At 48.1% G+C, this 140,371-nt stretch overlaps 6 protein-coding genes across 7 annotated transcripts in view; 3 read left to right on the top strand and 3 right to left on the bottom strand.

Annotated features, from left to right (window-relative positions):
• Window positions 1-869: 869 nt before the first annotated feature.
• MLXIP (MLX interacting protein) lies at window positions 870-61,450 on the top strand. 2 transcript variants are annotated; one of them, XM_032431283.1, is made up of 17 exons: window positions 870-1,366; window positions 44,235-44,341; window positions 45,118-45,203; window positions 46,592-46,681; window positions 47,054-47,095; window positions 47,418-47,589; window positions 48,415-48,504; window positions 49,056-49,147; window positions 50,083-50,737; window positions 51,180-51,301; window positions 51,422-51,611; window positions 53,042-53,166; window positions 53,700-53,801; window positions 53,909-54,036; window positions 54,258-54,381; window positions 55,757-55,886; window positions 56,481-61,450. In XM_032431283.1, the coding sequence occupies exons 1-17, from the start codon at window positions 954-956 to the stop codon at window positions 56,600-56,602; spliced, it is 2,790 nt and encodes a 929-aa protein (XP_032287174.1). In that variant the 5' UTR covers window positions 870-953; the 3' UTR covers window positions 56,603-61,450. The 2 variants fall into 2 exon arrangements, with proteins under 2 accessions (XP_032287174.1, XP_032287175.1); XM_032431284.1 differs by having other exon boundaries at window positions 51,422-51,575.
• Window positions 61,451-73,788: 12,338 nt separating this feature from the next.
• On the bottom strand, window positions 73,789-75,881 carry IL31 (interleukin 31). Its single transcript, XM_032431273.1, has 3 exons — window positions 75,853-75,881; window positions 75,550-75,698; window positions 73,789-74,181 (listed from the first exon to the last, which is right to left on the bottom strand). The coding sequence occupies exons 1-3, from the start codon at window positions 75,866-75,868 to the stop codon at window positions 73,789-73,791; spliced, it is 558 nt and encodes a 185-aa protein (XP_032287164.1). The 5' UTR covers window positions 75,869-75,881.
• A 6,390-nt stretch (window positions 75,882-82,271) lies between these two features.
• Window positions 82,272-99,674, top strand: LRRC43 (leucine rich repeat containing 43). Its single transcript, XM_032431599.1, has 13 exons — window positions 82,272-82,389; window positions 83,769-84,029; window positions 85,074-85,184; window positions 86,612-86,751; window positions 88,212-88,450; window positions 89,059-89,246; window positions 89,829-90,055; window positions 91,736-91,877; window positions 92,040-92,198; window positions 92,302-92,487; window positions 92,826-92,862; window positions 92,985-93,029; window positions 99,472-99,674. Exons 1-13 carry the CDS (start codon window positions 82,297-82,299, stop codon window positions 99,594-99,596), a joined length of 1,953 nt encoding a protein of 650 aa, XP_032287490.1. The 5' UTR covers window positions 82,272-82,296; the 3' UTR covers window positions 99,597-99,674.
• A 110-nt stretch (window positions 99,675-99,784) lies between these two features.
• B3GNT4 (UDP-GlcNAc:betaGal beta-1,3-N-acetylglucosaminyltransferase 4) lies at window positions 99,785-103,381 on the top strand. The gene is made up of 2 exons (XM_032431402.1): window positions 99,785-99,859; window positions 102,158-103,381. Exon 2 carries the CDS (start codon window positions 102,166-102,168, stop codon window positions 103,237-103,239), a length of 1,074 nt encoding a protein of 357 aa, XP_032287293.1. The 5' UTR covers window positions 99,785-99,859; window positions 102,158-102,165; the 3' UTR covers window positions 103,240-103,381.
• Window positions 103,382-103,648: 267 nt separating this feature from the next.
• On the bottom strand, window positions 103,649-120,254 carry DIABLO (diablo IAP-binding mitochondrial protein). Its single transcript, XM_032431543.1, has 6 exons — window positions 120,146-120,254; window positions 119,190-119,316; window positions 114,819-114,950; window positions 113,960-114,070; window positions 113,705-113,801; window positions 103,649-104,417 (listed from the first exon to the last, which is right to left on the bottom strand). The coding sequence occupies exons 1-6, from the start codon at window positions 120,244-120,246 to the stop codon at window positions 104,221-104,223; spliced, it is 765 nt and encodes a 254-aa protein (XP_032287434.1). The 5' UTR covers window positions 120,247-120,254; the 3' UTR covers window positions 103,649-104,220.
• Window positions 120,255-123,693: 3,439 nt separating this feature from the next.
• VPS33A (VPS33A core subunit of CORVET and HOPS complexes) overlaps window positions 123,694-140,371 on the bottom strand; it is a 22,653-nt gene continuing 5,975 nt past the window's right edge. Inside the window, exons 5-13 of the mRNA XM_032431429.1 lie at window positions 136,335-136,451; window positions 135,208-135,382; window positions 134,201-134,394; window positions 132,740-132,866; window positions 131,786-131,853; window positions 131,087-131,224; window positions 128,791-128,928; window positions 126,968-127,136; window positions 123,694-126,180 (exon numbers count right to left, since the gene is read on the bottom strand). Coding sequence (XP_032287320.1) covers window positions 125,999-126,180; window positions 126,968-127,136; window positions 128,791-128,928; window positions 131,087-131,224; window positions 131,786-131,853; window positions 132,740-132,866; window positions 134,201-134,394; window positions 135,208-135,382; window positions 136,335-136,451 — 1,308 coding nt within the window. The 3' untranslated portion in view covers window positions 123,694-125,998. The remainder of the gene's footprint in view (window positions 126,181-126,967; window positions 127,137-128,790; window positions 128,929-131,086; window positions 131,225-131,785; window positions 131,854-132,739; window positions 132,867-134,200; window positions 134,395-135,207; window positions 135,383-136,334; window positions 136,452-140,371) is intronic.

Genomic DNA, 140,371 nt, shown 5'->3' on the forward strand with positions numbered 1-140,371 from the left:
TAAGCAATTTATCATCATTTTTAACCGTCACAACTTTCTGAGACACAATTGCTCCCTATTTGAAAGAGAAGAAAACTATGGCTCAGAATTTCCCCTTTCAGAATTGCTTGGGGGCTGGCTCACCCTCCAAATTTAAGATCTTAACAAAAACGACAGTATTTGGGGTTGTAGTTAAAGGAGCTGGTGGCTCTGGCACGTACTAACTGTGATGCCCCTTGGAGAGTGCCTTAACTTGGCACAGCCAGTTTCCACCTCTGTGGATGTGAGGTCTCAGTGAGAAGTGTTCTTGATCTTGTTTCCGCGTTAGAAAAATCCCTTTGGTATTCAGAGACTCAGTCTTTTCATCAATAAGATGGAGATCATAACCACTGTGCTCAGCTACACGAGGGACCAGCTGATAGGACACAGTTCCAGGCCCAGCCAGAGAAAGCGGAGCCTGGGAGGGGGAAGGAGCCCCACCTCCACCCACCACGTGGAGCGCCCGCCCCGCCCGCAGCGCGATTCCCGGGAGTGCGGGGCGGGGTCGGCACGGCACCGCTCGGCCAACGCCTCTCCAAGGCCGCGACACTTGCGAGTGGCACCACCTGGCCACCGCGGCCCGCAGCATCCCCGGCAGCCGGGAGCGGAGGGGGGCAGCGAGGGGCGGGACCTCCCGCGACCTTCCTCCCCGCCCCACCCCCCGCTTTTTTTGTCCGCCTAGCTACGGAAAGGCTCCCCTGCGCCTTTAAGAGGCCGACGCGGGCAGCCGATTGGCCGATACGCGCCGGTGACGTCACACCGGGGCCGGCGCCGAGGCAGCCCTCTCGGCCCGCGCCCTACCCCTCCCGCCCCGCGGCGCGCTCGCGGACAGTCCGCGCGCGGGCCGGGCCGGGCCGGGCCGGGCCAGCGCCCCGTTAGCCTCGCTCGCCCGCGTCGCCCGGAGCCCCGGGGGATGCTCCCGGCCGGCACCCCCTATGGCCGCCGACGTCTTCATGTGCTCCCCGCGCCGGCCCCGCAGTCGGGGCCGCCCGGTGCTGCTCAAGCCTCAGGTGCCTGAGGACGACGACGACTCGGACACCGATGAACCGTCCCCGCCGCCCGCCTGCGCTTCGGCCACCCCGGCCCGGGCCCACGCGAGCGCCGCGCCGCCGCCGCCCAGGGCCGGGCCGGGCCGCGAGGAGCCTCCGCGCCGCCAGCAGATCATCCACAGCGGCCACTTCATGGTGTCGTCGCCACACCGCGAGCACCCGCCCAAGAAGGGCTACGATTTCGACACGGTCAACAAGCAGACGTGCCAGACCTACAGCTTCGGCAAGACCAGCTCCTGCCACCTGTCCATCGACGCCTCGCTCACCAAGCTCTTCGAGTGCATGACCCTGGCCTACAGGTAGGGACCCGGCGACCCCGGGCCGGCCCCCCCTCTCCAGAGGAGCTTCCGACTTTGCCAGAACCGGCGCGGAGGGCTCGACCGCCTCAGGACCCCTGGGCTGCACGCATTCCCATTGGTTCTTGCGCCTTTGGGAGGGTTTATGGGTCTGGGATCCTCAGTGGAAGCCAGAGGGGTCGGTGTCCTGGCCTCTTCCCCTGCTGGCAGTGCTCGGGTTCTTCCGGCTTCACGTCCTCCATCCAGGCCCTCCCCTCCCGTGTCCCGAGGCCACCGACTTCGGACGCGAAAGAGGTGTAAATACAGGCTGCCCCTGTGTTACTCGACTCTCCACCCCTGCCCGCAGACGCTTTGTGTGTTTCCAGCAATATCGAGTAGTGGGTAAGAGCACCTGTCCAGGGGTGGCTCCAGTGCTGGTTCCAGTATTTAATGGTTGTGTCAAATCTCGGAGCCTGCTTCCTCTTTTATGAAGAGGGGGTGACAGTAGTATCAGCCTCCATTGGCTGTTTTGGGGATGGAACGACACATGGTTAGATGCTCTATAAATGTTAGCTACTTTTCTTACTGCCCCAGCAGAGAGAGGCTGGGTCTCCGCACATCTACTTTATTGGGAGACCATGTCCCACCTTAGTGGCCACCCTGGGTGCCTCCTAGGTAGACTTCCAGAGCCACAGCTGTTGGAGGTGCAGTCTGCCCCCCTGACAAGTTGGAAGGTTCTCTGGTCAGCCCTGAAACATTATATGGAGATGGTCTTGTTGAGGGCAGGCATCCCAGACGCCATTCTGACACGTGGATGCAGCTCTGGGCAGAAATCCCTTTTTTTTCTAAGTCACAGATCTGCCTGGCCCTCACGAGTTAAAGTGTCTTTCCACCCTCTCCTCCTTCCGAGTGCATGTTAGGTATTTGTGCCAGGTGACTTCTGCCTCAGCAACAGAACTTCTTTGGGCCAGCTGCAGTGCAGAGCAGTCCAGTCCTGCAGGAAGCTCCCGATAGGATCTCTGCTGAGTGGGGGTTATTTGCATTTGTAACTGCACTGGCCCAGGCTGTCTTAGGTCTGCTGTGCAGGGGGCACGGGGGAAGTTTCCTAGGAGACTCCAGAAACAGAGTAAAGAAAAGTAGGTACGTTCCGCCCCCCCCCCCCCCCCTTTTTTTGGAGAGCCTTTAAACCCAGATAGATCCAAGTTAAAACATTACACATTTACCTGAAATTAAAACATGGCTCAGGGTGGCATTTTCCCTCTCTGGAATAAATGATTAGTCAACTTGTTCCTTTGTTTTGTTTCTGAAACGAGCCTTCCCACCCCCACCCCATTTCCTCTCTTGAAGGTTTCCCTGGTGGTTTGTTTGCCACATGGCTGTAGTGCATTACCCAGAGCTCTCTTCCCATCCCCCTTGCGTGGCACACTGTAGGCTCTGCTCTGATTCTCTGGTCTTGCCAGTTTGAGCTGGCACTGAGCCTATGAAGATGTTCTCTCTCTTTTTTTTTAATGGTATTGAGATTGCAGTCTTTTGCCCTCTTTTAGACCTGCTTACTCAGTCTCGAATTTTGAGCACTTCCTTGGAATCAAACCCACCTAGATTATAGCGTATGCCACAAAGCCTTTTCCAACAAAACTATAGGTGAAAGACAGGAATGTGTTTTATTAAGAGGACTTAATCCTTTTCTTTCTTTTAATATAAACTTCTTCGTGTGCTGGGAGAGAAGGGATGATTAAGTAGCGGGAGGCATGAGTAGAAAGCTCTTACCTAAGCTCTGCTAAAGGAAAAATAAACCAGTCTTCCCTTTGCCCTTTTAGGTGTGGATAACCTAAAGGCTTATTATTAAAGAACACCAAAGAATTTTAGTAATGGCATTTTTCCCCCCACTTCTTTCAAAAATATCTTGGCAACTGGCCATTGCTCAATTAAGTTTCTTGATTGCAACATGCACCCTTACCTTGCTCTTCAAGACCTCCAGCTCCACTGGCTCTTTTCGCTTTGCTGTAGGTCCCTGTGCACAAGTCCTGCCACTCTGCAGGTCCCCAGTGGGTATCTGCCTAGTAATTTCTCATGAAGACACTCTTTGTCTCTCCGTGTGAGGCTGATTTGACTGTCCCCGAATTTAGTTGGCAGTGTGGAACTGTGATACAGATTGACAGAGGAATGACTCAAAACCAGTTGTCTGGGCTGTCGCCTCTGGCACGGAAAGCAGCAGAACAGAAGTGAGTTTCTGACCTCAGCTGTCCTATCATGACCACTAGCTGGCTGTCCGAGAAGGAGGGCTGAGATGGGGGCAGGGAGGGAAGCGGACTTGATCTCAGTGGTGGTCTGACTTCCCTTTCCACGGGATTCGAGCCTTCACCACTGTTTTCCAGGTTTTCTCCTTCTCCTTGGGCCTAGAGGAAGGCCAGCGGGGCCTTCTCTTCTGCCTGTTTCTGGCCTAGGCTCTTTCTAACCTCAGCTTCCTGTCTGTCCCCTGGTCTCTTGGTTCTAGCTGCCTAACTCTCCCTGGTACACTCTGTGCCTTTTTTTTTGTTTGTTTGGTTTCCTGTTAAGCTGCTGTCTCCCAGCTGTTTCCAGATGAGGTTCAACAGCTCTTTGGGGGAGGAACTAAATGCAAGGGAAGTTGTGGTTATTTTTTCCCCAGTCCGGTGAAGTGGTCCAGGGATTCTGAATATGATCTTCCTGAACATGCAAAGTCTTAAACTCCTAAAGGGTTTTTGGCAGGACTGACTTTGGGTGGGGGAATAGGGTGTTTGAGAAATGGGGACTGCGTGTGAGTGCGCCCAGTGGCCCGCCTGGGTAAGTAACAGTGCCAAGGAGATTCCAGCTCCATATCTGGCCTTAGGATCCATGTCCTTCCCGCTCTGTGATGCTAAGTAGCCCCATAGCAAAACATCTTGATTTGGTCCTACAATGTGTGCTCAATTACTGGGATGTTCTGGAGGGGAAGAAGTTGCCTTTCTCCAGGGCAAAGTTTCGGTCGTAGATGGTGGGGAAAAAGCCCAGGGTTTACCTTTTCAAAGCCTTCCTGTCTGCCACTGTAAAATGGGGAGGATAAAACTGCCCCGCAGGGTGGATGTGAGGATTAACTGATATAATGTCTGTAAATGTGTCTTGTACCTGGCAGGCAAGAGGCGGGCTTCACAGGCTGAATCCAATTCTCTGTCTTCACCCAGCTGACATTTAGGAGGACCAAGATTCCTCATCTGTAAGCTGAAGGAAATAACGTGTCTGACTGGGGTCTTCTAGTGTGGCTTTCAAATGCCTGCTTGACAAGCACTAAATAGATGCATTCTTGCTTTGCCCATGCTTTCCAAGCTCCACAATGGAGCTATGTACTCTAGAACATAGTTCATGGTTCTTGCCCTCTTAACATTTTAAGGAATGTCACACATGTAACTCACCCACACAGATTCTGATTACATCTAGTAGATAGTTTTTTTGTGGTTGGTTTTGGTTTCATTTCTCTACCTTTTTATGCAACTTTTTATTAGGAAGCCTAGGTGTAAATGTTTCCGGAGGGCAAGAGATGGTCTTTTTATGTATTTAGGGATAAGCAGTAGCTTTCTGGACAATGGGTTTCTGCTTAAGTGGTATCTTTTAACTTGGACCTGTAAGATAGCTTTGGGATACAAATTTCCAAAATCTACCCCTGTATACTTATGCTCTGTGTAGTAACCCTGTGCTCCTGGCCCAAGGTGGGAATCTCTGCCAGACTTAAGGAATTGACAGGATTAAAGGTTTGGAGCACAATATCCTCCAAATTTTAGGTTATCAGTAGAGGTACTTTCTAATGCTAGGCATGGTAACTAGTTGTAAATGGGAACCGTGCACACAAATGACGAAATTTACTCTTCTGCAACCATGCCAAAGATAAGCAAGTTTTCTTTTGCACTTTTTTCAGTATTTGATCATTATATAGTATGCACTGAGGGGCGGGAATGAGGTGGGAATGAGGGCTACAGAGATGAGAAAGACAGTCTCTGTCCTTGAGGAGCTCACAAACCAAGGGGTGGGGGACAGAGAGACAGTGGTAGAGTAATTAGCAAGGGCTGTGATAAAAAATGTGAGCCAGCTGTGCCAGCGGTACTGAGATTGAGAGTGTGTGTGTGTGTGTGTCTGTGTACGTAATTGCTATCAGTGTGGATGGTTTCCCCTGACATCAGGGTTTAATACTTACCTCCCCTTCCCCATGTTAACTGTCCACAATTATGGACCATATTCCCCAGCAGGAAGCCCCAGTGTTCCTTTTCTCTATCTTCTTCCCTTTAGTAGAGTGGGAGCAGATTTCCTTTTCACGTAGAGGCTGATTGGCTGATGGCCATCCTGATGGAAGGGCGAAGAAAAGCGATAATATTGGGAAGAGCCTGGGAAAAGAGGTTAGAGGACAAGGTGGAGAGGGTTTATTTGCACTGAGCACTCCTGTGTCCTGGATTCTCTTTACGTGATTTTTTTTTTTAAGATTTTATTTATTTATTTGAGAGAGAGAGAGTGAGCACAAGAGGTGGGGAGGGGCAGAGGGAGAAGCAGACTCCCCTCTGAGCAGTGAGCCTGAGGACAACGACATGGGACTGTATCCCAGGGTCCTGGGATCATGACCTGAGCCGAAGGCAGACACTTAATCGACTGAGCCACCCAGGCGCCCCTCTCTTTACGTGATCTTAAGCAACTCTCACAATAGCCTTCTCAGGTGGGTGGTGGTGGAGTTGTCATTTTTCATATTAAAAAAACACCCCCTCTCCCCAAGTTTAGAAGTTAATTTGCCCTGTTGCTGAGGTGAGGCAGCTTGTCCAAGGCAGCGTCTCTGGAGCTGAAAAGTTGCCTCTCTCATCTGCTCCACAAAGCCTGCGGTCCTATTAGGAGGTGAGAGTGCCAGTCCCTCTAAAGCAAGGCACGGGGAAACCAAGAGGGGGGAAAGGAATGCCTTTGGGCTGCTCTGTGCCCTTCCATGTGCTGCCCTTCCCCACCGATGAAATCCTCCCCGTCCTTCAAGACTCAGCTCAAGCACTGTTGTCCTAGTAAGGCTTTGCAAAGGGCGTGTACACCACATTGCTCTCTAGATCCATGATCCTTGTTGATTCTGCCTCGTAATGTTACGGAGACCTGACCTGGCACCATTCACGCTGTCTTCACCTTTGACTTTCCCGTAGAGCCTGTGTCTGGCACATACTAGGTGATTAAGAAGTACTTGTGAGATTGAAAACGGAAGCTCAGGGACCTGGAAACCAACATCATAAACTTGCCCTTGGCGAGCCTTGTTTGTCTTCACCTGTGCAAAGACAAACACAACTCTGTGGAGCAGCGCTTTAGAGGATGCTGGCGTGGGGTGGGATGACAGGCCGAGTGCTTTTGTTGGCTGGTGTTTGTATTGTGGCCCATGGGGACTGTTGCAGCAGATTAATGACACCTCCCCCCTCAATATCCACGTTGTAATCCTCAGAACTTGTGAATATGTTAGGTTACATGGAATCAAGGTTGCTAATCAGCTCTCTTTAGGATAATGGAGAGATTCGGAACGCCTGCGTGGCTCGGTCGGTTAAGTGTCCGCCTTTGACTCAGATCATGATCCCGGGGTCCTGGGATCGAACCCCGCATGGGGCTCCTTGCTCAGTGGGAGTGCTTCTCCCTCTGCCTGCCGCTCCCCCGGCTTGTGTGCTCTCTCTTTCTGACAAATAAATAAATAAAATCTTAAAAAAAAATTTTAAAATGGAGAGATTATTTTGGATTATCCGGGTGGGCCCGTTGTAATCACAAAGTCCTTAAAAACAGGAGAGGAAATCAGAGAGAAGCAGAGAGAGCCGCAGAAGGCCTGGCCTGATGTTGCTGGCCCTGAAGACAGAGGTGGGGCTGTGTGCTAAGGAATGTGGGTGCCTCCAAATGCTGTAAAAGGCAGGAAAACATATTCTCCCCTAGAGCTTTAGAGGGAACCCAGCCCTGCTGACATCTTGATTTTTAGCCCAGTGAGACCCATGTCAGACTTCTGACTCCCAGAACTATAAGATAATAAATAGGTGGTGTTCTAAGCCACTCATTTTGTGGTCATTTATTATAGCAGTCATAGGAGACTAATACAGCCTAACTTGAAATGTTCCTTGAGGTCATGTTTTTAAGCATGTAACCCAGCTAATGTAAAGCATTTTCAGCTCTTCTTCAGCCGCAGGAGAGCATAGCAACCTACCGTGGAGTTCTGTCAAGTTACACGGTGTAGTAGGCACCAGTTCAGGGGATCTAGTGAGAGGAGGGCCCAGTTATATAAGGACAAGCCTGTAAAATGGGTCTTACCCTTAGTTCCCAGTACAATTCCTGAATAGGGTATTGTAGAAAGTTAACTTTACTTATTTTTAAAGATTCACACAATGGTGAAAAATTCAGTGTGAGCTCCCATTCTCTTGGGTATAATATATCCAGTTCAGACAGCAAATATCTTAGGTGATATTTTCCATCTTTTGTTGAGATTCTGTCTGTAGCTAGAAATCCAGGTCACAGGAGTTGTATTTTATTTAGACAGAGCTCTTGGGATCAGGATCAAGGATCGGAGACCCTCCTGTGCTTGCCTGTGTAATGGGGGTTTATTGCAAAGCTCAGGAAGGGTGCTGGTAATCTCAAGATGATTCCAGGATTCCTAGGACTGCCTGACTTCAGTGCAGATTGGAGCCAGGTTCCAGGCGGCTCTGGGTCTTCGGCACGGAGAGTTTGTCCTTTCCTGCTTCACCCCTGTGAAGTGACTCGGCTCTTCTCAGGCTCTGCTTTTCTTCGCAGTCTTGCTTATCCCAGCGCCAGCTGGCTCACTTACCTGTGGCCCTGTCTCTTCTCGGCGTCAGAGCTTCTGCTTAGCGGGGCTTTCGCATCTGCCTGACTAGAGCTTGCCCGTGGCCTGTGTTGCAGATCCAGCCCTTGCTTAGAGCTTCCTATTACCACCAGTGCCCTTTGCCAAATGCCTAGCTAAGCCCCGTAGCCTCCAGTTAAACTGTTTGAGGGGGAGACTAGCTGTCCCCCTCCCTCTCTGAGCAGCACCTCACAAGCCCCACAGCATGAGTCTGGCCGTGGTCTTTGGACTGGCTGCTCTTTCCTTCTAGAAGTTTTTTTTTTTTTTTTAAGATTTTATTTATTTATTTGACAGAGAGAGACACAGCGAGAGCAGGAACACAAGCAGGGGGAGTGGGAGAGGGAGAAGCAGGCTTCCCGAGGAGCAGGGAGCCTGATGCGGGGCTGGATCCCAGGACCCTGGGATCATGACCTGAGCCGAAGGCAGATGCTTAATGCTTGAACCACCCAGGCGCCCCCATTCTAGAAGTTATTAATCATGCCTCTGTTGGGTGCTAGGCACAGCTCTAGCCTTGGTGATACAGCAGTAAATGAGGAAAATTAGTCATCTCCTGTCATGGAGTTTATATTCTAGTAAGGGGAATCGGTAAGCAAATCAGATGTATGTTGTTAGTGCAGTGAAGAACATAAAACAAAATGAAAGAAGGAAAGTGATAGGGGCAGGGGGAGGGTGAGCAGATACTTTATCTCACTGGTCAGAGAAGTCTTATGAGGAGGTGACATTTCAGGTTGAGCCGAAACCTGAGTGGTGAGGAGGAGCCAGGCATGGATAGGCGTCCCCGGCTGTAGAAGAGCCCGAGGCGAAGGCCCAAGGTGGAATGAACTTGGCACATTGTGGGGTTAGAAAGAAGGCCAACGTGGCTAGAATGTTGAGGACAGGGTGAGTGGTAGGAGATAAGACTCAAGAGGCAAGGGGCCTTGTTGCATGGTGAGAAGTTAGGATCTTGAGCTCACTGCACTGGGGTAGACAGCTTGTTGAGGCTGCTCTGTGGAGACTAGTCGATAGGAGGCAAGAGTAGAAGCAGGGGTACCACTTGGGAGGCTGTGGAGCCTTTCTCAGACTAGGATGGCAGCCGTGGAGGTGAGGAGAACTGGATGGATTCAAGGTGGGTTTTGGATTTGCCAAGGGATTGGACACGGAGGATTAAAGAAAGGCCAGCATCTACAATGACTGGGAGGTTTTGGCGTGAGCCGTGGGGACTCTTACTGAAATGAGGAAGCTGAGGAAGGCCCAGTCAGCTACGGTGGCAGGACGCGCTGTGCTGTGCCCTGAACTTGTCGGATGTGGGTGCCCTGCGACTGGAGCTGTGGGAGGGGCAGCTTCCCCAAGAGGAGGCTGACAGGGGGCTGTCAATGTAGGGGGCCCTTCAGTTGTTCAGTGAGGTCCTCACTCTCGCTGGAGCAGCCCTCACATAGCCTTGACCAGTCTTCTGTCCACACTGTTCCATCTTGCCTCCCAAACCTCTACTGTGCCTCTTGAGGGGGCCGGCTGCAGACGGGGGGTTTTGGACTTTTGAGCTGGCGTTCGGAAGGTAGTGTCTTTTCTTGCGAAATATATACTATCATATATCCCAAAAGATATTTTTGCTCAGCCGGGTCTGGTTGTGGTAGAGGAATATTCCCTGATGTTAAATGCTCTAAAAAAACTTCTCCAAATCTAGCATTCTTAATGTATTTGGGATTGGACTGCATCACCAGAAAAATCGTCTGGAAGGAGGCAGTGTAGAAGGGGAGCTCTAGGAAGGCGTCCAAGAGCTGGAAAAACAATTCCAGAAACAGGATTCCTTGCCATTCACTTTTGAGTCTCAGAAGTGAAGATAAAGAATCTAACAACGAAGAGCAAAGCTAAGAAGTAAGAGCCCATAAGGAGACAGCAAGGAGAACTAGGCTACTGGTAGAAACAGCTTAGGGAGTTTTAGTTGCAGTGGAGCGAGAAACCATTAGGATTTAGGTAGCATAGCTTTGCTGTTGAGGAATTTTCTGGGAGTAGGAGGATCTGTTCTGAACGCTAGTTAACGGTTCCTTCCCACTGTGGCTTGTGGGCATAGGGAAGAAGGTGGCCTCTTTTGGTTTGTCACCATGAGACAAACTTGGTCATCAAAACAAAAAACAGCTTCTTATGTAAAAAGTAGGGGGATTAACTCAGTTTCTAGATATTTACCCAATAATCGAGTTTCTGAAAGAACACTCTGAAGAACTTTATCCTGTGCTCACATGATAACTGACCCGTTTGCCCATGGACTACCCCGTCTCATGATGGGCAGCTGGGACCTGCCCTGATAGCTTGATACTGAGCTTTTTAGAGGAAGTTAATTTATAAATCCCTTTTATTTATTAAAAAGAAACACTTTGAATGAATTCTTAAAACAACATATGATTGGGCGCCTGGGTGGCTCAGTTGGTTAAGCGACTGCCTTCGGCTCAGGTCATGATCCTGGAGTCCCGGGATCGAGTCCCGCATCCGGCTCCCTGCTCGGCAGGGGGTCTGCTTCTCCCTCTGCCCCTCCCCCCTCTCATGTGCTCTCTCTCTCTCATTCTCTCTGTCTCAAATAAATAAATAAAATCTTAAAAAAAAAAAACAAAAAAAAAAAAAACAAAAAAAAACAACATATGATTGTATTTGTTTGCTATTATAAACAACTCTTTTCTAGTTGAGTAGCAAACAGGGTCTTTTAAAATGCCTTCTTTGTTCTTTAAATTATCAAACATGTCTTTCTCTGCCTTGGAGCAGGACTCTTTTAGCCACTTGCACAGACAAGTTTTTGTTGTTGTTTTTTAGCAACGTTACTGAAGTATAATTTGTATGCCATAAAACACACTCATCTTTTTTTTTTTTTTAAAGATTTTTATTTTTATTTATTAGAGAGAAAAAGAGGAGAGAGACAGAGTGTGAGGTGGGGGGGAGGAACAAAGGGAGAGGGACAGGCAGACTCCCTGCTGAGCAAGCAGGCTCCCTGCTGGGTGGGGAGTCTGAGGTGGGGCTCAGTTCCATAACGCTGAGATCTGACCTGAGCCAAGACCTGAGCCAATATGAAGAGTCGGACGCCTAACTGACTGAGCCACCCAGGTGCCCCAAAACACAGTCATCTGAAGTATACCGTTCATTGATTGGTAGTTGTGCAGTCATTATTCCAATCCAGTTCTAGAACTGGATTCCATCACCCCACTGAAATCCTGCCCTTTTATGTTTGATCCTAGTTCCCACCTTAGCCCCAGATGCACTCTGATCTGCTTTCTGTGTCTATAGATTTGCCTTTTCTGGACATTTCATATAAATGGAACCATTTACGTCTAGCTTAGCATCCTGTTTTCAAGGTTCATCCATGTTGTTTATTTTATTTATAATAAAAGATGTGTCTGTATTTTATTCCTTGTGGTTGCTGCATAGTATTCTATGTATTAGCATAGCACATTTGTTTATCCATTCATGACAGACATGTTTTTGAGGGAAGCCTAGTACCTTCATCATTTGGGTATTGATTTTCCATTCCCTATAATAAAATTCTCGTACAGATTGAGATGGGAACTTTCTTCTAAGGTGAGACTAGGAAACAGCAGTGTGTATGGTAGAAAGATGATTGGTTTGGGTGCCACTGGACAGTGGTGCCACTGGTTAGTGACATATCACAGCCCCTCTAAGTCATTGTGTCTCTAACTGGGGGGAAAGAGGCAAGGGGTGGGGGAAGAGCTTAGACTAGGACCATGGTTACCAACCTTATTTATCTTCAGTGAGCCTGATGTTTTTGAGAGAGATTGCCTTAGGAACAATGTGCATTCAGCAATAAAAAAGATCAAGCTACCGGTCTGTGCAACATGACGAACCTCAGAAACATTATGCTGAGTGAAATAAGCCTTACTCTGAAGAGTATATACAATTTCATTTATATGAAGTTCTAGAGTAGGTGAAACTAAGGTGAAGAAAAATCACACCAGTACTTGCCTCTGAGGGAGGTTGGAGAGGGGACTGACTGGAAAGAGACACAAGAGAACTTCCTAGTATGGTGGTAATCTTGGTAGAGCATTATATATTTGTCAGAACTCACTGAAAGAGAATAGCACACTTAAAATTTGTACATTTTTTTCCTGTAAATCCTACCAAAAGCAACAGGAACCATTGACAAATACTGAACTCTGGCTGATGTTACGCGTGCTGCTGTGTTAAGGATGAAGCATACAGACGTCTGCCTCTTACTCTGAAGCGCTTGAAAATAGTGGTGCTCAAACCTTTTGGTCTCAGGACCCCTTTGTGCTCTTAAATATCAAAAACCCCAAAGAGCTTTTGTTCGTGTGGATTGTATCTGTTGATGTTTACCATATTAGAAATGAAAACAGAAAATGTAAAAATATTTGTTAAAGCATTTAAAAAAATAATAAACCCATTACGTGTTAACCTAAATAACAGTTTTGTAGAAAATAACTGTTCTCTGAAAAGACGAGCAGATCTCTTTAATGTTCAGCTAATGTTTGGTTGGAAGACAGCTGGATGCTCATATCTACATTCATCTGTTGCAGTATCACATTCCTGGAAAACTTCACTGTATACTCTTGAGAGAATGAGAGTGAAAAAGGAAAAAAGCCTCTTAGTATTATTTTGAAAATAGTTTTTGATATCATGGACCTCCCAGAAGGGCCTCAAGGACCCCCAGGGGTCTCCAGATCACTTTGAGAACCACTGCTCAAAAATAAATAAGATGGATGGATGGATAGATCAACTTTTGATAAAGTAAATATATCAAAGTATTAATTGTAGCATCCAGGTTGTGGGTACATGGGTTTGCACCATATAATTTTTTCAATTTTTCTGTATATTTGAAAATTTTCACATTGTTAGCAAAATGAGAAAAATGCATTTATGTAAAGAATGACCACCATGGCTTTATCACAGGCAAATAAATACTTTTAACAATATTGAAGACAACCTTTGGAATGAAGTACTGACATATGCTACAACATGGAGGAGCCTTGAAAACATTATGCTAAGAAGCCAGACACAAAGGCCCACCTGTCGTGATCCCATTTATATGAGATGTCCAGATTAGGCAACTCATAAAACAGAAAGTGGAGTAGCGGTTGCCATGGGGATGGAAGAATGAATCAGCACAGCTAATGGGTGTGGGGTTTTTAAAGGAGTGATGAACATATTCTAAAAACAGAGAATGATGAAGATCACGCAACTCTGTGAATGTACTAAATACCAATGAACTTTTTTTTTTTAAGATTTTATTTATTCATGAGAGACAGAGAGAGAGAGAGGCAGAGGCAAAGGGAGAAGCAGGCTCCCCGCTGAGCAGGGAGCCTGAGGCGGGACTCGATCCCAGAACCCCAGGATCATGACCTGAGCCAAAGGCAGACGCTTAACCATCTGAGCCACCCAGGCGCCCACCAATGAACATTTTTAAAGGGAAAATTTCATGGCATGGAAATTGTGTCTCAATAGAACTGTTATTTAAAAAATATTTAAGACATTTCAGGTTTTCAACATTATCTTTAGGAAGTCTGACTTGAGAAGCACTGGACCATATGATCTTCAAGATCTTAAATATGTCAGTGTCTAGAAATTTCATTAATTCGATATCTCCCTGTCTCTTCTGTGTATAGTAAATGAGAGAATGGTTGGGAAAATGACCTGCCTCTCCAACTTGCCCGATAGCTTGCCAAATCACCCTCTCTGAGGTTATCCCATTAAGACCTTTTTTCTTCTTAACGTTGTATGAGTCAGGGGTTACAAATACAAATGCCCACAAGGGCCAGGTGATGTGAGCTATCTGTGAGGAAAAGAGGACCTTTTCTATCATGCATTTTCCTCCTTTTGATAAAGTCATGGTTACAGAGAAATTTTTTATTGTGAAAACTCATGTAAGCATAAACTGCAATTGACTTGGCCTCAGTGATGGATGGAAAGACAATGGGGAGTGGTGGGGTGCGTGGTGAATTAAAGAATGTTTGCCTGGTTTAAAGGGGGCAGCCATCACTCAGCTTCAGGTGATTCTTGCTATTTGGGAATGTGAGCCCAGTGTTACGAGATTTGGCATATTTGAAAAGTTGGAAGAAATCTGAATTAATATGTGAACTCCACTTTTAAATTTTGCTTCAATTTACAGTTTAATGTCTGAGTCCAAGTATTAGTTATTCTGGGGAAATGAGTTTGGGCTAGGTTAAATCTAGTTTAGAAGTGAGTCTTGGCCAAAGAGATGAAGGAATGTATTGTGCTGTTTGCCACAGGCCAGCTTCTGGCACAAGGAAATATTTTTAGGTGTACTAGCTCTTAATGTGTACCTTCTGCCCTGTGCTGTATTTAAAGTCATGGGGCCGTAATCTTATGAATATAAAATCTAGGATTGCCTGGTAAATTCCAGAGGTATATATGCACCTAGTAGTAGACAGTTACTTTGAGTTAGGAGGAGCTTGGGCAATTATTTTAAATGATCTTATCTTGGAAAATGGAGGGTCCATTCTCCATTTTTGTGAATTTCTTGGACTAGAAGTTACTCTTAACTTTATAGTCTGTCTCAGACTATACCCCTTAACTTCACCATAGTTGGCTGGGGTGGGGCTGTTTTCATAGGCGGATTCTGGGGTGGAGGAAAGGGATAATAATTTGAACTCCAAACAGTTGATTTGGTTAGAGTTGAAACAAAATTATAACTCTGTTAGACTGAGGAGGCCTGTCTCTGGGCTCTTGTTTAAGGTTTCTAAATCTACACGTTTAACATTATATTACATGCCTCTGGCTTTTCTTCCCCAGTTTGAGAGAGAGAGAGAGAGGGAGAGAGAGAGAGAGAGAGAGAGAGAGAGAGAGAGTGTGTGTGTGTGTGTGTGTGTGTGTGTGTGTGTGTGTGGCAGTTAAGAATAGATGCGCTGCTTTAGAACCCTCAGCCTAACACACACATTCCCACATAAAAGTACGGTTCGTGCAGCCACCTTGGGTATGTTCCTGCTCTCGGATTTCTATCTATATTTGATCTGATCTATAAAGATGGGGGCAGATTAGCTTTATGGTTCTTAAATGCCAGTAACTTCTGCTTCTAAGCCAGAGTGAAATAGAATTTGTATTTCTTAGAGGTACAGTGCTTTCTGCTGAGGTATGTTCCCTGAAAAGTTGGGGAGTTATTCTTTTAGGCTTAACACCTTGCTTTTTGAAATTTGACTGTATTTCCAGGCCTCCTTCCAGGAAAAAAAAAAAAATCCCACACCCAGAGATAACTACTGTCAGTTCCCTAGTGTTTATCCTTCCAGGCCTTGTGGGGTTTTTGTTTGTTTTTCTTTTTTTGTCATGATGAGTGCATTTTTTTTCTGTTTAATAGATTATGAACACCTTTCAAAGCCCTAAAATATTCATCTGCAATGTTTTTTAGTGACTGAATGGTATTTCACTGTGTGAATGGATGTACTATTTGTTTAATCCCTCTCACGGTTATTGAGAATATTTCATAGTATTTTTGTACAAGTAACTTTAAGGTGTTTCTGGGCCCTTGTTCTATTCTTCTCTGTTACCGTACTGCAAGGTGGCTACTTACTCTGGAAATGTCCCTCTGCCACCTCCTTCTCCCTGACAGAAATAACCCTCGACCTTGAGAATCTTTCAGCAGACTCTTGGAAACAGGCGGCAGTTGGGATTGCCACATTAGCCACCCCACCTGCCTTGTCACACCCTCCCAGCCCTCATCGATAAGGTGTTTGTGGAGGGAGGAGGTGAGCAGGTACGCAGCGGGAAAGCACCCTTTGTTCTCTGCCCTCGGCTGCTGATAGGAAAGCTCCCCGTGTTTTTATGTATGTCCCTACAGCCTGCAGAAGGGCGGGGAACACGACGGATGGTGTTTGCCCCCCCCCCGACAGCAGCTTGCACGCCTGGACTGAGGCCTGAGCTTGCACGTCTGTCCTGTGTCCTGCTGGCTGACAGACCCCTGAGGCCGAGGGCTTCGTGATGATGTGAACAGGTGAATGCAGTCCCTTGGCTTTCTGTTGTTCCAGAGGCAGGGAGAGCATTGAGTGTCATGAAAGGTTGTAATTCCAACTGTGTAAATCCACACCACATGTGATGGGGAGCTGTGTGGATGCATTTCCTTTGAATTATAAAACAAAATGCTGGTATGACTTGGTGTGTGGAAGGAAAAGCTAATTCAGTTCACTAGAAAACAGTTAATCTCTGTCACATCAAGTCCAGAGATGCTCACCTCTGGCTTTGGCAGCCTTACTCATGAGTTTGGTCAGTTATGGGGTTTCTTTGGTTCCATCTAGTACACCCCCACACTACTGGCAGAATGTGTGGTGGAGGGGCTGGTTGGAGACACGAGCACCTTGGTTATGTTTGAAAAACGGCGTTAGTTGTAGGACTCCTTGGTTCAGTGGAGGGTTAGGCTGTCCGTTGTGGCGACCACATCCACCCGCCACGTTCCAGCTCGGGGCTCCAGAGCCAGGCCCCCCAGCCTCCTAGCTCTTTCTCAGGCTGGTCTTCTATTTATTAGACAAGTCTCTGTTTCTCTTTAGCTTTGGAATTCATGATTTTTTTTTCCCCCATGAGAGACCTTGTCAGAAGGCTTTTTCCCATGGAATAAAAGCCTTCTGACAAAAGCAAAGAACCCAGTTATCAGCCCCTGGCTTGTCCTTGGCACTGTCCTTGTGCGGTACCTGAGGGCCAGCAGGCAGGTGGTGCTGGAGAAACTCCCCTGTGGCATGCACGGCCTCCCGTAGCTGCTTCTCAGAGTAGGCTACCAGAGACCTCTTGATTATAGTTGAGCTGGCTTGGCCAGTAGGTAGCCAGCTGCTTTTTGCCCCGTAACTTTGTTTATCTCTGTTTTTGTGCTTGTTGCTGGCTCCTTAGAGTTCTGGGTGTGTTTGTAGCGTGCTTGAGGTGATTGCTGCTGATTGGTAAAATATGGATGAAGTGAGCAGGGCTGGGTGTGGTGTGAGAAATACTGTAATCTGCAGGTTCCCCCACCCCAGCTCCCTCCAGGTTCTTTCCTGCAGAGAGAATTTCTTTGTCCTGCCCTAGAGGGTCCTGGGGTAGCAGCTTTCAGGCTCTTGTAAAGCTAGGGGCAGCCACCCCAGCTTGCTAGCTCTAATTGAGGTCTGGGGTGTGCTGCCCTCCCAAATTGACTGGAACATTGACCCAGCAGCACTATAGAAAAACTTGATGTTTCAGCCCTTCGTTCTCTGTTGGCTGGGATCACTGGAAATATATCAGTAAGTGAGACTCAAATATGTCCTGGGAGTTCCAGCTCCTGGGTAGGAGATCCATGGCAGCAAAACAGCCGGCTCCAGTGATGTGTCATCTCTGAATGGCAGCTGGCCTGCCTCTCTTGCGTCACATGGGTTGGCTGATGTTGGTTTAAATGTGTACTTTTCCCCCCTCTTTTTTGTGTGATATCTTAAAGTCATGGGGACTAGGGGGCAGAAATCAGGAGGGGAGGGTAGGTTCTTCAACCGGCTCTTATTGGCCTGTTGCAGTCTCCTGACAAAGCCATCATTGTTTTGAGTAAAGCACCAGTTGGTTCAGTTTGAATCGGTTCAGTGGCTGCTTTTCTTCCACCTCAGCCACGTTCCTGGGGGGAGGCATTCCTGGGGGGAGGCGGGAGGAGGGCTGCCCAGTCCAGAGGGAAGAACCTGCTTTCCTTTGCCCTCTTGGCTCAGTAGTATCTTGGGCTTGTTAACCATTCCAGAATAGACAGCTGCCTCCTGGTCAGTGGCCATCCCAGGCCACTCCTGGACCCCAGCTGGGTCACAGCTATCCTGGCCTCCTGGCATGGAGCCTCCGGGAATCGGGCTGCTTGCCTGTGGCCTCAGCCTCACTTGGCACTCTCCTGCCTCATACGGGAGACCACCTTCTCTGGCCAGGTTCCCCACCTGCTGTCGCTATGGCCCGGCTGACTTCATGCCGACCTTTTGGCCTGGCATCTGCCCCTATCATGCATATGACGCTTCAAGCTACAAAGTTAATCTGAAGAACGAGTAATTCCTCTGGTTGGAGTCCCAAACACAGTCCCTCCAGCCTGGGGGAGCAGGAACTCAGCATTTGGGTTCTTTCTGCTGCTGACTTAAGTGGCACTGGCTTCCACCCCTCGTTTAGTTTCATATTTGTGTGGTCAGATTAGTCACATCCAGCTGTCTTTGTGGAAATGCCAGGCTCACGGGTGCAGACAGCAGGAACTCACGTGGGGGTGGAGGTAGCTCCCATAAGCAGTGAGAAGATCAGACTCCATTTCCTTACCAAGTCAGGAACTTAGTTTCTCTGCATATGAACTGGTAGCTATCCAAACGCCGTGTGGTTGCAGAGTGGCATTTGAAGAGCTTAGGAAAAATGCAGGGTATGGGACAAACATTTTCTAAAGACCTGGGCCCCAGACAGCCAAGTTAAAGTGCTTTTTTGCAGAGTTGCAAAGGCGGGAGATTATATGTGGTGGACAGAGCCAGATGGGAGGGTAGTAATAGAAAGTGATCTTGTGGCAGCCCCCTTGGGTCCCCCCCTCCTCCGGAGCTTTGTACTATCACTTAAGCTGTCGCTCAATAAACCTTGCTTTGCTGCCCCCCCTCCCCCCACACACAAAAGTGATCTTGTCCACAGGGTTAGTTCTTACTCAGAGCTGGTCTTGGGAACCACCTACATGGTAAGATCTGAGGAGCATAGAAGAATCTGTCAGTGTATCTAAATTATTTCTTTAGTTCAGTCCTTTGAGTGACATTAAAATTGGGTAGCTGTTAAAATACATTTACAAAAATACCTTAGTTATTTGCCCCTCTCTTAATGAATAGAGAGCTTCCTTTGATATAAGCTAGTCTCCCAGATCTCCATGGCTCATTTTGTTAATCATCTCTTTAATAAAATTAACCATTTTTTTAAGATTTATTTATTTATTTATGTGACAGAGAGACATAGCGAGAGAGGGAACACAAGCAGAGGGAGTGGGAGAGGGAGAAGCAGGCTCCCCGCCGAGCAGAGAGCCCGATGCGGGGCTCGATCCCAGGGCCCTGGGATCATGACCTGAGCCGAAGGCAGACACTTAACGACTGAGCCACCCAGGCGCCCCTGAAATTAGACATTTTTAATGAAAAGTGGAAATCTCTCTCAAATACATCATAATCTTCACTGCTTTCTTGAATGTTATTGATATAACTTGATTAACTAGCCACCTATTTCTGAATATTATTTATTGTGGCATTTCTTGATATCCTTGCACCATAAAGGTATGTATATTTGCTTCTCTGCTCACCCATTACAGGCTCTCTTGTGCGTGGGTTTTCGTATCTCTAATGATTGTCTCCTCCAGGCTCTTGGCTGCCACTTGTGCAGTGAGTTTGCCACTTCCCCCCCCTGTCGGTCTAGTGCTTCCGTATTCTGTTGGTTTGCATAACTTGTTAAAGTGAGTGTAAAATTAGAGTAATTAACTTAGTGAGGGTTTAGAGACTCTCCTCTGAGTCAAGTGCACAGACTTTTATTATCTATCTTGAATTATTTTTACTTCTGTATAACTAAGCCAAAGAGAGTTGTGAGATAATGCTGTACATATAAACTTCTTTTACAGAATAATCTTAAGCCATTATTACCCATTTATATCACTGAAATTTATTGATATATTAACTTGTGTATATGATAAAATTATCTGCAAAAAAAGGGCAAAGATAATACACTCTTAAGAATATTACAGTGTATTCTTATTTTTGAAATGTGGCAAAAAAAACCCCACAAAATTCCAGATCAACATGGTAAACTGTGAATATTACTTTCTATTAATTATGAGATGGAAATTCACTTTTTCCCTTTTTCAAAATGGAAATAGTTTTGTGGAGGTTCCTCTCCAACTCTCCTCATTATATAGAAATGGGTAGTCATTGTCAAATGGAGAACTCAGACATTTCAGAAAGACAGGAAGAAAAGAGCAGAATCCTCTGAAACACTCTTTGTGGAGTTATATACCGTTATTTTGTCACTACGTCCTTTTTATTTTTTTCTGTACCTTTGTAGATAAAAATAGACCTGCACTATCATTTTCAGTCATCTTTTGAAGAGCAAAAGTTTTAAATTTTGATGAAGTCCAGTATATCTATTTTTTTTTTTTTTGTAGCTCATGCTTTTTGTGTCCTATTTAAGAAACCCCAAACCCAAGGTCTCTAAAGTTTTCCTATATTTTCTTCAAAAAGTTTTATAGTTTTGAGTCTTACATGCAGGACAGTGATCCATTTGGAGTTAATTTTTATTTATGTATGAGGAAAGGATTGAGATCCAGTTTAAATAGTATTGCGTGGAATGTTTTCATTATTAGTTAGCTCTTCTCATTCCACTTATTTAATTATTCTTTTAGAATAAATTCTTAGAAGTAACTCTATAAGATAAAAGGGTATTCACACTGAAATCTTTGATATATGTTGCCAGACTTGATTTTAAAAGTTGTACCACTTAGAAACCCCCAGAATGGGAGAAAATATTTGCAAATCACGAATCTAATAATGGATATGTTATATAGAATATATAAAAAACTACAACTCAGAAATAAAAAGACAACCTAATTAAACAGTGGGCAAAGGACTTGAATCGTATTTCTTCAAAGATATATGGATGACCAATAAACACATGAAAAAATGTTCAACACCATTAATCATTAGGGAAATGAAAATTGAGACCACAGAAATACTGCTTTACACCCACTAGGTTGTGACAAGTGCTGGCGAGGATGTGGAGAGACTGGAACTCTGCACTGCTGGTGGGAATGTAAAATGGTGCAGCCACTGTGGAAACCACTCTAGTAGCTCTTCAAAAAGTTAAACATAGACGTACCTGGGGCGCCTGGGTAGTTCAGTCGTTAAGCGTCTGCCTTCGGCTCGGGTTGTGGTCCTGGGATCGAGCCCCGCATTGGGCTCCCTGCTCGGCGGGGGGCCTGCTTCTCCCTCTCCCGCTCCCCCTGCTTGTGTTCCCTCTCTCACTGTGTCTCTCTCTGTCAAATAAATAAATAAAATCTTTAAAAAAAAAACAAAAATAAAAATAAAGATAGACGTACCATTTGCCCCAGGAGTTGGCATTCCTGGGTGTCTACGCAAGAGAAATGAAAGCATATGTGTGGACAAAACTTGTGCACAAATGTTCATAGCAGCATTATTCAAAATAGCCCAAAGGTGGAAACAACCCAAATGCCCATCAACGAATAAGTAAATAAACAAAATGTGTTGCATCCATATAATGGAATATTGTTCAGCCATAAAAGGGAACTAAATATTCGCTATCACATGGATGAACCTTGAAAACATTATGCTAAGTTGAAGCCAGTCACAAAACCACATATTACATGATTCCACTAATATGAAATGTCCAGAGTGGACACACATGTAGAGATAGAAAGTAGATTAGTAGTTGCTTAGGATTGGGAGGTGATGACTGAGGGGTATGGCATGTCTTTTTGAGGTAATGGGAATGTGGTAAAATTGACTGTGGTGATAGTTGCACAACTCTGTGATTAGACTAAAAACCATTGAATTGTACACTTTAAATGCGTGAATTTTGTGGTATGTGAATTACATTCCAATAAAGCTGTTAGCAAAAAAAAAAGAAAAGTTGCACCAGTCAGTATTCCCAATAGCAGTGTATAAGAGACCCTATTCTCCCACATTCTCCCCAACTCTGGGTGCATTACTGTAATTTGAAAATTTAATTCAGCTCTGTTGGGGTTTAACATGGAAACAATAAAATTCACCCCTTTAAATGTACATTTCAATAGTTTTGACAAATGTATACACATGTGTAACCACTATAGCCAAGATACAGAACATTTCCAGCAGCCCGGAAGGTTCCTTTGTACTCTTTCCAGGCATTCACCCGTCCCCCATCTGCTCTCTCACTGTAGATTAGATTGGTCTTTCCTTGTGTTTTGTATAAATAGAATCATAAGGTATGTACTCTTTTTGCTTGATTTCTTTTGCTCAGCATGTTTTTAAGATTCATCTGTGTTGCTACATGATCAATAGTTAATATTCTATTGCTTGGATATACCACAGTTTGTTTTATCCATTCCCCTGTTGATAGACATTTGGCTTGTCTTCGTTTTATTGTTTTCAACTTCATTATGAATGAAGCTGCTATGACTGTTAATGTACAAGTCTTGATGTGGACATGTTTTCATTTCTCTTGTGTAAATGCTGGGTTGTAGGTAAGGAGATGTTTCACGTCATAAGAAACTGCCAAATTGTTTTCCAAAATGACTGTACATTTTTAAAAAATCATGTACCATTATTACTGTGCTTTTAAAAATCATTAATCTGATAGGCAAAACATAGTATCTTGGGTATTTAAATTTTCATTTTTTTGATCTCTAGTGGATGTATTGTTCCCTGAATTTGACCATTTATTTTATATTTGTGAATTTCCTTTTAGTTCTTCTCTTTTGCTCTTTTTGTTTTTTAAAGAATTTATTTGAGAGAGAGAGTGAGAGAGAGCATGAGTGGGGGGTGGGGGTGGGCAGAGGGAGAAGCAGACTCCCCACTGAGCAGGGAGCCTGATATGGGGCTCGATCCCTGGAGTCCGGGATCATGACCTGAGCCGAAGGCAGACGCTTAACTGAGCCACCCAGGTGCCCCAGGTCTTTCTTTTTCCAGTTTTTTCCCCCCAACATTTGTATTATAAAAAATCTTAGAGAAAATTTGAAACAATGGTGCAGCCGTCCCCTTCATAGCTACCACCTGCAGTAGACGTTTGTTAACTTTGGCCATACTTGCTTTACATACCTGTCTCTCTTACTTTCCTATGGTTCAGAGAAAAAATTGGAGACATCATGACCTTGTATTCCTAAAAATAAAGATACTCCCTTTCATGACCATTATGTCATTTTCATGCCAAAGTGAATAATCCTTCCACCTTTTCCCCTTGGCATTGACTTTTTGAAGTAATGGGTCCAGTTGTATTGAAGAATGTCCCACATTCTGTATTTGTTTTCTTGTTGTGGTGGTTAATTAACATGTTCCTCTGTCCCTTGTGTTTCCTGTAAACCATGTTGGGCCTAAAAGGCTTGATTACATTTAGGTTCAGGATTTTTTTTTTTTTTAAAGATTTTATTTATTTGACAGAGAGACAGTGAGAGAGGGAACACAAGCAGGGGGAGAGGGAGAAGCAGGTTTCCCATTGAGGGGAGAGCCCGATGCGGGGCTCGATCCCAGGACCCTGGGATCATGACCTGAGCCAAAGGCAGATGCCCAACGACTGGGTGTGCTTCACAGATAGTCACATCAAAGGTACATAATGTCAGGTTGTCCCACTATTAATGATGCTAAATTGATCATTTGGTTAGGATAACTGCCAGGTCTTTTCATTGTAAAGATATGTTTTTCTCTCTGCAATTAGTAAGTAGTTGGGAATCTTAACTGATTTTGTAAAACTACTTAGTAACGTTCTTTCACGATCTCTCCCTCCATTTGGTACTTACCTTCTAACTTGCTTATTGATTTTTGGTTTAGGAGAGATTTTTCACTTCTTAAAGTAAAACCATCAATAGTAGAAGACATATCTTTCCCAAACTTCCCTTTTCTCAGCCCTCCTCCTCTCCCCTTCCTCTTCCTCTCTCTTTTCTCCCCCTTTCTCCTTCTGCTTTACTTCAGAAACGGGTGTGACAGCCTAGCTCTTTCTCCCATTCTGTCATCTTTTTTGCATGACAGATTTAGGAAATTGCACTGATCCTCAATGTAGATACAGACAAACTCACTTTATCCAAGGACTTCACTGCTGTGCCCAACCCCATCCCACTGGCAAGGGGGAGACTTGGATCCTGAAGGCTGCAGACAATCAGTGTTCTTACCTTCACTTCTTCTTCACCCATCAAAGCTACGGATGGAGAAGAGAGGGGACCAGAAGCCAAACTGCTAATTTTGGGGAAGACCTCTTTATTCCTTCTGCTTGCAACCCTTTTCTCTACATCCTCTTTCCCTGGTTCATTCCTGCCCATCCTTGCGGGCTTCAGCTCAGGCATCCTACCTGAGGAAAACGTTCTGGACCCGCTTACGACATTGAACGCTCTTTTATGGGTTTCCATACACTGCACACGTGCCTTAGCTCCCTTGAAGCTGTCTTTCCCATTAGCTTGTGACGTCCCGACGTCACTGTCACCCAGTTCTCAGTGCAGAGCCTGTCACATCGCAGGTTCTTGGTACATGTTGCTGGGATGTTACCTTTCCTGGCCTGCAGATGACCTCTGCCACATGCATCTGCTTCCTGGTCGTGAAAGGAAGATGGAATCGCAGGTTCTTTTTTTTTTTTTTTTTTAAGATTTTTTATTTATTTATTTGAGAGAGAGAGAATGAAAGAGAGCAAGCACATGAGAGGGGGGAGGGTCAGAGGGAGAAGCAGACTCCCTGCCGAGCAGGGAGCCCGATGCGGGACTCGATCCAGGGACTCTAGGATCATGACCTGAGCCGAAGGCAGTCGCTTAACCAACTGAGCCACCCAGGCGCCCTCGCAGGTTCTTTTTGATCAAAAGACACATTTATCTGTACCGTATAAATAACTGAGGAATTAGAACTCCTTGGCCACCCCCTCTTTAATTGTGCCAACAGCCTTAAAGGCAGCTTCTCCACATTCTAGGGTAGTTGTTTCTCACTCGGTACCTTTCTTCTTTATTCTTGTAGACCTATAGAATTGTGGACTTTGAGCTGAAACAGGCTTAGCATTCAGCTACACCACCAAATATACAGATCCACAGGCTGCCCACTTCTCCTGGAGCACTGCAGTGCTCAGAACATCATTCCGCTCTCTAGCCTGAGTGGTGCCTGGTAAGGGACACTGTTGTGAAGTGTGCCCCAGAGCTGATGTTGAAGGCGAGTCATCAGCCCCCAGGGGGTACTTCCTTGCTGAAGGAGCTGCTGGGGGTGTATGTGCCAGTAATGGGAGGCCGTGGAGGCCCCCAACTGCAGTTCTTGTTGAAGGGCTATTAGACCTTGCTACCATGCAGACACTCCTTTGGGGCGGAGAGTGAACCGGTGCTAATAAAGACAGTTGTGTCTGTGCAAGGGCACTGGTGGGATTCGATTGTGTTTCATTGAAGAACTGCGTATCTAATCTCTAAATGGCAGTTCCCTCCCACTCTTAAGACCTTTGCTCATCACCCACCCTAACAGTCATGCTTTCTCTGTGTCCCTGAGTCCAGTTGCTGGGAGGCTTGGCTGCTGTGGCCAAGAAGCCTTTAAGTGTGCTTTAATCACAGCACACAGAGTCAGAGCAGCTCTGAACGTCATAGGGAACGTCAGCTGAAGTCATGAATCCATTGTATTGGCAATCTCTTGTGTTCTAGACGGTCAGTCCATCTAAATACCTTACTTCATTTAATTCTTACCATAGGGCGCCTGGGTGGCTCAGTTGGTTGGGCGACTGCCTTCGGCTCAGGTCATGATCCTGGAGTCCCGGGATCGAGTCCCGCATCGGACTCCCTGCTCAGTGGGGAGTCTGCTTCTCCCTCTGACGCTACCCCCTCTCGTGCACTCTCTCTCACTCTCTCTCTCTCTCAAATAAATAAATAAAATCTTTAAAAAAAAAAAAAAATTCTTACCATAGCTCTGTAAAGTAGGTTGGTTCCTCCCCCCCCCAAGAAAGTGAAGTTCAGAAAGGCCAGATGTTTACCCAAGGCTGCGCAGCGGGCAGGAAGGTGGGGACACAGTCTCTCTCTCCACTCCTGTGGCCAGTGGTAGGTAACAGGTGATAATGAAAGAAGGGCTGCTCTTGTTCTTGAGCGTCAGCCCATAGTGGGAGCCACACTGGGTTTCCACCTGAAGAGAGTGGCCTGGCCTGAGGTTCTCTTGGTAGATGAATTTTTGACTGTGTGAAAATGAATTTATCACTGTGGCACAGTGGACAGGATGAGATTTCCTCAGTAAAATCTGGGATTTTGACTTAAGAAGAATCAGAGGTTATTCATCTTCCTTATACCAGGGATGTGGATTGGGCTCTTGCAATTATATGAAGACCCTGAAATTTTACAGTTAAAAAATCAATTTCAAGTTTCGTTCATTGGGACTTCTCTCCCTACTCTTTTCCTTCTTCTCTTCCCAAATGCACACCGGTTCCCAGAGACCTGCAGGATGAGAAAACAAAATCTCCTTGCCATTTGGTTCAGTCTTTCATACCACAAGCCCCTCCTGCCTGGCTCATTTGTTGGCTTCGTTTGTGAATATGAAGGGGAAAAAAAATCAGCATATCAAGGACTTTGGTTTTGAGAAAATAAATGTCCATCACTTTTTCTTTTGACTTTTTTCCTGCTGTGTAGTTTGTTAAATAATTTGTGCCTTAGATAATGTTCATTTTATTTTTGTCTGTTTTCCCAGGAGGCCTTGAAGCAGGGGTAAATGAAAGATAAGTTTACCCTGACCTTGATTTTTATAGCACTGTCATAACTAAGGTGTGTTTATCCTCCCATGGAGCTATAAAGACACACTTTTTTTTTAAAGCATTTGCAACGGTAGTTAAGATGGGAAATGCCCATGCAGTAGGTTTCATACTGTATAAAGTTCTGAGGTTAAAACTGGGATTTGCTAATGAACTGAAACCTCATCTTCTTACCACTATTTTCAAGTTTGATTTTTTTTTTAAAGATTTTATTTATTTGTCAGAGAGAGAGCACAAGCAGGGGGAGCGGCAGGCAGAGGGAGAAGCAGGCTCCCTGCTGATTAAGCAGTCTGATGCAGGACTCGATCCCAGGACCCTGGGATCATGACCTGAGCCAAAGGCAGATATTTAACCAGCTGAGCCACCTAGGCGTCCCTCAAGTTTGATTTCATGAATAGCAAATTGTTGCTTTTGACAGAAAGACCCGAGTGAAAATGAGCATATCATGAAGACAAAAATGTAGGTATTTTTAGTGCCAGTAAAGACGAAATATGTACACACGTCTCAGGAGATGGTCAGCAGAAGGGCTGCGTAGTGCAGCTGGGGCGGTGCAGAGATTTACAGTGTTTCTGAAATAGACACCAGCCTGAGATTATCTCGCTTGCCTTCGTTTCAGTGAGTGAGCCCCAGCTCTCCTCCCCACCCCAAACTTCTTACTTGGGTGCCTGACAAGTTGATTAAAATGCATGCATGGGAGGGGAATAAGAAGAGGGAGAGATTTAGGGTGACAGCTGATTCTCAGTAGCAGATGGAAGGGAGATTGTCTTTAGCAGGCAAAGGTAAAACATTTCATTTTGGAAATTTCTATTATGTGAGGAGGGCCATACAAAGTTATTTTGTTTGTGGTGTTTATTTTTTTAATTAAGTTTTTATTTTAATTCCAGTATAGTTAACAGAGTGTTGTATTACTTTCAGGTGTATGATACAGTGACTCAACACCTCCATACATCACCCAGTGCTCACTGGGACAAGTGCGCTCCTTCATCCCCATCACCTAGTTCCCCCATCTGCCCAGCCCTCCCCTCTGGTGACCATCAGTTTGTTCTCTATAGTTAAGAGTCTGTTTCTTGGTTTTATCTCTCTCTCTCTCTCTCTCTCATTTCCCTTTGTTTGTTTTGTTTTTTAAATTCCACATGTGCGTGAAATCATACGGTATTTGTCTTTCTAACCAACTTATTTCACTTAGCGTTCTACTCTCTAGCTCCATCCATGTCATTGCAAATGGCAAGATTTCATTCTTTCCTATAGCTGAATAATAGTCCATTGTATATATATTCCACATCTTTATCCATTCATCTATCAGCGGACACTCGGGCTGCTTCCATATCTTGGCTATTGTAAATAATGCTGCTGTAAACATAGGGTAAATGTATCTTGTTGAATTAGTGTTCTTGTATTATCTTTGGGTAAATACCCAGTAGTGTGATGCTGGGTCTTAGGGCGGTTCTATCTGTAACTTTTTCTTTTTTTTTTTTTTTTTTTAAAGATTTTATTTATTTGAGACAGAATGAGAGAGAGCACATGAGAGGGGGGAGGGTCAGAGGGAGAAGCAGGCTCCCTGCCGAGCAGGGAGCACGATGCGGGACTCGATCCAGGGACTCTAGGATCATGACCTGAGCCGAAGGCAGTCGCTTAACCAACTGAGCCACCCAGGCGCCCCCTATCTGTAACTTTTTGAAGAACGTCCATACTGTCTTGCGCAGTCGCTGCGCCAGGTTACAGTCCCGCCAGCCATGCACCAGGCTTCCTTTTATTCCACATCCTCACCAACACCTGGTGTTTCTTGTGTTGCTTGTCCGTGCTTTTTATTTTTTTTATTTTTTATTTTTTTAAGTTTTTATTTAAATTCCATTTAACATGCAGTGTGATACCTACCAGTGTCAGGTGTCCAATAGAGTGATTCATCGCTTCGTACAACGCCCAGTGCTCATCACAACAAGTGCGCTCTTCAATCCCCACCACCTAGTTCACCCATTCCCCCACCCCCCATGTTTGTGCTTTTTAAAATCCTCCTCAGAGATACGGCGGAGGTGTGTGGTTGTGGGGGTCTTACAGATCCTTCTACTCTTTCTTTTGCCTAGCAGTAGCTGGTGTTTCCCCAGTACATCCCTACCCTGGGTACCTCTCATTTATACTCTTCAGGGGCAGCATCTCCCTTTCTGAGGAGGGGTACAGTTCTAGACTCATAGAACTGGCAGGAAGTTGGCATAAGCTAATTCAGTTCTCTCTCATCACAAAAAGGGAAACTGAGGCCAGGAGCACTGAGTTGGACAGAGATGGTATCCCACTTAAAGTCACACTGGTGTTTAGCATCAGAACTGACAGCAGTGCTGGGTCCCCACTCCTGGTTTAGTTTTGTTCAATTTGTAGCATACTGTTCCTTCTCATCTAGGTGAGGTCTCTAAAATGAAGCAGACCCAGAAAAGGCTGTAATTGTTAATTTACACAGCTGTGTTACCTGATTTTAAATGGCCGGGGGAGAAGGGAGGTAGAATGGGGGGACCCACAAACCAAGAACAAATGGACAGTAACGCATCTGCACGAGCACCTAGAGTTCCCACCAAGGAGAGCAGAGTGTAGACTGAAACAGAGGACTCCTTGCAGAGGGGGCCCGGTACGGAGCCCAGAGGAGTACAGAGTGCAGGACAAGTGGGGCAAGGCCAGCGGCTGTCCTAGTCTGCAGTGGGGCTCTGTGGGCTGTGGGTACACACTGGTGTTTTCACTCTGGAGGTCACACAGCACATACTCAAGGGCCTATTGCGTGGTGGCGCTGTGCTGGGACGAGACGGGTATTGGTGAATGGAATAGACACGGTTACTCCCTCATGGAAAGTGCAGTCTGGTTGTAGAGACAGTCAGCATACACACCAGTAGGTAATGGCAGATTGTGGTGGGTCCAGGGTGTTGGGAGAGGACTTAGCTAATAATTTACACTGAGAGTGGTCCAGGAGGGCTCCTGCGGGAAGCTGATATCTGCGAGGGGACGGAGTTAGCTGGGTGAGTGAGGTGCTTGTTTATGCTAGGTGTGTCAGCTGGGGGACTCTACCTTAATGAGTGAGTATGTAGGGACTCTGTCCTACCTCGTAAGCTGTGAGAACCCCTGCAGGAGTTTCAGCAGGGGAGAGGTGTGAGCAGACACAGTTGTTGAGGTCATCCTGGCGTGCGAGTAGGGTTCAGGACAAGCCCCTGGACTGAGGGAAGGGGGAGGAAAAGCTGACGAAGGGGAGAGCAGCCCGGCATAGGATAGGCTGCCCAGTAGGCGAGGGCATGGGCTGGGGTAGGGGCAGATGTTGTAGGAAGCTGTCAGGTGAGGTCTGACGGTGACTGATTTGATAGTGTAGCGGCAGAAGTCAGGATCTGTCGGTGTCCTCACTACCCACCTTCCACTTTCACACCTCACCCTGTAGAAATAGCACCTCCCAGCTCCCTCTCCACCTTGCTTTTGCTCCATACCACTGAGTGCTCCCGACATAGCACATACTCGGTTCTCTGTCTTTCCCCGTAAATACAAGCTCCATTGGGCTAGGGAGGTTGTTTTGTTTGCTGCCGTCTCATTAGCAGCTAGAACAATGTTAAGTAAGTGAATCAGGCTAGTGTCATGAAGAAAGTGGTGTCTCCGCCAAATTAATCTGGCTACAGTATTCATGCTCTATAGCCCACATGCAACCTGAAAGCGTTCTCATTCTTAGCATCAACTCATTTGTTTCGTTAAGCACCATTTTACACAGGGCATTATGGTAGCTGCTACATAGAATTAACCTACTAGCTCTAGCTCCTACCCCCAGAAAAGTTAGGATTTGATAAATGTACCCATACCTACTTACCCTACTGTCACTGTGACCCTTGTTACTGTCAAAGTCAAGGTTTGGGGTTTCAGATTCAGTGGAGAACAGATTTCATGGGTTTTCTTTAATTGTCAAAGCTGACTTTTAGAAAAGGAGCTAATCGGGGGCGCCTGGGTGGCTCAGTCGTTAAGCGTCTGCCTTCGGCTCAGGTCATGATCCCAGGGTCCTGGGATCGAGCCCCGCGTCGGGCTCCCTGTTCCGCAGGAAGCCTGCTTCTCCCTCTCCCACTCCCCCTGCTTGTGTTCTCTCTCTCACTGTGTCTCTCTCTGTCAAATAAATAAATAAAATCTTTAAAAAAAAAAAGAAAAGGAGCCAATGTTTTTAAAACCTATTTATAGGTCTTGGCTACCTGGAGAGTGTTACCTTATCCTTTGAAATGCATCAGACAGCTTCAGATTTCTCTGCCTTTTAAGTGGGTTGGGTAGCTGGCATTGCCTTGAAAATGACTAATAATGGTAATAATAACAAATTTGTTTCTTGCCAGTCTTCATAGGAACTCAGAAACATCTGCTGATCTATTTCTGTTACCTCTCTGGTAGACAGTTTCTAGAGTCCTGACTCCAGTTGTGTACTCTGGCAGGAGACCTTTGTTAATTTACTTCCTCTTTAAGCCAGATGTCTGTAATGGGTGGAGTTTTTCATCCTTTACATAAAAATCTTAACCTTGGTGAATATTTGAGCCTACTAATTACCTTTTTGCGTAGGTGGATAAAAGTGCTAGGGAAGAGGCACCTGGGGGGCTCAGTCAGTTAAGCATCTGCCTTCAGCTCAGGTCATGATCTCAGGGTCCTGGGATCAAGCCCTGAATCAGGCTTCCTGCTCAGCGGGAAGTCTGCTTCTCCCTCTCCCTCTGCTTCTCCCTCTCCCTCTGCTTCTCCCCCGGCTTTGCTCTCTTTCTGTCAAATAAATAAATAAACCTTTAAAAAAAAAAGTGCTAGGGAACGGCTGGATTTTTTGAGGGTAGTTATTCCTAGTACTGATTCGATAGAAGCTTCTAACTTGTGTCAGAATGTCTGTGGCTTGGCCACTTTGAACAGGGTGAGGGTGGCAGTTACCATACTAGCTACTGGGGGGCAGGGGTGTGCTAAGTTGAATACTGTAAAATGTAGACAGTGTTTGTGTTTGGGTGTGTAATTTTGCTGGTTTAGCTTTCTAAATTTTCTTTTTACATTATTTTAAAACATTAATAGAAGTATATGATTAGGGACACCTGGGTGGCTTCTGCCTTCTGCTCAGTTCATGATCCCAGGGTCCTGGAATCAAGCCTCACATCAGGCTCCCCGCTCAGTGGGGAGCCTGCTTCTCCCTTTCCCTCTGCCCTTCCCCCCTGCATATGCTCTCTGTCTCTCAAATAAATAAAATCTTTTTTTTTTTTAAAGAAGTATATGGTTAAAAATGTGAAGGACATAGATGAAGTAAATTATAGAATACTAGACAGCTTCAGATTCCTCTGACATTTTAAGTAGAGTAAGTGGCTTGAATAAGTGGAGAAATGTACATTGATCTAGGAATGGAGATGACCCGAATGGAATGGTCATCCCTGCCCACATTAATTTATTTATTAAGTGCCACTCTAATCAAAATACCAGAATAGTTGTCTTTTGAGATTTGACAATGTGATTGTAAAGTTGGAACAGGGAAGAGTAACTAGGCAAGGATTCTAACATTTAAAAAAAAAATGATGGGAGGGCGCCTGGGTGGCTCAGTTGTTAAGCATCTGCCTTCGGCTCAGGTCATGATCCCAGAGTCCAGGGATCCAGCCCCGCATCAGGCTCCTTGCTCGGTGGGAAGCCTGCTTCTCCCTCTCCCACTCCCCCTGCTTGTGTTCCCTCTCTCTCTGTGTCTCTCTCTGTCAAATAAATAAAATCTTCAAAAAAAAAAAAAAAAATGATGGGACCAACCTAAACTGGATAGTATATTACAAATTTATAATTATTAAATCTGTGTAATACTAGCATAGGATTGGGCATGTATCAGTGACATGAGGCCCCAGAACAGACACTAGTGTATATTATAATTTAATATATGTTAATGGAAGTTTCATAAATTAGTTGCAGAAGGTTAGACAATCAGATAGCGAATCGGGGTGAGCTGTGTAAAGAAGTAAATTGATTTTTTCCCCTAGCTGAATCAGAGTTAAATGTAAAAAGTGAAACCATTAAAAACATATGCACAAAACACCAAAAGAAATAGGATGTTCAGGGGCGCCTGGGTGGCTCAGTTGGTTAAGCAACTGCCTCTGGCTCAGGTCATGATCCTGGAGTTCCGGGATTGAGTCCCGCATCAGGCTCCCTACTCAGCAGGGAGTCTGCTTCTCCCTCTGACCCTCCCCCCTCTCATGCTCTCTCTGTCTCAGTCTCTCTCTCAAATAAATAAATAAAATCTTAAAAAAAAAAAAAAAAGAAATAGGATGTTCAGGAATAGTCCCAAACATAGTGTATGATAAAGATGGTATTTTAATCCCAACAGGGGAAAGTTGGATCATTTAGTAATTAAGTAGGAACCATTGACTAAAGCAGGATCCCATTAACACTCATTAAGCAAAATAAATTCCATTGGAGCCAAGACTTGACTGTAAAATGTGGAGCTGTGAGAACACTGGAAGAAGGTCCAGTTTTCCCAGTCTTGGCATAGAAAAAGCCTTTTTAAGTATGGCCAAAAAAATAGAAACATTAAAGAAAAGACTTTAGGGCGCCTGGGTGGCTCAGTTGGTTAAGCGACTGCCTTCGGCTCAGGTCATGATCCTGGAGTCCCAGGATCGAGTCCCACATCGGGCTCCCTGCTTAGCGGGGAGTCTGCTTCTCCCTCTGACCCTCTTCCCTCTCGTGCTCTCTGTCTCTCATTCTCTCTCTCAAATAAGTAAATAAAATCTTTAAAAAAAAAAAAAAGAAACTATTAAAGAAAAGACTTTAAAATTTTGACTACATTAATGAAAAGTTTCTACTAAAAATAACAACAAAAGCCCACAATACATACAAAAAGTAGAGTAGAGCTAAAACCAAAACAAAAGCACACCATAAATGGGCAAGGCAGAGGTGGACGGTCAAGACAGGCCCAATAACTGTCATTATGTGTTGCAATCATTCCCACCACATTAAGAACTCTCACACAACACAAAACAAGAAGATGTGCGGATAATTAACATACAAATTCCAACAGCTAATAAACATAAAAAGATAAAAGTAGGAACCAAAAAATAAACTGATTTTTTTGCTTGTCGGCTTCACAAACATTAATAATAACTAATGTAAGTACTGGTTTGGGGAAATAGGCACTAATCACTGCTGTTGGAAGTGTAAATTAGTATAAACTTTGATTCTTTGTAACAAAATTATAAATATACACATACCCTCCGATTCAGTTTCTATTTCTAGGAACTTATCTCCCAGAAAGTCATGTAATTGCACAAAAATATAAGTAGCAGGATATTCATCGCAGCATTGTTTATAATAGTGAAAAACAGAAACGTGTCCTTTAGCATAAATGAATGTCTGTTTATGGAGAAACAGTTAAGTAGATTGTGATAAGTATATACAGCCAATAAAAATAATATAAAACTGGGGCGCCTGGGTTGCTCAGTCAGTTAAGCATCGGCCTTCGGCTCCGGTCATGATCCTGGGGTCCTGGGATCAAGCCCCACATCAGGCTCCCTGCTCATCAGGGAACCTCCTTTCCCTCTCTGTCTGCCACTCCTTCTGCTTGTATGCTCTCTCTCTCTCTGTCTCTCTGTCAAATAAATAAATAAAATCTTTTTTTTTTTTAATTTATTTATTTTACAGAGAGACACAACAAGAGAGGGAACACAAGCAGGTTGAGTGGGAGAGGGAGAAGCAGGCTTCTCATGGAGCAGGGAGCCCGACACGGGGCTCGATCCCAGGACCCCAGGATCATGCCTGAGCTGAAGGCAGACGTCTAATGACTGAGCCACCCAGGTGCCCCATAAATAAATAAAATCTTTAAAAAAATATATAAAACTATATTTATTGGCATAATAAGATACCTATAACATGTAAATGAAAATGGGTTATAAAACAGAATTATGATCCAACATATTTAAGTATTTTGTTTATTCATATATATAAGTATATATATGTATGTTACAAGGACTTAAGGGCCAACTACAAAGTTAGGGAGAATAGTCCACAAGACCGTCCTCACTTCTAACCCCAGTTTATAAACTAGAGGAATTCCCGAAACCAACTTCGAGTTGAACAATTCTCTAGAGGGACTCACGGAACTCACTGAAAACTTATATTCTTCATTACGGGTTTATTACAGGGAAAAGCTTCTAATTGAATCAGCCAAGGGAAGGGGTGCATAGGGCAGAGTTGAAGAGGCCTTCAAATGCAGTGCTTCTGATGGAGTTACCTCCTTCCCACCACAGCGTGTGACAATGCACACGGAGCTTTGCCAACCGGGGAAGCTCACCTGAGGCTTTGGTGTTCAGTTTTTATGGGGCTCGATCACATACTGCCTGTGTGGCCACCTTCTGGTCCCCAACCCCTCCTAGAGATCTGGCTAATACCTTTAGTTACCAGTTCCTCTGGAGATTGGAACTGATACCGTGTAGTCCAGAGCCCCTATAGTGAATCAGATTGTGAGATTCTCCTAAGACCAAAGCCCCTAGGCAAACAAAGACACTCCTGTCAGGCAGGACATTCCAGGGGCATAGAGGTCACCTCCCAGGAGCAGAGGGCAAAGGCCAGACTCTCTTTGGATAAGGTTATTTCATTTCTTCACTGCATAATATTATCACCAAAATTCAAATAATGGTTATTTCTAGACAGTGTAATTGCTGGGGACTTTGCTTTTGTTTGTACTATTTTGTGTTGTTTGAATTTTCTTTCAGTGTGCGTGTATAATTTAAAATCAGTAAGACTAAAAACGCTAAAAAAGAGATTAATGGAAACAATCTCATGGGGTAGACGGGCGGGCAGCGAAGCAATAAAAGAAATGATAGAGGGAGACTGGTAGATACGACTGCACAAATGTATACTCTGCTTATTCCAAGATACGCTATATAAAGAATTAAAACTCCAAAACTTAAGGGAAACATTTACAGAAACAGCACAAATTAATATTATGGCATTACCAACATAAAATAGCAAGAGAAAACAGCGAACATTTTAATGGATGGTGAAAACTGAGTGAGATCTGTAGTCTAGTTAACAATAACATGTCAGAGTCGTTTCCTAGTGGGGAGATTGTGCTCACAGCTACGGAGGATGCAGCCCTGGGGAAGGCTGGGGACTCTTTGTGCTATTTTTTGCAACTTCCCGTGAGTCTATAATTATTTCAAAACAAAAAGTTTTCTAAAAGACAAAGGGGCGCAGACAGCTCATACAGTAAAAGAGACACATGGCTAATGCACATTTTTTTTTTAAGTATTAAAATTTATTAACAAATGATGCAAACTGGAGTGACATACCGCTTTTTCTTGTTTTAAGTCTAGTCCCGTACCCAGTCCAAAGGAGTCTGAACACCCTGGGTTCTGGATTCAAGTTTATTTTCCTGGCAAATAAACATGAATCTGGCTTTAAATGGTGCCCTGCCCAGCATCCCTGCTCCTGCCTGGAAGTCCAGTTATGGCTAGAATCTGACCAGAAACTCCAAGCTTTAAAACTCAACAACATGCCCCAGAACTGACTGCTATTCAGCAGCGTGCCCCAGCATCGGCTGGCACTCCCTCTGTCCTTTTATACCTCACCTGTAATTCTCCCGGTGAGGTGGACATATCACCATTTTATAGAAGGTGGGGCTTGGACAGCTCATGTCACTTGTCCAGAAATGGAAACCACTCTCCTTTCCCTGTTGGCTTGGAAGTGGTACAAGCATGGCAGTGTCCGTCCCCTCGTGGAAAGCCAGAACACAGGAGAGAGTGCTCCCAGCAAGGACACAGGTCACCAGAGTTCACAGACAGGGTGAAGGGGAGGTCACCACTGCAGCTACTCTGATTTTGCCTGGTTTCAACTCCTTCAAGTTGCTTTAATTTTTGAAGGTTACAGAAATGATTACTCCCTGGGCACCTGGGTGGCTCAGTCGGTTAAGCATCTGCCTTCGGCTCAGGTCATGATTCCAGGATCCTGGGACCGAGCCTCGTGTCTGGCTCCTTTGCTTCTCCCTCTCCCTCTGCCCTTCCCCTCTGCTCGTGCTCTCTTTTCTCTCTCTCTCTAAAATAAATAAATAAAATCTTAAAAAAAAAAAAGAAATGATTACTCCCTGCTCTTTACACAAAACAAACATAGGCCCTCAGAAACGTGCTCACACATGAGGACAGATGCACACCGAGACAGGCTACGCTAGCACACACGTGTACACAGTGTGCTCTCGGTCGCACGTGCGCACAGCTCACACACCATCTGCACACTGCACATACAGCACACAGCCGCACACCACATCCATCAGCACACATGCACACGTGCACGCAACACACACTCGCTCACCTCGTCATGGGGCAGACCTGGGACGAGGACCTCAGGAGGCCATGTTCCTGCCTTGCTGTCACTGCCCTCAGAATCTGCTCCTCCAACAGGACTTTCTTTGAATATAAAAAAGTAAAATAGACACCAAGCGACCCACGAGGAGGATGGATTGCGGGTTTAGGCATGGGAGCAGGACCTGACGACCTCATGAGTTTCCTCTGGGAGGAGGCTCTGCTTGGGCAGGAGGCCCAGGGCGGAGGCCCGCAGCTCAGGCAATTCCGTTAAACACGCAGCCCTCCTTCTGCCATGCCTCTCGCTGTGCCTGCTCCCCACGTCTTGGCTCCTCAGTGAACCTTTGTCCGTCTGGAGCCTGTTAGTTTTGGCTCCTAGCAGCCTGTGGAACCAGGCCCAGATCCCAGGAAAGCCCATAGAGACCGCTCTTTTGAAGAAAAAGAGAATCCTGGAAGAGAGACCAGTCTGAGCATTATTAATCCACTCACTTATTAAAGAAATCACTTAATAAGCATTATCCTCATATTTGGGTCTAGTTCACAAAATTGACTTGCACATAAATTTTGTATCTGCTCATGTGATTAATTGCCTTCCCCAATTAACCCAAAGCCCTATTTATTATAAGGTCTTGGACGGTACCTGGTCTTTTTGCCTTATTTATTTTGAAAAAAATAACATTCTTGTATTATGTTTCAGCAGTATAAAACAGTCAACAGTGAAAACTAAGCCTCCAACTAACCCCCTTAATTCTCCAGTTTAGCTCTCTAAAGGGAAATCCCTGTTTCCCTGTTGCGTGTTTCTCATGTATCTTTCTTTCTTTTTTTTTTTTTTAAAGATTTTATTTATTTGACAGAGAGAGAGATAGCGAGAGCAGGAACACAAGCAGGGGGCGTGGGAGAGGGAGAAGCAGGCTTCCCGCCGAGCAGGGAGCCCGATGTGGGACTTGATCACAGGACTCTGGGATCATGACCTGAGCCGAAGGCAGACGCTCAACGACTGAGCCACCCCAGCGCCCTCTCATGTATCTTCCTGAGCTTGACTGACAGGCTGTCTCCTCCCCCGCCCCCAGCCCAGCCTGTGTGTCTTGTGTGCGTAGCTCCCTGTTATAAATACACACGGCGGCCGTGCTCTTCATCTTGCCCCTTAGTTTCCTTCTCGCTACATACAGCTTGTAGCACTTGCCTGCGTCTCAGCGCGTGAAATGTGTGCTGCCCCATAGTGTCCCTCCGTGTGGGTACAGCGCAGTTTTCAAGCCAGTTGCCTTTGATGAGTGTGTAAGTTCTTTCCAGCCTTTTGCTGCCACGTCAGTGCGGCTGCTTGATGTCTTTCACGTGTGTCCTTGTGCACGTGTGCTCGGGGCGAAGTTCCTCCCAGTGGGATTGGGAGTCAAAGGGGTGTGTGTTGGCAGTTGTCCGCTGGCCCCCCAGCAAAGTTGGTTTTGCCCATGATTGTGTCCCCAGTGTCAGCTCACTGATCAGACCTCTCCCTGCCGGAGTGCTGAACCGTTGGGGAAATGACACGGAGGACTTGGTCCACAGCAGCACTATTCACGGCAGCCAAAAGGTGAAACAACAAATGTCCATCGGCAGGTGAAAGAAGAAACAAATGTGGTCTGTCCCTCCAGCGGGATAGGATTCAGCCATGGAAAGCAACGAAGGACTGGCCCAGGTTACAACATGGATGACCCTTGAAACTAGTGTGCTTCGTGAAAGAAGCCACACACAAACGGCCACGTATTTTATCATTCTGTTTATATGAAGTGTCCAGAAGAAACAAACCCAGAGAGACAAAGTGGATTAGTGGTTGTCAGGGCAGGGGGAGGAGGAGGTGGGGAGTGACTGCTCCGTGGGTTCAGGGCTTCCTTTTGGGATGATGAAAACTGTTCTGAAGCTAGGTAGCAGCGATGGGCACGGAGCATTGCAGATTGCTTAAAGCCACTGAATCGTATGCTTTAAAATGGTTGAAATGGTAAATTTTATGTTCTATGTACTTAACCACAATAAAAAAGAGTCAATAGGTGGTAGCCAGAATATTACCTTTCTTGTTGATGAGCCTGAGGGTATGGCTTACAGGTGACCCACAGGCTGCCTTTCCAGGTGGCGCAGACAGTCCTGGACCCTATAGGACAGCCCCCACCCCCCCATAGGAGCAGAGCAAGGGGAATGGCAGCTTGCTCCCAAGAGGAGAGGCAGGGAAGGGCCTGGACCACCCACTCCAGTTCCTCCTCCTACACTCACTGCTAACATACCCACTCTACCCAGCTGGGTGGGAATAAAGCTAGGGGAGGTCTTGCTAGTGGGCATCCAGGAAGCATTTCGAGGAATGGTGAAGAAATACTGCCCCATAACAAGCAAGTATGGTTCAGTGAACAAATGAATGGGCCCACCACACTTCTGGGGCCTGTAGTGACAGATCCTTGAGCCTCTGCCTGCTTTCTTTTGGAGAGAATGGTCCGACTAGGAGTTAGGAGCTAATCCTACGTGGGATGGACAGAATCCAAAAATCTCCTCTTGGTCCCGCCCACCCCTGTTCTTCTTAATTTCAGTTCCTGTCTGTGCAAAGCTTGCACTTTTAATTTCCATTCCAAAGCAGTCTCTTGCCAGACCTCTGAAGAATTCAGAGTTTGCTAGTCTATCCAACAACAGTCTTTTTTTAAAGATTTCTTTCTTTATTTTGGAGGGGGGAAGGAGAGGGGGAGAGAGAGAATCTCAAGCAGACTCCCCACTGAATGCAGAGCCCAATGCAAGGCTCGATCCATGACCCTGAGATCGTGACCTGAGCCAAAACCGAGTCCGCTGCTCAACCAATTGAGCCCCCCCGCCCCAGGCGCCCCGACCAACAGTTTTGAGAGACCTTTTTTGTACTCTGAATTTCCTGTTTCAGGTTGTGAGCCTGTCTTCTAGGAGAATGTCCATGGCAGGACAGTGTGAAGATTTTTCATTATGGAAAAGGTTAACACTCACTTAGTAGCTCTGTACTTAAAGGTGCCTCCCATGCGCCCGGCATTGTGCTGGCATGAGTCAGCCCTAGACCTTGGCCTTCCCGTCGCTTGGGGAGAAACTGGGGTCGTTGTTCTGACAGGAAAGCCCATGGGGCATGTAGGAGGGCAGTTTTGGGAGGTGAGGCCAAAGGAGGGCTTTGATTATTGAGGAGAAGCCAGTGGTCTTAAAAATCTTTGTAATGTGTTTCTGGTTATGCTTTTTTTTTTTTTAGATTTTATTTATTTATTTGACAGAGAGAGCACAAGTAGGCGAAGAAGCAGGCAGAGGGAGAAGGAGAAGCAGGTTCCCCGCTGAGCAGAGAGCCCAACGCGGGGCTCGATTTCAGGACCCTCAGATCATGACCTGAGCCAAAGGCAGATGCTTAACCGACTGAGCCACCCAGGCGCCCCTCTGGTTAAGCTTTAAAGAAGGAATGTGGTGGGGCACCTGGGTGGCTCAGTCCGTGAAGCGTCTGACTTGATTTCGGCTCAGGTCGTGATCTCAGGGCTGTGAGATTGAGCCCCAAGTTGGGCTCCGTGCTGGGCACCTGCTTAAGATTCTTTCTCTCTCCCTCTTCCTCTGCCCCTTCCCCTCCAAAAAAGAAGGAATGTAGCATAATCCTGAGACCAAGAAGGACCCCCATCAGCCATGTCTGGAGGATGAGTGAAGCTAGGCCAGGGTTGGGGGGAAGAGAAGCCCAACTACAGATGCTTTCTGGGGCCCCTGCTCTAGAGAGGTCTGCCAAGGGAGCTGCGAGTTCCCTTTAGAAGTGTGTAGAGCAGCCTTTCCCTAGTCCCTGGGAAACTAGACTTTGGATCCCCCCATGGAAAGGGTCCCAGTACAGGTTTGGTCTGTAGACGTCTGCATAAGGAACGTCTCCTCCTCCCTCCTTGAAGACTGACGGTGACGTCAGCGCACAGAGGCTCTGAGAAAGCCCATCAGTGAGGAGACTTAAAGAAATTTATCCCCACATGGGGCGCCTGGTGGCTCAGTCGTTAAGCCTCTGCCTTCGGCTCAGGTCATGATCCCAGGGTCCTGGAATCAAGCCCCGCATCAGGCTCCCTGCTCAGCCAGGAAGTCTGCTTCTCCCTCTCCCACTCCCCCTGCTTGTGTTCCCTCTCTCGCTGTCTCTCTCTCTGTCAAATAAATAAATCTTAAAAAAAAAAAAAATTTATCCCCACGTTTTTCTAAAAACGTGTGTATGGATTCCTTTTTTCTCTGTAGTACCTTACATACAGAACTGTGCGTGCTGCTTCTTCAGATCTTGTCTTGAAATTTCTGTGGGCAAAGGGTGGTCAGGCACCATAAAAAACCTCCTAGTTGCTCTTTTACTGTCTGTGCTTCCGTGGCCGTCTTAGGTTTTGGTTTTGGACTCGCTTCTTTGTGTTGGTTGAGCACCACCTGTTGACTGTTGAGATATTACAGAAATCGGGGACAGGGATGTGACACCAGTCGTGTATTCTGAACTCCTACGTATTTGTACTGAGGTTTGACCAAATTTGACACAAACATCAAGGCAAAGTGAACCATTTCAGCAAGCGAGGAGGAAGGAGAGGAGAACCCCAAACTGCCCCCCTGTCCAATTTGGTTTCTAGCCCACAGGGTTTGAGTTCTCTTTGCATCTTCCCACCTCTTCATTGTGAGTAATTGAAGCTGCCCGCATGATCTAACTTAGGTCTTTGAGAAGATGCTCACGTCAGCCACTTTTTCTTAAAGCGGGGCTGAGGTTCGGTCTGTAGGTAAGCGCAGTGGTTAGTTCTTAACAGGACATTGCAGGACATCAGAGGTGGTTTTCTTCCCTGGAGTCCTCATTCACATGGCAGCCCTTCTGCTTCTGTCCTCCACGGCCATCTGTGGAGGCGGCAGACACCCCGGCAGCATTCCTCAAAGAAGGGGGGCCTTTGAATCCTGGCTTCAGCATGAGGAAACTGTCAATTACAGAAAAAGTGTCTTTTTTCCCTTTAAGGATATAGAAGAACAGGGACAGTTTTCTGTTTTGTTTTGTTTTGTTTCCTGGAACCACCTGCCCAGCTAGATACCAAGTTGCTGGAAGGTCTTACAGAGGAGGGGAAAGAGGGTTGGTTTTGCCAGGTTGTGGGACCTAATCTACTCTGCCGTGCGCCCTGCTCTCCAGCCTGGCGTAAAGCGGCCGCACGCCTCCCCCCGGCCTCATGCAGGGGCTCTTGACCAGGCGTGTGGTTGCTCGCCTCAGGGCCCCCACAGGCAGGCAGAAGAGCAGCAGGGGCCCCTCCCTGGCTCGGGGTTGAGCCCGTTTCCTCATCCTCCAGGCGGTAGCTGAGATGGCACCTCCTCCAGAAAGCCTTCCCTGACTACTCCGACTGGGTTGCTTATGCACCTCTGCGCCCCCACAGCCCTGGGCTCTTCTTGGTGACCCCCAGCGCCTGGTGTGCTCCACAGGGGCGGGGCCTCGTGTGCCCCATCTGTTCCTTTCCTCCCTTGTAGCGCCCGTCCCTCGTCGAATGTGTGAATGAGACCCAGTCCCTGCCTTCAAAGCGCTTAGACAGGGCTGCCCTCTGCCCCGGTCTTTGTTCACTGGTGTATCAAGGGTGGACCGTGCGTGGGACCGTGGGTGTCAGCTTTTTCCTCCCCTGGAGGAGGAAGGGCCACATAACGGTGGTGGCAAACACAAAAGAAAGGACTTTGCAAGTCAGGAGGTGTTAAAATTCAGGCCTTTCAGTAGTAACTTAAGTCCAGATAATTGAGATGGTTATGAATACCTTAAGTTTATGTTTTGCTGTAGGGTTTACCAGTTGTATGTGTCTAAGTGTATATGTGTATGTACATACATATACACTGTCTCTCATTTAGTCCTCATTAAAACACTCAGGAGGAGATGGTATTATCCTGAGTTTACCCAGGAAACTGGATGTCAGACAAGCTACCTGACTGCAAAAGCCAGTGCTCGTGCCGTGCAGCAGGGGCTCGAGGCCTAGCGTTGGCTGCTGAGCCTGAGTGAAAGCGGACCGCTTGGAGGTAGGTTAGGAGTACCTTTGGACTGGGCAGAGACGGCAAGGAAGGTGACGGACAGGTTGGAAACGTCCAGCCCTTTGAGCTGAGACTGCTGCTGTCTGTCTGTCCCTCAGATTCTACGAGGGCGTGCTGTGACATTTTCTCTCTGGGGGTCACAGCCTTCTGGCCTATGTGATCCAAAGCCTGGCTCGCTGGGATAGGTGTGAGAGGCACGAGGTCTTGCCAGGTGCCCAGCCAGGGGCTTTGCTTTTTAAGCCAGGTTCTCGGGTTCAGGTAGGGTTTACTGCTTGGGTGCTAGTCTTTGGAGAACAGTTGCTATTCCTCACGAGGTCTCTGAGTGGCTTTGCAGAAGAGGCAGGGCTGTGGCTCACAACCAGGTAGAACCACCAGAGCCCCCTAGAGTGTGGACTACAGATCATGCCTTGTCCATCTCCAGCCTTCTGAAAAAGGGAACCCTGTGTCAGCCGCCCAGAGGTGGCTTCTGACACAGCACTTAGCAAACTGGACTCTGAGAAGCCCGTGCCACTGGGGAGTGCTCCTCGCCGGCTGGTAGCTGGGGTACGAGCGCTCCTTAACTCATCCGGAGAATTATTCCCAGGCCCTGCTGTGTGCCGTGGTCTGTGCTAGGTGTTTAGGGTGATGACACCTAACGGGCCTTCCCCTTGGCAAGCCGCAGGGTACTGCGTGCGGCTCTGGGTGCGGACACTGCTCCATGGAGGCCGGCTGAGTGCCACCTTTGAGTTTGAATGGTGCTCAGGGAACCCTGAAGGAGTCATCAGCAGCCTGGGGGAGGCCAGTGCCGGCACGGAGGAGACGGTGTTGGAGCAGGGGGCAGAAGGAGGTCCATGAAGAGTGAGGACCATGTGTGCACAGGTCTGGCGGCAGGAGAGGGTCGCGCAGGCTCGGAGGCCAGTGGGACGTTGGTGTGCCCGTGTTGTAAATGCCTCTTGGGGGCTGGTGGCAAAGAAGGTGGCCCAGGGTAAAGGAGCTTGGCTTTCGTTTATTTGCCAGCAGATTTCTTTCTTTCCTCCCTCCCTGCCCCCCCACTTTGTTGGATTGTAATTGACATACAACACTGCATAAGTTGAAGTAAGGTATACAATGCGATGATCTGATATATTGAAAAATCAAAAGATTTTTAACTTTTAATTATGGAAAATTTAAAAGACAGGTGAACGTCAACAGACTAAGACAGTGACCCCGTGCGCCAACACCTACCAACGCGTGGCCAGTCCTGTCCCCTCCGTGTGCTGACTCTGCCACCACCCCCACCGCCACCTCCCCCCTCCCTGCTGCCAATCACTTGGAAGAAATCCCAAAGTGACTCGTGCCTTCTGTCAAGCCTAGCCTGTGGCTTGTGATGGATTAATCCAGAATTTTCAGGCCTGGAGTGAGTGGGTGACACTTTTCGATTTCATTTCATTTTCAGAGAAACCACTAAGTTTCCCTTCTTTGTCTTACCTTTCAGTGGGAAGTTGGTGTCTCCAAAGTGGAAGAATTTCAAGGGCCTGAAGCTCCAGTGGAGAGACAAGATCCGGCTCAATAATGCCATCTGGCGGGCGTGGTACATGCAGTGTGAGTGGTACACAGGCTTCCGGTAGGAGGGGCCTGCAGGGGCCCCGAGGCCTTGTGGTGGGCAGGACCTCCAGGTTCTACCACCTGGAGGCCTTTGCACCTTGGGGCCCAGAGCCCACTTTTCAAACATTATGCCTCAAAGGGAAGCCTCTCTTGGGCAGTCTGCAGCAACAGGAAAACCAAGCCGATCCTAAGGAACTGGATACTTCTCAGGTGTCAGGCTCAGGGGGCCAGTCACATGGTCTGTGTCGTGTAGTTGCCTGTAATCTGCAGGAGACAGACGTGTTCGCCCAGGGTTCACAGCATAATGTGCTCGCTATTAGGTTAGACGCTTGGGCCCAGCGTTGTAAAGGCAGAGGAGGGAGGGCTTAGTTCTTTCCAGGGGAGTCAAGGAGGTTGTAGCAGAGAGGTGATATTTGAAGAGTCAGGGAACAGTTCCTGTTTTCAGCAGGTCAAAGAAGATACAGACCCAGGCCTTGTTCATTCTCCAGCTGGCTTCATGCTGGTGGATCCGGTGACCTTTGCAGGAGATCATCAGCGTGCTTGGGGCATGCTTGGGTTAGGCTGGCATTTCTTTTGATAAGCCAGACTCCCTTTCTTACCCATGAGTTACTGACAGATTCTTTTCCTTTATTCTCTGAAATCTCATTTTCAAGGGAAGGAGAAGAAAAGAACACTTGGGAGGGTCCCACCCTGAGGGGGATGTGCACAGAGGGGGCAGGGACTCTTTCAGGGGTCTTGGTCATAGTGATACGTCTCATCCTTTCTCTGCCCAGATTTGGAGAAGCGCAAGAATCCCGTGTGCCACTTTGTCACTCCACTAGATGGCTCTGTTGAAGTAGATGAGCATCGCAGGCCAGAGGTACTTGGCTCGTGACCATCAGTAGCTGGAAAGGATCTGCCCTCATCAGGAGGAAGCGACTCTCCCAAGGCCGGGAGCAGGGGTTGGATTCCGCAGCAGCGGGGGTGGGGTAGGGAGAAGGACCATGTGACCTCTCAAAGATGAGGTTGTGACAGCCCACAGAGGCTCCCCTCTTCTCAGGCTGGGCTGAGAGGTTCTCCCATTGGGACTTACTTTCCACTTTCCCTTAACATTGGCATTTTTCTGGAAGTCGGTAGGGAGGGATCTGGGCTCCTTACAAGGCAGATATCTTTAATGGTTAAAGAATGACCTCAAGATCTTTATGTGATGAGATGGAAAGATGCTGAAGAAATAGTAACTGAGGAAAAAAAAGCAAATTGTGCAACAGTATTTCAGTAACTTTATGTTAATTTTTTTTAAAGTGTGTATCTGTGTGATTGTGTGTGTGTAGGAAAAGTCTAGAACGATATACAGAAATCCTTTATTGGTGGCTACCTCTGGGGAGGGGGATTAGAGTGAGGTGGATACCCTTATACCCTTCTGCATTGTTTTAATGTTATCCAAGCATGTCTCACTGTTGGGATAAAAGGGGGAACAAATAGAAAGTAACCCAGTGAAAGACCCTTTTGAGTGGTGGGATGTGATCTGGTATTGGACAATATTAAGGAATACCATTTTGTTGGTCTGGTGATAATACTGTATTGTTCACTGTGAAGATTCTTTACTGTCAGATACACAATGCAGTATTTGTAGGTGAAATTATATGGGCCTTATGATATCTGGGACTGGCTTTTGTATCCTCCAGCCATAAACAAAAAGGAACCTGAAAGTGAGGCAGGCTCTCTGAGGAGGGCGTGACTTCTTCGTCACCAGAGTTCTTCAGGGATACGTGGAAGGGGCTCACCTGCGTGATGGAAAGGTTGAAGTAGCTACTCTTGGAAGTCACTTTCCACCTAAAACTTCTGTGATTGGCCATTTGTTTTCACCCTTTGAAAATGTGGCAGAGTCTTCTGGATAAGGACATTTAGTGCTACCCCTGGCTCTCTGTAGGGCTTTTTCAGTGCCTGGGTGGAGGGCCCTCTCCCTCTTCCCTGCCCGAGCACTCTCTGACCCGTGTCCAATCCAGACCCTTGGGACTCGTGCCACCAAAGTCGCACTTGGTTATCTGAGGTCACGAAGTAAAAGCCCATCTCTAGGGTGGAGGCTAGTTGTAGCACAGAAGAGGTGGGACGCACTTTGTGAATGAAGCTGTATGCATGTGGGAGGGTTCTCTGAGCTGGATTGCCCGAGCTGACTGCCAGTGTCAGACGCATCTTTATTTTCAGGTCGAGTTCTGCCCGTCAAACTAGATTGCCCTCTTTTGATTCTGACCCGCATTCTCTTCACAGGCCATCACCACAGAAGGGAAGTACTGGAAAAGCCGCATTGAGATCGTGATCCGGGAGTATCACAAGTGGAGAACCTACTTCAAGAAAAGGGTATCTGGCTTGGGCTCCAAGAACAGCATGTTCGGGAAGCCCCACAGGGGAGGGAGGATCTAAGTCTGTGTTCAGACACCGGCCCCCGAGGCTGTGGGTCCATCGCTGCCCCCGTGGAACCCAGTGTTCCAGCCCAGCCCAGGTGATGGGCCTGCTTTGGCCGTGTTTTTTTGTGGTCTCAGTTTCTCCTGCTGCTAGTTATTCTACAAACACTGGTTGAGAATCTCTTCTGTGCCCAGCATGGGCCTGGGAATGGCAGAGAGCAGGATCCCTCCCACGCCTTCCAGGGAGAAGAGGCCTAGATGCTTCCAGGAGGAGCCTCATCCCTTGCCAGGACCCTGGGTGACACTTTGTCTCCCCTTTTCTCCACAGCTACAGCAGCACAAGGATGAGGACCTTTCCAGCCTGGCCCAGGTGAGTGAGCTCGGGGGCTGGGAGGACCCTCACGGGAACCCTCCTTTGACGAGAAACAGCAATGACGTGGGTGGCCCGACAGTGAAGCCTGCCGCACCTGCCTTCCTGCAGCTCCAGGAGGGGCCGCCCCCTCCTCACACGGAGGACATGCAGACTAAGGAAACAGGCCAGTTCTCCCTGCCCCACTCGCTCCCCTCTTCCTTTACAGCAGCCCTTGCAGCTCGGTACAGTAGGGTGACCTACTCCCCTGGCACGACGTGACTGGGAATTCTGAGTTCACTGGTGCGCCTCTGATTTTGCCTCCCCCCTCTGTTGGTGGCAGGATGATGACATGCTTTATTGGCACAAACGTGGGGATGGATGGAAGACCCCAGTCCCCATGGAGGAGGACCCCCTGCTGGACACAGACATGCTCATGTCGGAATTCAGCGACACCCTCTTCTCAACACTTTCTTCACACCAGCCAGTGGCCTGGCCCAACCCCCGGGAAATAGGTAACCCACCTCTAGATCCTTGACTTTGAACACACAGGTCTCCTTCTCTGCCAGCGCCCCCCCAACCTGGCCCCCCAGGGCAGGACTGGCCAACCTCGCTGGCATCTGAGGGCCACATGCACTGAGTGGGTGGGGACTGCAAATGGACCTTCCTGGACAGCTGTCAGGCCCATGGTACCCCTGAGAGAAGACTGGGGATTTGGTCTGAATCAATTTCACATTTCTGATACTGTCCCCAAGTGATGGGGCCTTTGACTGGGAAGAAAATTAGAAGCATTCCTGAGCATGACATTTTACCTGGCCGCATTGAGTTAACACCTCAGGGAAGAGCCCACAGACTAACAGAACTGGGGATCTCTGCATCCTGGGAGTGTCTGTTTCCTGATACTTCACCTTTCTTTTCTTTTTTTTTTTTTTAGATTTATTTATTTATTTATTTGACACAGCGAGAGAGGGAACACAAGCAGGGGGAGTGGGAGAGGGAGAAGCAGGCTTCCCGCGGAGCAGGGAGCCCGATGCGGGGCTCGATCCCAGGACCCCGGGATCATGACCTGAGCTGAAGGCAGACGCTTAACTGACTGAGCCACCCAGGCGCCCCGATACTTCACCTTTCTTATAAAAACTCTCTTTCTTTCCTGCCTTCTGAGGGTGGAGAATAGCCACAAACCCACAAGAAGGTAGAAATTCCAGCCAGCCGCCTGCACTTCTCCTTGGAAGAATCTAGAATGTGAACAGGGCCAGGAGGATCCATTCCAGGCCTTTTATGTGTTTCTGCAACATTGAGAAGACAGAATGATTCCTCTGTCTCCTTTCTGATTCTTACAGCACATCTGGGAAATGCAGACATGATCCAGCCGGGGCTGATTCCTCTGCAGCCCAACCTGGACTTCATGGACACTTTTGAACCCTTCCAGGGTGAGGACATGGGGCAGGGAGCGAGCATGGCTGCCTGGATCTATCTCCCTTTGCCCAGGTTAAAGCACACTGGTGCTTCCCTTCATTAGAGTTAGAATGGGCAAGGGGGAGGACTTAGAATTTTTCCAGAACTACCTTTTTTTTTTTTTTTGGTAGTAGTTGCAAGATCTGGGAAGCTTCTCTGCCACAGGGTTCTCTCACTCCTGCAGTCTCAGATCCTCAGGTTTGCCCAGGACCGTAAGCAGTTCTCCCTGTAGGCAGCAGAGGGCGCTGGCAGCACAGCCACCTCCCCGCAGCGTCCTGCAGTTAGAACTGGGCTCATAAGAGCCGCCAAACGCCAGGCCTGGGAGTATTTCAGACCCCACACTAGTTGCCAGCATGAGCGGTTCCAATCAGAGGGCCTCTTTCTGCAGAGTTACTTCAGGGGGGAACGCCCTCTGGCCATGGCATTCCTCTGGGTAAGATGGGGTTCAGTGCCCGATTTATTGGGATCTTAATTCAAGGATATGATGGGCACGCAGAGCTCAGAAGCGCCCGATGCTGTCTTTCAGACCTCTTCTCTTCCAGCCGCTCCATTTTTGGTTCCATGCTGCCTGCTCCTGTCTCAGCACCTGCACCAGATCCCAACAGTCCACCTGCTCAGGTAGAGGGAGCTGGGGAGAGGTGGCCAGGGCTAGGCCGATGAATAACTGTGCAGTCATAAGCAAAGTGCTAGGGCTTGCTAGATCTAGTGCTGAGCACACATGTAATGCATAAAGACGTTATTCTAGCCCTCCTTGAAAGCAGCCATAGATCTCCAAGAGGTGGGAGCTGTCGGTAAGCCCGTGCTCCTGCCTGAGGCTCCGTGTAACCTGTGTGCGGCGAGCTCTGTTCTAACCAGTTGAGAGAGGATCAGCAAAGGAAAACACGGATCACTAATAAAAAGTTCCATGTATTTCTTTTACTTTTTACGTAACAATTAACACAAGTTGGTTTTCAGCTGCTGGGGCTGCAGAGCTGAGTGAGGCACGGCTCTTTGCCCTTAGGGGCTCTCAGGCTGGTACCCATATCTAGTTAGACACCAGAAACCTGGCCCCATCTTCTTCCATCTGGCTCTGGGAAGAATTTCTTCTATAGAGACTGAGGTCTTGACAATTGATTCCTTAGAGCGTTTCCCTTTTAGGAAGCGGTGACCTCTGGAAGTTGATACATGAAACTGTCCTGAGGAAACCCTGTGAGCAGCTGTGCTTCAGGCTGCCTGTGCCGTGTAACAGAAGATGGCCGGGACTTTGGGGGGACCCCTGCTGGACTCTAGAAACAAGATATTCCCAGGCCTAGAGCCAACTGTGTGCAGACAGTCACTTTGTCTGAGCTCTGTGTTATCATTTAGTCCCTAATGGAAACAAGACCCCTGCGGACGCCTGGAGAGACACAGCTCCATTCCCCCCAGATTAGCGGGAATGGGGACGGGAGCCATCGCCTTGTCCCTCTGTCTGAAGGTGCTGCTCAGGCGCCCAGCGTACGTTGTTGGACTTTGGTGTGTCGTACCAGGAAGTGACAGCAAGTTGTGTGATCCAGCATTTGTCCTTCCTTTCTTAGGAGAGCATCCTGTCATCCACCGCTCTCCCTACCGTGAGCCTCCCTGATGGCCTCATAGCAGCTCCTGCAGCCACCACCCTGGACCCCACGGATAGGCAGGGCTGTGAACGAGCTCCCCGGCCCGGAGACCCCTTTATCCAGCCCACAGACTTCGGTCCTCCTGCACCACCGCTGAATGTCCCTCAGCCTTTCCTCCCTGTGTTCACCATGCCCTTGCTGTCTCCCAGCCCTGCCCCAGCACCTGCTTCCCCTGCCCTGCCTTTAGCCCCACCACCCCCTGCCCCTGCCTTGAGCCCCTCGGCTCCACCTACCTTCCTACAGCCGAAGTTTGCTGGAGCCAGCAAGTCGCCCTCCGTCATCACACACACGGCCTCTGCCACCCTCACCCATGACGCGTCTGCCACCACCTTCAGCCAGAGCCAGGGCCTTGTCATCACAACCCACCATCCCACGCCCTCAGTGTCCCCCTGTGGCCTGGCGCTGCCTCCGGTCACCCGGCCGCCAACTGCCGGACCTCCCCAACCCTGTTTAACTTTTGTGCACCCCAAACCTGTCTCTTTGACTGGGGGGAGGCCCAAGCAGCCCCCCAAAATAGTGCCTGCTCCCAAACCAGAGTCTGTGTCCGTGGTATTGAAGAATGCTTGCATTGCCCCAGGTGAGTCAGGTGGAGGGAAGCCAGAGTCTGAGCTCCCCTTCCCGAGGGATATTTCCCTGTCCCCAAGGCTTGCAAACTTGCGACACACCCACACTCGTGAAACAAAAGGGTTCCGATCTACCACATGTGTGTGATCTAGTCTGTTGTCTACTCTGTGGTCTTCTTTTCAAGTTAGTCTCAACCCAGTTTGAAAAAGCATGGTTCAGGTGATCTCTTTCCTGGGTCTGTAATCTGTCCCCTTCAAGAAGTTGCAAAACAAATGTCAGGTACCCCGGTGGTTTTGTGTCTCCGTGCCCTGCAGTGAGGAAGGCGATGTCTGAGCAGCAGGAGAGGGGTCTGCGCTGCTCCTGGGGAGCCCCACAGTGCCTGGGCTCAGCAACAGTAGTGTCAGAAGCAGGCCCCCACGACTCCGGGCCTCACCCTCACCTTCTTGTTCTGGCAGCTGCCTTCTCAGGACAACCACAAGCAGTGATCATGACATCAGGCCCTCTGAAGAGAGAAGGGATGTTGGCTTCTACCGTGTCGCAGTCCAGTGTGGTCCTCACACCTGCTGCCATTGCCCGGGTGAGGGGGCCCTAGGCAGACCCTCGTGTCCTTATCACCCCAGCATGGCCCTGCTCTTGGGTGGTCCTCACCTGACATGACTGGGGTCGGGGGTGATCTCTGTCTCCTGTGTCACCTCAGGCTCCTGGAGTCACGGAGTTCCACAGTGGCATCCTGGTGACAGACCTCGGCCACACCACGAGCAGCCAGCCGGCCCCTGTCTCTCGGCTCTTCTCTCCAAGCGCTGTGCAAGACTCCCTGGTGAAGGGCGAGCAGGTCCCTGCCACGGGTTCCAGTGAGTGTGCGCTCCAGTCCGAATGGTTGGGACTTCGTGAGTGAAATGAGCATGCCCGCACCTGGGTCAGGGAGACTGCCCGTGGGGTTCCTGGGATTGGGGCTGGACTTACGGGATGCGCAGTGAGGTCTTAGAATCCTAGTGGTCCACGCTGGCAGGTGCTCAGTGTAGTGCCGGATCATCCACAGTAGCAGGAAAGTGGCAGGCATGTGCGGGGCAGGCAGCTAATGCACTGGGGGAACACCACTCTGACCTCCTTCAGAAAGGCCTGGCTCTGAGTTGCCAGTTCTGATCCAGACAAGGGATTGAGGCTGTCAACGCTTTCCAGAAAACGGAAACCACCCAGGCTTGTCTCCACATCAACGTGGTCATCCCTTAGTTTTCAAGCACCTCACATCGTTGAGCCCATTTCCACACTGTGGGCCTTCCATTGGCAGGACTGTTGGGGGAGAACTGATTTTGCCCAGTGAAGAGCCATGAAGCCAGGGATAAAGGATTTGCCCAAGGTTGTGTGTGCCCCTGGCGGTGGGGGTAGAACCAGAACCCAGGCTTCCTCCTTTCAGATGCCTCATCGGGGAGGGAGACCAAGGGTGCCTTGTCTCAAGTAAAACCTGGGCATGGTTGCTCCTGGAGCTCTATGGTCAACAGTTGTCCTCCCTGAGCAGTCAGGAAGACCCGAGGAGGAAAGGTCTCTGCCTACAGAGATCAGACAGTAGAGGCACTTGTCCAAGGAGGCTGGACGAATAAGGGCCTCCAGTCTGGAAAGCTAAAGATGAAGACTAGTGACGAGTCAGGCCCCTATGGTGGTGTAAGTTAGGGCTCAGGTAGCCTAGTGTTTCCCTGTCCGCTGAGGCGCAGAGCGCTGGGTGTCGGAGCTGCGTGGGGAGACTGAGCCGCAGGGCGGGGCGGTGGGCAGCGCCACGGAAGGAGTGCACCGAAGCTCTCCGGGCAGGCAGGTGGGGCAGTTCCGGGGGCCTCCTGAGAGATGCCAGTGACCAGGGCATGGCTGGCGTGGGAGCGGGCGAGATTGAAAATACAGGCAAATGTATATGTAGAGTTGAAAGAACAAAAATAAACAGATACGTGTACTTGACACACACGGTAAGACCTAGAGCCTCACAGAGGCTGTGGAAACTGCAGGGGCCCCCAGGTGGCTTGTTAGTAAGCTGGGTTCGCAGTCAGGCCTCCTGTCAAAGCTCTCCGTGTCCCCAAGACCTGTGGCTGGCCAAGCTCAGGCCGTGTTCCTACCCCACGTCCAGCCAGCCTTCATCAGGCCTTGTCCACACCTAACAGAGCCCTCCTTGGGATGTTGGCAAGGATTTCTCCAGTTTTTGCTCTGGGGTCGCTGTGGGAGGTTCCGGATGGGTCTCCAGGGTTTGGGACTTGTGGGGCTTCCCTTCCTGGGTGAGCACTGTTTCAGCTGCTGCAGCCAGCCGTGTCCTAAGAGGAGTCTCTGTTCTTCTCAGGTCGAGATTGCCCAAACTCAGGGCAGGCTTCTCCATGTGCTTCAGAGCAGAGCCCCAGTCCCCAGTCTCCCCAGAACAACTGCTCAGGGAAATCTGCAGACCCCAAAAATGTGGCTGCTTTAAAGGTATCACAGGTCTCTCTTGGGTCTTGATTTCCTTGGAGGGATGGGGGGAGGGCAAGGAGGAGAATATCAAGGGACCGATGGGGCAGCTGCGTCCCTTACTAAGGACACACAGGAAAGGAGCAGCACAGACCCCTGGTGCTCCAGCAGGCTGGGGGTAGCATCAGGAACCTGGACGTTTGCTACTTAATCTGGAGATAAGGTCGGCTCCTCCCAGTCCCCCACCTACTAGCCGGCCCTGAGCCCCAGAACCAGCCTGAACCCTGTAGCACGAGGGAGGTGGCGGCTGGAAGAACTGGGTCAGCGGAGGAGCGGGCCGAGGGTGGCTGGGAAAGGCTGATCAGCAGTGGTCACAGCCCCTGCCGAGGGCCTCCATTCAGCAGGCAGGGTTTTCTAGCACCCCTGTCCTGCCCCCTCACGGCTCCTGTTGCCCCTCCTTCCACTTACTCTCTAGCCCCTGAGCCGCGGGTTGGGAGGGAGGGGCGGTGGCCCTCTGGTCCACCCTGTGTCACAGCGACCGCTCGATTCCCCAACAGAACCGGCAGATGAAGCATATTTCAGCTGAGCAGAAAAGGCGCTTCAACATCAAGATGGGCTTTGACACCCTCAACAGTTTGATCTCTAATAATTCCAAGCTGGTGAGTGGTGTCGGGTGGGTGGGGAGCCCCTGCGTTGGCCTCGGCGCCAGCTAGCCAGGCAGAGTCGCCGTGGCTGCCGTGGTTTGACCCTGCCGCCCCTCTCCCAGACCAGCCACGCCATCACGCTGCAGAAGACCGTGGAGTACATCACCAAGCTGCAGCAGGAGCGGGGCCAGATGCAGGAGGAAGCCCGGCGGCTGCGGGAGGAGATCGAGGAGCTCAACGCCACCATCATGTGAGGCTGGGGGGTGGGGCCCGGGGCCGGTGCCTCATCCTCCCAAGTGCGTGTCCCAGAGGCAGGAGGGTCCTTTGGGCTTTTGTCATCCTCCTCCTCTTGAGGCCTCTCCTCTTGGGCCTGCGGTGACCAGCGGCGGCTGGCCCTGCCCACTTGGCGCCCCAGGGTCCAGCTTCATCGCCGGCCGCTCTGAGCTTCCTCTGATTCTTCTGTCGTTGCAGCTCCTGCCAGCAACTGCTTCCTGCCACGGGAGTGCCCGTCACCCGGCACCAATTCGATCACATGAGGGACATGTTTGATGAGTATGTGAAGAGCCGGACCCTACAGAATTGGAAGTTCTGGATTGTATCTTTGGGTTTTCTTTGCTTCTCCCACCCCCCACAAATGGCTGCTGTTGAGTTCATCCAGCAGGCCGTGCTGGTTTCTGCCTCAGTCCAGGGGCCTGGCCTGGCCCGTGGTGGGAAGGGGGGCTGTTGCTGGTGACCATCCAGGCTTGGGGCTTCCTGGGCAGGCAGAACGATCAGCTTTGCTCTCTCCGTGCTTGGGAAATAGATGCTTTATCGCAAGGTGCCAGAGCCGCCTGCCGAGGCAATGCTGTAGGAAGCAGGTAGGATCTAATGCGACACATCCTGGCGGCCAGCTCCGGGGAGGGCTGAGTACTGCCCCGTGAGATGGATGGGAAACCAGGGCTCATAAGTCACTAAGTGGCAGAGTCAGGACTTGAAACCAGCTCCCTGCAGGTTGTTGCTGCGTTTGGGCCACGTGGTCTTTGATGCTGTTGTGAGGCACGTGCATGTGCGTGCTGGGCTCCGTCTCTGGGGCCAGGGCCCACCTGCGCTCAGCCTTCCGGATGTCAGCAGGGCCCCTGTGGGGGGCAGCCCCTGCCTCGTCAGTCCCCTTTCAGCCACCTCCCTGCCTCAGACGACCTACACACATGGTAGGTTGGCCATGTGTCTTCACCTTCTTGCTGACAGACTGAAGAGGCAGCCGTTTAGGAGCAGAGGCTTCTATCTGTTGGCACTCTACTGGCTGGTTTTGAAGAGAGAGCTGACAGACCAGACAGCAGCTCTGTTGCCTCTGCTTTGCCCGGCTTACTCAGCCTGGCTCTGGCCCTTATCATTGATGGAGGGTGGCAGCTGGGCTGAGCCAGGACCTCTTTGGTAAAATGGCACATTCTTCATCATCAGCCTCAGCTCGGGGGGCCATGGGTACAACCGTGGCTCAGATCAGGGAGAAAATGGACCTCATGCTTTTGCATATTTGCTTGCCTAGGATGGTTTGGGAGACCCACACAGAATTTGACTAAGAGCCGGCGCGTGTGTTTATCACAAAAGACAGACCTCCTCCATCTCTAGACAGCTTCTGCTTTGCGGTCTGCTGTGTGCCTCTGCTCTTCTTGCAGGTATCCACAGACCGCTGGCTTTCATGTCAGGGTGCTCGGACCTGTTCCACACCGAGGAAACATCTGTGTCCTTGCCTCCGGCCTGCTCAGTGCTCATTAACCTGTTGCTCAGTTAGAGTCAGATGGAAAGATTTCAGGGGAATGTGAGGGTGCATCTGATCTAGATCACACTCCCTCATCAACTGTACATGGTTACTTGTCGTCCCAGGGGGAGTTGGTCACGGGCAAGCCCGTAGCTGGACTTTATTCTCCTCACCCCCGGTTACGTGTCCGCCGGCCTCCCTTGCTTATCTTTTCTTTAACCCACGTGCCATGCAGTTCAGTATCATTATCAAGCCGCTGTTTGAGTCCTTCAAGGGGATGGTGTCCACCAGCAGCCTGGAAGAGCTGCACCGGACGGCGCTGTCCTGGCTGGACCAGCACTGCTCCCTGCCCGTCCTCAGGCCAAGTGAGTCGGGGGCTACGCAGGGGCCGCGGCATCACGGGGGCTCGCCACACCCGTGAGGATAGTCCCGGGGACAGGAGGGCCTTTGCAGACAGTGCCACGGCAGATCCAGGCGCCCCCACGAGCAGCTGCATTAGCAGGAGGCCCCGGCCAGAGATGCCGGCTGCGGGACAGGGGCCTGGCCCCTAGCGCCTGTCCTTTGCTTCCTGTCATCCCCGTGCGTCCGTGTGCTCAGGTCCACCTTGCGTTTATTGAGCACCTACTGTTCACCAGGCCCTGTGCTTTCAGATGTTTTCTGATTTAATTCTTAGAACGAACAGCGCTGTGCCCTTATACTGAGGTTACAGAGGTGGACAGACAGGAAGAGCTTGGGGTTCCCTGCTTGTCCGCAGGAGAGGAGACAGGATTTGCAGTTGTCCTAGGGGCAGAGAGGCTTTGCTGGCGCCTGTCCCTCAGTGGCGCTCAGGGCCTCTGCTCCTTTGGGGACGTGAGAATTACCACACGGTTTGTGCGCACAAGCGCGTGTGCTGCCCGCGGTGCGACCCGAAGCGACCGCGTGGGCCCGTGTCCCCGGGCTAACCCGCCCCTTCCTTCCAGCGGCGCTGCACAGCCTCCGGCAGCTGAGCACCACCACGTCCGTCCTGACAGACCCGTCCCAGCTGCCGGAGCAGGCGGCACAGGCCGTCACCGCCATCGGCAGGAGACCGGGGGACTCGTAGCAGCGCCTGGCGGGCGTGTGGCCGCGCAAGATGCCACGGAGGCTCTTCCCTGCCCGCGGAGAGGGGCTGCAGCCCATGCCTCTCCTGACGCAGAGCTCAGGGCCCCCCTCCAACTCCGCCGGCCCACTGGGCCACTCAACACTGCGCTCAGGTCTGAAGCAGGTTCGGGGCCTGCCCACAGCAGTAGCCCGTCTTTGGGAACCCCTTGCTGTGAACTCTTACTCATTGACCTCAGTCGTGACCTCCCCTGCCCTCAGGCGACCCAGACAAAGTCCCGTCCTGCTGGTGGTCTGCCGGGCCCCTGGTGCCTGAGCAGGGAGTAGAGGGGACAAAGGGGCACGGCCTGCGCCTGGGAGCTGGGAGGCATAAGGGTTCCTCTTCGGTTCTGTCCTCAGACTTCTGGATGCTCGCTCCTGTCACCCCTGGGCACTCGGATGGCGCCGCTGTGACTCGCCCGTGGGGCAGGTGGAAGGCACCTCCCTTCCTCCCTCACACTCTGACCTTGTAAGTAGGTTTGGACAGCTGCTCCCACCGCACAGGCCGCCAGGGAACCCCGGAACCCGCGTGCGGAAGCGGTGGGTGTGAATGCTCGCGCCGCGAGAAGGTTCGCACAAGCAAGGCGAAGCTGCTGCTCTGGCTCGGAGACCCCTCGGGTGGCGCCGCGGGCGGCCTCGCTCCGTTCTGCCGGGGCCGTCGGTGGCTTGAGAACCGTGGTGGGGACTCAGGCGGGGCCTCACTGGGCGCCACCTCACCGCATGGCCCTTGTTCTGCACCTTCCTCCAAGCCGCAGCCTCGGACGAGCCAGCAGCCTCGGGTGCACGCTCGCAGCCCTGAGAGCGCAGCATTTGAGAGGCCAGACTCCACGGTGCCGCCGTGGGTCTGTCGCCTTGTCTGGATGGTTCAGCCAGGAGCCCCAAACCATAACAGTTCTCGGACCAAAGATGTCACCACACCCAAAGTCTGTCCTGTGTTGTGTTTGGAGGAAGAGATTGAATGTTGACGGGCAGCCCTCTGAGGCAGCCAGCCTCAGTCTCTGGGCATCTCCCAGATCATACGGTGAAGAGTTACACTCATATTTGATCCAGGCGGAGGGATATCTGGGGCAGCGGCCTGCTTCTGAAGGTGGAATTGCATTCGGGGTGTGCGGGCCCATCCTCTTGTATGTGCGAGAGGAGCTGCAGATGGAAGGGCGGGTGCTCTCTCTAACGCTCAGGAAGCCCAGCCAAGGGTACCTCCTCGTTGAAAGAATGTGCTTTTAACGTCCTGCTGTGAAGTTCAGAGGCTCAGTGGACTTTCCAGTCAATCTCTGTCCTCCCTGCCAGAGATGGAGCCTGGGCAGTGCTAGGCAAGGCCGGGAATGCTGGGTAGGCTCTGGGTGGGGGCTGCTGAGGGCAACCTCCTGCAGCTTGGACCCATTTGGAGGCTCCCGCGGGTTCCTGGAGGCCTGCTGAAGGTGCTCAGGGGGCAGCCAGCCCTGCCTCGGCCTCCGTTGATGGAGGATGGCAGGGGTGACGTCTCCCTGCCACCAGCCGTGCCACCGTCTCTGCTGCAGGTCACCGACCATCACCTACTCCCTTGTCTGTGCTTCAGCCCCGCACAAGAGCAGCTTGGCGGCGTCCCTCAGCCTCTCCAGAAAATGTGTTTACAAGCCTCCCAGATCACTCCCCTGAGGGGCGAGCACAAGACAAGGCTGGGCTGATCCTTAATGTCCACTGGGAAGTGGTAAGAGAGCTCATCCTTCACCCCAGGATAAACACGAATTTGCCCTTCAGAAGGGGAAGACCACCATGGTAAGAACTCACTAGGGTCAAAAGGAAAAACACGAGACATCCCCAGCTACGAGGGCTTGTGGAGGGTCATGAGCTCTGTCCCTTCCCCAGTTCCTGTGCCTTTGTAAACCGCGTGAATGGCCGTAATGCTTGGCCCACCAAGACCTCTCCTAAATGAGCAGCCTTCTCCCCACCTGGTGCTGGGAGTCTTTTTCTTTTTTCTTTTTTTTTTTTAACTCTGTGGGATATAAAATTGGCCTCTTGCTTCTTCGGCCTACCTCTCCTCTTCCTTTTGCTGAATTAATGTTCATGATTCTGTTTTGTTAAATATTTAAGGCTGTTGGGTCACATGAGACTTTGAAGGGTGTGTGTGTGTGTGTGTGTGTGTGTGTGTGTGTGTGTGTGTGTGTGTGTGTCTGTCCTAGCAGACTGTTAACTAGATGCATGTTTTTGTTTTGAGACATTTACTTAAATCCATTTCTCTTGGTGCTCACGATTACCACGGCTATTGGGCCACAAAGCTGTATCTCTTACCACAGACATGACTGTTTCTTGTCCCAGAATAATTTCTTATTTTGGAATCTTGCCCGATGAATCTGGCCAGACAGAGGGGCCCAGTGGGGGCGCAGGGGCAGCGAGACCACCGTGCCAGAGGGCTGCAGGGTGTGCTGCCCACAGGGCTGTGCTTTGTTTACACTCATTTTCACCCCTGCTCCTGCCTCTGCTCCCATAAAAGAAGCTTTAAAATTCTGACACTTTGGAGAATAAAAAAAATCAATCTGAAAAGGAAAAAAAAAAAAGAAAAGCCTGTCTGACACATAAATCTTTGAAAAGCATTTCTGTGAAATCTTTCTGTGCCATCAGCCCTCTTCACACTGCTGCCCGCTCTTTCACGATGAGTGGGAAATGCAGGGACAGGGCAGGTGCCACCAAGGGGCTTTCTAAAAGTTGGAGGGCCCGCCCCTCCCATCTCAGGCGGGTTACACCTGCAGTCACCCCCAGGGGGGCCCCAGCCCGTGCACCCCCGCTGCTGTCCAGCCAGAGTTTCTCACATGAGAGCAGCTGTCCCAGCATCAGAAGTTAGAGTTAATGAGGTGCTAGCGGACGTCACTGGCCCTTGTCAGGAGGAAGGACTGGGGGGCAGGGAACCCCCAGCGCCACCCTGTTCCTGGAGCCTCTGCAGGAGGAGGGGTGGTCAGTTGTCGCCCATGTGTCCTGGGGCACCCAGCTTCATCCGCTTCCTGCCCTTGTGACCTGACGGTTGGGCCGGAACGTTTTCCTGCTCTGGCCGATAGAAATACAAACTTAGACTGAGCAAGCATGGCCCCCCAGGGTGGTATCAACCCCCTTTGTCTTGACCCAGGTGAAGGGGTGTGGTGGCAAGGGACCTGAGAACTAGAGGAACGAGGAGCAGGTCCATTGTTTGCAGGATTACAAGCTGGCACGGTCTAGCTGAAGCACACGGCGTGGCGCCGGGCTGTCCTCAGTGCTCCCTGCCCCATGCCCAGGACCCCCCACGCCGTGGATAAGCTGGTCCGCTCGCTCCTCTCTGGTGGAAAGTTGCCTTTCCCTAGAGATGGCCTGCTTCCCGTTACGCACTTTGCCAGTGACGAAACCCACCCACCGCTCGTGGGAACTTAGCTTTGCCAAGTGTTCCCTCGGTCATGGTCTCACTGGAGGAGAGAGCTGGGATGCCCTGGTGTGAGCAACATGGCAGCCGCGGGCCCGAGTCGTCACCTCGGTGCCCTGATACCATGTCTGTTGAGGATTTTCACCACGTCAACATGCACAAGGGGAGGAGGGGGTTGGAGGGTGGAAGAGCTTGGAAGCTCAACACCTGTTTGTAACTTTCAGTAGTCTCCTTGGCCTTGACCCTCTCGGATCGGAGGGACGGCGAGAGCAGGGAGAAGCCTTAGGACCTACCGTGTACCTCCAGCAACTGCCCCGTTTTGTTTTCCTTCTGAGGACTTGGCTTTCCTGGCTCATCACGCAGGGGGCTGTTTCCTTGTTGGGGTTTGCGAAAATCAGCCTTTGAGAAAGAAAAGGGAACTTTTCATGTTAAATGTTGGCTTTGATTCTGTGTGTGTGTGTGTGTGTGTGTGTGTGTGTTTGTGTGCACACGCACGCATGTGCACGTGCTTGCACAAGCCCGCCTGTGTTTGTTTACTTAATGGAATTTTATTTTTGTGAAATTCCTTCCCAAATATGTAGCAGAATTCACCTCCATCTCCCAGTCAAACTTTTGGTTTCACAGTCAACCCTGGGCGTCACTAATTTGAAGAATTCTCTTCTGGGTTTCTAAACAGAGGTGTGCTCCTCCCAAGGCTTGAGATTGTGGAGGGCTTGGGAGCAACGGATCCATTTCCGTAGAGTTTGTCCTGCAGTTGAAGGGTATGAAGGGCTCAGCCCAGGGACACACAAATCCTAGGCTGTGTTTCTCACAAGGGAGCTGGAACGCAGCCTCTCCCCGACAACGCCCTGCTGTTTCTCTACCCGAATCTTCTCAGACGGCCCGCGAAAGGGAATCTCGTTCATCTACTTATTTTGTAACGTCACGGCTGAGCTACCACGGCGTTCTTTTCCTTTGCCAGCTTCCAGTTCATTGTATAAATGGTTCGTTTTTTCTGTTGTGAGCTTTGGTGATTGCGTCAGGGCTCCGTTAGGAGGCAGTTTCCCCTCGTGGTCCGAGCAGCAAAACCCGAGAAGAGCCTTGTTACTCGGAGGCTCCCTCAGGCCTGCACCACCCAGAACACCACCCTTCATGCTCCGCTGTCGAGAAGCACGTTTCCACCAGCTGTATTCAACACTACAATGCAGTTTTAAAACTATATTTGCATCCGAGACAATAAAAAGCTGTATTTTTTTGAAAAGCCTGTGATGTGTGGTCTTAAATGCTACCCTCTTGGGCTGTGGAAATAATGATACCGGGAGATCGGAACAAAGTGATGCTCAGACTGGCTTACTCATTCCAACCTTGGGCGGTAGGTTCAGCCTGGGGTGAAGGCTTGGGGGAGAGAGGCCCCAGGTGAGTAGGGGGTCTTGAAGAGAGGCTGCTGGAAGGACCCATGTCAAAAGCCCCAAATCACCGATTCTCGCTGTGAATTCACCAGGGCCTGGTGCTCCAGGCCTTTCCCGGGTGGACAGAGTTCCGTGGTGCTTGTACAAACTGCCATGTCCCCATCTGGAACCCGGGCAGATGGCACCTGCCCTGCACACTTGAACAGGGTGGTTGTGAGGTTCACATAAAATCCTGTCAGGGGGCTCGGTAACCCATGAGACACTGTACTTAGAAAGTGTAGGTTCTCATCAATATGGCTAACACTGACCCCAGTGCTGAAAGTGTTCTAAGTCAAGGTGATGGCCCCAGGAGGCCGTGGTCTCCCTGCCAACCGGGGACCCAAAACCGTAGGAAAAGGCAGGCAAGTTGACCAGCCAAGATGCCCTTTGTTGATCTGAGAAGATTTTGATGATCTCTGTTCAATTTAGAAGCTTCTCTCTTTTCCATACATTATTCCTGCACCCACCACCCCCCATCTCCCCCACCTCAGCTCCTGGTGCTTGAGAGGCGACACAGTGAGCTGAGTCAGGCTACCTCCTGCAGGCAGCCTGGCCCCTGCTGGCTTGTTTCGCCAAACAACTGCCCAGATCCAGATCTCTGACTGAAATGCCGTGGGTTGATAGGCTCTTGTCTGATCAAACCCGATGCCTCCCCCCAAACGAAAAAGTCTCCATGACACAAAGCAAGATTTTGGGTCCTAAAAACAGGAGGCCCTGGAAAGAAGCAAGTGATTCACGGACTCCTCTGGGCTGAAGAAGCTTGATTTCCATTGAGCAACAGATGTCTGCTTTGCTCTTCTGAAGTTTTCGAACCCAGCTCCATGTTATGTATGGAATCATAAAAGATGCTCGGGACATAATTCAGAGAAGAGGGTTGAGTTTGGATAGACTGGGAGGGGGGAGACAGAGCAGAGGGAGCAAGACCAGGGCGCTGGAGACTGTCCCTCCGCATCAGGCTTCGGGCTCCTCAGGGACATGGACGCCCCTGGATAGTTCTCAACCTGGCAGTGTGGCTATTCCCATTTCCTAGAGGAAGAACTCAAAGTACTTTCCAAAGTATCAAGGCCACGTGGATCAGAAAAGGCTAAAGGGTCGTTTTTTGTTTTTGTTTTGTTTTGTTTTACGTTGTAAATGGCGTCTCCACCCAACGTAATGGGAGGATTATCCTTGACCAGTCCTCCTCCCCTCCGCCACCTCTCCCAACACCAAGTCTGGTCAAGTTCGTCTTCCAGATCTCTTCCAAATACGTGATTCACTTCTCTCCATCACCACTGCTGTCTTCAAATCTAAGTCGCCATTATTTCTCAACCAGTTCACGTAACAGTGTCCCCCTCACTCTGTCTTGTGGTGTCTGTCACAGTCACTGGGAGCTTGGAAAAGCCCAGGTCCAGCCATGTCACTCCTGTGCTCAGTCCGTCCAGGGCCTTCCAGATGAGGGCCAAGTCCTAGGATCTATTTCTCCCCCGCCAACCCCCCGCCGCCCTCTCTTGCCCATCTGGCCCCTGCTTGCCTTCCCAACCTCATTTTTGCTCTTTCCCGTTCTCTGAACGTACCATGTTTTGTGTGCCATGTCACTCTTAGGGCTTTTCCAAGTCCTTTTTCCTCTGCCCAAGCCTCTCGCCATCTCCCGGCTTGCTCCCATTCTTTCTTCCAGTCCCAATCTTTGGACCTCAGTTCTTCAGAAACCAGCCCTCATGTCCCCCCACCCCACCCCTGATGCAGAGATGCACACACACGCATGGAGTCAGGGCTCAGAGCACCCTGTGTTTGCTCAGGACGACTGTCGTGTTTGTCATTGTCATCTGTCTTCCCCGCCAGGTACCGAGGCCCGTCAGGACAAGGATCTGGTGCTGATGGTCACTGCCATGCCCAGCATAGAACGGGCGCATGGCAGGTGCACAGGTAACCTGCTGAAAGAGCCCTCAGCCCATACCATTCCAGCAGCCCAGCTGCCCCTTCCTCACGTCTGCGTCAGAGAGGTAGGGTGTGGGGACCTGTGAGAAGAATTCAGGAGAGGGGAAGGGGCAACTAGCAGGTGGAGAGGTCAAGCTGGTGTAGATGTTGACCAGGGTTAAAAGGTTGACCCCTGGGATTCCATGTTTAATATAAAACATCAACTCTAGTAACTTAGGTTGTAGATATAAGAACAATCTCTTACTGGCATTTAAAAGCCTTTCATCTTAGATGTGAATGTGATTATTCTCTAGGACACAGTTTACCTTCTTTTTTATATGTCAAGATGTGAATTTAGCCTCATGTAGGATGGTGTGATTGCACTTGTCCTAAATTTCAGTAAGTGTGCCTTTTACCTTTTTATTTCAGAAAATCTCCAGTATACACAGAAGTAGAGGGGATAGTACAAGGAGCCCCCACTTACTCATCATCCACGTTAACAACTACCAACTCGGCGCCAGTTTTGTTTCGTATGTACCGCACCCCCGCCCCCATTGTTCTGAAGCAAGTCCCAGACACCATATGGGTTTCATTTGTTAATAGTAAATGTGCTTCCTAGTACCGTTTACAGAGGTGCGTATGTGCCTGTGGTGGTGGTCATTTAAAGGCTCCTGAAGTCTTTGTCAAAAGCTACAAAGTCATAGTTAGTAAGAAATCTGAGGACTGGGGAGTTCTTATTGATCAGATTTTCTGTTTCACAGAATCATTAGCTAGAAAACCCTTATTGTTTAAAGAGGGAAGAGCTTTCTAAGATAAGAGTCTACTTTCCTGCCTTTAATGGGTATGGTGCAGCAAACAATCTAATCTCCCGATCTAGTCTGACTGATTTTCTTTCCTGGGGGACGAGACCAAGCAGCGCTGGCTGGGTTCCATTACAGACTTGTGGGGGGAGTGGGGCCTGCATGAGCAGGAGGTAGCAGTCCTTCCCACCCGCCCCCTCACCTTCCGGCATCCCGAGTCCCCAGCCCACCCGTCAGTGCCACCGAATGACCTCCACCGGGATGTGCGTAAGCTGCTCGCGTTCCGCGCCTCCTTTCCCACACCTGCCTGGGGGTTGCCCAACTACGCCTTCTTTCCTCCGGTCTTTGATCAAGAAGCACGTGCTGCAGGCCACATTCGAACTCAGCTCAGGGAACACCGCAGTGCCCCAAAATCTGTCTTGATACTGAATGATGGGGGTCAGCACGGGGTGCCATGAGGTCATGAAGCGTGCCAGGAACCAGTCCTGGGAGGCGCTGGGAACGTCCCCGTGGTAGGTGGTGCCCGAGCCAGGAGCCCGAGGGACAAGCAGAGTTCGCTGGGCAAAGGGGCAGAACCCTCAGGGAAGAAGAGCAGCCTCCCCAGGAGGCCGACACCTCCCCCTCTCCCCGCTGGGGCTTTTTCTCCTTATCTCTTCTGCCTCGCCATTTTCTCCTTTTCTAATTGAGTCACTTCTCTCTAAGCACCAGTTTCTCTTCCTCAGGTCTCTCTGCTTCTAACCACCATTTCTTTAACTTTCAAGTTCCCCTGCCCGGAGCCTGTTCATCCCCGAATGTTCTGCATCTCGCTACCTGGCGTTGCCAGCCTCCCAGCTGCTCAGGCGGATTCTTTAGACGTCCCCCCGGGTTCTTCCGTCCCTTCACATCCCATCTTTAATCTGTCGGTGAATCCTGTCAGCGATCCCTCCAGAATAATCACAGGTCCATTCCCCACCCCCACTGCCACCGCCTGGAGGGCACACCATATTCTCCAAGTTCCACTTCTTGCTACCAATTCTTCACAGAGCTAGAGTGACCTTATTAAAGACACTTATGACACGTTGTGTCCTTCCCCTGCTCAAACTTCCAGTGGCTTCCTGTTGCATTTAGAATAAAGTCCAAACTCCTCACCATCTGGGTCCTGACTGCCTTGGGCGAGTGACAACATTTCTGGGCCTGAAAGTCCTCATCTAGAAAACGTGGATAAAAATCACACCCACCCTGGGACGTCTGGGTGGCTCAGTCACTTAAGCGTCTGCCTTCAGCTCAGGTCATGATCCCAGGGTCCTGGGATCAAGTCCCACACCAGGCTCCCTGCTCAACGGGGAGCCTGCTTCTCCCCCGCTACTTGTGCTCTCTCTCAAATAAATAAATAAAATCTTAAAAAAAAAAAAAAAATCACACCCACCCACTGGGTTGCTGAAGGATTAAGCAAGCCAGGTTTACAATAAGCACCTGTAACATGAGCTGCTTTTGCTAATCTTCATCTCTCTTCCCCGCATTCTTCCCCCATTCCCAACATTGCACCCTCTTCCATTCTCTTGGATTTCATTCGTGCTAGCACAAAGGCCATCCTCCTTTTTAATACCCTGGGGTCATTCTGATTCTCCCTGCCGCACAGCATCCTGCCTGCTCCCTTTCATTCACCAAATCTTGTGTTGTGAAATCTTTGTGCGAAATGTCCCGACTGGGGTCCCATTCGGGGCCGTGGAACAGCTGATATGGGTCAGAGTTGAGAAATATCCCAACAGAATCTTCCTAGCTCACGCAGGTCTACAAAGTTCAGGAAATAACATTCAGCTTCCTAACACTCATCCCTTTTTCAAATACCTGCCCTCCTCCCAGCACTTCAGAACTTCCTGTTCTAGAATAAAGTCCCCGGTCCTTAGCGTGTCCTTCAGTAGGGCCCCGACTCCACCTCCCATCCCTGCTCGTATCACAGCACAGCTTCCAGGCTCGATGCACGCCCTGTGGTTACGAGCTGCTTCCCTCTGGCCGACATCCCCTGCCCCCGGAAGGCCTTGTGCTCTGTCCCTCTCTGTGGCCTGCCCTGGCCCACCCCACTTCGGGCTTTGAACTGCCACCAGTGCTCCACTTGTCACTTCTGACATGTGCCACCTTCTCTGGGTAATGTCACTGTCAGTACTACCCTCCCACCCTCACCCCTGCCTAGGGACCGGGACCACATCTCGTTTTATCAGCCATCTACCATAACACGCAGTTTCTGTGTCCTGGGCACCAAGTCAGCTCATGGTTTAAATCAGATCTACCACTGCCTGCCCGGGTGATGCAACACCGTATGAAATGTGTACTGTTATTATCCCCACTTTAGAGATAAGGAAGCTGAGGCATAGAGAAGCACACAACTTGCCCAGCAGCACCATCACGAAGTGCAGCTCTGAGCTCTAGACCTGGGTGTGTCAGGCTGGAGAGTTTCGCATTATCCCAATTTGTATCCTCAAGAGGCCCTACGTGGTCCATAGTCTGTTATCCTCATTTCCCACAGGAGAAAACCAAGGCTTCCCTTTCATGATAAGAACACTCAACAAACCGGGAGTAGGAGGGAACTTCCTCAACCTGATAAAGGCATCTGCGAAGACCCGCAGCTGACACGTTGAATGGTGGAAGGCCGAATGCTTTCCAGTTGAGATGGGCACAAGGCTCCACGCTGTCCTGGACGTCCTCGGTAACACAGTTACGCAACACATAGAAATATAACACATTCCAACTGGGGAAAAAAAAAAAGGAGTAAAACTATCTCTGCGTGCAGATGACATGCTATATATAGAACACCCTGAAGGATACACACGCACACAGAAACCTGTGAGAGCCAGTAAATGAGTTCAGCAAGGTCACACACAGGACGAAAGATCAGTACACAAAAATGAGCTGTATTACTGGACTCTAGCAATAAACAAGCCAAAAGTGAAATTAAGAAAACAATTCCATGTACAGGAGCATCAAAAAGAATAAAATACTTAGGAATAAATTTAATCAAGGAAGTGCAAGACTTTTACACTGAAAACTACAGGACAGAGTTCAGGAGTGTTACTCAGCCATAGAAAGTAGTGAAGCACCGACCCATGCTACAACGTGGACGGACCTCAAAAACGCCATGTGACATGGTAGGAGCCCACAGACAAAAAGGCCACACAGTGTATGATTCCATATATGAAATACCCAGGACACATAAATCCATGGAGACAGAAAGCAGATTGGCGTTGCCAGGGTCAGCGGGGGAAGGAGAGTAGCAGTGACTGCTTAATGAGTATGGCGCCTCCTTTTGGGGTGATGATGATGTTTCAGAACTTAATATGGGTGGTGGTCACATGACACTGTGAACATACTAAATGCCAATGAAATCGTACACTTCAAGATGGTAAATTACACGAAGTTCACCTCAATTAAAACAGTATTGAAAGAAATTAAAGAAGACCTAAATAAATGGAAAGTCATTCTGTGTTCATGGGCTGGAAGACAACATTGTCAGGATGGCAGCACTCCCCAAAGTGACCTACAGACTCGATGCTATCCCAATCAAGATTATAACTTCCCCTTTTGCAGAAACGAACAAGCTGATTTAAACATTCATAGCAGCATTATTCGTAATAGCCAAATATGGAAACAACCCAAATGTCCTTGAACTGATGAACGGACAAATAAAATGTGGCATATCCATACAATGGAATGTTACTCCACCATAAAAAGGAATGAAGTACTGTCACATGCTACATGAGTGAATCTTGAAAACGTTACGCTAAGTAAAAGAAGCCAAATTAAAAAGGCCATATATTGTACAATTCCATTTATATGAAGTGCCCAAAATAGGCAAATCCATAAAGATGGAAAGTAGGTTAGTAGTGGGGCGCCTGGCTGGCTCAGTCGGTAGAGCATGTGACTCTTGATCTCAGGGTTGTGAGTTAGAGATCCACGTTGGGCATACAGATTACTAAAAATAATAAGTAAACTTTAGAAAAAGAAAAAAGAAAGTAGATTAGTGGTTTCCAGGGGCTGGAAGAATGGGGAATGACTGCTAAGGGGTACAGGGCTTCTTTTGGGGGTGATGAGAATGTTCTGGAATTAGGTTACAGTGACAGTTGCACAACCCTGTGAACATGTATACACACATATGCACACACATGCATACATATATACACACACTACCAAACTGCATAGTTCAGAAAGATGATGTGATTCATCTAAGGTCACATCACATACAGTAAGTAGAGGATCAGAACCTGGAGCCCAAGACCATCTGCTCTTGGCACCAATGCTGTTGGTGCCAAAGGTTTCCGGGGCCCTTGAATAAGTACATTAAGAAAGCTGAGCTCTGAGAGAGCCCCAGAAATGTCTTTCTGAATAGTCCTTCTCATTGTGAGGTACTATAGTTTGGGATAGTTCACAAAAGGGCTGGGGGAGGAGGACCACATGGGTTACCCTGAGAAGTCCATCGTACTCGACAAGGAATAACCTGTCCCTGATGGGCTGCTCTGGCCGTGCCTTTCAGCTGGGAGTCTGAGGAGCAGGCCAAGAGCTGTGAACGGTGGACCCTAGGCTCATTTCAGAGATCAGGGGCAAGAAATCAACCCACTGCCACAGTGAAAAGCCTTGGGGTGGCCTTCAAACGCTCTGTTTTTCATCCCATTTTTCTCACACTGCTATTTCTTTCAAAATTTGAAATTGTGTTTATCTTTTTTTTTTTTTTGAAATTGTGTTTATCTTACTGAATTCCTCAAATAATACATACTAGTTTTAGAAAATTTGGGAAAGTACATAAAAATAGAAAGAAAATGACCCCGGTCCCCAAGGATAGCTTTTCCCAGGCCTGCTTTCTGTCCATATAGGGGACCTACGTGACTTCCACAATAGCGGACCCCAAAATCCATCCACCCGTCAGTCAGGGGCCCTGCCTCCCACCGGCCTCTCCCAGCCAGTGACCGTGGCAGGGATGCTGAGGCGGGCTCATTTCTGGGGGACACGAGGCTCCTCTGACAAGTCACTTGGCAGATTTTCCGACAGCCTCGTCCATCTCTCTTAGAGAAGCCCTTGAATCTGAGATGCTGCGACCAGCCGCTCTTCCTTCCCTCTTTCCGGACCCTCACAGGCTTGGCTGCTGCTGAGCCTTTGGCCTGGAGAGTCCCATCATGGTGTCTGCTCCTCGGGTGACCCACCCTGACACGGATTTCCCGGCCCGTTTCTGATATTATCAGCAATGCTGTTAGACCGTGTGTGTGTGTGTGTGTGTGTGCGCTCGTGCACACGTGTGTCTGGCCCCAGTCTGTGATCAGCTCTGTAGGGAATTACAGTGAGACAGAACAGCAGGAGAGGGTCCCTGGTGAGGGATGGAATCCTCTTATGAGACCGATACCTACTTCTGAAAGTGGCTGAGTAGGCCTTTCTCCTCGCCGCCTCACCAGCAAGCCTTATCATGTGTAAAACCTCTGCTGATTTGACCTCCTGTTTATTTGCCTTTCTTTGTTACTGGTGAGGTTCAGCCTAGTTTCACATCTAGCAGTGATTTGATTTCCTATTGTACCACTTCGTCGTCTTCTCTTCTCTCTCCTCCTCCTCCTCTCTCGTTATCTGATCGCCCCTTCTATTTCCTTTTTATTTTTCCTCTCACCTCTTAATTCTCCAGAACAAGAAGATGACGTTGCTCAAAAGTGCTTTTCTTTTTTTTTTTTTTTTAAAGATTTTATTTAGGGCGCCTGGGTGGCTCAGTTGGTTAAGCGACTGCCTTTGGCTCAGGTCATGATCCTGGAGTCCCAGGATCGAGTCCCACATCGGGCTCCCTACTCAGCAGGGAGTCTGCTTCTCCCTCTGACCCTCCCCCCTCTCATGTGCTCTCTCTCTCTCTCTCATTCTCTCTCTCAAATAAATAAAATCTAAAAAAAAAATTAAAAAAAAAGATTTTATTTATTTATTTATTTGACAGAGAGAGAGAGAGAGAGAGAGAGAGAGGGAACACAAGCAGGGGGAGTGGGAGAAGGAGAAGCAGGCTTCCTGCGGAGCAGGGAGCCCGATGCGGGCTCGATCCCAGGACCCCAAGATCATGACCTGAGCCAAAGGCAGACACTTAACCAACTGAGCCACCCAGGTGCCCCTGGATATTTTTTTTAAGTCATTATTTTGGAGTGTTTTAATCACAAGACATACTGAGGGAATGATTTGGTGGAGGAGATATTAAATTTATGACAAAATGACAAGATCTGCTTGTCTTTTTGCCTCTTTCTAGGTTTTGGCAGATTATCACCAAAAGAAATTCTAATTACCTGTGGGTTCTTGTTAGCTGAAATCCAGGTAACTTCACTGCCAAAGCTTTATTTACCTCATCAGTGAAGGAATCAGTCAGCACAGCACCACTGGTTCAAAGGACAATACAAGAAGGTTGAGTCTCTCTCTCGTCTGTCTCTCCGTCATCAGTGAGGGAAATCAGCGCTGGAGCAAAAAGATAAGGTAGATGCTCAACTGGCCTCACAGTCAATAAAACCATCACCCCTGGTTATTTCTCTACTAGCTAGGAATGATTTGTACCTTATCAATTCTCTACAGATTTCTACAAATTCTACAGATTTTCTACAATTCCTACAAATTCATAGACTCTGGGACCTCATTCCTAAGAAATTATGCCAAAGTCCCATCCCCTGCGTGTCCAATAGAACTTTCTGTGACGATGGAGATGTTCTATGTCTGTGTTGCCCAGGATTGGAACCAGTAACCACATGTGGCTCTTGAGCAGTTAAAATGTGGATAGTGGGACTGAGGAACTGGATTTTTTTTTTAAGATTTTATTTATTTATTTGACAGAGAGAGACATAGCGAGAGAGGGAACACAAGCAGGGGGAGTGGGAGAGGGAGAAGCAGGCTTCCCACCGAGCAGGGAGCCCGATGTGGGGCTCGATCCCAGGACCCTGGGATCATGACCTGAGCCGAAGGCAGACGCTTAACCAACTGAGCCACCCAGGCGCCCCTGGATTTTTTTTTTTAAAAATGTTTTATTTTAAAATAAGTTTAGTTATACAGAAAAGTTACAGATAATACAGAGTTCTCATATACCCTTCTCCCAGCTTCTCCTAAGTGGGAGCATCTTACATAACTGTGGTACATTTATCAAAACTAAGAAATTAACACAAGTACAGGCTTAATTTGGATTTTCACCCATTTTTTTTCCACTAATGTCCTTTATTAGGATCCCCTCCAGATTACACTCGACCCTGGTGTCTCCCTGGTCCCCAGGTGACAGTTTCTCTGTCCTCCCTTGATTTTTCTGACCCTGATACTTTTGAAGAGTTGCGGTCATGGATTTTGTAGAATATCCCTCAATTTGGGTTTTTCTGGTGCTTTCTCATGAAGGGGCCGGGTGTGGATTTGAGGGAAGAGCCCCACAGAGGTGAGGAGCCGCCCTTCCCATCGGGGCCCGTGAGGGCCTGTCTTGTCCTCCTGTGCTTGGTGTTTGGGAAGCAAGTCACAGATCCAGTCTGCTGTCATGGGGAGGGGAGTTCCCCTCCACCTCTTGGAGGGAGAATATCAAAGAATTTGTAGACGAAAGTTAAAACTGCCAAATGACTAGCAAATATTTTTGGGAAGATACTTTGATGCTATGCAAATTTCCTGTTTTCTTCTCAGTTCACCCGTTAATTTTATTTTATTTTTTTATTTTTAAAGATTGTATTTATTTATTTGATAGAGAGAGAGCACAATCAGGGGGAGCGGCAGGCAGAGGAAGAGGGAGAAGCAGTCTCCATGCTGAGCAGGGAGCCCGATGTGGGGCTCGATCCCAGGACCCTGGGATCATGATTTGAACTGAAGGCAGACGCTTAATGACTGAGCCACCCAGGCGCCCCTCACCCATTAATTTTAGCCTTCATCTGTGGATCTTGCCTGCAGCAATTAGGACTGAGGTGTTGTTCTTTCTTTCTTTCTTTCTTTCTTTCTTTCTTTCTTTCTTTCTTTCTTTCTTTCTTTCTCTTTCTTTCTTCTTTCAGATTTTATTTTTAAGTAATCTTTACACCCAGCATGGGGCTCCAACTTACAACCCCAACACCAAGTTGCATGCTCTACTGACCAAGTCAGCCAGGCGTCACAGGACTGAGGTGTTCTAAAGGTGATTTTCTATTTCCCTCATTCCTTCTATGTTTATTAATTGGAATTCTCTAAGGAACATTTGTCCTTTTTCCTCCATTTATTTATTTATATCACTACAGACTAGTGGATATTTGTTTTACTCTTTAGAAGGACACATGGTCATCTTTTTGCCTTATTTCCCAGTTTGGGGGTAATTTTTCTAATAATAGTAAATGTGTTCTGATATAGGACAGTCAAAAAAAATGATAGATGACCACCACAGTGGGTGTTTTTGGAAAGACTGATCAAAACACTATCATTGAAGGCTACAATATGTGGAAGCTTGGGAGCCCTGTGTGGGACTGAAGGAGAAAACCCCACAAGACTAAGAATGAGAATTCCATAGCTGAGTTGCATGTCTCAGAGTCCTAACCTCATCCCCCCCGATATGAGAACTTAGGAAAATCATACTGTCCTTTGGGCATCAGCTTCCCCCCAAATAAGATGAAGATGAAGGTGTTTGTCAACTCAGGATCAGTGGTTCTCTGGCTTGAGTGTGCATATCACCTGGAGGTTTGGTTAAAACCCAGATCGCTGGCTGCACCTCCAAAGTGTCTGATTTAGTAGGTGTGAGGTGGGGGTCCCATGGCTGTGCACTTACAACACGTTGCCAGATGATGCCGATGCCCCTGGTCCGGAGACCACACTTTGAGAACCATTAGTCCAGAGGATCTCAAAGAACCATTCACAACTTTGGACTCAACATTTATTCAAATGGTAAAATCTTTGGCCCTGGATCTGAAGAAGTCATGGATGCAATGATGGAACAGGACTTTGCAGGAGTGGAGGCACTGGAAATCCAGCATGGAACCACGCGGAAGACACTTGAGGGATTGTTCAGTACCAGGCGTGCCATACGTGCTTCTAAGACCCAGTCACTGCCCAGAGAGGGACAAAGGTCGGGCAGAGTGGTGAAGAGCAAGCTTGAGTCTGGGTCCCATGCCTGAATAGCTGTGTAGCCTTGGGCAAGTGGCTAAATGACTCCTTGCCTCAGTTTCCCCACCTCTAAAAAGAGGACAGTAATGGTACTTATGTGGCCTGGCATAAAGGAAATGCTCGATAAATAGTTGTCACTGCTGGAATTACTATTATTTGCTACTAAGCCTCTCCGATGGGGAGAAGTACAGTGAGAGAAAAGGTCTCCACTTCCACAGCGTGTCCCATGCTCCCTCAGCCCCAATACCACCCAGCCTGGATTCCCAGCCACCAATTTTAACCCCCTCACAAAATCCAAAACAGATTATGAGAAAAGTTCAATATAATTTATTAAATAATTCCCGAGGGCTCCTTGAAGGAGCATTAACAGTTCTCAATACAATAAAACCAATAAATTAACATCAGCGCCTCGTCCTGTGTTCACAGAGGCGTAACGAGGATAAGATCTAAGTCTGCAGAAGAAAAACATTCTGTAAATACCAAGAGTGATAACAATGACATAACCTGAGATCTTTTCAAGTGAATTCACACATTTATACCTCAGTCCTCCCAAGACTAGCCCATCTGGGGATTCGTTGAGATTATTCATTGGAATAATTTACTTTGGCTGTCAGTCATGGTGTCTCAAGGTTTCATACATGTCCGCCGTTCCAGAAGGAATAGGTTCAACCAGATGGCCTTGCATGACCTGCTGGGGTCCCGGGTTCAGGGATTTAAACACATGGCCCAGGCACGCCGAGAACTGTTGTAAAATCGTCAAGATGAAGCTTTTACTTTCAAAGGTATCTGCAGGCACAGAAACTTCTGTTTCTGGCTCGTGTTGAAGTTTGAGTTTGTCGAGCTGTTCTATGATTTTATTGATAATGTTCTTATCTGATAATGGCCTGATCGCCCTGAAATAAGGCAGGATGGCTGAACTGTTGATGCGTGGTGGTTGGGAGTCAGAGGTGAGACACGGCAGCAAGAAATGGTTGGATTCCGGCACCCCCATCTCTTTCTTCAGCTGTGGAATGAGGAGGAGAAATGGGTGAGCATTAGGTTTGCAGTAACACCTAGAAGCCCCAATGCTAACATTTGAATGCTCCCTCTGTGATGGGTGGGGGGCAGGGCGCTTCCCCCTGCCATCTCTCGTACAGGTGCCACGACGCTGTGAGGCTGTGGTCATCACTATTTCCCTTCCCAGAAGAAACTAAAGCTCCGTTGGTTTGCGAAGCTGGCCCAAGATCAAGTGGCAGGCCCAGAATTCTAACCCATGTCAGCAGCAATCCCAAAGACTATGCCAATAACCACTGCTCCATCCTGCCTCCCCGGCCCATCTGCCCAAGGCCTTCACAGCCCCCTGGGATCTTCTCTTAGCTGCTCAGGGCCTCAGAGAGCTGGGGAATAGGAGAGCATCTGGGTTTCCATCCTGCTTCTTATTCTTTGTGACTCTGGGTTAAAGCCAATGTATCCCCAGCTCACGTATGCATGTCTGGCAAGGCCTCCAAGATGCCGCGGAGAGTTTTTCTAAAATTACCATGGACTCCAGACCAGGCCCTCTCCTGTCCCTCTTCCTAAGGACTAAGAGCTTTTGGGTTCACCTGAAGTGCTAAGAACACCTCACCAGCCTGAACTGCCTAGTCACCTGGGCCGGTAACTAAGCGTCTATAAAAACCAAGGCGAGGGTTTAAATGTCAGGGTGGAAGGGAAGGGCAAGGCCAATTTCATGAGTTGTTTCCAGGTTTTGGTTTTTATTTGTTTAATCAAAGCTGCCTACGAGGTTCTATCTTGATCACAACTCTGAGAAAATGAGAGTATTCACATTTATTCAGCCTCAAACTTTCCTCCCAATGGGGTTGGGCTCAGAAGAGCCTCTGGTAGAAGCAGTCTGGGTCCTAATTAAACAATGAAGTAGTATACAAACAGACACCCAGCTTGTTAACTGCCCTTCTTTGCGGTAAGAAAGACTCTCTGTGACCCAGGTGAGGATTTTAACGTCCTGAGTTCACTGAGACCTCATTTACAGCTTAGGTTGACATTCGCTGCTCCCTAGCAGGCTCCTAAATGGTCAGGCAAGATGGCCCGCCTCTAGGGATGTGCTTCAGGCAGGAAAATCCACGTCATATTACTGTGAACCAAATATGTTAGGGATGAACAGACCTACTAAAGCAGATCCTATAGTACATGAGAGGTTGTTGAATTTCAGGCTGTCTGGGCTAATCTCTGCCTCTGACCCTCATAAAAAGTCCATCATAGCCTGTCTCATTGTTCCCGTCCCTTTCTGGGGTATCCACAGCCCTAGGTTCAGGTCTGAAAAGAGGAGGCTTCTTCCGGGGGCAACAGAAGGCATTTTAAAGAAATGACCCAGAAAAGAAATCTGTGGTATACTTACGTAGTCTTCCAAAAGTCCCTTCGACAAGGGCTGTAATTCCAAGATGATTTTCCGCACATCACTTGGTTGTAGCTGATGGATGGGCACCGTCTGGGAGGTCAGTGAAGTTTCCATGAAGCAGAGCAGGAACAGGGCAAACCTGGCGGGTCCTGGCGAAAGAAAACGATGCTGTGAGACACATGATCAGACACGCCGTGCCCACCCCAGCTGCCACCACCCCTGGCTCAGCCCCTCCAGAGTCTTCCCCTCTTTTTGAGGAGACAAGACCATGCTCACGAACGGGGCGGCGGGACCCGGTAGTACCTGCGTGGGAGAGCATGGTGAGTGCACAAAGCCTGCTTTGGCAACAGCTTCTGGAGTCAGATGTGCTCGCCATGGTCCTCGGGAGATATATAAAGGGCCAGATGTGGGGGAAAAGAATGATCAATGTCCCCCGCCCATGGCAAAATCATTGATCAGCTTTTCTCCAGAATACACTCAAAATTCTGCGGCCCAAGTTTGGGCGAAATCAGGGCTGGAAGGAAGCGCTGAGGTTACCCTCAAGGCAGATGCCTGACTCAGTACAGACACACACAGGAAGGCACACACATCTTTGCCATTTCTTCTGGGAAAAAAGCTTATTGATATGACTAGAAGAAATTTCAAAGCCCAGATTTGACAGGCATAACTCCCCAGGAACAGGTGATTTACAGGAGTTAAGGGCCAGTGCCCCATAGGGAGTTTCTGGGGAGGGTCACAGTGAGTGTGTGTAGGTGTCAGGGGGGCATGAGGTTTTCAAAATGTATTACCTTTGTAAATTTCTGAAGCATGCCCATGCCAGTGTGCGGGGATGGCCCCGATAACCACTGTGAATGTGGTGAGTCAAAGGCTCACTCGTCTCCACTCTGTTTGGTCTTGAACATCATTGGATTCTCAAGTGTGCCTGGCAACAACAAGGCCTAGAACCAGAATCTGTGCTCCAGAGTGATTTGTTGAAGGCACTTATTCCTATTTTGAGTGCCAACGTTGACCAGGAACTCTTCTAGGGTCTTAGGAATGGTGGCAAAGAAGTTAAACAAGGTCTCGGCCCTGATAAAGCTGGTGTTCTAGCACGCAATGGGCAGGAAGTAAGAAACATGAATAAACAAGAAAGTGTAAGGTAATGATAAGAACTATGAAAATAAAACAACGTGATGGGATAGAGAGTGGTGGGTGAGATACTTTAAGTCAGGTGATGAAGAATAGTTTCTCTGGGGAGGTGTCTGCTGTGGGAAGATCTGGGGAAAGGGTGCTCCAAGCGTAGGGGACACTAGTGCAAAAGTGAGCTTGGTGTGGCCAAGAATTGCAGCTGCAGCAAAGTTAGAGAAGTGGAGGGTGGTAGGGAGGTGGGCAGAGGCCAGGTCACAGAGGACCTTCTGAGGCCATGATAAAGAACTTGGGTTTTATCCCAAGTGTGACAAGGCACCACCGGATGGCTGTAGGAGGGGGAATATAGAATCTGGTATACTTTAAGAAGCGAGAATGAGACAGGCTGCTAAGAGGCGAGTGGATTGTGTGAATCCAAGATGGAAGCAGAGGACCAGTTGGGAGATTATGTGGCTGTCCAGGTAGAGATGATGGTGGATTGGACCAGGGTAGAGTGGATGGGGATGGAGTCCACAGAATCGGCTGATGGACTTATGTGGATGGAAGAGGAATCAGGGATGACTCCTAGGATTTTGATGAAGCAACTGGATAGTTGATATGCAGAGAAGGAAAAGAAGTCTAGAGAGGGGAAATTGAGAATCCTGTCTGGAATGAGTTAAGTTCAAGATGCCCGTGAGTTAAGTTCAAGATGCCCATTGGGCATCTATTTGATGACAAGTTAGCCATTGGATAGGAGTCAAGAGCACAGGGACAAGGTCAGGCTGGCGCCATCCACAGAACCCAAGATGCACAATGGAAGAGAGAGTTGGAAACCCCCTTCTACCCTTAAACCCAAGTCCCCCTCCAGCCCCTGCTGTCTCTTTCCTCTTCTTATCCAAGCCTCTTGACAGAATGGTCTACACACACTTTTACCTTACTTCCCAAACCACCACAATATGGTTTTACCCTAACAATTTAATCAAAATCCTCTAGCAAAGTCCACGGTAGGCAGAATTTTGCCCACATGACTTTCACCCTCTGATGTTTACTCCCATAATTTCATTACATTACAGGGACTTTGCAGACGTAATTAAGGTTATTAATCAGCTGACCTGAAGATAGGTTGTTTGCCAGGTGGGTCCAATGTAGTTACACAAACCCTTAGAAACAAAGAGGAAAGCAGAGAGACTCGGAGCATGAGAAAGACTCAACTGGCATTGCTGGCTTGTAGAGGGAGGCGCCAGGTGGAAAGATGAGAAGAAAATGAATTTGGCCAAGAACCAGTGAGTTGGAGGAGGACCCTGGGTCCCAGTTGAGAACCACAGCCCCAGCTACTACTCTGGTGACACCCTGAGCAGAGAATCCAGTTACTCCACGCTGGACTTCTGACATACAGAAACTGTGGGACAGTAACTTTGTAGGTTCAAACTGCTGAGTTTATGGTATTTGTTATGGCAGCAGCTGAGAACCAATATAGTCTCCAGTGGCCTCATGTTGCCAGCCTTACTGGGTTCTTCTCAGCCTTCATTTTGACCCCTCCATGACACACAGTAATGCCAACCACTTCCTCCTTCTTGAAAACCTCTTTTTCGGGCGCCTGGGTGGCTCAGTTGGTTAAGCGACTGCCTTCGGCTCAGGTCATGATCCTGGAGTCCCTGGATCGAGTCCCGCATCGGGCTCCCTGCTCGGCAGGGAGTCTGCTTCTCCCTCTGACCCTCCCGACCCTCCCCACTCTCATGTGCTCTCTCTCTCAGTCTCTCTCTCTCAAATAAATAAATAAAATCTTTAAAAAAAAAAAAAAGAAAACCTCTTTTTCCCCTTATCCTGTGACAATATTATCCCGACACATTTTGGCCCTCTGACAGCGCCTTTTCAGGCCAAACCATCTTCCTGCCTGGTCCTTTAATGGGCATGTCTCCAAGGGCCCCACCCTTGATCCATGGTCCTCACACTTTAATGTCTCTCTCTTTCAAGCTCCCGATCTAAATGTCCCAACTGCCTGATGGACATGTTCACCTGAATGCCTTGCCGTGTCCAAAGTCTAAGGATCTGAACCAGGGTAATAATGACTGTGGAGATGAATGGATGTGAATGGATTAGAGAAATCTGAAGGAGGCAAAATTCACAGGAGATGGTAGTTGATTGGATATGGGGATGGTGGAGAGGGAGGAGGTGAGAACTGCTTCTGGGTTTGTGGTTTGGGCGACTGGACTGATGCGGGTGCTGCAAACAGAGAGGACCACAGGGCTCAGGGGAATGAAGAATTCAGTTTTGACACGGTGAGTTAGAAGTGTCATGGAACTCTCAGGTGAAGATGTACAGTGAGCCATTAGGCATTTGGATTTGCAACTTGAAGGAAGGAACTAGAGATACGGGTGCCAGGTCTGTGTAATGTGCCATCTCCGGGTACCATCTGTACATTGTGGTTGAGGAAACTGTAAGCCTACAAGAGGTAACCAATGAAAGACATGTGAGGTGAGTGTGGAGGCCAGGGGTGCACCTCTATTCACAGAACAGGGAGAAGAAGATGACAGTCTAAAATGCTGAGAAGGCATTCTCGAGAGGGAGAGAGATGCACTAGAAAAACCTGTCATGGAACAAGAGGAAAAGTGGTTTTCAAGAAGGCGGATGTGATTAGCACCATCACAAGCCATGGAGAGGTCAAATAAGATAAAGGCTGAAGAGAGGTACTAGGTTTGGCAACATGAGGTCACTGGGAACTTTGCTAGAGGAGTTTGAGTAAGTATTTGGGCGTGGGAGCTATACTGTGGTGGTTTGGGAAGTGGGGTAGAAGTGCACGCAGACCACTCTGTCAAGAAGCTTGAATAAGAAGAGGAAAGAGACAGCAGTGGTTGGAGGGCCACTTGTGGTGGAAGGGGCTTCCCAGCTGTTTCTTCTGTTGTGCATTAGGTTCTGCAGGCCACCCACGGCGGACCTTGTCCCTGGGCTCTGGACTCCTGTCCAGCTGTTAACTTGACATGGAATAGATGCCAATGGGCATCTTGAACTTAACGCAACCCAGACAGGACTCTTCTTGATTTCCCCTCTCCAGACTTCTTTTCCCTCACTGCGTATCAACCACCCAGTTGTTTCATCAAATTCCCAGGAGTCATTCCTGATTTGTCTCTTTGATTTATTTATATCACTCATGGATATTTATCTTATTCTTTAAAAGGACATGTGACTCTTTTTTTTTTTGTCTTATAACCCAGTTTTGGAGAATTTTTCTAATAATAGTAAAGGTGTTCTGACATAGGGCAGTCAAAAAGGATGATAGGTGTCTACCACAGTGGGTGTTTTCAGAAGGATCACATCAATAAATTGGACTTCCTCAAAGTTAAAAATGTTTGGTCTTCTAAAGACACTGTTTAGAGGATGAAAAGACAAGCGTAGACTGGGAGAAATATATTTGCAAATCACAATATGACAAAATATATAAAGAACACTAAAGCTCAATTTTATTAGGATTAGGCAATTGTTTCTTTAAAATGACACCAAAAGCACAAGCAACAAAAGAAAAAATAGATAAATTACACTTCATTGAAATTAAAAACCTTTGTGGGTAAAAGGACACTATCAAGAAATTGAAAAGACAACCACAGAATGGGAGAAAATATTTGGAAATTATATGTAAAACAGGGGGCTGATATCCAGGATATATATTTTAAAAAACTTTTAAAACTCGGGGCATCTGGGTGGCTCAGTCGTTAAGCGTCTGCCTTCGGCTCAGGTCATGATCCCAGGGTCCTGGGATCGAGCCCCGCATCGGGCTCCCTGCTCGGCGGGGGGTCTGCTTCTCCCTCTCCCATTCCCCCTGCTTGTGTTCCCTCTCTCGCTGTCTCTCTCTCTGTCAAATAAATAAAATCTTAAAAAAAAAAAAAAAAAAAAAAACTTTTAAAACTCAACAATTAAAAGACCAAAAAAAATTTTTTAAATGACCAAAAGATTTGAATAGACATTTCTCCAAAGATATACAAATGGCCAAAAAGCACATGAAAAGTGCTCAATATTGTTATGAGTCAGGCATTAGGGAAATGCAAATAGAAACCACAATGAGATACATCACACCAACTAAGATGGCTATCATTAAAAAAAACAACAGTAAAATAATAGGTGTTGGTGAAGATTTTAAAAAGTTGGAATCTTCATATGTTACTGATGGGAATGCAACATGGCGCAGCTTCTGTGTTAAATGGTTTGGCAGTTCCTCAAAGTGTTAAACATAGAGTGACCATGTGACCCAGCAATTTCATTCCTAGGTATCTACTCAAGAGAAATGAAAACATATGTTGACACAAAGATATGTACAGGAATGTTGAAGGCAGCGTTATTCATAAGAGCCAAAAAGTGAAAAAGGCCAAATGTCCCCTAGCAGGGGAATGGATAACAAAATGTGGTCTATCCATACTATGCAATATTACTCAGCCATAGAAAGGAATGAGGTGGGGCGCCTGGGTGGTTCAGTCATTAAGCGTCTGAGGGTCCTGGGATCGAGCCCCGTGTCGGGCTCCCTGCTCTTTGGGAAGCCTGCTTCTCCCTCTCCCACTCCCCCTGCTTGTGTTCCCTCTTTCTCTGTGTCTCTCTCTGTCAAATAAATAAATAAAATCTTTAATAAAAAAAGAGAAAGGAATGAGGTACTGATACATGCTACAACATGGATGAAACTTGAAAACATTATGCTAAGTGAAAAAAGCCAGACACAAAAGAACAAATATTGTATGATTCCATTTAATATGAAATACTTAGAAGAAGCAAATCCATAGAGACAGAAAATCTATTAGTGGTTGCTAGGGGATGGGTTGATGGGGGGATGGGGATTGACTGCCTAGTGTGTATGGGGTTTCCTTTGGGGTGAGGAAAAAGTTGAAAATCAGATAACAGTGATAGTTGCACTATGAATATAGTTGCATTGTGAATATACTAAAAATCACAAAATTGCACATTTTAAACGGGTGAATTTTGGGGTTTGTAAATTGTATCTCAATAAAGATGTTGCGTTTCCAAATTATAGGAACCAGAATCATTTTATCCCATTTATTTCTCAAACCTGTGCCCAGGAGCCCTTACTGTTTAGCCAGCAGTAGACTAGATGCTAGATGCCCTGAGAATGGAGAGATGAATGAGATTGCTTCAGTCTAAATGGGATCTCGGTGCTAAAATGGTTATATTTGCAGACAGTGATTAAAGCCCGTGACTCAGGGGTTAAAGAGATCCACACTGGAATCCACTGGTTAGAATCTTGAGATTGTTTGACCTTGGGCTCCTTTCTCCTTTCTAGATCTATCCAAAGGGCATGATAATTGGCACTTTTTTCATATGGGAAGCGCTCGGCACCTACTAGGAGCTACAGCCCTTACAGCTCCCCCCTCCCCTTCCCGGCTGGCGGTGGGAAGTGTACTATTACCCCATTTTACAGCTGCGAGCACAGATGGGTCAGAAGAGAAAACCCAGGTCGTCCCCGCCCGAGTCAAGGTCTCGGATTCCCGGTGGGGAAAAGTCCGCAGACACCTGTTAGTCGTGGGTTTCGGGAGCGCCTGCGTGCCGCGCGCCCCCGCCGGGACGAGCACGCGCCCGGCCCTGGCGCGCACGCGCGTGTGTCCCGGCGGTTGCCTAGCAACCGGCTAGGCAGGGGGTCGCGCGGCCATGGAGAAGCCGGGCGCGACCCTGAGCGCCGCGGTCCGGGAGCACCTGAGACGCTTGTGTCTGCGCGAGTTCCCGTGCGGCACCGGCAGCTGGGTGCGGGCGGCGGCGGGCGGGGGGCGGGGGGCGGCCCGACGAGGGACTCGGGGATCGGGGGGACGGACGGGCCTGACCAGGGGCGGGTGGGGTGGGGCGGGGCCGAGGGGCCGCCAGCCGCAGGGTGTGGCTGATCTGGAGAAGCCGGGGGATGGGGGGTTGGACCTGGGCATTTAGGGAGCGGGCTGACCTGGGGTGCGGGCTGGGACACTGCTGGGGCCGACGGGATGGCTCCCCCGCGGCGCCCCTCCCCCACCCCGTCTGTGGGCCTGACCCAGAGAGGAGGGCAGGACCCCCAACCTGAGCACATCAGGCTGACCTGGGGTAGGGCTTCTCAATCTGGTAAAGACACCAGGCCCCTTGTTGGGTGAAGAGCCTTTGCCTGGGCCAAGAGCTTTCGGACCTTCAGGTGCCCCAGATCTCACATAGCCAGAGCCCCCAGGCCCAGGGCCGCAGGGTCCTGAGCAGGCCCTGTTCTGAGGCCTGCAGAGGCTGGTGGGTCTGGGAGAAGGGGCTTCCTCCCTTCCTTCCTGTCTCCTTGTGTCTAAGGCCAGAAACACTTCCCTTCCAAGGCTTCTCCCTGGGGAGCAAGTGGTGGCTCAGGAGGACTAGAGCAGGTGTGTCTCCCCCCCCATCAGCTAGGTGCTCCTGCTGGGGATGAGGAGCATGACAATGACAACCTGCCGCCCCTCAGATGTGCACAGGAATATCTTGGGGGTCTGGAATGTTTCCCTCCCACTTGCTGAAAAGCTGGCGCCCCCCACACTGGTAAGGGGCTAAGGGGAGGTCAGTGTTCCCGTTTTCATAGAGGAGAACACCGAGACACCAATCAAGGAACTAAATCATGTGTTTGTTTCATCAACAAACATTGTTGCGCACCTCTGTGTGTGCCTGGCATCCGTGCAGAGCTTTGGGGTTTCACGGATGTCTCTCAAGAGTCTCCTGGAGGAAGGGCTGGGAGAAAGTCAACTCTGGGACTCATCCTTTCATCATCCACTGGCATCTCAATTCTGAATTCATCTTTCCAGCCTTGCCACTTCGTCCTCAAAAACCTTTCCTTGGTTAATACATCCCCCAGAGGGCCTTTCGCACCTCCTAGCTTCTAGTACATAAATCTTTCTGAAATGTTTGGTTGCTTTCCCCTGCTTCTTCAAGGTTCTCAGCGTGAGTGAACTCTTAAAGGCCGGAATGTAGTTCTCGGTCTGCAGTTCTATCCGTGGCTAATAATCAGTCAAAATTATTGATTACTCACCGTCTAAACGTCTAAACTCTTTATCCCTGATTGTCCTATCTTACGATCTGCTCTATTTGGGGAGTCTCGAATCCTTGAGAGGGGCTGAGTGACTGAGTAGCGAAATTCTCCACCTCCACCACTGCAGAATAAGTCACGCTTTCTTCCTCGAACTTGGCGAACATGGAAGGAGCTGGTCCCCAGAGACGAGGAGGCCGTGAACCCTGGGGAGGAGACCGTGGAGGCACTGCTGGGCCTGGTGCGCAGTCCCCACTCACCCTGGGCTCTGCTGGAGGGCTCCAGTGCAGAGGACCGTTTTCTGAGAGAACTGGCCATCCAGAATCCCCTGGTGCTCAAAGACACCTTCTTCTACTCCTACTTCAGGTCCCTACGGGTGGTGGACAAGCAGGTAAGAGCCGGGTGTTGCCGCTGGGGAGGCCATTCGCCCTACAGAACTGTTCAGTCCTTAGTGGTGGGTCCTCAGTGTTACGTGGGAGGAAGGATGGGAAGGTAGCTGTGCCCCCCGAATTGATTTCACCAGTCCCCCCACCAAGCAGGGCCAGCTGCTCATTTGTTGGTGTCTTCTTTCTTCACCCCCCTGAGAGGGGGGTCATCCAGGTGTGTCTTGTAGAGCTGACTTCCGGTGCACCCTGCAGTCGGCCCTCCTGGGTCCTAGAAGAGACGTTTAAAGTGTCTGTATTGGTTTTACTTAAACTGTGGGGACCTGGGGTTAGGGAGGGTTGGCATGGTATCACATTAGTTTCTGTTATGAAAAAGGCTTCTTCGCTGCTACCAAATAACAGAGCCCCAAACTGCAGCCTTCCTGCCTTTCCTTCTCCTTCCCCAGAGAAACTGTGAACTTACACAGTACCAGGCATGAGGAGTGAGAGCCACTCCTACCAATTTGCTGGGACCTTCCCAGTGTCCGCTCTGAAAGTTTTGTGTCCTAGGAACCCCTCAAACCTGGGCAGACTGGCACAGTCACCAGGAAGGGCCCTAATGTCTTTGAGGCCACAGACACCTGAAGATTCACAGATGGACCCCTGAACTTTGGGTCTGACCCTGCTGGGCGTCAGCTAGCGATTCCTTACAGCCTCGGGGGCCACTGTGGCCCAGGGGTAGACAGCAAAGAACATGGCATCCCTGCCCTTGGGAGCTCACAGTCCAACAGGGGACACAGGACACTGAGCTGGAAGTTGGGCAACACCTCGGGGGGGCGGGGTGAGGGCAAAGAGGTGAGAGATCCCCGCCGGGGTCGAGGCACAGGGGTCCTGGTGGGATGTGCAAGGGAGCCGCTCAGGAGGTCGGTGAGGGGGAGGACGGGGGTTGGCGTGTGCGACGTGACTCCCTCAGGAAGGGAAGTGGCTGTCGCTGTCCTCCTGTGGACCCCATTTCTGCTCCACAGCTGCCTCGCCCACGAGAGCGCCTAGCTTCCTGCCCCCTTCCCTTCCAGGTGAGCCTGGTGGATAAAGGTCTCCTGAAATTTCAGAAACTTGAAGAGTTGGTACTGAGTGCCAATCAAATCAAGGAGATCGACGCCATCAACCTGCCCCCAACCCTCAAGGTAAAGGAGCCCAGGCTCCATGTAGCATCCTTGTTCTGGCGCAGCCCAGAGACCCTGCCCCTGCCTTGTCCTGCCACCCGAAGCTTCAGCCAGTGTGGCTGTATGCCAAGCTTTGGAAAGGGAGGCCAGAGTCCTCAAAAAAGTAGAATTTCTGTGTGACCCAGCAATGCCATCTCTAGGCATATGCCCCAGAGAATTGAAAGCAGGGACTGAGATTCTTGCAGCCAAAAGTGGGGCCAACCCAAATGTCCATCAACAGATGAGTGGGTAAACAAAATGTGGTCTCTCCATACCGTGGGATGTTGCTCAGTCAGAAAAGGAATGATTCATGCCACAGCATGGATAAAACTTGAAAACATGATGCTGAATGAAAGAGGCCAGACCCAAAAGGTCACATATTAGGTGATTCAGCTTGCACGAAATATCTAGGAGAGGCAAATCCACAGGGACGGAAAGCAGAGCAGAGGTTACTAGGGCAGGGGTGAGGGCGATGGGGAGTCATTGCGGTACACGACGGGTACCCGCTGTGATGGGCACAGAGCGTCCGTCTGGGGTGATGAAAACTTTCAGAAATAGGAGTGATGATGTTGGCTGCATGATGATGGGACCCCACATAACGCCGCTGAATGGTACACTTACAAGTAGGGAAAATGGCAAATCATAAATATTTTGCCACAGTAAAAAAAATAATTTTAAGAAAAGCTAGCCTGGGCTTTATTATGAATTTTCTGCTGAACCAACCAAAATGGTCTCAATTTTAAATTAAATGTGGAAATTCATAGATTTTGTGGCAGAAGGGACTCAGAACTATGGCTCAGTGCCAGGCCTAGGAAGAAACCAGGCAAGGCCTCGGAGCAGAAATCCAAGAATGCTCTGATATCCTCCAGTGAGTCCTTACTCCAGCCAGGGGCCCTTTGGCTTTCCCAGAGACAGGCTGCCGTGGGCTGGGCAGTTGCCACATTGCTATGCCTGTCCCCATCCACTCCACCATCCCCTCCCATGCCGAATTTCCACGTGTCCTTCACAAAAGGAAAAGAAACTTTCCAACACCTGCTGCAGAAATATTTGTTCCCCATATTTTATTTTATTTTATTTTATTTTATTTTATTTTTTAATTTATTTTGAGAGAGTGAGTGAGAGAGAGCATGAGAGGGGAGAGGGAGAGGGAGAGGGAGAAACAGGCTCCCGCTGAGCCAGGAGCACAATGTGGGGCTCGATCCTGGGACCCCAGGATCACAACCTGAGCCAAATGCAGACACTTAACCGACTGAGCCACCCAGGCGCCCCTTTCCCCCATATTTTAAAGGGAGCCCGGGTGGGCGCAGGGCAGCCTGGTATGAGAACTTCCCTGTTCCACCCGCTGTTTCTCACGGAGGGAGGGAGGAGGACGGATGGACTCACAGGCCCGTTCTTTCTGCTCCTCCCAGGTGCTGGAGCTCTACGGCAACAAGATCAGCAGTCTGGAGTGTCTGTGCGCTAGCCCGCCCCCTTCTCTCCAGCACTTGGGGTTGGGTCAGAACAAGCTTCTGGGCCCCTTGGAAAGTCTGTATGTCACCGCGGATCACTGGTAACTCGAGAGCCGGGGATGGAAAGAGAGAGAAGGGCTTAAGCCTTAGGTTTGGGGGGTGCCTTGAAGAACTCAGCTTTGCTCTTTTCTATAATAACTGCTGGTTGGCTGTCAGCTCCAGACCTAGGATTCATGTCTCTGACTGAATAAGCAAAACCTCCCACTGCAGGGGAAGGATTACAAGAGGTGGCGGGAGTGGGTCAGACCTTTCGCTTTGAAGCTTTTAGAGCGGGGCTGCCGACATCAGAGTGGGCAACGGTTGGTTGTGGGGCTGTCTCATGTGGCATCCCTGGCCTCCACCCACTAGCTGCCAGGAGACCCCCACACCAGTTGTAACCACCCAAAGTCTGTAGACTCACGCCATGGCCAGAGTACCGTGTGTTCTGATTTTTTATTTGGCAAACATACTTCCTCTAAACCGAGGTAACCTGCTTCATGTCAGGTGTGAGTTTCATAAAAAACCTCTTTCACTGCCTTGCAATTCACGAAGGAGGTTACCCTGCTCGCGGATCGGTTGTGCTGATGTCTTCCCAGTCTTCTTGAAGGCTGACGTTGGACAAGGTCCATGGGCTGACCTCGTGAGATGTGTTTCTCGGGTGTTTCCCATTGACTGGCTGCCCGGGGCCGGGAAAGCAGGGCAGGAGGGGAGGGGAGGTGCCCAAGTTCAGTCCGCTGGAGACCGGAGGGTATGATGTGCTGATGACATGCCCCTTGCGTTCTTCCTGCTGCTGTGTCAGAGCTGGTACCAGTTTGCTCTGTGCAGTGGGGAGAGCACCCGTGCCCCCCTTCCTGGCCCTTTCCTCCAGACTGGGATGGAGGGCGCCTCCTTTGTCCTCACTGGCATGTTCTTCTTCACTCATGTGCCCCCAAGACATGAATCACAGGGCTTCCTACGACCATGAGCCAGTGGGGCCTTTGGAAGGCGTCCTCCAGCTTCTGGACCCCTCAAGTTTCACACACCCTCTTCCCAGGTCCCCATATTTACCGGCCCCTCTTACCCCACCCATTGCTCCTCCCCACTGGCTTCCTTCTGTCTTCCTTGCCACTGTCAGTCTTTGTTGAGAACCTTCTAGATGAACAATGCTGTATCAGGATCTCTGGGCGGTACCAAGAGTTTAACTGAGAAGAAGAGATCTGTGTAAATGGAAGTCATTGCAGGCAGGAAGTGACCAGGGCCATCTCTCTGTCACACTGAGGATGGCAGTGTCATGGGGGGGGAGGGGATAGTAGAACCAAGAGGTGCTTCTCAACAGGGGGGCAAACTTGAGTCAAGGGCAGCTAACTTGGGAGTCGGGACTGGGGCTCCTATCCCACCCTCAGCATGGGCCTGCTGTCTGTCCTGGACGTGGGGTGCTGGGGGGTGTTGAGCAGGGCGGGCCCGGCGGGTGACCACAGCTGCCTGTCCCCATCCCCACGCTCACCCTGCCTCTGACTCCTGGATGGCCCTGCTCCCCTTCGAGGCCCAACCTCATTTCTCTGGACCTGAGCTTCAATGACCTGACGGACCTGCAGGGCATGATCGCCAGCCTCAGCACCCTCCCACACCTGCGGCTGCTCGGGCTGCAGGGGAACCCCCTGGCCCTGGTGCCCTACTACCGGGGCTTCACCATCGACAGCCTGTCCGGGCTCTGCGTGCTGGACGACATCACCGTGTCTCCCAGTGAGAAGCATCAGTTCCGGGGGCTCAGCCACAGTGGGGGTGAGGGAGCGGATGGGCAAGGGGGGAGGGGCTGGCGTCTGCTCACCGGCCCACCATGGAACTGGGTGGCCTGTCCCGGCAGCTCCCCAGTTAGTCAGGGGTAGCTCACCTTCTTGGGCACAGTTCTCTCCCAGATTTTTTTGATCCCTGTAATTGGGATTTGGGGACAGAAGTGGTAAGGAGGCTGAGACCATCCTAGGCCAACAGGAAACATTCTTTCAATCAATTTCTTTACTTTTGTGATGGCTTGAGATCACCCCCTGGTGGCCCATGCCGCAAGCCGCATCGGAGCCTTCCCAAGGTGAGGGTGACGGAGCATGGGTCATCAGAGCTTCCCGTGTGCAGGCTGCGCTAAGGGAACACCCATTCTTCATCTGTAACCATCCTGCAAAGGCAGCTACTATCGTTCACATTACACAAATCCGGAAAACAAGGCTTAAGGGCGGTATCTTACCGAAAAGGGACTTACTCCAAATCACTGTTTGAACTTCGCAGAACTGGGATTTGAACCCAAGTCTGCCAACCTCGAGGCTCAGCCCCGCCGGCAGGGAACCGGCTGGGCCTGCCCCCCCCTGCTGTCCCCCTCACTCTGCCCCCTCCCCCTGCAGACCTCTTGGCCCGTGAGGCCCAGCTCGTGGTGACTATTGGAAACGTCAAGGGCGTTCTGGACACCTCTATCCTGGACCCGGAGCCGGGGCCTCAAGGCCCTTTTATCACTTACAGCTACTACGTGACCTACGATTTTGTGGAAGACGAAGAAGGAGAAGGAAGTGATTACGGCGGCGCGCTGGCTGAGGTGTGTGCCCCGCGGGCTGCTCCGGGAACTGGGGCGCATGCGCTGCACTTGGCTCCCCAGGGTCTCCTGCGCAGGCAGAACCGCTTCTTGGGGCCCAGAAAACCCCTTTCCTCGGAGCTTTCTGGTTCACACCCTACTCTGAGAAGGGAAGCGGCTCTATTCAGCCCCTTTCTTGCAGCTCCAGTTACTCACCTGTGTTCACCTCCTTCCTTTGCCCTTGAAATCCGAGCAAACGGCCTCACAAGGGAGCAACATTTACAGCCAGGCTGGTTGCTCCCCACCCCATGCTTCTCCCCTCCTCTCCCGTCGCCCTTCTCACGGAGAGCAGACCCGAGGGTATCATCCGACCAGGAGAGATGGGGGACAGCCTAACTCCTGCAGAAATTGTCACCGTGCTTACTCCTATCATAGGCCTCTCCGAAGGGCCAAGATGAGCATTTTTTTTAAACGTCCTGCCCAAGCCCGTGCGTTGGTTGGTGCTTCAAGTTCACTGGCGCGGGCACCTGTTCACGCACATGCGCACTGCGCGCGGGGAGAACGCTGCGCACAGCGCCGGGCGCGGGCGTCTGGCTCTCTCCGCAGATCGTCAGGCCGTCGCCCAGCGTGGAAGAGCTGGGCGAGGACATTCCCGAAGAGGTCTTCGAGGAGGCTGAAGACTCGCTAGAGTCCGGGCTGTCCACCGAGTCGGGAGAGCTGGAGAGTTCGGTGGCCTCGGGCGGGTCGGGGCCCTTGCCCACGGTGACCGACTCCGCCGAGGAGCTGGCCAAGTTGCGGCCGCGAATAGACCCCCGGCTCTGCCCCTCCCCAGGGTAAGGACGGAGGCCGCGGGGAGCAGGGCCTGGGAGCCGGGGGGCCCGCCAGCTCGGCCCGCCAGCGGCCCCTGGGGACCCTCTGGGCCGGTGGCCGCGCAGGTGCGGCTGGGTTCGGGGGTCGAGGCCCCGGGAGCCCACCCCCCCTCCCAACCAGAGCGCAGCTGCGCCTTTTGCCCTGGACGCTCGGCTGCTCTGAATGCTGGGCTTTCGTTAGTGGACGCAGAGGTGAGAGAGGGACAGCCCTCTCCCTCCGCCCTCGGAGTTGAAAAGCTCCTCGGGTTAACTTTTTAGTTCTTCTGGAATTTATTCTGGCGTCTGACACGTGGTGTGGATCTCGCAGCCTGAGTAGCGGTGCTTTCTCACCCTCCGAAGGCCCCCCTCACGGGCCTCGTGCGTATCACATGTTGTCTTATTTGATAAAGAATCTTTTTCGATGATGAAGAATTGCACAAGAATTCAGAGTCACTTCTCATTGAGTCTTGAAGCTCCGTTAACTGGTTCGGTAACTCACTTCAAAACATGGAGCCTGGTTTGCCAACTTCTGCTATCAGCTGGTGGCCTCACCTGATTCTTCTGCGGGCCAGAGCCCGGAAAACAGGATTGGCCACAGAGTTCTAATGAACTGAGCTTTCGCCCCACGCAGATTTTGCTGCCGATGCCCTCACGGAACTGGGAAAGCGAGTTTCTCTTGAAGCTAAAAGAGTTATTTTTTTTTTTTAATTATTTAACCTCCACTGAGGGTAAACGATTCAGGCTTGTGGAGACTCTGAGGGGGCTGCTGTGGGCCCCTGTGCTGAGTTCCCGTGGGTGACAGAATGAGGGAGGCGGCTACCCCAGCTGTCAGAAGAGGGGGAGCCCCCAGCCAGCCCCGAGCCAGGCTCCCTGGTCAACCCCAGCCTTGTGGTCCTGGTCGCTGTGGTTGTTGTTGTTGAATTTTTGGAAATAGTAACCACACAATAGAACCACAAATGATTCTGCCTTAAAAAATATGTCAATTAGAAAATAAAAGTTTCTCCTCCTGCATCCATCAAACTCATCCCATAGAGTGAATTACCCTTTTATTTATTTATCTACTTTAGGTAGGCTCTATGCCCAATGTGGGGCTTGAACTAAGGACCCCCAGGATCTAGAGCTGCATCCTCTCCCGACTGAGCCAGCCAGGTGCCCCAGAATGAATTACTCTGAATAGTTTTGTGCATCTAGTTCCCTGTTTCTTCTTACACGGTCATATATACGAACATACATACTCCTATAATTTTTTTTCTCAAAAAATGAACTCATATTCTGTGTCTCAGTTCGAAATGTGCTGATTCTGCATGTGGCACTGGACACACAGACCTGTTCTATTCTTTTATTAAAAAATAAATGATTCAAATGTAACCCACATATCCGGAGTAAGTATCCACCTTACAGCCAAATGATGAGGGCCCCCAGGCAACCACTGCCCTTGACAAGAAACACCAGAACCCCCGAAGACTCCTTAGGCCCCTCCCTCCTTCCTAAGGGTCACTGTCAACTCAGCTAACACCATGAACTCGGGTGCCTCTCTTCGACCTTTCTGTAAATGGCATCGGGCAGTAATCACGCTGTGCGCACGTCTCCTCACAGGCCTCGCCCTGGTCCCCGGCCACGGCCTTGCGGGTGACGGCCCCCCTGTCTCCCTCTGCCCTCCCCAAGGACAGTTCTCTTCAGCACCGTCCGCAAGCCCTGGGCTGATGTCATCCCCTGCAACTACGAGATGCACCACACGCTCAGGGACCTGGTGCCCCTCAAGGCCTTCCTGCTGGCGGGGACCACCGTGACCATCGTGGAGGAGAAGGTGGGTGACCGGGGCTCCCGTGTTCCGGGCTCCTGTCAGGGCATCACCGGGGGCCCTGCTGCCTCATTGGCGACCTCAGCGCCTTTCCAGCAAGATCCCAGCCAGCCCCCAGCCGCCTGCTGTCACTCGCGGCCACCTCGCCATCCCCTCGCCGTCCCCTAGATTCTCTCCTGGCCTCTGCTGCCTCCGCCCGTCGAGACTGTGTTGCCTGCCAAGAAAGGAAAAGGGGAGAAGGACAAGAAGGAGAAGAAGGACAAAGACAAGAAGGGAAAGGACGGGAAGGACAAGGCCGGGAAAGGGGAGAAAGAGACGGCGCCGAAGGTACCGGCTGGGCTGCCAGGTGCCGGGGGCGGTCGTGGTGGCCGGGCGCTCTGGGCCCCATCCCTGCCGGGGACACATCCACTCTCCCCGCCTCTCCCCACAGGAGCAGAAGGCGTCCAAGAAGAAGGAGCTCCCTAAGGAGCTCCGCCAGGACCCGCCCATCCTGCGGGTGCTGGGCAGCGGCTTCGTGGCCCTGGAGCCCCTGCTCGTGGGGGAGCCACTGGTGTCCGAAGTGTGCAACTTCGGGGTGATCCGCACCCTGGAAACTGACAGGCTGACCTTTCTCAGGGTACGGGGGCCCCGCCACACCCGTCCCCACCGAAACAGTGCTGGGCAGGGAAGGGCTGTGCGGGGCCCTGAGAGGCACGGGGTGGGGGGGGCGGGGGGGCAGGGGCGGGGAGGGCCTCTCCTTCGGCCGTGCGGTGGCGCCCAGCTCCCAGCTTTACGGGCCCAACACCGTGGGCGGTCTTCTCAGGTGTGAGGAGTCCGGCCAGTGGGCAGGTCAGGCCCGCTCCTCCCTGGGAGACCTGCCCCCCCTTCCTGGGCCACCGGCGGGATCTGCAGCCACCCCTTCCCCAGTATCCCCCAACTCCAGTAAGCCTCTCCTGTCCTGGTTCTTTCTCTCAGGATGCAAAGAAGAACAAGAGCAAGAAAGCTAAAAGGGGTAAGATCTAATGATGGTAACCGGGAGCGGGGGATGTTTCCTGAGGACCTTAGTCTGTTCCCACTGCGATAACAAGCCACAGCCTGGGGGGCTTATAAACAACAGACATTTATTTCTTGCAGCTCCGGAGGATGGGAAGTCCAAGACCAAGGTGGCAGCGTCGTTAGGTAAGGGCCCTCTTCCTGGCTCATAGCCAGCCCCTTCTTGCTGTGTCCTCACGTGGTGGAAGGGGCACGGGGACTCTCTGGAGCTTCTTTTGTAAGGATACTAATCCCATTCATGAGGCTCTACCCTCACAACCTCCTCACCTCCCAAGGCCCCATCTCCTAATACCATCACTTCTGGGGATTAGGATTTCAACGTGTAAATTTTGCAGGGACACAAACATTCAGACCGTAGCAGGACCTGGGGAAGGATCAGCCTGATTTGGGACCAAGGAAATGGAAGGACGGAGAATCCTATCTTCTGGGCAGCGGAAAGGCCGTGCCCACCCTAAGGACCCAACCCTCCCTCTTTCCTGAATCCCCGAGACAAGAGCAGCTGCTGCAGGTCATGCTAAGGGCAGGAGAGGCAGCCTGGGGTAGGAGGCAGGTGAGGTGGGAGAGGGGGCTGCGTTGGGCCTGGCCCAGGGTCCTTCTGGCCCAGCAGTCTGGTGCCTGTTTCAGGTCATTGGTCCTATTTGCCCAACGAGGAGTCTGGGCTTGTTCTGTGAACAGGGGGCAGTCACTTAAGTGTCTACAATAGGTAAGCTTTAGATCTGAGCTGTAGAAAGAACCGGCTGGCTTGGAAGGAGCGATAGGAGACAGGGGGCCGGCTGGGAGGCTGCTGCGAAGTGTAAGGCCAGGTCAGAGCAACACTGTTCCCGACAGCCGGAAAGTGCAAACGGCCCAAGGCCCATCAGTGGATGAATGCCCAGATGTGGCATTTCCCCACAACGGGGATTCCTCAGCAGCTGAAAAGGAACAAAGCCCGGCACGTGTATAGCCCGAGGAACCTTGAAAACATGATGGCGAGGAAAGAAGCCAGTCACAGAAGGCCACATAGGGTTTGATTCCGTTTATGTGAAATGTCCCAGGACAGATGAATCCATAGGGACAGAAAGTAGATCAGTGGGGGCTGGGGGAGGGGGTTGACTGCTAATGGGTACAGGGTTTCCATGTGGGGGGACGAAATGTTCTGGAATTACATCATGGGAATGGTTGAACAACGTTGTGAATATACTAAAACCCACAGAAGTGTACATTTAAAAATAGTTAAAATGTTGAATATTATGAGAATTTTATCTCGATGAAAGGAAATTCACCTAAACAAAGCAAAACAATGTATAGGCAAGAAATGCTAAGGGCCTGACGTGGAACTGGACGGCAGAGGTGGTGTGGAGGGGACAGGTCCGACAGTGACTGGGGGGCAGGGGGGGCAGGAGAGGCTTCTGCCCGGGGCCTGCAAAGCTGTACCCGGGGCTGGGCTTGGTTTTGCACCTGTGAAGTTGAAGTGTATGGAGCGTCCAAGAGCCTTTCCCTCTCCTGCCCCTTGTCTCCCAATGCCTTCTCCATCTCCTCTGCCACCACCCCAGACAACCACCATTGCCACCTTGCTGCACCTCCTTCCTCCCACACGGCCACTCTGTCGGCTCCCCCGCGGCCGCCAGGGCGATCGTGTTTGCAAGTCTGGCTGAGTCACTCCCCTGTTGGAGTTTCTTCCATGACTTCCTGCTGGCTGCATCACAAAATCCAGATTTCCATGTTCTATAAGCCCCTGAGAGTTCTGCTTGGCATACTTTATCTGTCACTGTTTACTCAGCTACTCCATCTGCCAGATCTCAGCTTCAGTTGCCTTCTTCAGGGAAGCTCATCCTCTGGATTAGGGTGGGCTCCCTTTTTTTCTTCATAGCATTCGATGGGTTTTGTTTTCTCGTTTTTTGGGGTTTTTTTTAAGGGATTTTATTTATTTGTCAGAGAGAGAGAGCACAAGAAGGGGGAGCAGCAAGTAGAGGGAGAAGCAGGCTCCCCATGGAGGAAGGAGCCCGATGAGGGACTTGATCTCAGGACCCTGGTATCATGAGCTGAGCTGAAGGCAGATGCCTAACCAACTGAGCCACCCAGGTGTCCTGAATCCAGTGTTTTCATCTATAGTACTCAGCACCGTGCAAACTATAGAGATATGAATCCATGTAATTGTTTTATTTTTATTTTGCCCACTACACTGAAACTATAAGTGTGTGTGGGGGGGGGCTGCCCCTGCATTCTTTAAAGTCATACAATCCCTAGTCCCCAGCATAGTAGGCTCCTAGTAGGCCATCAACATTGATTGAATGAATCAGCTTATAGGTGGTATTTAAAACCATGAAAATATGTGTGCTTATGTTGACAGAGAAAAGGATTGAGCCCAGCACCCTGGGGTACTCTACAAATTTTGAGCAGGAAGGGACAAGACCTGGAAGGATCACATTTAACCATGTTCTAAAGCAAAATTCAAAGATATTGTAAGGAATACAAAAATAGCACGCCAGGTGGGGCACCTGGGTAGCTCAGTCTGTTAAGCATCAGACTCTTGATTTCAGCTCAGGTCATGATTTCGGGGTCATGAGATCAAGCCCCACGTTGGGCTCTGTGCTTAGCGTGAAGTCTGCTTGAGAGTCTCCTCTCCCTTTACCTCTGCCCCTCCCCCCACTTACACGCACTCTCTCTCTCCAAAATAAATAAAATCCTTAAAAAAAAAATAACACCCAAGGTAAAATTCACATATGCCATCCAATTAAAAAAAAATCAGACATGCAAAAAAAAGGAGAAAATTCAATATATAATGAGAATTTATAAATCATAACTGACTCAGAAATGACATACATGTTAGTAGACAAGGACATTAAAGCAGTTATTATAATTATATTCCATATATCTAAGAAACTAAAGGAAAGATGGTGGTATGTAGCAATATGGACTATAAGCCAAACTTTTAGGGATGAAAACTACCATGTCACATTAAAAATACATTTACTGGGATTAATGGCATATTAGACAATTTAGAAAAAAAGTTTAGTAAACTGGAAGCAGTAGAGACTATCCACAATTAAACTCAGAAAAATGGCTGGAAAAAATGAACAGAGCATCAGTGAATTTTGAGACAAATTCAAAGGAACTGATGTCCATATAGTTGGAGTCCCCAAAGGAGAGTGGGGTAGGCAGAGAGAATATCTGAAGAAGTAATTGCTGAAACATTTCCAAGTTAGATGGAAATTATAAATAAACCAATCCAAAAAGTTCAGTGAACTCAAAACACAAGAAGCATGAAGAAAACTAAACCAAGCTAGATAGTATTAAAACGGCTTAAAATCAGTGATAAAGACAGAGGAACAAAGATAAAGATGACAGCAGTCTTATCAGGAAAATACCAAATAGAAGACAGTGAAAGACTTCTTTTTTTTTTTTTTTTTGACAGTGAAAGACTTCTTAAACACTCAAAGAAAAATAACTATCAACTTAAAATTCTTTACCTAACAAAAATATCTTCCAAAAACAAAAGTGAACTGAACACTTTTCTAGACATACACATGCTGAAAGAATTTATCACCAGCATACTTGTATTACAAGAAATGTTCAAAGAAGTCCTTTAAGCAGAAGAAAATACTAGATGGATCTGGATCTGCACAAAGAAATCAAGAACACTAGAAATGGTAACTGTGGTTAAATATAAAGACTCCTTTCTTAGTATTTAAGTATGTTTAAATGATTGTTAATTGTTTAATGAAAAAATATATTGCAGTGCTTATAACACCAGTAGAATGTATAACAACAGCAAAAAGGCTAGGGTTGGGAGTAAGGAAAGAAATGGAAGTGTATCACTGTAAGGTTCCTATTTCTATGTGAAGTGGTATAATATCACTTGAAGCCAGACTGCGATAAGTTAAAGATATTTATTATAAACTCTAAAGTAACCATTAAAATGATACAACAAAAAGTTCTAGCTAATAAGCCAACAAATGAGAGAAAAGAGGGATCATAAAGATATTCAGTTAATCTAAAAGGAGGTGGAAACAAAAAAGAAACAGAACATGTGAGATAAATAGAAAACAAATAACAAGATGGTAGACTTAAACCCAATCATATCAATAATCACATTAAATGTAAATGGTCTAAACACCCAATTAAAAGGCAGAGATGTTCTGATTGGATAAAAAAGTAAGACCCAACCACATGCTGCTTACCAGAAATCCACTTTAGATATAAAGATACAAAAATATTAAAAACTGGAGAAATATATTCATGCTTACACTAATAAAAAAGGAGCAACTATTAATATCAGACAAAATAGACTTCAGAGAAAGAATATTCCCAGGAATAAAGAGGGTCATTTCATAATAATAAAGGAGTCAAGAGGATTTAACAAACCTAAGCATGTATGCACCTAATAATCGAGCTTCAAAATACATGGGGAAAAAAAAAACCTGATAGAACTACAAGGAGAAATAGGCAAATCCAAAATTATATTCAGAGATTTCAATATACCTCCCTAAGTAATTGATAGGACACATAGACAGAAAATCAGTAAGGATGTAGGAGACTTGAATCACACTGCCAATCAATTTGAGGTAACTGACATCTATAGAGTACCTCACCCAATAACATGAAAATACACATTCTTTAAGTGCACACAAAACCAAGATATTCCATAATCTGGGCCATAAATAAAGTCTCAATAAGTTTAAAACAATTCAAGACATACAAAGTACCCTATCCTCTGTGACCATAGTGGAATTAAATTAGAAATCAGTAACAAAGATATTTGTAAAATCTCCTAATTTTTAGAAACTAAATAACGCACATCTAAATAACGCATGGACCAAGAAGAAATCAAAAGGGAAATTTAGAAAGTATTTTGAACTGAATGAAAATAAAAATATAAAATGTCAAAAATAGTAAAACTTAAGTAAGCCAGTATTCATAGAGAAATTTATAGTACTAAATGCCTATATTAGAAAAGTTTCTGGGTTGCCTGGGTGCCTCAGTTAGTTAAGCATTTGCCTTCAGCTCAGGTCAGATCTGGGGTCCTGGGATGGAGCCCCATATTGGGCTTCCTGCTCAGTAGGGAGTCTGCTTCTCCCTCTCCCTTTCCCCCTGCCCCTCCACCCCACTCAAGCTCTCTCTTGCTCTCTCGCAAATAAATAAAATTTTAAAGAAAAGGAAAGCTTCTAAAACTAAATTTAACAGGGCTGTAGGATACAGGGTCAGTATTCAAGAAATTAAATGTATTTCCATATACTAGCAATGAACAATCAGATAGTGAATTTTTACAATGGCATTGAAAAATATGAAATAGGGATAAACCTGACTAAGGATGTGGAAGTCTTGTATTCTGAAAACTACAAAACGTTGCCAAGAGAAATCAAAGACTTAAATAAATGGTGGGATAAATATGTACATGGATAGGGAATTCAGTATTGTTAAGATGTTGGTTTTCCTCAAATTGATCTATAATTCAACCTAATCTCAATCATAGTTCTAGGGGGATTTTTTTTTCTCGTAGAAATCAGTAAGTTGATTCCAAACTTAATATGGAAATTCAAAGGACCTAGAACAGCCAAAAGAGCTTTGAAAAAGAACAAAGGACATACACTGCTGGACTTCAGGACCCATTCAAATATGGACATCTGATTTATGATCAAGCCACAGGGTTAAGATGGTCTCAAATTTTTTTTACACTTTTGCAAATCTTTTTATTGTCTGGCTTAATTGACAGTTGCATTGGAATAGCTGCCTCTGCTGTTAATCTCTTGTGTTGCAGTGTTTGAAGTGTATGAAGAAAATCCAATCTCATATGGACATGTAACTGTAAAAGGGAATATGTTAAAATAGGTTTTCAAATAACTGGATATTTTTCTTTGATATTATGTCAAATTTGACAACTAGTAGTTTTTTTAAAGGCTGTTACAGAGTGAAAACAATCTATATGAATGCATTTTTTCGTAGTCAGTTATGTTAAAATCCATTGGTCTACATTGCCTTTTTTTTCATTGCATTTTGAAAGGCTGTCTTACTCATGCCCAATTTGTAACATCAGGCATTGGTTATTTGTAAAATACTGGTTCACTGAGTTATGCAGATCTTCCAACTGTTGACACATTTCATTATACATTCCACAAATCACATTCTTTATCAGCACCCATATCATTAGAAGAGTCTCTGAGTATCGGGAAACTGTTAGGTTCATGGTGGCAGATACAGTGTTCCAAAATTCTAATTTCTACTTGAAAGCTCAAATGTTATAAATTTATCAAAATGCTTTCCGTCGTTTTCCCTGAAATGCCAGACTTCATTCGCTTTTTAGAAAATAACCTGCCAAATATTCACGTCTGAATAACCGCGGTTTGTCAGTGTTCTTGCAAGTGAAGACGGTGCTCCCAGACAAGCCGCGGGTTCAGCTTGCGGCTCACACAGCCGCGCCTTGTTCAGTGATGTGATGAGATGCGATTTAGCTGTGTTCCTCCCTACGCTTAAGACCCGAGGGTGGAATCTCGGATTCCCAACCCGCGCTCCGCCTGGAGCCCGTCCAGGGCGGCCGAGAAGCAGCCCGCACGTCTCTCGGGACTCACATACGCGTGTTTTTATTTCTCAGAAAAAAAATCTGCGGCTCCGAAGTACGACAGCGACTACCAGCCCCAGCCGCTGACGGTGGAGGTGCAGATCCAGCTGACCCAGTACCGCTCGGCCGAGGAGGCGCTCCGGGAGCTCGCCCTGTAGGGCGCCGGATTAAAGGCTCTTCTGACCACCGCGGCTCCGCGTCCGTGCGGCCGCCGCGTCGGGGAGCGGGGGGCCGGCAGGGGGCGCGGGGCGGCCTCTCCGCCCGCAGGTGCGCAGCGGGTGCGCGAAGCCCGGTGTGGGAGGGGTCCCGCGGCGCCCCGGAGCCCCGCCCCAGCCGAGCGGGCGGTGCGAGGCTAGAGCCCCGGGTCGCGGCTCGGCTGCGCGAGCTCCTCGCCTGTCCCTGGCCGCGCGTCCCGGCTCAGGTAGGTCCGCAGGGGGCGGGTTGAGCGGGCCCGGGAGCGCCTGGGGCCCCCGCTGCGGGGTCAGGCGCGTCTCCCTGGGCCGGAGGGGCCCGCGCATCCGCGAGGACGCTGGGTCTGGCGGCGGGGTCGTCTCCCCCGGTGGGCCGTCGGGGCCAGGCGGCCTCCTGCTGCCCCTCGGCTTCTGCTCGCCCGCCGGGGCCCGAACGGCCGGAAGCGGGCCTCGTGGACGGGAGGGGTGTCCGCCGCGGGGCCCCTGCTCCTTGCTCCGACGACCCCGCCGGCCTTCGGCCCCCACAACAGCCAGTTAGAGGCTGTCGCGTGGAAGGAACTAGCCCTTGGCACTTTCCCTTATCGTAGCGTGTTGGGTCGCCGAGCCCCCAGGACCCGAGACGGCTGTTCCCCCCCCGCCCCCAGAAACAGTTGCAGACCCTTGGGACTCGGCAGCACACTTGCAGGGGGGTCGTGCCCTCGCTGAAGCCCACGCGGGGTTAAGAACCGGGCTCCTGGGGGCTCACCGTATGGAGACCTACACGGGGCAGGTACTGAATTCGGATTCACAGTCGTGTGAGCGGTGGGGAGCCTGGCTCCGCAGTCTTTCCGGGGGGTGGGGGGAACTGGCCTGGGTCAGAGGGGGGGGGGGCGGTGTGCGCAGCGGGAGCGCCGCGGGCCCAGGCTCCCCGCCCGCAGCTGGAAGCCCTCGCGCTTGCCCGCGCGGCGGCCCCGGCGCCCGTCCCAGCTGCGGCGTGCGCTTGACGAATGCAGCCGCTTCCTCGCTGGTCCATCACCTAAGCCGCCGCAGGAGGAACCTGGCAAGCAGTGTAATTGCTGTCGCCGCCTCCGCTGAGTCCTCCAGCGGGTCTGTCCCGAGCTTACAGTAAACCCAAGCTGTCGCGCGCCCCTCACCGGGGCCCTCTGTGTCGGCCTTCTCCCCCTGCCCCTCCTCCCCCTGCCCCTCCTCCTCCGGCCGCAGCACGCTCCTGGCCGCAGGGCCGTCGCACCTGCTCCGACTCCGGGAGCTCCGTGACGCTGCCTGGCACCCTCCCCCCCCACCCCCCCAGGTGTTTGCGGTTTGGCCCCTCCGTTCAGCCCCTGCTCAGATGTCCTTTATCAAGGAGCGCTTTCTGGACCCCCACAGGCTGGAATCCTCTTCCCCAGTCACTGCATTCCCTTACGCTGCTTCCATTTCTTCTCGGCACCGTCTCAAGTCGGGATTGGTTTTGTTTGGTCTCTCTCCTCCGCGGCCCTGCCGGTCGTGGCTGCCTCCGCATCCCCGGCGGCCCGAAGCGGTGTGGGACCGGGATGGGGCGACTGCGGGTGGACTGGGTGGAAGTGAAGGCCTGGTGGATAAGGACCACATGCAGCGGAGGTGAAGGGGAGGGGCTCGAGGCCTGGCTTTGCTGCCCTTGATCTTGGGCACGTCCTCTCCCGGCCTCCATTTCTGGGCCTTCTCTCGGTCCTGCTGGGGGGCTTGCTGAGAGAGAACCAGGGCCGCGTGCGGGGTAGGGGTGGGCCACGGCGGCTGCAGGGCAGGCAGCGGGCACAGGTCTCGGCTTTCCTGCTTGCCTTCCTGCTCTTCTGTGCAACGGGTTTGTTCTTAAAACCCCCCTTTAAGTGACTCCAAGAAACCTTCCAAGATGCGGGAAGAAACTTGAGGCAGACGTGAAGGACGGGTTCTGGGGTTGCCTTTCTCAGGAGGAGCAGACTCTCTAAGCGCAGTGCCCCGGGCTGTCCTGCGGGGAGACCTAACACAGGGCCTGCCACCAACACATTAGAGTGCACACTTTTTTGGGGGGGGGGTAATGGTTTGATTTTACACTCAAGGGCCCTCAATGTCAGGTTTTGTGCTTAGAATGAATTTCACTGGAAACAACTAGCTCTGCCATTTTCACGAGAAGATACTGGAGTTTCCTGGGAAATGCTGAAAGTGCTTGTGGTGCCTCAGGTTTTTGGTTTTTTTATTTTTTTAAGTTAATTTAAGTCATCTTGACACCCAGTGTGGGGCCCGAACTCACCACCCGGAGATCAAGAGCCCCATGCTCTTCTGACTGAACCAGCCAGGCGCCCCATGGTGCCTCGGGTTCAAGCCCTGCAAGTCCTTTGGGGGAGCCAGCTCACGAGAGCCTTCTGAGGACCGCAGAAGGCAAGGGCTGGCGCAGACGTGCTTGGCCTGTCCCCGGGGAGCGGGACTCTGGAAAGAGCCAGACGATGCGCTAAGAGTAAATGACAGGCCGGCCAGCAGGGACTCCGCGGCTGGGGGGCGGCCGGGCGGGGCCTGCTCATTCTGCTCTCTCCCTGCAGGCCCCGCCATGTCCCGCGGGCTGGGCTGCCTGGTCCCCTACAGCCTGGCTGTGTTGCTGCTCAGCGGCCTGCTCTTCCTGAAGAAGGAGGCCACGCCGGCGGGGGGCCCCGCGGCCCGCCAGCCCTTCTGGTCTCCCCCGGGGCCCCGCCGCAGCCAGTGTGCCCCCAACCGCACGGTGGCTAACGTCTCCCTGTCCTTGCCTGGCCGTCACCGCCTCTTCCTGACCTATCGCCACTGCCGCAACTTCTCCGTGTTGCTGGAGCCTTCGGGCTGTGCCGAGGACACCTTCCTGCTCCTGGCCATCAAGTCGCAGCCTGGCCACGTGGAGCGGCGCGCGGCTATCCGCAGCACGTGGGGCCGGGTGGGGGGCTGGGCCAGGGGCCGGCGGCTGAAGCTGGTGTTCCTCCTGGGGGTGGCGGGACCCGCGCCCCCCGCCCAGCTGCTGGCCTACGAGAGTCGCGAGTTTGATGACATCCTGCAGTGGGACTTTGCGGAGGACTTCTTCAACCTGACCCTCAAGGAGCTGCACTTGCAGCGCTGGGTGGCGGTTGCCTGTCCCCAGGCCCACTTCGTGCTAAAGGGAGATGATGATGTCTTCGTCCATGTCCCCAACGTGCTGGAGTTCCTGGAGGGCTGGGACCCAGCCCGGGACCTCCTGGTGGGAGACGTGATCCGCCAGGCCCTGCCCAACAGGAACACCAAGGTCAAATACTTCATCCCCCCGTCCATGTACGGGGCCCGCCACTACCCGCCCTATGCCGGGGGTGGGGGATATGTCATGTCCAGAGCCACCGTGCAGCGCCTCCAAGCAGCCGTGGAAGAGGCTGAACTCTTCCCCATCGATGATGTCTTTGTGGGCATGTGCCTGAGGAAGCTGGGGGTGAGCCCCATGCACCACGCGGGCTTTAAGACATTTGGAATACGGCGGCCCCTGGACCCCCTAGACCCCTGCCTGTACCGGGGGCTCCTCCTGGTGCACCGCCTCAGCCCCCCCGAGATGTGGACCATGTGGGCGCTGGTGACAGATGAGGGGCTCAAGTGTGCAGCAGCCCCCTTGCCTCGACTCCGAGGGGCGGGTTGAGTGAGTAGACCCAGTGTTGATTTTCCTGTCATGATGACAAATTGAGAACCTTGACACTTGACCCTGATGGTCTACAGGAAACGCTGACTTCATTTTTGTAACCCCCACCCCAACCTTGCTAACTCTGATTAAAAACACTGAAACTTGGCTTCACCGGTCCCAGCATGTGTTGAATGGGAGCCACATTTGGCTTAGTGAATGCTGCCAGAACTCGGGTGCTGGGCGGGGGGGGGGGGGGAATTCCTGGAGCCCCTTGGGGCTCTGCCAGTCTGGGAGGTGAAGGAAAGGGGCTGCACAGGGCCCCAGAATATACACACAAACATGTTCTTTCTGAAATGCAAAACAAAAAAAAATTATTCTCCTTCAGATACAATAGAGAAACTCGAAGGAAAGAAGGAAACAAGAAGCATGTGTTGGAACATGTCCTGTTGAGCACCAGGTAAACGCTCTGCTTTCAGTTCCTTAAGAATACTGGACTTTTAGCTCCTGGGCTTCAGCTGTCCTTACAGGCAATGGGACCAGATCACAGAAGGCATTAGAAACACTTAAAAAGAAATCTTATAAACAAGCTCCTCTTCCCCCCCCCCCCCCGCCCAAAAAATGCACATTCCTATGGGGGGAGCAAAGACTAAATCATATTTGAAAATATAAGACTGGAAATGGAAGTTAAACAGCTACTGAACTTGTCTGTGGGCATGACAAAAAAGGACCCCTCTCTGGCCAGGCTGCTGAGATGCCCTGGGTGAGAGGGAAAAAGATGGGTGCCCGGGAAGCTGTGCAGACTGGGGTCAAATGTTAAACAGGGTGCAGTGCCCCAGGGCTAAGAACCAGGTCCACAGCGGGGGGGGGGGGGGGGGGGGGGGAGGGGCCAGGCGCTCCCAGCTCACTCCGGCCTGATGGGCCAGGGCAGGACCTGCTGTGTCCTCTCCGTGCAGGGATTTCCCCAGGCGGGGCCGGCAGACGTGGGCAGCAGCCGGGCACTCAGTCCTCACGCAAGTAGGCCTCCTGCTCCGGCCCGGCCCTCTCGTCCCCTTCCTCCTGTGTTTTCTGACGGAGCTCCTCCGTCTGTGCTTCTGCCAGCTTGGTCTCTGCTTTCTGGGACAGCTGACGCACTTCCTGTACCTGCGACTTCACCAACTGAATATGATTCCTGGCAGTTATCGAGGCCTGATCTGCTCCTGCCAAAAGATGGGACAATGAGGCTGAAAGGTCACATGGGGCGGAACGCGCAGGGCCGGGGGGGGGGGGGGGTGTTGTCGAGGAAAGCCTGGGGCCCTGTGGCTGGCATCTGAGCCCCTCCGTCTTAGTCTGTCCCTGCCCTCTCTGCACAGCAGAGAACTTCCTACCTCCACACTGAGGTCGGCATTTTTCTCCAGCTATCGGCAGCTATCATTATTAAGAATTATAACTCCCACAATCCTCTTTATAGCTACACAGCCCTTCATATAGACACCTTATGAATTTACACAACTAACACATTTCTTTTTGACAAATTAATAGCTCAATGGAATTGTCAAAGCTCTCTTTCATCACCCAACCCAATCTTCAGAGATAACCTCTGCTGGAAGTTGAAAGGGCATCTTTCTCCTCTTTTGTACCTATGGAATGCATAGAGAAATACTTTACCTTTTGTGTCTTTATGTAAATTTATACTACTTATTGAACATATTTTACAATTTTTTTCTTTAAAAATGTTTTTGGGCTCTATCATTTTGTTTACCTGCTACTAGTATGTCCTCATATAGATACACATATTTATCAATTCATCTATAGAAGATCTGGGTGGTTCTTTCCAACCTTAATTCTTAATAAGAATCTTCAGTACAATGCTAAAAGTTAGTAGATCGTAAGCACCCCTCTTATTGCTGACCTTGATGGGAATGCCTCTCATAGTTCATTACTAAGTAGAATTACTTAACCTTTATCATGTTAGAAAAATTCTATTCATAACTGTACTTAGATTTACATCATAAATGGGCACTACATTTTACTGACGGCTTCGGGGCACATAGTGACATTACATGGCCATTATATTACGTAGCTTTCCTCCTCTACTGCAGATGATCTCAAGTAGGGAGTTATGTCGATAGTTTTTTTTTTCAGTATTGAAGTATCTTGTATTTTGAGGGTGAATGGCTATATTTGACTTACATCCATGTAAGTGATGCTGACCATAGTTTTGTTCCAGTGCTGGCCTAGTGCAGTTTGCGGTCAGGGCCCATGCTGACTTTATACAGTGACAACAGTCGGAAGGCTTGCCATCACGTTCTATGCACTGGTATGCTTTCTGTAACAGGAATTATGTTCCTTGAAGATTTGCTAAGACTCTCCACGAAACAGCTGGGCTTAGTGTCCATTTTGGGGGCACAAAATCTTTGAATGCTATTTCAACTTTTATGGTTATTGGTTTTATTTGGATTCTTTACTTTTGGGGACAATTTGGGATTTCCATAAAGACTGTAATATTTATATAATGAAAAGCCCTCCATATCTCTAATAGCCCTTTCTGATGTTATTTTTGCCCTCTAAAAAGTCATACTTGCCAAATTTTTAAGGAAACCGATTTTGCCTTTTTAATTATTTTTTAAAGATTTTTATTTATTTTAGAGAGCGTGAGCAAGCGCATGAGTGGGGGTAGGGGCAGAGGGAGAGAAGAGAATCCCAACCAGACTCCCCACTGAGCACAGAGCCCAACGTGGGGCTCCATCTCACAACCCTGAGATCATGGCCTGAGCAGAAATCAAGAGTCGGACGCTTAACTGACTGAGCCACCCAGGTGCCCCTATTTCTTTAAATCTTCTTACACCTTTTATTTCACATACATACATCGTTCATAATTTCTTTACCACTCATCTACCGATGGACACTGGGTTGCTTCCGTATCTTGGCTATTGTAAATAATGCTGCAGTAAACACAGGGGTGCATATATCTTTTTGAATTTGTGTTTTTGTTTTCGTTGGGTAAATACCCAGTAGTGGAATTACTGGATCATATAGTGTTTCTATTTTTAATTTTTTGAGGAACCTCCATACTGTTTTCCACGGTGGCTGCACCAATTTACATTCCTACTAATAGTGCACAAGGATTCCCTTTACTCCACATCTTGGCCAATACTTGTTACTTCTTGTCTTTTTGATAGGAGCCATTCTGACAGGTGTGAGGTGTGATCTCGTGATTTTGATTTGCATTTCCCTGGTGATTACTGATGTTGAGCATCTTTTCATGTGTCCATTGGCCATCCGTATGTCTTCTTTGGAAAAATGTCTATTCAGATCCTCTGCCTGTTTAACTGGATTGTTTTTTGGTGTTGTGTAAGTTCTATATGTATTTTGGATATTAACCCCTTATCAGATATATAATTTACAAGTATCTTCTCCCATTCGTTAGCTTGCTTTTTTGTTTTGCTGATAGTTTCTTTTGCTATGCTAAAGCTTTTTATTTTGGTGTAGTCCCAATTATTTTTACTTTTGTTTCCCTTGTCTGAGGAGACATATCCATACATATAGGTTGTTAAGGGTGAGATTATTGCCTATGCTTTCTTTTAGGAGTTTTATGGTTTCTGGTCTCACACTTAGGTCTTTAATCCGTTTATTTCTTGTGTATGGTGTAAGTAAGTGGTCCAGTTTCATTCTTTTGAACGTAGCTGTCCAGTTTTCCCAACACCATTTGTTGAAGAGACTGTCTTTTCCCCATCGTATAGTCTTGCCTCCTTTGTTGTAGATCAATTGACCACATAGGTGTGGGTTCATTTCTGGGCTCTCTATCCTACTCCATTTATGTCTCTTTTTGTGCCAGTACCACATCATTTTGATTACTATAGATTTGTAGTATATTTTGAAATCCGGGATTTTGATACCTCCAGCTTTGTTCTACTTTCTCAAGATTACTTTGGCTATTCAAAGTCTTTTATGGTTCCATACAAATTTTAGGATTATTCTAGTTCTGTGAAAAATACTATTGGTATTTTGATAGGGTTGCATTGAATCTGTAGCTTGTTTGGGAGACTATGGATATTTAAACAATATTAATTCTTCCAATGCATGAGAACATGATATGTCTTTATATCTCTGTTGTCTTCAATCTCTTTCATCAATGTCCTAGTTTTCATAGTATGTGTCTTTCACCTCCTTGGACAAATTTATTCCCAGGTATTTTATTGCTTTGGGTGCAATTGTAAATGGGTTGTTTTATTAAGATTTTATTTATTTATTTGAGTGTGCGTGTGTGCGCGCGCACACAAGCAGGGGTAGGGGCAGAGGGAAAAGGAGAGAGAAAATACCAAAGCAGACTGTGCCCAGCAAGGAGCCCAACACAGGGCTCGATTCCACAACCCCTAGACCATGACTCAAGCTGAAATCAAGAGTCGGATGCTCAACCAAGCCACCCACGTGCCCCTTGTTAATCTTTTTTTTTTGTAAACCATTGAGTATGTTAGCTGTGGGTTTTTCATATATGGCCTTTATTATGTTGGGGGATGTTCCCTCTAAACACACTCTGTTGAGAGTTTTTAACACAAATGGATGTTGTATTTTGTCAAATGCTTTTTTTTTGCATCTATTGATCCTATGGTTTTTATCCTTCCTCTTATTGTGAGGTATCAACACTGATTTGCAAATATTGAACCACCCTTTCATCCCTAGAATAAATCTCATTTGTTCTTGGTGAATGATCTTTTTTTGCTGTTGTTGTTAAAGATTTTATTTATTTATTTTGAGAGAATGAGGGAGAGAGAGCATGAGAGGGGGGAGGGTCAGAGGGAGAAGCAGACTCCCCGCTGAGCAGGGAGCCCGATGCAGGACTCGATCCCGAGACTCCAGAATCATGACCTGAGCCGAAGGCAGTCGCTTAACCAACTGAGCCACCCAGGCGCCCGGTGAATGATCTTTTTAATGTATTATTGATTTCAGTTTGCTAATATTTTTTAAAAAGGTTTTATATGACAGAGTGCGCTTGCGCGAGCACAAACACAAAAAGCAGCAGGCCGAGGGAGAGGGAGAAGCAGGCTCTCTGCTGAGCAGGAAGCTGGACTCGGGGCTTGATCCTAGGACCCTGGGATCGTGACCTGAGCTGAAGGCAGATGCTTAACCGACTGAGCCACCCAGGCGCCCCAGTTTGCTAATACCTTATTGAGGATTTTTGCATCTATGTTCATCAGAGATACTGGCTTCTGGTTTTCTTTTAAATATTTGAGACACAGTGAGCGTGTGTGCTGCTTGGGGGCGGAGGGGCAGAGGAAAAGGGAGAAAGAATCCCAAGCAGACTCCCTGCTGAGTGCCGAGCCTGACGCAGGGGCTTGATCTCGTGACCCTGACATCAGGACCAGAACTGAAACCAGGAATAGGAAGCTTAACTGCACCACCCAGGCACCCCTGGTTTTCTTCTTTTTGTAGTGTCTTTGGTTTTGGTGCCAGGGTAATGCTAGCCTTGTAGGATGAATTTGGGAATTTTCTTTTGTCTTCTATTTTTCAGAGTAGTTTGAGAATAGGTATCTTTTTAAATGTTTGGTGGAATTCAATTTGGTGAAGCCATCTGGCCCTGGACTCTTGTTTGTTGGTTTTTTTAATTCCATCTCATTACTAATAATTTTTCTGTTCAAATTTTCTATTTCTTCCTAATTCACTTTTGGAAGATTTTCTGTTTCTAGGAATTTATTATTTCTTCTAGATTGTCCAGTTTGTTGGCATATAATTTTTCATATTCTTTTAAACCTCTGTATCTCTGTGGTGTTGGTTACTTCTATTCCATTTCCAATTTTGAGTCTTTTTTTTTTTTTTTGAATGAGTCTGGCTAAGGTTTATCAATTTCGTCTATCTTTTGAAAGAACCAATTCTTGGCTTCATTTTCTTTTTTTTTTTTTTTTTTAAGATTTTTTGAAAAATCTCTACACCCAATCTGGGGCTTGAACTCACAACCCCAAGATCAAGAGTCACATGTTCCACCGACTGAGCCAGCCAGACGCCCCTGGCTTCACTGATCTTTTCTTTAAAACTTTCCTATTTCTCCTCCAATCTTTATCATTTTGTTCCTTCTACTAGCTTTGGGATTTGTTCTTTTTCTAGCTCCTTTAGGTGTAAGGTTAGGTTTTTTGAAGTTTTTGTTTCTTGAGGTAGGCCTGTATTATTGTAAACTCAGAACTGCTTTTGTTCAGTCCATTGTGTTTTCATTTTTCTCCATGTATTTTTTGATTTCCTCTTTGATTTCTTGGTTGACCCACTTGTTTAGTAGCATGTTGTTTAGCCTCCATGTGTTTATTTTTCCAGGTTTTTTTCTTGAAATTGATTTCTTGTCTCAATTCATTGTGGTAGGAAAAGATACTTGATAGGATTTCAATTTTAAACTTAGACTTGGTTTATGGCTTAACATATGATCTATCCTGAAGAATGTTCCATGTGCATTTGAAAAGAATGTGTATTCTGCTGTTTTGGGCTGGAATGTTCTGTGTGTGAATGTTAGGTTTATCTGGTCTAATGTGCTGTTCAAAGCCATTGTTTCCTTGTTTTCTGTCTGGATCATCCATCCTTTGATGTAAGTGGGGTGAAGTCCTTTACTATCATTGGATTACTGTCAACTTCTCCCTTTATGTCTGTTAATATTTGCTATATATAGGTGCTCCTATGTTGGGTGCATAGTTTACAATTGTTATGTCTTGGATTGATTCCTTTTTTTCCTTTTGGTTAGGGAGAGAATGCACACACGGGAAGGGAGGGGGAGAGGGAAAGAATTTTTTTTTTAAGATTTATTTTAGAGTGTGCTTGTGGGGGGTGGAGAGGCAGTGAGAATCTTAAGCAGACTCCGAGTAGAGTGTGCAGCCTGATGCTGGGTTCGATCTCATGACCCTGAGATCATGACCTGAGCTGAAACCAAGGGTCAGTCGGATGCTCAACTGACTGTGCCATCCAAGCACCCTGAGAAAATCTTAAGCAGACTCCATGCCTAGTGTGGAGCCTATATGGGGCTTGATCTCATGACCCGGAGATCATTAGCCAAAATCAAGAGGCAGATGCTCAACTGACTGAGCCACCCAGGTGCCCCACACAGTCTTAGTCTACTTGTCTGATAGAAGTATCACTACCCTGGTCCCCTCCCGCTCCCCCCCCCCCCCCACCAGCGCCGGTCTCACTTATATTTGCATGGTGTATTTTTTTTTCCCATCCCTTCACTTTCAGTCTATATGTGTCTTTAAGTCTGAAGTGAGTCTCCTGCAAGCAGCTTATAGATGGGTCTTGTTTTTCTTATCCATTCAGTCACCCTCTGTCTTTTGATTGGAACACTTAGTCCATTTACATTTAAAGAAATTACTGATAAGTATGTACTTACTGCCATTTTGCTAATTGTTTTCTGTTTCTATAGTTCTTCTCTGTTCCTTTCATCTTTTGTTCTTTTCCCCTCCAAGTTTGATGGCTTTAATGTTTATTTTTTGTGTATTATAGATTTTTGATCTGTGGTTACTACTGGGTTCATATATAACATGTGCATAGTAGTCTATATTAAGTTCGTTGCTTAAGTTTGAACACATTCTAAAAGCACTACATTTTTACTTCCCATGTTTTATGTATATGATGTCATTTTACATCTTTTTGTGTATCCCTCGACTAATTTTTGTAGATATAATAGATTTTTACTACTTTTGTGGTTTAACCACCATACTGGCTAAGTGAATGGTATTTTTACCAAATATATTTGCTTTTACTTGTGAATTTTTTTCCTTTCAGAATTTTAACATTTCCTGAGTGGTGATGAACTCCTTTAACTTTTGTTTGGGAAACTACCGCTCCTTATATTTTGAATGATAACCTTGCTGGGTATTCTTGGTTGTAGGTTTTTTCCTTTTAGCACTTTGAACGTATTATGCCACTTCCTTTTGGCCTACAAAGTTTGTGCTGAAAAACCAGCTATCAAATACCCCTTACGGGGAATCCCTTGCATGTAACTGTTTTGCTGTTTCTAAAATTCGGTTTATCATTACTTTTTGTAATATTGTGTCTTGGTGTGGATCTCCTTAGGTTCATCCTGTTAAGAGCTATCTGTGCTTCCTGGACCTGGATGTCTGTTTCCTTTCCCAGATTAGGAAAGTTTTCTGCCCCCTTCTAGCTCTTCTGGGATCCCTATAATGCAAATGTTATTATACTTGATATCACCGAGTATCCTTAACCTGTTTTCATTTTTTATGTTTGCCCTTCAGCTTGTTTTCCATCACCATCATGCTGTCTTCCAGGTTGCTGACCCATTCTTCTGCATCTTCTAATCTGCTGTTGATTCCTTCTAGTGTATTATTTTTTATTTCAGTTGAATTCTTCACCTCTGGTGGGGTTTTTTTGTTTTGTTTTGTTTTAGAGAAAGCAAGAGCAGGAGGGGGAGAGAATCTCAAGCAGACTCTGTGCTGAGTGTGGGGCTCTATCGCACGACCCTGATATTACCACCTGAGCTGAAACCAAGAGTGGGACGCTTAACCAACTGTGCCACGCAGGCACCCTTTTTTTTTTTTTTTTGTATTTTCTCTTTGTTGAAATTCTGAGTTCATCCACTTTTTTCTCAAGTCCAATATCTTTATGACCATTACTTTGAATATCTTTTCAACATTGTTCTGCCAGCTTTTTGGAGTAGCTTTCTTTTAATAATGGTTTGGTTTAGCTTTTTATAACTTTTTTTTTTTTTTAAGATTTTATTTGCCAGAGAAAGAGAGCACAAGCAGGGGGAGAAGAAGCAGGCTCTCCACTGAGCAGGAAGCCCGATGTGGGGCTTGATCCCAGGATGCTGGGATCAGATGCTTAACCAACTGAGCCACCAAGGCGCCCCTAGCTGTGATTAGTTTTTTTGAACATATTCATAGTTATTGTGATGACTCATGTTGGAACTTGTTCCTCTATTTCTTTTAAGACTTCCCTGTTGGGGCGCCTGGGTGGCTCAGTCGTTGGGCGTCTGCCTTCGGTTCAGGTCACGATCCCAAGGGTCCTGGGATCGACCCTGCATCTGGCTCCCTGCTCTGTGGGAAGCCTGCTTCTCCCTCTCCCACTCCCCCTGCTTGTGTTCCTGCTCTTGCTCTCTCTCTCTCTGAAATAAAATCTTAAATGAATTTAAGATAGGGAAGTTTTAAAAAAATTTTTTTTTATCAAGTTCTGTTTAGCAAGGTCTAATGTTGAGCTGATGTCTAGCTCTTCTCAAAACAACTATTGGCATGCTTTCACTTCTTCCCCAAATGGATTTAAAAATTTAAGTTTTACTGAATTTTGTTCAGTTTCTTCAGAAAGCATACGTGGTTGGTAAACCAAGTATTTTTATGTCTGAAATGATATTTGGCTGGATACAGAATTCTAGGTTATTGATTTGTCCCCTTGCATCTAGGGTTGTTGATCAGAAGCCACATCTGATTACACTTCCTTTGTAGGTAAATCTCCTTATAGTTTATTTTTCTTTCTATATTTCATATTGAGACCTTTTAATCAGTTTTGTAAAAATGTCTTTTTTCCCAGATAATGCTTACACTTTCCCTTTTCTCCAGCTCAATCTGGACTGCCTCAGCAAACCTTCCCGTTCACTGCACCTGGCAACCCTGCTCCCCCCTCTGCTGGGGCACTGCTCGAATGCTTTCACATTTCTAATGTTTCACTCTTCATTCCACTTGTGCTTCTAGGATCTCAGAGTCCTTTAGTTAACTAAGATTTTTTTTTTTTACTTTTAAAAATATATATTATATCCTTTTTAAGATTTGGTACTAGAGCCCCTAGTTTGTTACCTTAGAATCAGAAAACAAAAATTTCTATGAGCTACCCAGTTTGAGACCAATTCAGGTAAGAATAGAGTTTTCTTCAAAATATATTTAAATAGTTAAAAACCTTCAGCTCAAGCCCACTGGGTAGATTGAGAGGTTCAGAAAACATCCTGGTGAATGAATAACTGCATTTTCTATATTGGGATGCAAAGGTACAGAGGCTTTAGCATTGCGCTGAATCTTACTGTACCCAGCATCTCAGTGCATTTCTTAACCCTTCGATCCCCATTTTCTTCATTTGTAACGTGGGGATACTAATCCTCACAGTTCCTTAAATTAAAAATCCTACAAAATACTTACTGCAAAGCGTGAAACAGACCAGTACTCAATAAATGGTAGCTATTATTTGTCCTGGATTTGCCACTGACTAGGATTCCAGGTCTCAGTTTCTCCATCTACACAGTAAGGTTCATACAGATTGGTGGTCTTCAGTCTCCTCCAACTGTGCCACCGTATGACCAGTTATCCATAAATATGGGGGTATAAAAAGAAAATGCTTAAAAACGATTTAGATGCAATTATTCTAATTGGCAATAGCTGTGTCGTTTTCTAGACTATGGCCTCCCTAGCTAGTGGAAATGGGGACATTTTCTCACAAAGTTAGAGCCACACGGGCCTTAGACTAATCTAAATCCCTCATTTTACAGCCAGATGAAAACTCAGATGGCACCTAGGGAGTGACAACTTGAACCTACCAGTTTGGTATGCAGCTTCTGCCGCCATCTCTGAAAGACCAAGTGCAGTCAGCCACGTGGTTTCCAACTTCAAGTATTCTTGTTGTTTTGAAGTCATCTGTAAATTAATTAAACACAGCACTTGAGACAACATGAAGAGGTTAATAAGCACATTAACATGGGTTTATTCAAACCAGATTCGGAGAACAGTTACTGTCAGACACCACAACGAGGTAGGCGCACTAATACAGAAATGTCTATTAACATCTTGCTTACCTCAACTCTGGCTCCTATGATCACCTGCCACACTTCATCTTCCTCCTGTGAACTCATTTTCCCAAGTAAACTTGTATATCGTCGGTACAAAGAAATTAAGGTATAAACGGCCTACAAATATAGAATAAATGAGTAGAGTAAGTGAGGCATATTAGGATTATACCCCAAGAAAATAGAGTCCCGTTACAGCAAACCATTCAGTCTTTCCACCTCACCGAAACTACACGATTGTAGGAGGTAGAGGCATTATTCCAGGACATAAGTATCTCCACTTGTCAAATTCTGTGTTTATAAAAGCTTGTTAGCAATTCAGACATAGAGAATACAATGCAGGGGAAAACTCAGAAGGCGGAGGGAAAAAGCTGCTGAAAAATGAAGGTACAATAAACCTATAAATGATTTGGATTATCCAGATACCTCTCTACTACCTCATAAGTGGTTTTCCAACTGTCCCCACAGCGAAATCCCTGGTGCTGTGAGTGGTAGACTCTAGACCCCTTTACCCGTAACTGAACTCAATCAGCTTGGTTTTCTTGTCTTTTTTACTGGGCTGCTGTATTTAAAGATTTTTCTCTTAGAAAGGGTTCCTGGGGAAAGTCTAAAAATCACTGATTTAGGTCAAGGGCTCAGCCAACTTCTCCAAAGGTCCAGAGAGTAAATATTTTAGGCTTTATGGGCCCTAGAGTCTCTGTTACAACTATTTAACTCACAAAAGCAGTCTTAGACAACATATAGACAAATGAGCCTGGCTACGCTCCAGTAAAACTACAAAAACAGGCATCACAGTAGATTTGGTTTACAAGCCACAGCTTGCTAACCCCTGGTTTAGAAGATCAAGACCTAACAAGACGACACTTACCTTAGTATATTCAGTGATTGCTTCCATCAATGCATACGTGGTCTGCGAGAGAAAGGTGGAGGTGCTATCGGTAACCAAAGACACAGCCCTCCTCATTAATGCGTCATTACTAAGAGAAGGAGGCTCCCATTTCTGAAAGACATAAACATTTCACTCAACTTCTAAAGCTTGAAGCAGCTGAAGGAACAAGTGAAAAACACTTCTGACACTACAACTGCTTGTTTTCTTTTTAGGCGTTGTTTTGGCTATTAAAAACATATGGAAATAATTCCAGAGTATGCTTTCTATCTACTTTTATTTTTTATGCTATGTTCCAAATAGCCAAGCATTTCTTTATATGAAATGAAAGTCTAGTAATTACAACCAACAAATTCGATGAAATTATGATTCATTCATTACCACAGGCTAGATACTTGGGATATGAAGATATGTAAGATCTATTCTCTGTCCTCAAAGATTTCAGATGGGGAAGGGGAGGAGCTGGGTCTAACAGGGAACTTGAAAAATTAATGCAATCAAGTACCATGGTGGCAGAAGTCTGTATAAGTGTCTTTTTTTTAAAGATTTATTTGGAGAGAGAGAGCGCGCACCAGAGAAAGACAGACTCCCTGCTGAGCATGGAGCCCGATGCAGGGCTTGATCCCTAGACCCTGAGATCATGACCTGAGCCGAAGGCAGACACTAAACCGACTGAGCCACCCAGGCGCCCCAGAAGTCTGTACAAGCTACAAGTAGGGACATGCATGAGAAAACAATCACTTCTATGTTGAATGAAAATAGCTTAAAAAGGCTTCACAGAGTTGATGAGGGATAAGCTGAGTCTAAGAAGTAAATGGGTGGATGGGGGAGAGCAATTCTGAGCAGAATGAACAGTACAGTCTTGGGTAGGGGTTGGGGACACTTCACTCTGACTTCAGCTATTATGTTAAAAAAAAAAAAAAAATAAGCCAATGTAACTATCTCAAGAGTTAAGGAAATGTGGCCGCCTTAACTAAATTCAAGTATTCCCTGCTTTCTGAAAGTCTGCACTAAGTCTCTTTGCTCTTAAGGTACCTGACTGTACTAGTACCTTATTTCAATAACGAAAAGAAGTCCGGAGAGGATTTTTAAGTTTACAAAGAAAAAAAAAGCCGTTACTGTACTAAATGTCTTTTGTAAAAAGCAAAATGGCATAACATGAACTTTTGGAAAGATACTCTTCACTTTATGCTGAATTATGAAAGGTTTTATAGGAACGCTCTACTTTCAGGTCATCCCTGACTCTGCCTTTTCCTTCCTCAGCAGAGCATTTATTGTATCAGAACAAAGAAACCAATTCCTCTAATCATATGCAGTCTTGTTTTTGCTAGAGTATAAACCCATAGAATCACTTACTGAAAGTAGCAGTCAAGAAATCTTTGACACATGAACAAATCCAGAATTTTACTTACCATATTTATCTTCCATTCAAGTAAGTATTCATTACATACCTTGCACTGAAGGTACAGAAAGACTGAAAAGAATATTATTTCTGCTCATTGGAAGCTAATTTTGATATATTCTAACTTATGTCTTCATAATGCATTTTATTTTAATCTCAACGCAGGGCTTGATCTCACAACCCTGAGATCACAACCTGAGCCAAAACCAAGAGTCGGACACTTAACCGACTGATCCACCCATAATGCATTTTACAGTGCATTTTCACTTGTTCCTCATGACAGCCCAGGTATTATCACTTCTTTTTTACAGATGAGGAGATGGAAACCCAGAATAGTTACATTCTCTCCCCAAAAGTCACATATTTGACCTTAAACCACATCTTCGTCAACATTTGTACCCTTTCCATTATGCTCTGCTGACTCAGGAGAGTGTAATCATCAAATATCAAAATACAACACAAGTGGTCAGAAAGAGGGAGATCGTTGTTGGCCAGAAACTCTGAAAGGCTTTAAAAAGAGGTGGGACTTGGGCCTGAAGATAGCTAGGATGAGAACTGTCAGGCAGCCTGGGGATGAAGAAATAATGAGGAAAAGATACATCTGTTGCATGCAGGAGACATTCAGGGATCTGGCCTGGTTCCAACAGATAGCACAAGGGAGGTAAGAGAACAAGGAGACTGGAGTACGGGGAGAGTTGGCTGAGTTTTAGTTCTGCAACACACAACGGAGAGCCGCTGCAGGTTCTGAAGAACAGAAGTGGAACGGCCATTCCTACAGGATAATGACCTGAGGCTCCTGTCATGTGGCCCAGAACTGAGGTAACTGCGGCTTAAGAAAAGTGTATGAACTGAGAAAGGACAAACCCAAAAACTTCTTTTGAAGGAAAGAAGAAAGGCTATCCTAATTGTGGCAGAAAATGGCCTGGTGCTCAAGTAAGGTTTTAGGATTAACAATTCTATGAACAAGCAGAGATGAGGTTTGGTGTGAGGAACAAAAAGACGCAGGCTCATGAGAAAGCCTCAGAAGATGCTGAAAAGATTTGTGATTAAAAAAAAAAGATCAATTCCATTTAAGATTTATTTATTTAAGAGAGAGAGAACACGAGTGGGGAGGGGAGGAGCAGGAGAAGCAGGCTCCCCACTGAGCAGGTGGCCCAGGATCCCAGGACCCCGAGATTATGACCTGAGCTGAAGGCAGACACTTAACCAACTGAGCCACCCAGGTGCCCCTGGAATTGATCTTGTTGTGATAAACACACATATAAGTATCAGAAATATTCTGCCAAAATGGGGTTTGCTAATTTCCTATTGAGCTCTTTCTCAGAAAGCATATAACCAGTGATCTTTTTAATAAGGTACCACTTTCATATCACCTACGTGACAACTCCACCTAGATGTCTACTAGATATTTTAGACTGTCATTTCCAAAACTCAACTCTTGATTTCATCATCCCAAAACCTACTTCCCCTCCACTCCAATAAATGGTAACTCCATTCTTTCAGGCGCTTAGGCTTTTTCAAAAACCCTGAAATATACTCCACATTCAATCCATCAGCAACTCATGCTGACCACATTTGGTCCACTTCTCCCCACCTACACTGTTGCCCGCCTACTCCAAGCTTGGACTAGAGCAACAATCTCCCATTGGTCTTCCTAGTTCCACACAGCAACCTTTAAAACCTTATGTGAGATGGTAACAGCCTTGTGTTAAAATCCTCTGTGGCTTCCTTTTCAGAATAAAATTCAAAGCTTTACAATGGCTCAAAAGGACAAAACAGTCTGAGCCTCAGCTAATTTTCTGGTTTTGTCCATTATGCTCTCTTTCTCATTCCACTCCAGCCACATTAACCTTTTTGCTGTTCATCAAACATATCAGGTAGACACACCTGCTTCTAGGCCTTTGCACTCAAGAGTTCCTTCTGCCTGGCAAACTCTTCTCCAAGATATTACCACGGCTCATTCTTTCAGATCATACTGATCACAACTGAAACATCACCTTATCAGAGTAGCCCTCCTGGACCACACTCTCCTATCCAACTCCCTCCCAGTACCCCTATATTCTTACCCTATTTGCTTCCTGCATAGCACTCATCAGGTGGCATTTTATATTTATTTTCTCCCCTTTCTTTTACCTAGAATGTGGGTTTTTTGTTTTTGGTTTTGTTTTTTGTTTTTGAGAGAGAGAGAGAGATGGGGGGAGGGGCAGAGGGAGAGGGAGAATCTTAAGCAGGCTCCATGCCCAGGGTGGAGCCCCACGCCGGGCCAATGCAGCCCGATCTCACAACCCTAAGATCATGACCTGAGCCTAAATCAACGGTCAGACGCTTGGCGCACCTGGGTGGCCAAGTAGGTTGAGCTGCTGACTCTTGGTTTCAGCCCAGTTCATGATCTCCGGGTTGTGGGATCGAGCCTGGGGTAGGGCTCTGTGCTTAGTGCAGTCTTCTTGTCCCTCTCCCTCCGCTCCTCACCCCCCCACCCCACCCGTGCTCTTTAAAATAAATAAAATCTTTAAAAATAAAACAAATAAGAGTCAGACTCTTAACCGACTGAGCCACCCAGGCGCCCCCACCCCAGAATGCAAGTTTTATGAGAGCAGGAATTCTGTTTTGTTCTTACATTTCCAACATATGGCACATTAAAGTTGCTCAATAAATTTTTGTTGAATGAGAGACTATTCTGTTGATAGGCTGTAATATCATCTTATTCTCCTCCCTCTTTATACAATTTGACCACCTTGACATACTGTTCCTACCAAATGGGACAATTAAAAATGGGAATATTAATATATTTGCTCAGCTATGAAACGATGATGCTGGTAGAGGAGAAAGTAAACCAGCGCGCGGGTGGGGGAGCACTGGGTACCAGAAGGGCTGATGGCTCACCGCCCAGCTGAGACTCCAGGAGGGCACTGCACACTAAGAAACACCCACTGACACTGCAGTATTTTTACCTGTGCAATAGGAACTGCACACAGGGTCACGCCAAATCCAACGGCCACAGTTTTGTGCCATGGTCTTATCAAGTCTGAGAAGCAGCGCTTCTTCAAGTTCGCCACGACAGGAACACACTGCCTGTACCTAGAAACACAAGTCAAATTTAGGAAGGCGGTAACCGCCAATCTGTACGTGTCTTCAATTTGTTTGCAGGCGTTAGAAACTCACACTCGGCCAAGCAGGAGCCTACACGGAGATGCTGGGTCAGGGCTCGGGGGAGAGCGCGTCGGACTGCAAAGCCTCGGACTCGCTGCAAGGGCCACCTGCCACCCAACTCTCGGGAACCTCGGCCGCGCAGGGGTGCGGGCCCAGTGATGCCGAAGTTTAATCGGTAACAGGTGTGGAAGTTTAAAAGGCAGTCTCAAAGCTTTTTAAAAACCTTCGGCCAAAATAAACACTGCTGCACGCAGCATTTAGCTCCGGACCTGTGGCCGAGGTTTCCAGGTGTCCCCGATGGTCCCCACTAGGCCACACCTGGAACCCGCAGCCAGCAGGGCCGCGCGGGGCGGACCAGCTCCTCTCCTGCCCGCAGGGAAAACTTCCTCTCATAACCCGCCGCTCGCCCGGCCGCTCCCCCATCTCCTTCCAGTGACGGCGATGGGCCAACGGGAACTCGCGGGCAGGCCGAGGCGCCCCAGGAAGCCAGCCCGAGCTTGGGGAGGGAGGAGGACTGGCGTTCAGCCAGCGGAATAATGGAAAAGCCGTCAGTGAGAAATAAACCCCCGGTTTGGCCGCGGGAGGCGGGAGGCAGAGCCGGGACGTCCTCGGGCCTGAGAGGGGCGGGACGCCGCGGCCCGCTCGGCCGAGGAGCGAAACGAGCGCCAGCTACGCCGGCGCTGCCGTCCCGGCCACCGCGCTACTTGCGGCGCCAAACCCCTTGCGGTGCTGCCCTCGTATCCGACCGCAGCGGTACCTGAAGAGGGAGGCTACGCTCCGCGACAGCCAGCTCCTCAGGGCCGCCATCCTGCGCCGGCCGGACGCCAGACGCACACGCCGGAAGTGACGCCCCTTCATGAGCGGAGGACGGGGCGCGGCCTCTTCTCGAGCGGGCCTGGCCCCATGACCACACCCCAGCCCGAAGGAGCAGTCGGGATTGGACGCGAGGGAGGGAGGGGACGGGGCTTAGGATAACGGCAGTAACGGCTGCGGCGAACGCCCAACGGCCGGGGCTTCCGCGCGGACGGGGCGGGCCCTGGGCCTGAGGGCGAGGAGCGGGCGGAGCGGAGTCGGCCGTCGCGAGGGGAGCTTGGACTCCAACCCGGGCGTGGCCGTGCCTCGAGAGGCAGCCCTAGCCCGGGCGCGAGGCGCAGGGTTCTTCCGTCAGCGAGTGGAGCGCGTCCGGCGCGGGGGCGGAGCAGCGCGCCGTGGGGCTGGCGGCTGGGGGTGGGCACGAGGCGGGCGCGGCGGGGGGCGGGGCTGCGGGCGCTGTCACTTCAGCACCAGGAAGTAGGTGGTCCAGCCGGCCAGCAGCAGCGCCCCGATGAGCACGGTGTAGCTGAGGAGCACGAAGGCCAGCAGCTCTCGCAGCAGCTGCAGCACGTGGATGGTGGACGAGGCCGGCATCGTCGTGCGCGGGAGGCCCGAGGACCTGCGGGGCAGAGCACTGGGGAGTCCCTGAGCGCGCAAAGAGGACGGTCCCCCGGAAGCCCACCCCCCCAACACTGGCCACCAAGCCAGCGCTGCTGAGCCAGGAGTGCTGTAGGCAATGTGGACACAGGAAGCTAGGCTAGGTCCTGGCCCTCAAAAGAGTAAACACGCTGTCCTAAGGCTGAGGAAGCCCAAAGTACTGATTTTCTCCCTAACAACCAGCTGGACGCCCTCTTTGCATTTACACCATAGAAGTCTTTTAAACCAAAAGTTCCCCTCATTCTTTGGCTCCTAATCTGGATCTGGGTTCTGAGGAGAGAGAAGCCTGTCTCTTCCCAGCCTCAGCTGCTGCATTAGTCTTCCTCCCTGGCCCTCTCTCCTCCCATCCACCTCCTGCATTTTTAATGCTGTGAGTGCTGCTAATGGCCTGGTGGAGTAAGGCTTTCTTTTCCCATCACTCAAGCTGCAGCCCCAGCTGTCGGTGCTGCCTGGGAAGGGAAGAGGAGAGACCCATTCGGGTGGGAGAAGACAGCAGGCCCTCACTGAAGCCCCTCTGCAATTCCCTGGACCCCAAGGCTTGACAACATGCAGAGTTTGAAAATGTTTGCTTTATGGTCCAGCACGCTTGCCCTTGTGGGAAGCCAGTATTGCAGGAGTGCCAAGAGGTGGGCATCAATTTGATTCTGGGCTTCTCTCTTTCCCCACTGTGCTCCTGTGCACCTGCTCCAGTCCTGCTATCTTCCAACCACAGACGGAATCTCAAGGCAACAATCACAAACCAGCTCTTTCTCTCCATTGCTGTCCTGTCCAGCAACTTCCCTCAGGGCCAGCCACTAGCTTCCTTCTCTCCCCATTTCACTCACTCAGCTAAGTTTCCACGACTCCTCTGCTGCAGCAGCTCCCCGGTTCCTCTCCCGGTCTGGTGTCTGAAGGTAGGCTTGTGCGTACTCCAGCGATCTAGGCAGAGCTGTGGTATATTCAGGCAGCAGCTGCACTCACCAACTAGGTGTGGTCTAGAGACCAATCACAGTCTCCACGTGGTCCCTGAGCAATCAGGGAGCTGCGCACAGCCCATCCCAGGCCAGGCAGGGCACTGGCAACCCTGCCTGTTTTACCACCACAGCCCACAGGCTCTAAGGATGCCTGCAAAGCTCCTGACTCAGAGGGGCTGAGCAAGTGGTACACTAGGGGATTTTTCATGCCCCTTCTTGTCTTGCTTTTCTCAACACTGCGGGTGGGATACAGTCCAAATCCTTTTCTAACAAGCTCACATTGAGGAGCCCCATCCTACTCTGAGTCTCAGACTAGAAGAACCATTATACAAAGACTTTCACTTATGACTGTCCAACTACAGCACGGGCTGTTATCTTAAAAAACATGTAAGTGTGAGCATGCATGTATGTATGTGAGAAACAGGAGCTTAGAGAACCAAGAGCTCCTAAGTGCTTGATTCTGAGAGTTTAGCAGTTAAGAGATACACTGTACAGTCACCTTCCCAATGAGCCCATTTCCAATTTCAACTTCCAAGAGTGATGCAAAAAGAGCCAGTTAGGATTTCAGCAAATAAAGAACAGACCCTTTCCCAGATGTAACAATGAAGAAAAAGCACAAACTTTATGCTGTTTCTGATTATTTTGCTTTTTGTTGTAGTTTGTGATTAAAGACTGGGTTTTTTTGTTTTGGGTTTTTGTTTTTTTTTTTTCTGACCTTTAAAATAGCAGGGAGTGTGGACATCAACCCTTTTTTATCAACATCATCATCCAGAAGCAAATGGCTCCTTAATTTAATCAGGGTCCGTTATTATCAAATCACTGCCCCGGCCGCAGCCCTGCTGAAAACAGGAGCAGAACATTATCAAGCTGCTCAGGAAGCCAGTGAGTAGTAATTGCTCCCCCAGAGAACTGGTCATCTGAAGGGCTTTTATGTCCTGCCTAGTCACAGGAAAGAAAGTATGCCTAAGATTTATACCCTCACCCCACCCCAGAGCAACAGATGAAGAGAGGCTCAGTTCGGTCGGCTTCCACTCCCACGTCCTTCAAATGGATGTCTCAGGGCAGTTAGGTATTCCAGCCTCTGCAGGCTCTAGTTACCACACAGTAACTGAAGCTAAGAAACATTATGTGGCTTAAAATTCACAGGTGTTCATTTGGAAGTAAGAGCAACTGAGAAAGTTTACATTATTTGCCTTTGACAAAAAGGCATTCTCTATTTTCTGTAGCAGGTCAGTAAGCCTATGACTGTATAACACATCTGGCTTTAGAGTACAATTCAGTCTCTCCATGATTCACTCTACATGATGCTGCATTTCTATGCCTTGCCATCCTTACCACAGTCCCTCTTCCTAGCTGCTTTAGACACTCAGTTCATTTGGTAGTTTTTTTTTTTTAAAGTATTTCTTCTTGAATTTCTGCTGAACACAAACACTTCCGACAGGCCAATCTTTAACGTACAACTGAGAACAAGAGAAGGACCAGCATGTCACGGTTAACTGTAATCCATTTCTAGTGAGGGCAGAGCTAGAGTGCCCAATCCCTTCCCAGTGCTCTTTAAGAATTAAATGTGCTACTTTTAATATTCCTCCTTTTAACCATTATAGACACACCTCATCTTACTGCACTTTGCAGATAGTGCGGTTTTTACAGATTAAAGGTTTGTGGCAACCCTGTGTTGAACAAGTCTGTCAGCGCTTTTTTCCCAACAGCGTCTGCTTACTTTGTCACATTTTGGTAATTCTCGTATCTCAAACTTTTCCATTATTATTATATTCATTACGGTGGTCTGTGATCAGTGATTATAATTCACTGAAAGCTCAGGTGATGGTTAGCATTTTTTAGCCATATTCTTTAATTAAGGAATATACATTTTTTTAGACACAATGCTATTGCACACTTAAGAGACTACAGGATAGTGTAAACATAATTTTTATATGCACTGGGAAACCAAAACATGCATTTGACTCGCTTTATTGCAACATTCACTTTATCGGGGTGGTCTGGAACCAAAGCCACAATATCTCTCGGTATGCCTGTATTCTCTTGCTCTACAGTTAAACTACAATTCAAATACTTCTCTGTTGGCTAAATTCAAAAGTGTATAGTAAGACACAGAACAGCGCCTATGTAGACTTCTTTATCTACATAGACTTCTTTTTTATGGAGTTGCCGGTGTGGCAGAACTGTCTACCTAACTAAACAAAAGTCCAGACATGATGTAAACAATCCGCCCTCTCTAGGAATAAATGTACCATTCACATACCCTTTCTCAGTAAGGGCATACTCCTTCGAGACAAAGGCTGCTTCAAGTATTAAGTGAATTTACACAAAGGCGTATAATATATAATTATCCACCACTTTCTATTTGCATACAAATGAAGCAATTGATGTTTTTAAGTCTTCTGCTAAATGCATTTTAGGAGCTGACCTAACTATGCTCTGAGCAAGCAAGTATAAATTCCCAAGTGAATGTAGACACATGAGACACAACCGAGTATCTGTTCATAGGACAAAAACCCCAGCCAAGGAGACCTGACCAGACTTGAATTGAATCCCATGAGCCAAAAACATTTGAGGGACAAGGTGGATTTCATTCTCTAGGCGGCTGAGGCTGACAACAGCTGGGGCTGGAAGGTATAAACTAATCTCCCTGGGATAACAAGTATTTGAAAAAGGATTTTCTAAAATAGGCATAGTTTTTTTAAAGACCGTTTTCCAAATACTGAATGTCAAGGCCAAATTGAATGCATGAGAAGCAGATCTCTTAAATACGACCTCTTCTACTCCTCACTCTTAAAGAAAGCTTTTTTTGATTGTAGAATTTCTCTTTCACTCATAGCATGCAATGCGCTACCAGAAATTCACTCACGAAACAAAATGAGAATAAACGTGTGGTTACTGATAAACAACAGAGGCCACACCTCCCCTGAGGAGGGATGCTGACCTTGATCCCCCAACAAAGGGGAGACTTGGGCAAGGGCTACGAAGCCATCCATTTGGTCCCCTTCTTGGATTTAACTTCCAGATATTAGGATGGAGCAGGAGGGAGGTAGGGAACACACGCAGGTTTCCAGACTCTCGACCAATACCCTGCTCCTCTGCCCCACAGGCTAACCGTCTCCTGCAGGAGCAGCTGCGACTGCTGGACTCCAAGACCATCGACGAGCTGTCCCAGAGAAGGCTGAGGTCACCGGACCAGGGACTGCAATGGAGCGGTATGTTTCCAAGCAAAACCAATGCAAGAGGCTGAGTGTGGAGAAGTACATGCGACAGTTACTGTGGAGGTGGTGTCCCAAATGCTGAGGAAGCAAGTGTCATTGCTGTTCACGGTGGGACCAGCTGGTGCTGGGGCCCATGATGGGTGGGGAAGAAAACCGACGCCTCAGTGGAGGCATCTGCCACGGAAACGTCGTGGAGTGAACAGCACGTATGCTCAGAAAGTGTCTTTGAATAGTGTTTAAGAAAATTCTCAGGAAGCTGCTCCCCAATCCTCACGTTCCTCAATGTAAAAAGCCCTTGATAAGTATGAGACCCATGGAAATTTAGCTGGTCAGATGAACTTTGATTTGGAGAAAGAAGTCCCTCCACCCCTCTTGCTTTATAGAAGCAGAGGAATTGAAAGCAGAAGGAATCAACACTTGCCTTAGTGATCACCTAAGACAGAGGCTGAGGACACCAAATATAATGTGCCATACTCTGCAGGAAAAAGAAATCTCAACTCAGTGACAGGACCAGCTCTTGCCCCAACACCCAGCCACTGCCCCAGGCATAATGTGCCTTCAAGAAAGCACTGTTTATTAGGGGTGAGACTTCCCACTTTTCATTTTTACCCATCAGTCTCTGCCTTCCTATTTTAAGAACTGACCTCATTTGTGCAGCTGTTTAAGATTATCCATCCCCACCATCCTTAATACGTTGCCAGAGGTCTCTAAGGAAGACCCTGAGCTTAGAACATTAACAACTGGTGTTTCTGTTAGCCAGGTGGATTCTCTTCTATTCTTTTTTCTTCAAGAAATTAGAAACACAAAAGAGAAGCAGAAAGGAGAAAACAGTGTAATTGAAGAGGCTGACCCCCAAAGTAAATTCTGTATTCTTCTGTTACTCTTCCGTGGGGTTTCACTTCCTTTTGGCAGCTTCTCCAAAGGAGCAGTTTATTTTGCAGTTCATTCAAGTCGACTTTGATCAGCCTAGAAAGGTTTTTCCATTAGAGACTCTATCCAGCTGGCCCCATTCATTAGCTTAGTGGTGGCAATGACGTATTCTGTACCTCCGTCTTCCAGCTGGGAGAGAAATCGCAAGGCCGCGATTTCAGCAAAGGTTACGCCCCCAAGGAAAAATATCAGAGTGACTCGGTTTTCTCCTGGTTGACCTAAAAGGGAAACATTTCAGAATTAAGAATTATTATGGGTGCTTCTCCTCCCATGTCTTAAAAAACTACATCATGGGGGCACGTGGGTGGCTCAGTTGGTTGGGCATCCAACTCTTGGTTTCAGCTCAGGTTACGATCTCATGGATCGTGGGTTCGAGCCCAGGCGTTGGGCTCCGCGCTCAGCAAGGAGTCTGCTTGTAGATTCTTTCCCTCTGCCCCTCCCACCACTCACTCTCGAACGTGTGCTCTCTTCCTCTCTCTCTCTCTCTAAAAATAAATAAATCTTTAAAAAAAAAAACCCGCATCACTGGGGCGCCTGGGTGGCTCAGTCAGTTAAGTGTCTGCCTTCAGTTCAGGTCATGATCTCAGGGTCCTGGGATCGAGCCCTGAGTTGGGTTCTGAGCCCAGTGGGGAGTCTGCTTGAGATTCTCCCTCTCCCTCTGCCCCTCCCCCTGCTCACTCTCACTCTCTCTAAAATAAATAAATAGATCTTAAAAACAAACATGGCATCATATATAAGAAAAAAAAAGTTAACTGTGTCTTGGTACAAAGAGTTCCTTTGAAACTCAGGAACATGATTTTGATCTCAACTCAGAGGTTGAAAGCTGCTACTCCTGAGGGAATGATGGGTTCTAGTGCTTACACTACACATTGGCAAATAACAAAAGAGGTGTACGGGACTCTGAGTCCTGCGTACCTTACAAATGTACTTTACAAAGCAACTGCACAGTCCACGAAAACCACAGCAGCAGTGTGTAACTGCTATAGATCCTGGCCACTGACTTACGTTTCTTTTGCAGTCCCGTGGGCAACGGCTGCCGTTCTTCAAAGTGGGGCCCGGGGAGTATGCGGAGAACTTCCTCGATACTGCGCCAGCCAGGCCGCGAGAGCAGCTGCGCCAGCCGCACGCTGAGAGGGGCATAACCACTGTACACATACGATATGTCCGTGGGATTCTGTTAAATAATTAAAGGGGAAAAAGTGTGTAGATACAGAGACGTAGAGCCACTGAACAGCGGCCTTTTGGGTAACCCAAAATTATGTGATTTGGCTTTGAAGGCAGAAACACAAACTCCAGCAACGTCCTGCTCCGATCCACCCCAGCTTGGCCTGATTCTTAGCTGCCTGAGGTTCGCTTTCAACTCCGATCTTGCAAAAGCCACTCAAAGCATCTCTAGGTACTGACCATGAAATGCTGTTATTTGCTTTGGCAAGAAACTTCTTGGAGGGAAACCCGCACTCTCTAGCTGAGCAACAACGTGCGTATCCCTTGAACTCAAGTCATTCTACTTCCAGGCATTTCTCCTACAGAGGGGCTTGTCCACCAGAATAGACCAAAGCCCAGATGTATTAGCCGCAACTCCGTCTGTTCTAGCAAAAGACTGGAAACAACCTGAATTTCTATCAAGAGAAATCTGTTAATCATAAATTAAGGTTTATCTGCAAAACCACTATGTAGCAATTAAAAAAAAAACTTACAAAAAAGAATGAGGTAGATCACAGAGGGATCTTCAAGATATAGTATTAAGTGGTGGTTAGGGTGGGTGGGGAGAGGCAGGTCAGAACAGGGAAGAGAACTAGTATACTGTTTACCCTGTACAACACAGAAATTAAGAGTATCTATATCCCACCCCTGGGGGGAAGATAATCCGATTTTGCCACTGGTGGAGGAGACTTTTTAATTATTAGCTTTTGTTGCAGAAGGCAGCCTGATAAAGTTCCTATGAAAGTCTAAAAAAGAAAATAAGAAAAAGAAATTTAGAAAAACTGGACTCAACAATAAATGTAAGGCAAATGACTCTACTTTGGAAGTCAATGGTATAAAATATGCATCATTTATGTTAAAAGGTCTGTAGATTCACAGAATCTTCCTGGAGGGATAGATTAAAAAAACTGGTTACAGTGGTTCCTTCTGAGGGAAAACCATGCTGAGATGTGGAGGGAACCTGACTTTTCACTGTTTGCCTTATTTTTGTATGGCCGACATTTTTACCACACGTGCTGGACATTTTCCAGATTCTTCACCACCACCACCACCCCCCTCCCCGTGCTCTGTGTCCAGGAGGCGAACCTGTAGGCTCTACGCCAATGTGCTCCCACGCCCTCTTTGGGTTTGGCCAATGGGAGGCACGAGATGGAACCTGGAGAGTGGGCAGCATGTGAGGTCAGGGGTTTAGAGCCCCAGCTTCCTCTCTGTGACACTGCTGGAGACTGGCTGTGTCTCTCCACCAGAGGCCTCTCATCCCTCGTCTTGTCAGATGGCCTCTCCACACAGCTCTTCTCTTCAAGTTCTGGAACAGGTTTCTGCAACAGTTCCCTCGCCTTGCCCTCGGGCCCAGGCTGGTAAGGAATCCCCACTGCAGGCCTTTTGCCGGCTCCCACCCTGCCCACATCTTAAGAAACTCCCCTCAAACTCCCCGGCGTCAGAGCGCCCTTTGTTCCCTGCTGGGATTCTGGCAGATATGATACGTGAATGCATTACTTTCTAAAAAACATTAGAAAACCATTCTAGAAAGGGCAAGGTGGATGTATAAATCAAGTAGCCTAGGTGGCCACGATAAACCGTTAACCAGTAGGTAAACTGAGTTGAAGTGGAGGGGTGTGTCTCACCTGTTCGTTCACATCATCCATCCAGAGGCGTAGCGTTTTCCGGATTGTTGGGTAATTGTTTCTGCCCCCCGTCTGTGGTTTCAGCAGGCCAGCCTTCTCTAGGTTGTACAAGGTCAATATGTGCTCATAGCCGTATGTCTGCAAGACAAGGCGTTCGGATTGATGTCAGATCAGGAAAAGAGTTTCTGCCACTTTCTAAAAAGAGCACTTCCAACAAATGGATTTAGTAGGTACTGTGGGGCATGTTACCCAAATCCACGGAAGGACTGTCTAGGGGCACAGGGGCAGCGTGGAGGATGAGACCTGCCTGCCCATTACAACTAACCCAGCTCACTGCTTCAAAGACTGATTTACAGTTTTTACTTTATTTTTTTTTTTAAAGATTTTATTTATTTATTTGTCAGAGAGAGAGAGCACAAGCAGGGGGAGAGGCAGAGGCAGAGGGAGAAGCAGGCTCCCCCCTGAGCAAGAAGCCCGATGTGGGCCTCAATTCCAGGACCCTGGGATCATGACCTGAGCCGAAGACAGCTGCTTAACAGACTGAGCCAGCCAGGCTCCCCTAAAGTTTTTACTTTAAAGTCAGAATTTATGGACCCAACTTAAGTGAGCATCAAATAAATTAATATATATTTTATATGGGATATAATTTGATACTTAAAAAAAAAGAATGAGGCAGATCTATACATTCCGATAAGAAAGATCTGGATATATTCTTTTTTTTTTTTTAAGTATTTATCTGAAAGAGAGAGAGGGTATGTGTGTGTGCATGCGAGCAGGGGAAGCGGCAGAGGGAGAGGGAGCATCTCAAGCAGACTCCCCACTGAGGATGGAGCCCCACGTGGGGCTCCATCTCACGAACCTGAGATCACACCCTGAGCTGAAACCAAGAGCTGGGTGCTCAACCGGCTACACCACCCAGGTGCCCCTGGATATATTCTTAAGGACAAAAAGTATAGTAATAGAATACTTTATACAGTAGGATTTTATTTCTATTTTTAAAAAGATACAGTAGGGGCTCCTGGGTGGCTCAGCTGGTTGGGCAACTGCCTTCGGCTCGGGTCATGATCCTGGGGTCCTAGGATCGGGCCCCGCATCGGGCTCCCTGCTCCTCAGGGAGCCTTTTTCTCCCTTTTCCTCTGCCTGCCGCTCCCCCTGCTTGTGCTCTCTCTCTCTCAAATAAATATTTAAAAATCTTTAAAAAAATAAATAAAAATAAAAAGATACAGTAAATAATAATAGTAATAGCCAACACTTACATAACACTTTCGGGGGTGGGCAGTGTTCTGTTGCAAGACTGTCACACGTGCATTAACTCAGTCTCTTTATTCTAACCCTGCGTGCTAGGTGGTATTACTATCTCCATTTTACAGAGAAGTTTAAATAACTTGCCCAACGTCACCCAGCTACTTAGTAACAGAGCTGGGACATGTATCCAGCCAGTCTTACCCCACAGTCTGTGAGTGTGAATATTCTTTGTCTGTAAATGCAAACAAGGAGTCTGGAAGCAGACCAAACTGTTGCCATTGGTCCTATTTGGGGAGGGCGATGGGGGTGTGAGTGAGGTGCAGGAAGGATCACATGTTGCTCCAGATGCTTCGCCTTATTTGAATCTTATACGATGAGAATGCATGTGTTACCTACGTAATTTTTTTAAAATACCAAAAAAAAAATTTGAGCATTTAGTTTTAATAACAATGTACTTAACTATGGCTGGTGGTAGCAAGTAAATACTACCTGAGACATTTTCAACAGAGGAGAGAATTTTTTAAATAATGGTGGCCTTTTCCTAATCATGAAGTAAAACAAGCTTAATTTATGTACGTCTGCTAAGGGATTATCATCAGAAAATCTGCAAAAAGGTCCCTTCCTCCATCAAATGCAATCTGGTTAAGAGCAAGGACACCAGACCCCAGTTCCCTGGGTTTGGGCACTGGATCTGCCACTCACTAGCCAGGTGACCAGGGGCAAGTTACAAAACGACCTTGTGCCTCAGTTTTTTCATCCATAAAATAGGGATGATAACAGTCTCTAATTCACAGGGCTGTAGTGAGGATTAAACAAAAGAATACATTAAAGCTCTTTCACTAGAGCCTGGTACATAGTGAATGCTCAATAAACATTAACTATTATTATGCAAACACAGTAAACAGTGATGGATACCAAGGACAACCCCCTCTAGGTGTTAAAAAAATTTAAAAGACAGTGGAAACAATACACCAAAACAGGAGCTTTAAGCTGTACTTTTTTAAAAAGATGTTTCCTCCTTTGGTAAATTAGTAATTTGAAATCTACTGACCTGGAGAATTTCTCTTTTGTAATAATCCAGAACTTTTTGTTTGAGTCCACTATTGCACACGGACTGGAGGCAAACCAACCTTAACACCTTGATCAGCGGGTGCTTTTGGGCAATACAGTCTTCAATGTAACTATTGACCTGGAAACAAAATATACAGGTATGTATCCCAGCATCCAGTTTGGGGGCCTAACAAACTTGGTATTTACGATTATTTTTCAAAGTGGGGGACACACTCAGACAATGCAACCGCCTGTCTGAACACAGCAGACAGCCTTCTGAGAGGTTCTTGAATGTCTGGGGCACCTGTGACCATGTCTATCTCAATAATAGAAGCGATTTATTGGCCGCAAAGTAATAGGAACTTTCTTGGGAAATAGATTTTCTAGAAAATAGGAATTTCCAGAAATTGCATAATTTTAAATGTATCAATAGAGGTGGATATTTACAGGAATTATATGAGCAGTTCCCTCAGAAAGCAAATATCTTCATTTATCTACGACAGGCCTTAAAGATGGTTGGTTTCAGGGGCTGGAGAGCAATGCTAACTACCCATGACTTGGAGAAATCTGGACTTCCACATTTTGCACTTGCTCTTAAAAATGCCTCGGCAAGGCATGGGAATCAACACGGTTGCTTTTCTAGCTATAATCTGACGTTTGACAAATCACCAGTGATTTGCTAGTTTTACTGTTCACATACCTTATCGGTGTCTATTCCAGACATAAACTCCTGCTCCACTGTGAGTTTATCAAAGAAGTCTTCAGAAGCTAAAATGTAATTAGCAAATTTGCAACTTAGAAATTAAATAAATGTTGATTTGAGCAGTCTGCTTTTCTACACAGAAGATAATTAAGAAACAAGACGCACAAAAACGCAAGCAAGCAAAAGGCTCAAACTGTCATCTGAAAACAATCTTCTAAAACATGGAAAACCCTACAACCCTGTGCTCCTAAATTACATCGACATGCAGCTGGCCACTGTACCCCTTTGCTGTCCTTAGGACTCAACACAGATCCCAAGAATTTAGCCTTCATACCAGGGAAAGCTAATCTCCCTAGCACTTCACTATCATCATCAAATTCAACCCCATTTTAACTGCTTCCTATTAACAGGAAAACAAAGGACTGATTTTCCAACACCATGTTTTACTTCAGATTCAAAGTAGACTTCATAATACACGGCACCCATGTTTTATGAATAAATTCGTCTTTGATTTAATACACATCTTCTGAGCTCTTTCAAAATACTCAACATATGATCTCTCTACCAATTCTGCAGGAAGTTTTCAAGGGAAAAACAAAAACAAAAGCAGAAACATCACATTGCTCTGATGAACCCTTAATAAGAGGGGAAAAACTAGATAAAAAAGAGCCTCATTATGGTGGCAAACTTACAGAAGAGTTTTTTTTTTCTCTTATCACTATTCCAAATATCTTGTCTTAGGATTATATTAATAACGGGGAAAAAGTGAGTTAACCACAAATGAAACACATTTAACTATGAACATGCATGCACTTAATTAACACAGAATGACAAACAATGTTCAAATAGAGCTGTCTTTCCCAAAGAGGTATCATGGTGCCCGTGACCCTGGCATCAGAGTATGCATGCAAGTCAGCCCTGATGAAAATCATCACTCCAAAGGATACTCACTGGTGACATCTTTGATTAACTCAGCAATCGAGGTGTGGTTTGCAAGTGAGCCTCTTGCTGCCTGCATGTGGGGCAGCTGGGAAACAAACTGCTTGATCTCCCCAACCGTCTTAGCATTGTGCCTTTCCTGAAATGGGGGAAATGGCAGATCCATCAAGCAGGGGAGATATTTTATTTATTAATTTATTTTTAGAATTATTCTGCTTCTTTTTCAAGATATTATTTATTTATTTGAGAAAGAGCGAGAGTGAGCACGAGCAGGGCAGAGGGGCAGAGGGAGAGGGAGAAGCAGGCTCCCCAATGAGCCGGGAGCCCAACGCAGGGTTCGATCCCGGAACTCCGGGACCACGATCTGAGCCGAAGGCAGACGCTCAACTGACTGAGCCACCCAGGTGCCCCGAAGGTATTTTATTTTTAAGTGCTCTGCTCTGTGTGTTGCTCACAGGATGTATAATTTATATCAAAGTAGAAAAAAGAATGGAATACAAATAAATCAGGCCAAACCCAGCTCCGCCATTACAAGAAAAACAGAGAAGGTGAGTTCATGGTGCCTGATTACTGTGTTAGTTCTTCAGAGAGCAAATATATGAGGTTTTCTCCTCCTATGCCCGGGGTTCCTATCGTGATTAGTATTTGGGGGCATCTGAGTATTTGTGGGGGCACTATTAGGTTACCCACAAATACTTCTGAATAAAAAACAAAAACATCATGTTAAGAGGGAAATGTAAACAGCAAAAAGTGTCCTCTATAATAAAAAAAAAAAAACGCATTCTTACTGCTGAATCTCAATCTTGAATATTGTCCACAAAGTGAACCTCGCTTAGTGATGGGATTTTTTTTTTTTTTTGCAAAACTGAATCATGTAAACCAAATGTAACTTCAGAAATGTGAAAATCAATGAATGAATATAATCCCTCAGAAAGATGAAATCTAGAAATACATACTCAGTGCAACATTCGTTTTCAAAAATTCTCCCAGTTTACGTTTCCAAAGTCTAAATATTCAGAGTTTATCATCTTACTGAATTTTCCTGTTTCCAAAATGAGCTCACCCAAGAGTAAACAAGCATCCAGGCAAGAGGAGGCAGGAGGTGATAATGAAGCGCCTAAACTTAGAGCTTTCACCCAAAACCGCAAGTTCTATTCTAGAGGATCTTTTATTTATAGTACAGCCGGCTTCCTCTTGAGTGAGGTAGGAAATAACGAAAAAGGAAAAGGTAAAACAAGTATTTCTGACGAAAGCCTGTAAACTGCAAACACTGCTCCTGCCACCCTGCAGAAAAAGGAGCCAACTTACACCTTCTGTCATGGGGCCTGGGAACAAGTTCCAAAAGAAACCCTGCACGTTAGGAGAGAAATGTGCACCTGCACCGAAGCCCCGAGGCTCTTCCTCTCCTGGGGGGGGGGGGGCAGTCTAGCCTGTGACCCAGAGCTGCAGCACGACACAGCCAAAGCGCCTCACCTCAAACGCTGCGGAGATCACCTTTGCTTTCTTGCTAAGCACGGAGCCCACCGCGTTGAAGTTTTTGTCTCGGATCTCAGCATAGAGCTCCTCTGCAGAATTCAGCTGAAGCTTCTTTGCTTCCGTGGGGAGATCCTTCCCAGCATCGCCCTGCTTCTTCGGTGCAAATTTCTCCGGAGGTAATTTCACATAACCTGAACGACAGTGGAAGGGAGCAAGCACCTGTGTGCCTTAATGGAAGAACGGATCAAAGTGCCGGGCACAAAACAGGATTTTCCAACTCAGGAGAGAAGTAAGCCAGCTTTAGGAAACAATGGCATATAATACTAAGGTTTTGATTTTTCCACGATCAAAGTACGCTTTGATCATAAAGAAATACGCCAGGACTATTATTAAACATTTCTGAAATTTTAAATGCTGACAGAAATAAACAAGCATGGTGTGGGCCAAAACCAAACCAACATGTTTGTGAACTTTGACCTAATGATCTGTCACACCTAAACGCTAGGAGGCCTCCCCCATCTTCCATCTTGTGTCTCCAACCTCGAGTGTCGGCCCTTCCCTGGATACGCCCCACTGCAATGTCCACAGCAGCGTCCCTGTGTCTCTGATGAGGCCTGCCACTCGCTGTGGCCCTCTACGCCTACCCCTCCCCAAACCCAGTGCAAATGCCACCTCTCCAACAAGCTTTCCCAACAACCGCCAGCCATGAGGGTCTGCATTCTCCAAACTGCAGTGCCACCTGCATTAACCCAGGGCCACTGCTCACGGGGACAAGCAGACGCCTGCACACTAAGCATCCGGCTTAGCTGTTGTCGTGGGACTGACAACAGCAGTTTTTGCTTGGATTTTGTTTAATCTGGTGTCTGAAAGCCAAAAGTCAGTATTGTATTTTCTCAAATATCCTCTAATTTGAGAAAGCATCTCCTAAAAAAAAAAAAAAAAAAGACCTTTTGGAGATTTCTATCCAAGGACCTTTCAGGAAACACAGATGTCACTTTACTTACTGTTCTGAATGCCATAAATTTCATCAATGAGTCCTTCATATGTAAGCTGAGTGGCGAGAGGCGTTAATAAGTCCACGTTTCGATCGAGCAACAAGAGATTATCAAAAACAGGAAATATTGAATTTTGGCTTCCTGTAAACTCTCTCTTCATCCTGATCATCATATTGGCCACTTGCTGGAAAAAAAAACATTAGATCAGGTGGGACTTTTCTGGGAAGTAGCAGAGTTTAAAATGTAGCTAAAAACAGAAAGACAATCAAAAAATTTAAAAAGGAGAGAAACTGTAGAAGGGTGAGACTGATCAGAAGCAAGCAGCCAGAGAAGAGCGTCTGTGTTGGCCAGCCACTCCCACCACGCATGCGCGCTGATGGCGGCCACTGCTCTTCGAGGCATGAGAACGCGGATGTAGTCTGTTCGCGTTATTCGAGGGACTCCCGTAAAGTGGCCACGAGCACGGACCCGGCGAGTCCTGAGCCACTGCTGTAGGGCAGACACAGGGTTAGGTTTCCGCGAGCCTCTGGTCACAAGGTTTTTATCAACTAATCAGTGTGTAACCTTGTTCTACGTGTGTTTCTATTTAAAGACACTTGATTTCCTATAGCTTGTTGACTGACCCACAATGAACTCACTGCCAACAGCACCATCACTCACGCCTGAGGGAAGCTGAGGCAACACGGTATTCTCTCGGTAAGGCCCATCACAACCTTTCTGAGCTCAGGGACACGGGCAGTGCTTCAGGACCACCCTTGGGGCCATGTGAAACAGTGAAATCACCAAGAGAAAGCGCAAAAATGCAAAAAACATGCTGTTAGGTAGTGCATGGCCCTACATAGTGGCAGAAAGGACACCTGTTTACCACCTGAGAGCCCAAACAAGAAGGCAGAGCATCGCTGTACTGGACATCAGCTGGAAACGCGCACAGCGGGCAGCTCAAATTTTTTGCCACTCTTGACATGTCCGCACACACTGCAAGTATCGATTTGGGGTTACAAGTACATTTCAGCAATTAGGTGAATTCACACATAAATAGGATTGACTGTACTTGTTTGTAAATAGCTTCCTATTGCTCCCCTTTTGGGTACCAGGGCACCCCTTCCTTCACCCCAGAAACATGCACCATTTCTTACCCTGGCACACTCTCCTTTCCCAAAGATCTGGGGGATTGTCCCATACAGAGCCTGCAGGGTCATGAGCCCCTTGGCTGCGTGGTAGAGGCTCGTCTGGTCACTCTCCAGGTAGCACTCCTGTGGGGAGAAAGGGTGGTTACTGTTAGGCCCCAGTCACTGGGTGCTTGCTGGGTACCTGCCTCTGCCTGGCCCTGGGACTTTCCCCTTATTTCCCACTTTGCCTGGAAAGCTGGGGACACAAGACCGTTTCGTCAGGCTGCTACTTGGCAGTCAAGAACACAAGGCCAACAGCTGTGCTACTGGGATCCAGCTGTGGAAGCACCTGGCAGAGCCTTCTGGAAGAAAAGTGTTCACCAACCACACCAATTCTTCTTATTTATCGACTCTCAAGTAAACTGATTAACAAAGACGGACAATGAGAATGGGTTCTCTGGCTCCCTGTGGGGAGTGCAGACTTTGGGAGGGCACTCTGGGAAGGCCACCTGCTAATACCCACAAAGGCACACATTCTTTGTGCCAGAGGACCACACAACAGAATACTTAGCAGTTTTCACAACATGAGATTTTCATATATGCTGATAACAAAGGTCCTAACATGTTGAGGAGTGAAAAGGGGTAGCTGAACGAAATTTGGAATCTGATCTCATTTTCAGAAAATACACTTTACTTTATAAAATATATAAGGTATATTTCGTCAAGGCCAACAAAATACACACAAAGCCAGTTGGGAAGCGAGAGGGGAAATGCTCAGTTCTGACACTGACTCAGGTCGCCCTGATCTGAGCCCCTTTGTGCCACTTACCAGCTGCTCCCTAGGCCAGTTACATAACCTCTGTGTGCCTCAATTTACTCATCTGTAGAAGGGAGTACATTCCACATGGTGTAAGGAGTAAATGAAGAAAATGCATGTAAAACATTAAATCCCAGCACTTGAAACATATAGTAAGTGCTTAATAAATGGTAGCTTTTATTATTTGGAATTGTTTGTATATTGTTCACAATCATTATCTCCTCATAAGTCAAATGGTACATGAGGCGCCTGGGTGGCTCAGTCGGTTAAGCGTCTGACTCTGGATTTTGGCTCAGGTCATGATCTCAGGGTTGTGAGATCGAGCCCCACATTAGGCTCTGTGATGGGTGTGGAGCCTGCTTAAGATTCTTTCTCTCCCTCTCCCTCTGCCTCCCCACAAAAAGAAATAATAAGTCAAAATGGTATATCGCACCAGACACCTGCTCTCCACCCACCCACCCAACGTGTCTAGTCTCCAAAGCCAGGAGGGAAAGGATACCAAAGGGATTAGGGAAGACAGAGTGGAGCACTCGAGCACTCCGCCCCTGGGAGGAAGGAGGGCTGTCCCCCGAAGACACTGTGAGGAGTATCTGGTCACCACTGGAAGCCCTGCCGGATGATGGCTCTTCCAAGTCTGGGGTATTTTAATATTTCACTGAATAGGAAAGGTGAAAAAAAATGTCTGAAGACACACTTTCTGGCAAAATTACTTAAAACTCCTGATTGGAGCAGAAGTTAAGATAAAAATTCAAGAAAAAAAATATTAGGGAACATCTCTCCAAATAGCATTCATATTATTATTATTATGTAAGATTTTATTTATTTATTTGAGAGAGAGAGAGAGCACGAATGAGTGGGGGGGAGGGCAGAGGAAGAGGGAGAATCAGACCCCCGCTGAACAGGAAACCTGACGTGGGGCTCAATCCCAGGACCTCAAGATCACCACCTGAGCCGAAGGCAGACACTTAACCGACTGAGCCAGCCAGGTGCTCCTTTAAGATTCTGTTTTTTTTTTTTTTTTAAAGATTTTATTTATTTATTTGACAGAGAGATAGAGAGAGAACACAAGTAGGCAGAGGGAGAGGGAGAAGCAGGCTCCCCGCAGAGCAGGGAGCCCGATGCGGGACTCGATCCCAGGACCCTGGGATCATGACCTGAGCCGAAGGCAGCCGCTCAACCGACTGAGCCACCCAGGCACCCTAAGATTCTGTTTTTAAGTAATCTCTATACCCGACATGGGACTCAAACCCACAACCCCGAGAGATCAAGAGTCCCATGCTCTACAGACTGAGCCAGCAAGGTGCCCCAGCATTCATATTATTTTTAATTTAAAAAGTTGTATTACTATAGACATTCCTTTTTTTTTTTTTTTAAGATTTACTTATTTTTATTTTAGAGAGAGAGAAAGTGAGCGAGCGTGGGAGGAGGGGCAGAGGGAGAGGAAGAGAGAGAATCTCCAGCAGACTCCCCACTGAGCATGGAGCCTGACATGGGACTCGATCTCATGACCCTTAGATCATGACCTGAGCTGAAATCAAGAGTTGGATGCTCAACCGAAGGAGCCATCCAGGCACCCCAGACATTCCTTTTATAAGGCTATCTTTTAAAAAAGATTTAAAAGTTAAAAACAGATATTAATCTTGAATTTTTTGCTCTAATGTAAGTGTCGGTGGAGTGATAATTTGTGTTAATATCCCAACTCTATTGTGCACTTGTGGAATTTTAAGCCAGGAGGACATTTTGGGAGGGACAAATGGTAATACTATTAACATTTAAATACTTTTTGACCTCCAAATCCCACATGCCTACACAATAGAATAGCCAACAGTTTCTATAAAGGAAACAGGTTAATATACACTGATTTTTATGTGTACGTATGAAGGCTGTGATACATTAATCACCGTTACTGAGCATTCAACAGGGTGAACTCTGATTCCCACATTTTATACAGAACAATGATGGAGAAGATCCTAACCACATCCCCAAAGCATAGAAAGATCTACATGTGCCTTCTGATTCCAAAAATCACTAAATTATGCTCATTGTTTAAAATCACATAAATATGTAAAATTACGTCAACTCCATCAGAAATTGGGGCTGAATTTCGCACTAGGTGGAATTCTCAGCTTTACCACCCAGGCAAAATCTCTGATTTCTAAACAGAATCTGAAGTGAACATACAAAACCAAGAGCTTGAGATTCCCAGCAGAAAATAATTCTGTCCTTTTTTTGCAAATCATCAGAAAAACAAACAGGAAATCTCTCCTCTGGACAGGGTCTGTCATGCCGGGACAAGTTTTCCTCAGCTGCTACCAATTCACATTAATTACAGAGACGTGAATTAATGACATGTGGGCATACCATTACAGCTATACGATGAAACAGATATAGCAAAATGGTAATTCCAGAATCTAGGTGATGGGTATATGGGTGTTCCCTGTCAAACTCTCAACTTCTGTGTATGTCTGAAATTTTTCATTTAAATGTTGGCGGGGGGGTAGTCTATACCATCTTTGGATGAGATTCAGCGTATAAGCAAACCAGTAGGGAACATGGCGGAAAAAGAGCCTTCGTTATTCAAATTAGTCAGTGGTGCCACTGAGATCTACTGCCTCAAGTTAACCCTTTTAAGGCGGTGATCACTGTTAACAACATCCTGGGGAAGAAAACATTTCAAATAATTTTTTTGTACAACACCAGAGGTTCTCAAAAGTTCTAGTCTCCATCACAAGCCCATGAATCAAGGAAGAAAATACGGACAAATGTGAGTGCACTGAAAAACACGCATGGCAAAAACTACCATAAGCAAAGTCCAAAGACAAATGTCAAAAGAGAGTAAAGAACAGTCTACAGTTACAGGGCCCACATGCACAGTGACCTACATACAGGGCTATTCACCACCTCCAACAGCACAAGATGAGAAACGCTGACACATCCTACAGAAGGGGACTGGTTTAATAAATTATGGTAGCTCCAAACAATGCAACAGTATGCAGCTTCAAACAAAAATACAGAAGCATTTTCACATATGGTAGAAAATGATCTTGAGATAATATTATTAAGAGAATAAAGCAAGATACCAAACTTATATGGTATATGCCACCATTTGTATAAAGTGGGGAGGGTATTTTTTTTTTTTAAAGATTTTATTTATTTATTTGAGAGAGAGAGAGAGAGAATGTGAGAGAGAGCGCATGAGGAGGGGAGGGTCAGAGGGAGAAGCAGACTCCCTGCCGAGCAGGGAGCC

The sequence above is a fragment of the Phoca vitulina genome, unplaced genomic scaffold (assembly GCF_004348235.1).
Source record: "Phoca vitulina isolate PV1807 unplaced genomic scaffold, GSC_HSeal_1.0 scaffold46, whole genome shotgun sequence".
NCBI classification, from domain to species: domain Eukaryota; kingdom Metazoa; phylum Chordata; class Mammalia; order Carnivora; family Phocidae; genus Phoca; species Phoca vitulina.

Excerpts from the sequence above, each read along its gene's own strand:
- IL31 (XM_032431273.1), bottom strand. Across the intron at positions 74,182-75,549 it reads AGGGACTTTTGGAAGACTAC|CTGAAGAAAGAGATGGGGGT; the intron begins GTAAGTATACCA and ends CTCATTCCACAG.
- MLXIP (XM_032431283.1), top strand. The coding sequence starts at position 954 with ATGGCCGCCGACGTCTTCATGTGCTCCCCGCGCCGGCCCCGCAGTCGG. Across the intron at positions 1,367-44,234 it reads TGCATGACCCTGGCCTACAG|TGGGAAGTTGGTGTCTCCAA; the intron begins GTAGGGACCCGG and ends CTTACCTTTCAG. Across the intron at positions 47,096-47,417 it reads ACCTTTCCAGCCTGGCCCAG|GATGATGACATGCTTTATTG; the intron begins GTGAGTGAGCTC and ends TGTTGGTGGCAG.
- DIABLO (XM_032431543.1), bottom strand. The coding sequence starts at position 120,246 with ATGAAGGGGCGTCACTTCCGGCGTGTGCGTCTGGCGTCCGGCCGGCGC. Across the intron at positions 114,071-114,818 it reads CAATCACTGAATATACTAAG|GCCGTTTATACCTTAATTTC; the intron begins GTAAGTGTCGTC and ends CTATATTTGTAG. Across the intron at positions 104,418-113,704 it reads AGAAGCTGCATACCAAACTG|GAGCAGATCAGGCCTCGATA; the intron begins GTAGGTTCAAGT and ends ATCTTTTGGCAG.
- LRRC43 (XM_032431599.1), top strand. The coding sequence starts at position 82,297 with ATGGAGAAGCCGGGCGCGACCCTGAGCGCCGCGGTCCGGGAGCACCTG. Across the intron at positions 85,185-86,611 it reads ACCTGCCCCCAACCCTCAAG|GTGCTGGAGCTCTACGGCAA; the intron begins GTAAAGGAGCCC and ends TGCTCCTCCCAG. Across the intron at positions 92,488-92,825 it reads ACAGGCTGACCTTTCTCAGG|GATGCAAAGAAGAACAAGAG; the intron begins GTACGGGGGCCC and ends TCTTTCTCTCAG.
- B3GNT4 (XM_032431402.1), top strand. The coding sequence starts at position 102,166 with ATGTCCCGCGGGCTGGGCTGCCTGGTCCCCTACAGCCTGGCTGTGTTG.